Source organism: Lagopus muta, chromosome 25 (assembly GCF_023343835.1).
Source record: "Lagopus muta isolate bLagMut1 chromosome 25, bLagMut1 primary, whole genome shotgun sequence".
Lineage (NCBI taxonomy): Eukaryota > Metazoa > Chordata > Aves > Galliformes > Phasianidae > Lagopus > Lagopus muta.
In genome coordinates, this window is record NC_064457.1 from 1986855 (window position 1) to 2125709 (window position 138855).

General features: G+C 49.8%; 8 protein-coding genes and 1 long non-coding RNA gene across 16 annotated transcripts; 5 read left to right on the plus strand and 4 right to left on the minus strand.

Moving 5' to 3' along the window:
* Positions 1-8087: 8087 nt before the first annotated feature.
* Positions 8088-12483, minus strand: SOST (sclerostin). 2 transcript variants are annotated; one of them, XM_048926684.1, is made up of 2 exons: positions 12239-12483; positions 8088-9940 (listed from the first exon to the last, which is right to left on the minus strand). In XM_048926684.1, the coding sequence occupies exons 1-2, from the start codon at positions 12436-12438 to the stop codon at positions 9490-9492; spliced, it is 651 nt and encodes a 216-aa protein (XP_048782641.1). In that variant the 5' UTR covers positions 12439-12483; the 3' UTR covers positions 8088-9489. The 2 variants fall into 2 exon arrangements, with proteins under 2 accessions (XP_048782641.1, XP_048782640.1); XM_048926683.1 differs by having other exon boundaries at positions 8088-9911; positions 12219-12483.
* Positions 12484-17870: 5387 nt separating this feature from the next.
* On the minus strand, positions 17871-24695 carry DUSP3 (dual specificity phosphatase 3). Of its 2 annotated transcripts, XM_048926672.1 has the most exons (4): positions 24489-24588; positions 22446-23600; positions 21417-21643; positions 17871-19150 (listed from the first exon to the last, which is right to left on the minus strand). In XM_048926672.1, the coding sequence occupies exons 2-4, from the start codon at positions 22670-22672 to the stop codon at positions 18945-18947; spliced, it is 660 nt and encodes a 219-aa protein (XP_048782629.1). In that variant the 5' UTR covers positions 22673-23600; positions 24489-24588; the 3' UTR covers positions 17871-18944. The 2 variants fall into 2 exon arrangements, with proteins under 2 accessions (XP_048782629.1, XP_048782630.1); XM_048926673.1 differs by lacking the exon at positions 22446-23600 and having other exon boundaries at positions 24489-24695.
* LOC125684480 (ras-related protein Rab-18-B-like) lies at positions 24630-30760 on the plus strand. The gene is made up of 7 exons (XM_048926674.1): positions 24630-24818; positions 24896-24951; positions 26124-26185; positions 27210-27282; positions 27848-27966; positions 28945-29011; positions 29251-30760. The coding sequence occupies exons 1-7, from the start codon at positions 24754-24756 to the stop codon at positions 29421-29423; spliced, it is 615 nt and encodes a 204-aa protein (XP_048782631.1). The 5' UTR covers positions 24630-24753; the 3' UTR covers positions 29424-30760.
* A 354-nt stretch (positions 30761-31114) lies between these two features.
* CFAP97D1 (CFAP97 domain containing 1) lies at positions 31115-32707 on the plus strand. The gene is made up of 5 exons (XM_048926676.1): positions 31115-31203; positions 31570-31645; positions 31997-32115; positions 32230-32353; positions 32602-32707. Exons 1-5 carry the CDS (start codon positions 31115-31117, stop codon positions 32620-32622), a joined length of 429 nt encoding a protein of 142 aa, XP_048782633.1. The 3' UTR covers positions 32623-32707.
* A 45-nt stretch (positions 32708-32752) lies between these two features.
* MPP3 (MAGUK p55 scaffold protein 3) lies at positions 32753-52298 on the minus strand. Of its 5 annotated transcripts, none has more exons than XR_007373298.1 (20): positions 50854-50984; positions 48682-48792; positions 47916-48034; positions 47256-47333; positions 46604-46684; positions 46118-46255; positions 45103-45184; positions 43644-43729; positions 42074-42148; positions 40895-41091; positions 40062-40126; positions 39235-39255; positions 38900-38941; positions 38343-38507; positions 38018-38098; positions 37174-37267; positions 36285-36393; positions 35700-35822; positions 33094-35445; positions 32753-32972 (listed from the first exon to the last, which is right to left on the minus strand). XR_007373298.1 is itself a non-coding variant. In XM_048926668.1 (20 exons), exons 3-20 carry the CDS (start codon positions 48704-48706, stop codon positions 35263-35265), a joined length of 1764 nt encoding a protein of 587 aa, XP_048782625.1. In that variant the 5' UTR covers positions 48707-48792; positions 51080-51202; positions 52046-52298; the 3' UTR covers positions 33645-35262. The 5 variants fall into 5 exon arrangements, 4 of the variants coding, with proteins under 4 accessions (XP_048782627.1, XP_048782626.1, XP_048782625.1 ...); XM_048926668.1 differs by lacking the exons at positions 32753-32972; positions 50854-50984 and adding exons at positions 51080-51202; positions 52046-52298 and having other exon boundaries at positions 33645-35445; XM_048926670.1 differs by lacking the exon at positions 32753-32972 and having other exon boundaries at positions 33588-35442.
* An 852-nt stretch (positions 52299-53150) lies between these two features.
* On the plus strand, positions 53151-60957 carry LOC125684697 (G protein-activated inward rectifier potassium channel 1-like). Of its 2 annotated transcripts, XM_048927082.1 has the most exons (3): positions 53160-54193; positions 58433-58649; positions 58981-60957. In XM_048927082.1, exons 1-3 carry the CDS (start codon positions 53267-53269, stop codon positions 59454-59456), a joined length of 1620 nt encoding a protein of 539 aa, XP_048783039.1. In that variant the 5' UTR covers positions 53160-53266; the 3' UTR covers positions 59457-60957. The 2 variants fall into 2 exon arrangements, with proteins under 2 accessions (XP_048783040.1, XP_048783039.1); XM_048927083.1 differs by lacking the exons at positions 58433-58649; positions 58981-60957 and adding an exon at positions 56581-57213 and having other exon boundaries at positions 53151-54193.
* LOC125684698 (uncharacterized) lies at positions 57235-61356 on the minus strand. Its single transcript, XR_007373318.1, has 4 exons — positions 60968-61356; positions 58938-59181; positions 57996-58025; positions 57235-57760 (listed from the first exon to the last, which is right to left on the minus strand). It is a non-coding gene; the product is annotated as an uncharacterized LOC125684698 (long non-coding RNA).
* A 20766-nt stretch (positions 61357-82122) lies between these two features.
* Positions 82123-96084, plus strand: NGFR (nerve growth factor receptor). Its single transcript, XM_048927020.1, has 6 exons — positions 82123-82240; positions 85592-85733; positions 89586-89945; positions 91766-92009; positions 92943-93103; positions 93188-96084. Exons 1-6 carry the CDS (start codon positions 82199-82201, stop codon positions 93487-93489), a joined length of 1251 nt encoding a protein of 416 aa, XP_048782977.1. The 5' UTR covers positions 82123-82198; the 3' UTR covers positions 93490-96084.
* Positions 96085-124106: 28022 nt separating this feature from the next.
* Positions 124107-126405, plus strand: NXPH3 (neurexophilin 3). The gene is made up of 2 exons (XM_048926719.1): positions 124107-124541; positions 125595-126405. Exons 1-2 carry the CDS (start codon positions 124485-124487, stop codon positions 126324-126326), a joined length of 789 nt encoding a protein of 262 aa, XP_048782676.1. The 5' UTR covers positions 124107-124484; the 3' UTR covers positions 126327-126405.
* Positions 126406-138855: the final 12450 nt, after the last annotated feature.

Sequence of the window (138855 nt, forward strand, 5' to 3'; positions counted from 1 at the left end):
AGGCATATGTGTAACAGCAAAATGCACTGACCATTTGGATGCATATTTTGGGAGGGAAGAAAATAAAAGTTCTTTAAAATGGGGCTTGTGTTTCTCTCTGAATTAATGTGTTCTTTATGGGTGTTGGTTTCGTTTTTTAATAGCATACCAACTCTTAAATCCCATTCCTAAACCCAAGGCAGCACTTCTTTCCATTTCACACAGATAGAATCATAGAATCATAGAATCACCAAGGTTGGAAAAGACCTCAAAGATCATCCAGCCCAACCGTTCACCTATTCCCAATAGCTCCCACTAAACCATGTCCCTCAACACAACATCCAGCCTTTCCTTGAACACCCCCAAAGTGACCCCACAGGATGTGACTTCTGATCATCCAAGAGCTTAATAACATGGTGAAGAATGCATTTAAAGAGTGTAGCGCATTCTGAATGCCATCGTCAGTGATTAAATTACAATTATTAATAAAGATGCTTGGCATGAAGGAGGAAAAGATTAAGGAAACCAATAAATTCCCTTCGTTAGATTTACAGAGTGTGTAATCCAAAGCACACTGACAACAGCAAGCTGTCAGCACTGTAATTTGTCTCCTGGCTGCGAGATGCAGCCCAGAGCTTCTGCCCATTTCTGCAAGAAGAACTGAGGACGCAGACAGCACAGAATAGCATGGTTGGATCATGGTCATTCAAACCACCCGTTTAAGGCAGAGACATGAAAAAAATAGCCCTCAGCCCACACATTGTGGCCTGGCACAGAGCAGCATCCGAAGATGAATGCAGTTGATGAGATTAATTTGTTGGGCCCTTACTTATCACCTGCAGACGAGGCTCCGTGCATCATGAGCTCATTTCCTGGTGCTATTTCAGCCTGGCTCCAGCCAAACAGGGCAATTAGCTGCGGCCAGCAGGGCTGTATGGTTAAAATGCTCTCCTGGTTCAGCCACACGACCCCCGGGCTCCAGCATGGCCTTCTTTCTGCTTTGGGTGACATGTGGAGTGCTCCTCCTGTTGGATCTCTCCGGTCCCTGTTCCTTTTGGAAATCCCTGCTACAGGATTTTGTCTTGGATCATATGGTGGGTGCTCCATCCCTGGAGACACCCAAGGTTGGGCTGGATGGGGTTCTGAGCACCTGATCAGGATGTCCCTGTTTTGTGTGGTGTTGTATGGAGTCAGGAGTTGGACCCCATGATCCCAATGGTCCCTTCCAGCTTGGGATATTCTACTATTCAAATGATTTTGTGATTCCCCACTGTCTCAAGAACCCACCTCTGTGCACATCTCTGTTCCCAAAACCCTCTTACTTGCTGCTCATCTCAATCTAATCATGGACAGTTCATCATGAGTTCCATCCCTGAGCTCCCTACAAGACACGGGTTTCATAGAATGGCTTGAGTTGGGTTGGAGTTGGCACACCCACATCTCAATGAGGTGCTCAGAGCCCCATCAGTCTCACCTTGGGTGCCTCCATGGGCAGAACAACCACCACCTCTCTGGGCAACCTGCACCAGCACCTCAACCACCCTTATCATAAAACATTGTTCCTTATTTCCATCAGTTTGTTTCACACTGTGCTGAGAGCGAGATGCTATGGGGGCTGCAGGAAGGACCCTGCTGGTGACTGACAGCAGCAGAGCCATGGGACTGCTGGAGAAAACTTTCATTTATTCGTACAGCATGCATATGGCAGGTCCCCACCTCCTGTTTCAGTAATGATAAATGACAAGATGTCGACAGTTATTAATTAAAGCACCCGGCGTAGCAACGCCAACGAGAAGGGCTGGGGAAGCAAAATGTGCAGCATTCCTTCCTCCCACCCTGAGAATGGGGCCCCTCTGCTGTTCTCGGGCACAGCAGAGATTAGGGGATGGCAGAGGTATTCCTGCACGAGCCGGCTCCCTAGTAACTGCCTGAGCACGGGGCCTGAAACATTGAAATCCTCTCTCATGCCATGTGCGGTAATTAAACTTCAGCATTCCTTCTGCAGGAAATGTTTCTCCTGTGTTGTTCCCACAGATTGTGCTACAACAACAATTTTAGCCCCGTGAACTATTAACCAATTATAAAGGGATTTTCTCAGTCCGCTTTAACTGAGAATCAAAGGCAAAAAATGTGTTGTGTGTTGGTTTTTTTTTTCTTGCCAGATATTGTAATTTAGGATATAGAGCACCAGGAGCACGCAGGGCTCCAAGCTTTGGTCAACCAACCAATGCCATGTTGGGTTTTCTGATTCCACTTGCCAATAGCCCAGCTCTTTTTCCTTAAAAAAGGTAAAAATTGCCCCAAGATTGTAATATATCCGTCCTACTCTTCACTGCTGTCTTTCATATCTGTATCCTTTCAGTATGTGCTCATTTCTCCTTGGATGGAGAAGCTGCAGCCTCTCTGGGCACGAAGAAACACTCTGAACTGGAAGTTTGTGCATTTGAAATTACGTAATGATTCACTTCACGCTTTCTGCATGCTATGGGATGAGTTAGAAAGGAACTTATATTCGCCCTTTTCTTTTTAAGAACTTATATACAGCTTCAGGCCTCCCACTAGGTGGATATTTTTATGGAACATAACTTTTCCATCTTCCTGGGAAGTTATTTAAACTGGTTTTGCTACTGCTACTTCTAGGGCGTTTAGTAAGAAGAGGATGAGTGCTGCTGGGATGGAGATGGAGGGAATTATTGGTAATAGGATGGTTGTAACTGTGGAGATGAGTTGGATAAATAGGGGACCAGCTGTGAGGTTCGCTGTTAAATGTACATCTAGGGCTACTGTGGGATGTGTAGGTTGGTCGTTTTGATTATGATTAATGCTGGGATTGGTTGTGTGGGGGTTTCTACAGGGGCTAGGTGGCCAAGAAAGGCTGAGAGTTGGTCACATAAGTCTGTTAGTAGGTTGGCAAGTCATAGTGGGAGGGCTAGGGCCGTGTTTATTGACATCTGGGGTGAAGGTGTAAGGGAAGAGGCCAAGGCAGTTGATTGAGAGGGGCAGGAGTATAAGTAAGGTTCAGATGAGTGCTCTTTTATGGCTGGTTTTGTTGAGGGGAAATATTAGTTGTTTTGTAATTAGGTGGGTGAATGATAATTGTAGGGTTGAGGGGCTGTTGTTGATTCATCAGTCACAAGGTGGTGGGAATAGGAGGGCTGGGGACAGGAAAGATATGAGGATTAGTGGCATTCCTAGAAGGAAAAGGCTTGAAAATTGGTCAAAGAAGCTTAGGTTCATGATCAGGCCCAAGGGGTGGGTTTTGTTGGCGTAGTTTTATTTGATGGGGGGTTTGTGGAGGTGAATGTTTTGGTTGAATAAGTAGTGAGAAGGTGAATCAGGTTAGGAGCATGACAGCGATCGTGGATTTGGGTTTAACTGTGAGGAGAGGAGTAGTGCTCTTTCTCTAGCTTAAAAAGCTAGTGCTGTATTCATAGCTTCTTTATGGGTAGGATCGTAGCACTGCTCAGGAGTGGAGAATGTCATCAGCAGTGATGATTACATGGGTAGGGGATTCTATGGGAATCAATTGCTGGTCAACTTCTAGTAATTAGAAGAGCTCTTTGGGATCAGTAATGATACAGAACACAGCGAGGAGAGCAACAGTAGAGCAACTGCCCCAGAGCAGCAGTTCCAGACTCCCCATAGCACTCACACACTGAGGCTCCTTTTGAACACATGCACATCTTAATCACTCCCACAGTCATTAAAAACACTTTCCAGTGTTTTTGAAGGCAAAAATAATATAAAATAAAAAATAAAATAGAGCTGAATATGCAGAACATCACACTACATATATTTATATAAGAAACCATATCCTAGGTGAGATAGCAAAAAAGACCTGATGTTCTAAGAGAAAAAAAGCAGCTAACTCTGTCCTCTCCCCTTGCTGGGATGGGCTCTGCCTCGTTGCTCACTCTGCAATTAAATCTTGCACAGCCCTCACTGCTCAGGGCACCGCGTGCTGCTCTCAGGCTGAGCCTTTGGTTTTTCTTGGAAGTTCCAGAACGTTCAACTTGCTTTTGTTTGGTTTTGTTTTAATTTCCTTCTGCTATTATTTCATATTTATACCCTCACAGCCCTCGCTGCCTTCGCTGGGCACACGAAGAACTCTGTAGCCTGGATGTTTTCCTAATGTACCTGCAGGCTTTCTTCTAGCACGTATTCATTTAGTATAATTGATCTACTGTGGATGCTTTACGTATCAGTTATTTTTCCTAGAGGAGTGCTATGACCTCCATGACTAAAATACCATGAAATGCCCCAGATGGTTTTCATAGAATTGTGTCATAGAGTGCTTTGAGTTGGGAGGGACCCTTGAAGCTCAGCTGGTCTCACTCCTTGCAGTGAATGGGAGCACCCACAGTTTGATCTGCTGCTCAGAGTCCCATTCACTTGGCTATGGGTGTCTCCAGGGATGGGGAACCCAGCACCTCCCTGGGCAAACTTTTTCCTTGTATCCCATCTAAATCCCCTTCCTTTAGTTGGAAACCACCTTCCCTTGTCCTGTCACAACAGGTCCTGCTAAAGGATCTGTCCCCTTCTTTCTCATCACTTTAGATATCAAGCACATAATTTCCCCTCCTTTTGGGCCACCAGTTTGCCTGCTACGTAGCATATTAAAATATGTTACATATCTCTATATTAAAAGATACATATCTCTATATTAAATTCTCATTGCTGCTTGCAGAGAAATACGAGCAAATCCAAATCAAACAGAGTGACTACTGCTTCCCAAGACAGAATTACATGTTTGAGGGCTGCGTAGCTTAAGAGTACATTGAATGTGGATGGAGTTGATTACTCAGTGCAGAAGTCAGTTGCCTGCCCTTTGGTTCCAAGCATCCCCAAACCATGGAAAACTGTCTGAAATCCTTCCATTCTGGTCAAACAGCATTTCCAGCTCAAAAGGAGGGATGTGTCTGAGGATATGACACTGAAATTCCAAAATGATGCCAGTTTTCCCAGTGAAGAACTCACCTGTTCTTGTCCCTGACCTGTGCCCCATTGGATGTTTCCATTCATTGATACCTTTCACTCCTCACAGCCCTGCTGTCGTGGCACTTGCAAGTGCAAAGCCTTCTACCTCTTGATGCCACACTGTGGATGTTAACAACAAAACTCATCCTAGAAAAACATTGTTTTTCACTAGGAAGACCTTCACACCATTGATCTGAAGGCAAGTTTATCCTGAGGCCCGTGTGAATGAAGAGCAGGCTGAAATTCCACACACAGTTCCTCCCTTCATTGGAAGGCTGTTGCCTTCTCCCCTTGGTAACTATTTCCTGAGAGCAATACTTTTGTTTGCAGCCACCCAGAAATTCATAAGGAGTGAAGAACAATTTTAGCAGAAAACGATCACTTTTAGAACTAACTTCTGCTAGTTTGACTAGAAAAAAAAAATAAGGCCCTGCAAATAGCAAAACCCTCCAAATGGACGAGTAATTACCTTAAATTAAGCCTTATTTCTGGTTTTAAAAAAATACCCACCCCATTCTAAAAGACTGGGAACATTAGTGTTAAATAGTGGCTACTTTATAGTGAAAGGGAAGGAAATAGATGGGAGGAAGGAAGGAAGAAGAGATTAGAGAATCTAATCCAGATGGAAATAGTCTCAGAGGAGCCACTATGTCCCAAAGCCTCTCATAATGTTTGCACCAAAGAATCTGGTAGCCTGAATGAAGGATGACCTCACTTATTTGTTTAGTCAGAGCTGAGCAGCTTTCTTTTCAGACGTCGAATGAACCTCATGCCACAAGCATTAAATTGTTGGCAACGTGATAAAGATGTCTGTTCAATTTAGGGCTTGATAACCACTAAATAAATACGCTTTAATTCCTTGGCTGAGAGCACATCTTAAGTTGCCTGGAAGGAAGTGGAGAAATAAAAACTCAACCTGAAGGCTGATACCAGAAACTCAGTCTGATGTGGAAGCCTTCAATAGGGAGGTGCAAGAATTTGGGTTTGTGGCTCAGTGAGGAGATGGGGATCCTTCCCTTTGGGATGGAGGTGATGGCATTTCTCCTTCAGGCACCAAAAAAACATTCTGGGGGCTGTGTAGATTCTTAAGAGGTGATTTCAATAGAGAGCACCCAAGTAGGAGGAAAATGCCAACTGGAGCTGCCAAGTCATGGCAGAAAGTGATTCACACCACAGCTGCCCCACCTGGGATGGCTGTTTGTGGCACAAAGGGATTCTCACCATCATGGGGAGTGTTCAAGAACTGTGGAGATGTGGCACTGAGGGTCATGGTCAGTGGGGATGGGTTGGGGTTGGACTTGGGGATCTTAGAGGTTTTTTCCAACCTGAATTGTTCTGTGATTGTATGAAAGCATAACCTGGGCTGGCTTTCCCAAAAACGTGGCTTAGGTAAAGGTGGGCTCCCACTACCTGCCTAGCACAGGGCTTTCAGTCTATTCAGCTGTACACTGCATTCAGTCCAAACTCAAGCTACATTTAAATACGTTTCATATTAATTTAAGACCTGTTTACTACAGAAAAGTCACTCTGTGCTCCCATATACTTTGCTCCTTGAGTGCAACAAGCTAATTACAAGTTAATACCAGGTGGCTAAAACAGTATGTGATTATTCCTTCTGCTTTTCCTCCTGTATTTCTCAGGGTTGAACTTCCTCAGGCACTGCTGTGGAGCTCTTGCATGAGATGCTGCCTGGGTCTGGGATGGATGGAGTGACACTCTGTAATTATAGAGCTCAATGTCAAGCAGAACCGTTGGCATTTGGTGAATTTCAGCTGCCTGTGAGTTTATCTTTCACTGAATATAATATCAGGTGTGTTTGGGCCTTACAAAAGTCCCCTGGGAGGTTGTGTTGCTCTGAGTTTGTCCCATGGAAGCCATGTGCATAGGAACACAGTTCAAGGTTAGCCCATAAAATTGCTGTTTCCAGTGGTTTCCTCTGGGTATGTTGTGAATACTTTTGTTTGGAAGGAACTGGGAGTGCATAGATTTGGTGTGAGAGACAAATGGAATTCTCTTGCAGATGCTCATTCTCAAATCTCTGGTTGATGTGGCATTGCCTGTGTTCAGCATGGCCCTTGGGCCCTAAGAAATGCTTCCAGCAAACACAGACAGGGTTAATTAAAGCACCTCTATATTTCTGTCCTGTTCTAGGTGTTCTTGTAAATGCTTTTCCAGTGCACAGAGATCTAGTTGTAAGGCAGAAAAGTGCAAAACTCTGAATGGCAGCTTAACAGCAGGATACGTCTGCACACCTGGTAGAAAAGAATGCATGGAAGTTGTTGGTGTTTTTCTTTTCTTGATGGTTTCTTTCTCTTTTGGTTTGGTTTTATGGTTGCTTTTTTGGTGGTGATCTTTAGGGAGAAAGATGCTGGTGGCTCACTTGCAGCAGATCCTTAATCTGTGAAAGACCTGCAACAGCATGTGCTCATGGGCTTTGTTTTTTAACCTTTTAAATTGCATTGGGCATTGGTCTACGTTGTTATCTTAAAAACTGGCTGCTGCTTTGCAGCTCTTGCTTGGTGTCTTCCAATGAGTGAAATGTGAAGCAATGAGGGATACGGTGAGTGGGCATGGTGGCAATGGGTTGGGGTGGGATTTGAGGATCTGAGAGGTCTTTTTCAACCTTTATGATTCTGTGATTCTAATCAAATGTCAATCAAGAGTTCTTGATTGAAAGTCAGTGGCCTTCTTGGGTTTTTTAGTGGGTTTACCAGGTTGAGAACCTGTGAATCAGTGCTACTGGGAGGAGGTGGGGAGCTGAAATCTGCTGAGCTGCTCTTTCCCTGGGGAGTAGAAATGAGAATGGTGACGTGGGGCTCTGAGCTCCACATCTGCCCAGGTTGATATTTCCATGAGAAATGGTCATGCCAGGGGTGAGAATCTCCAATATGGAGTAACCTTAGAGAAGTGTCATTTATTAATTGGAAATTAAGGATCTCGGTGCTCTGCATCATAGAAATGTACGTCCCAGGCAGGAGCCAAGCCCCACTTCTGTAATTCACTGCCTTTACAGCAAACAGCTCCATATTGCAGCTGAAAGTCAACAAGTCTTCCCATAATTAATCATTGTTTCTACTTTATTACCAATGTATTTAAAATTCAAAATAACAGACTAAGATTTTTCAAGCGGTTTAACTTCTCATTCTCTACAAGGGAAAACGTTGCATAAATAATTTTTGAGACAAAATAAATACATAATTCACTCTTTGAAACAATAGCTTTTCTCTCTAGATTCTGGTCCCACATAAAATAACTGCAAAATCTATAATCAACATGGCAAACTGCCATAGTTGGTATGATCTCTGCATAAGCTCTAGACAGAAAATAAGAACAGAGAGGAACTGCCTTTATCCCAAGTTGTGTTCGTCTGATTCTAGGCCAAGCACTTCTACAGGATACGTACAGCGTGTGGCTATTCACTTCCCAGTAATATTCTTTAATGGAAAAACACAAACTTCAGTCTGAATGTTGAGAAGTACAGTTGCTGTCAAACTAAAGATGTACCAGAGCTGCACATAACAAAGACTTTTCTAAAGGAATTCATGACTTTCAGATTAGCAGAGGCCCACTTCTCATGCAGAACCCTTCTCCCAGAACTTGGCTTGCACAGTCTTAGCTCTACAAGGTGTATGGCCAAGTCATTCAAAGGCTACAGAACAGGAAATGTACATTGAGATATCTAGGTTGATACTAAAGTCAGTTGTGTACTAGGAAACAAGGACTAATCAGTATTTTTTAATGCTAAACTGTGCACATCATTAGCTGTTTACAAGACAAACATCAGTGAGGTTATCTCTCTTGAGAGGAGCATCCATTTCCTAAAACTGCTTCCCTTAGGAGAACTCGCTTAACTGGTCCTAACCCAAACCCTTGCTCCTAAAAGAATAGGATGGTTTGGTTGTCAGTTCTCAGTTCTGAACCTGTTGGCCCTACAGCATTCTAATTAGAAGTGTGACGTGGATTGGTCACACTTATGAGAGCACAAATGTCATATTTTGGTTTTCTTTCTCGAAGGAAACCACTGGGGCATGAGGACACCTGGCAGAGGACGTTCCCTTCTGGCAGCCTGGCTCCAGCTCCAGCCTCCCCAACCCCAGCATCCCCAACCCAATGGGACTGCAGTGCCCCACCTCACTTGTCCTGCACCACGGGATTCAGAAAAGGGAAAGGGATGTGGCATTCCTTCCACGTCCACAAGCAGAACGACTCCTAACCAGGTGTGCAGTCACTGTACCCTAACAGCCTCGCCTCCCTCTCCTTGTACAAACCAGGTGGCCTCATGCTGACCCCCAGGGTGTCCCCTCCTCTCAAACTGAACGTAGCTGCTGCTCCCACCAGCTCGGTTTATCTCATTCTCTTATCAGACCATAACCGCTATCATCTGATGGATTTTGACTATGTGAGCCTTAGACCCAGCGTAGCAGAAGGAATTGGAACCACCTGCAGTCAGACCCTCGTGCTCGGCCTGTGCATGCCGCTGTATATGGTATAAAATATCCAGAGCTGCTGGGCTGCATCACTTGGCACGACCTCCTAATAGGCGTTTTCCAGCTCATGCTGGTTCGGTTTGCTGCTCCTGGCTCGGGACAGACGTGACTTCTTGTTCTTCTGCTGCCTGGCGGGCTCCTTCCCAAAGTCCTTCAGCTCAGACTGGTTGTGGTATCGAGTGTATCGCTTGCACTTGCAGGCTGTGACCGCTCGGAATTTGTAAGTCCGAGTCTCATCGTCAGGACACGCCATCTGGATGCGCTGCGTGCGGGTGTGAGCCGGGATGCAGCGATAATCCGGGGAGTTCTGCCTCCACCACTTCCCTCTGCCGATGGAGTTGGGCAGGAGGTGGGATGGGACGCACTGCCCCGAGCAAACCAGCTCCTTCACGGGCTTCAGGCTGCGGCACGGCCCCTCTGTCACGTAGCGGGTGATGCGCATCTCTCTGCAGCTGAAGTCGGAGACATCTGCAAAGGAGAAGGGTGTTAGCGTGTGACTGCTGCCTTCCCATCCACAAGGAAGCCATCAGCTCTGAGCCCTCAGTGTTGAGAAGGATGTGGAGATGTTGGAGAGGGTCTGGAGGTGGTCGTGAGGGTGCTCAGAGTTTGGAGCACCTCTCCTATGGAGTCAGGTTGAGAGTTGGCCTGGAGAAGAGAAAGCTGTGGGGTGATGTCATTGTGGCCTTCCAGTACTTAAAGGGGGCTCATAAAAAAGATGGAGAGTGATTTTTTACACTGATAGTGCTTTTGTCCTGATTGTGACAGGACAAGGGGGAATGGTTTTTGAAAGAGGGGAGATTTAAATCAAATGAGAGCAGGAAATTCTTTGCTCAGAGGGTTATGAGATGCCGGCACTGCTGCCCAGAGCAGTGGGTGCCCCATCCCTGCAGGTCCCATGGCCATGGATGGTCAGTGGGCTGCCTGAGCTGCTGGGGGGCACCCAGCTCATGGCAAGAAGGTTGAAACTGGATGGGCTGTAAGGTCCCTTCCCACCCAAGCAGACTGTAATTCAGTCACCTTGAATGATGGGTTTGAGGTCTCCAAAGATGCCAAGGCTGCTCTAGTTGCGAGACCCTTGAACCACCATGGATAGCTTGATGAATCCATGCCTGCCCCCAGCACAGGGCAGACCCCACGCAGGGCTGTGCTGGTGAGCACTGAGCTCAGGGGGTGCCCAGCACCAGCGCTTACTCTACTGGCTTCATTTGCCATGGACAAAGCCTTCCCCAATGCTCTGGTTCAACTCTATTGACCTCAGAGGTTCCTTCCAGATTTAAACTCTTCTGCAGAAGGGAAGTTTTCCTTAAATGTCTCTGAGCTAACATGCAAGGTGAGGGAAATCAACAGGGCTATGGAATTTCCACTCTTCAGTCGTAATGTTCTCTAAGCTTACTGCTTTCTGTGGTAATCCCAAATCTTTCAGAGGCACCTTTCAGATGATAAGGAACTTTGTGGGGTATTTTCCCCCTTATTTTTTTCCTATTGGATAACTATAGATAAACGAAACATCAGGAAATAGAAATCTTTTAACATTCAGGATTTAGACAAACTTTCTCACTGTAGGAACTGTCCTTTTCCAAAGGTGCCTCTTTTGCCACTTGGGATGCTCTGCTACTTGACCTGCTTGCAACACACAGAATTTGATTTTTGAAGATGTTTATCAAACAACTCCATCTAGAGGAACACACGGTAATGTTCTTCTCTTAGGGAGAAGGTGTAATTTTGAGTCATGAGCACGACTTGTGATGGAAATTCGCAGCTTACAAATGGAAGCCTGAGTCTGCCAGTCCTTTCTGTGCATATGTCACCTGCCCTGTGCATGCATACAGTGCACAGACTGCAAAATTATTGATGCTGTTCTGCAACCTCGTGTGACCCCGGAAGGTCTGGCTGCTTTTGGATCAGCATTTTCATTCCTTATGTCAAAGACATAAAAATAAGTATACAAGGCTATTGCATACCCTGATACCCTGTCCAGTTAATACCTTTTACTCCCTCCTTTTCACCCCAAACCCCATGCACATTTCAGTGGTATGGACCCCAGTGGATATCAGAGCAATCAGAGGCTCCAAATGAGGATTTGCAGATGTAAGTGAAGCAACCTGCCTTGAGTTGGGGATGTGGGGCTGCCTGCAGGAAGCACAGTGCTCCCTTTGGGGAATTTCAGACCTCCATGAAGCAGCACTCAAAAATATCATTAGCTTTTTTTTTTTCTTTTAATATTATGATTTTAACCTCCAGATTTGTTCCTTCCGACCCCTGTGATGGGGTGAGCTTTGAGTGAGCTGCTGCATGCATTTGGCAGCTAAATGCAGGTCTGAAAGAACTGAGTTGCCCTGTTTCCAGAAGTGCTCCCTCTAAAAACTCCTTTGCTCTCTCTGCCTTCCGCCCGTCCTCCCAGAGCTGTTTTGCATCATTGTGAACATCACGCATTTGCCCAAACGCAGTAAATCTATTAAGTACCCGACCTACTTCCAAACCTCTGCTAAAGAGGGTCCTCTCCCATTCACTTGGGCATGAACTCCTTTTGGAAGTGCTCTAACTCCTCCTGCAATCCAGCCGAAAATCCACTGTTAGCAAAGGACACGGAGCAGCACAGCTCACCCAGCTGAGCACCACTTGTGCTGGGGGTCTCAGACCCCACCACCCCGATTCCTCTTCAGTCTTTAATTCCCTTCTACACCTATTTGACTAAAAAAAACAGGTTCTGATAACACCTAATCTCTTGCAAAACTGTTAGGGTCCAAAACAGCAATCTAACGTGATTTGTCTTACCATTAGGGTCCGGAGTTTGCTGTATGTGCCTTCCCCCATGCTTTGCCTGGTTCATCGTGTTGTTGTTGCTGTAAATCTGCTCCATGGGGGTCTCTGTATTTTCGGTGATCTCAGGGATGATTTCTGTCGCATCATTTTTGAACACTTGCCATCCTCCAGCTGCCCGGGATGCGATTTGGATGAGGACGCAGACAGAGCACACAGCCCAGGAGATCTGCATGGTGGCAGCTCACGGCTCGGCTCCTCAGCACCCTGACAGCCTCAGTTCCCAAGCACAGGCAAATCGTTCCCCTTTTTTAAATCCTTTTTAGAACCAAGCCAGCCAATGGCTGTCCAAAGTGGGAAGGGCCAGACAGCAACTCATTCATCTCAGCTTTTGTCAGTGTGAAATAGAACTGGTGCGTGGGGGTGGCTTGGTTGACAGGACTCTACAACTTCCACCTCCAAACTCCTCGTGCTGTTGGGTTTTGTGTCTGGCAGCAGTGCGGGTTGATGGGAGCAGTGTGCACTGCAGCCCCACTTTCTCTGTAGTTTTTGGGGTTCTGGCATCTTGTGTCACAAACGCACCGAAAAAAACAAGGAAAGAGCTTCCTTCCAAAATGAGAAGTTGCTTTACTTAACAGAAATCAGCTCTGAGGAGTGTGGCTGTCGGGGCAAGCAGCCAGGAGCTGCTTTCTGAGGTGCTCTCCCTTTTTTTTTCTCCCTTATTTTCAATACATGCACTGTGGGATCACTGCACGCTGCTCCTTCTGCTGGTGTTTTGCACAAGGCTTGGGTGCAGCACATGAGATTATTTTAAACACAGGATCGTGGCCAGGCTGATTTCTGTGCATGATGCAACTAAGAAAAAGACAGAGATGATGCCCTTATGCCCAAGGCAGCTATGCCTAAGTGTTATTAATGCATCGTGTTCCAAAATCTCATTTATGGTATTCTTTTTCCTTGCAGAATTGAGACGATAATGGGGACAGTTGGGTGATTTCTGCATCTCAAGGCCACAAATATTTCTGTGGTGTTTGCAGATGCTATCAGGCTAAATACATCAATCAGGAAGAGCCCTTCAGTGAGAGCAGACCCTGCGCTGAGCTCATCACAGCTACTGAAAGCAAATGTGCTCTCAGAGCAACGAAGGACACCTGTGCATGTTCCTGCAACGTCTGTCGCATCCATCCCCATGCATGTAGAAGAGGTTCCAAAGGGATTCACCGAGTTTCAGCACTTTGAAACATTGCCCAGAACGTCAACAGGAGCCTCTGAGTTCTCCTCTGCCTCTGTGAGGGGTGGGAGCAGTTGGGGCTGTCTGGTTTCCCCCTGTTCCTGTAGGGAACTCGTTACCTAAGGCTTGCATTCCATTCCAGCCATTCCCCTGCCCTGGCACAGAAAACAGGTGTCACCAAACGTGAAGCGGAGATGTGCTCTCCTGTGGGGTGACCCTGATGATAAATAATCCATGCAAACAGCAGTGATGACCCGAGGGCATTTCACCTCTTTGCCCTTCCACACCCCCAGACACGCACAGCGGAGGCGTTTGAGTGCTGAGCTGGGGGAGCTTCAGCCTCCCTGCTCCATTCAATGGGCTGCAGCAGCACGACTGCATTTCTTTCAATTAAGAACGCCTCTTCTACCCAAAGCAATTGTGATGTGAATAGTGATGGCCTCACAGGCACCCCAAACCCAAATTCTGAGGCGTTGCAAAGGTTTTTCCCACTGTAATTTTTCTCAGTTCCAAATCAATGTGTTTGGATTCCAGATCCATGCAGCAGGGAGGAACATTGTGTTGGAGCACCATGGGAGCACTGAGGGAAATGGATACCGAAGAAATGACAGACACCAGCTTGGGTATCTTCCATGCAGGATTTTGGTTTTATCTTTCTTTGAAAACAAGCCGGGCTATGGTGCTTAATGAGTTAAGCTTGAAATTGTGTGTGATGATCTCTTGGGCTCTACTTGCAAGTCTTGTAATTGAGCCGTGTGATTTCTTTTGTTTCTTTAATTGTTTTAGAAGTAAGGATGATGGGAACCAAACTGAGTGTTTTGTCAGGCAGGAACATCACCAGCTCAGCAACCCTCTTCCAAGTGCTATAGGACAACACATGGCACAACAGAACACAGCCAAGGGATGAATGGGAGAGCCTCCATCATCAGTGAGCACTGCTAATTGCTCCTCAAGGGAAGTTCTTTACTATGAGAGCAGTGAGGTGCTGGAACAGCTGCCCAGAGAGGCTGTGATGCCCCGTCCATCCCTGGAGGTGTTCAAGGCCAGGTTGGATGGGGCCCAGGGCAGCCTGGGCTGCTATGAAATGGGGAGGTTTGTGGCCCTGCGTGTGGCAGGGGGTTGGAACTTTGTGATCCTTGAGGTCCCCTCCAACCCAAGCCATTCTATGATTCTTACCCTATTCAAATGTGTTCAGAATGGCATAACTTTGTCTGTAAAAGCTCATTTTGTGTTAATTTCTGCACAGAGAATATTTCCAAAAGTGATCAGGAAGCGCATTCACAACAATGTAGTGTCAATAAAAAGATGTAAAGGTTTTCTTAAGGTTTCTCTAAGCACTTGAACGATGCCCTCTCTTAGAAGCTGTCTGAACATTTATCTGTATCACCCGCTGGGAGAAGCAGCAAGCAAAACTCTGAAGGTGAAAATGAGAAGCTGCACTTTGCCTCTGGCACAAAACCTCAGCAAGGGCAGCCTGACAGCAGTAAGAAAAGAATCCCAGGGACGTTCAGATTCCTTAACTACAAACACATTCTTCCACGTCCTGTAGCTGCTTGCCTGCTCACAGCACAGCAAGCAGGAACAGTTCAGGCTGCAGCCCCCAGGAACAATTGATTTCTGCTCTGTTAATGAAGCACAAGAGAAAATAAAAAAGCAAACAACAAATGTTTGTGATTTCTACCAAGGACACTTCGAGAGTGAGCTGAGTTTGGGTTTGCCATAATGAGAGCTGAAAAAAATTCTCCCTTGGCCTCATTAAGGATCAGATATGTGCTTCTGTGCTTCCAGGATATGACTGGGGTGCAGGGGGTAAAACAGCATCGTGTGCTCATCCTGAATCCCTGTCTGCTGCTTTCTGAGCTCAAGATTTTGTGTCCTGCTGTTGTCACTCTGCCCTTTGAAGACATCTGCATAACCCAGTTGTTGCAGTCAGTTCTGCCATGTTTCACTGCCCTCCCTTGACCAAGGGGGGTTCTGTGGGGCATTCACACCCTCAGGGATGTGCACAGCCTGAGCTCTATGAACTCTGCCCATCACCTATACACTGCCCCACTTTCTGAAGGACTCCCTTGCTTCCCAAGCAGTCCTCTCCCCAAAATACTGCTGAGCTGCCCATGCCCGAGCCCTGTTCTCTCCCAGGGATCCCGCAGAGCCATTTACCTCTTCTGCACCCTGCAGCCCCAATGCTACAGCATGGACTCCTCTACGTCACCAAGAGCAAACGGATCCGTATCGTTCTCCCACCAGAGATCAGCAAATGTGCTGCTGAATGGTTCTGGCTGCTTGCCTTGCTGGTGCCAAGACATCAGATTCACGTAACAGCTTTGGTCAGGGATGGAACGAGGGCTGCTTAGTGGGGAACAACGAGCCTATAGCTCCATCTGGTGAGTCAGCTGGCCAGCTACCTTGGCAGGGAATTAAAACATGGAGAAGAAAAAAAAAAACACAACAAAAACCAACCAAAAAGCCCTCAGCTGACTTACTCCCACAGCTTCCACTTACAGGGCTTGTTTCCAAAACAGAAGGAATGAATTCGTTGTCCAAAGAATAAAAACTGGAATACAGTCATTGCCCATTCAAAAGTTACAGACAGCAATTAAACACAACCGGCTCCATAAGGCAGCAGCTCAGCCACCAATGTCAGGTCAGTGCCATCAAACCTTCCCACAGCACTTTTTATTCCCATATGTACATATATATATATAACACATATATCTATTTAGCAGTACTTGCTTTATATTTAAAAAGGAACTTTTGAGCTCCAGGTATACAAGAAAGTGTTGGAGAAAGAGAGGGGCTGTGAAAAGGGAACAGGGGAACTGCTGTCAATGCCAGTTTGATCGTTATATGATGTACAGATGTCAACAGCAGTTTCAGAATGGTGATGTAGATTTCCAAATCCAACTCCTAATGAAAAAGCAACAGCAAACGCTCACCTGGCTTCTGCACTGTAATGCCATTGTAATGCCATTGTAATGCACAGGATGTGTTTGCTGTATGAGGAATAAGGACACTCATTCTCACCTGCAAACCCCTGGAAGATACTTCCTCAGGGTTGTGACCAAAACAAACCACTGCTTCCAGTTGTAGCAGATTTGGTTAGTTCTGCACAACAGAAGTGGGAACATTTTGGCGAGGAACATTGCTAATGTGTTGTGTGCTGTTTTTGCCTTGTTCTGCAGGAGGAGGATGGGTCGGATGGGAGTGCTGTTCCAGCTCAAGGAGCACACACACACAGCACTTGGATCTGCAGGGTACTGCTGGAAGATGCACTCTCCTGGCACTGGGAGGTAAGCCAGACATACACATCTTTAGGAGGAAAATGTGTCCAACACTTACATGAGTTTAAAGGGAATTACAACACAACGTATTACAGCTGCCAGTCTGGTCTTAGGATGCTGTTAACTCTAATTTTGAAATAACTTTGCTAAGTGTGTCCAATTGCAACGCTCTCTTGGAAAGCATTCAGCATTATCACAGAATCATAGAATGGCCTGGGTTGCAAAGGACCACAATGCTCACCTGGTTTCAACCCCCTGCTATGTGCAGGGTTGCCAACCACCAAACCAGGCTGCCCAGAGTCACATCCAGCCTGGCTTTGAATTACTTACAGCTCAGAAGAGCTTATTAGACACAAGATTGTCATTGCCAACAGTGCAGGACCGAAGGATGAGGACAGAACTCAGAAAACACAGTTTTTCCTTTGGATCGAAATTCTGAGTTGGAAACTTCCCTCGGGTGCTGATGGCTGGGAGACGCAGCTCAGATGGATTCATTTTTGCATTTATCATCATTTCAGAGGGATAATTATCTATCTGAACATCCTCCTTTGTTCCTTGCTGTAAGATAAGAGCTCCTCGCCCCCGCTCCCCTCTACCTTCCAACTTCTCCAACTGAGCACAAAAAGCCCAAGCTGCTGCATCTCTTTCACTGTGCTGGATTTGACTTGGCAGATATCTTTGTTCTATGGCAGATGTGGATTTTACAGTCCCTGCTTAGCCTCAAATACTGCTAAAATAATGTCCTTTCTGAGTCACCCATCAGTTCCTTACCACAGGATCTACTGTTTCAGCACTTTAAATCAATTGCTGATAGAGTTTTCTTTGTTCCCCTCCACCCTCGTGCTACAAAATTCTTGAAGAAGCTTAACAATGTCTGTCCTGTGATTTTTTTATAGTGAGACGAATACACAAAACTGGATTTGATTCAGGTGGATTATTAATACAAGGATTTTAAACCTAGACCTACATTAAAGCACGGCTCAAAAGGGATCACAAACCTCCCAGGGTTCTGACAGCACAGCCAACAATTCTGAGGCTGTAGAGGGAGATCCTCTGCATTAACAGCACTGCAATAACTGACAGGCACACACAGACCCACTCGAGCATACCGTAAACAAGGCTCCCTCTCCCATCACTGCAATGACTCATTTCATCTGCATGTCCAACAGAATCAAGGTATGATTTATTTTAATAGAAAGGAAACGCTTTCTGTTCCACGTGGCATGTAACAGCGGTGGTTTCTATTGAATGGAGCCATGCAAATAATTCAAGTCAGAGTGTACCAACAAAATGCTCTGTAAGCACACCTGCACTGCAATGCTGGAAGAAATCTGTAGATATCATCTTGCTATTCCACATTAATAAACAGCAACAGCATAAGGACAGGGAGACTGTGGTTCAATACAAACCTCAGAAGCCATTCCATTCTGGTACTTCACGCTTTATCATACACCCAGTACAAGCACTCCTAAGTACAGCCATTCTTCTTCCCTTGCTGGAGTTCTTTTCTCAACATTTACTCCACATTTTCTTCAGAGTGTGAGTTTATAATAAAAATAAACTTTAATATCAGACTATTTCACGTCAATCACAACAGCAAGTGGTACAAACAGTATTGGAAATACAGTGTGCATCAAGGTCAGGCTCTGAATGGCTTTACTACCACACACTGTGTATTGCATATATCCACACTGAACACAATACTGCATTTCTTTTTGCAAGAGTGCATCTGTGCATTTGCATATATGCTGCTCCGTTCCTTGAAGCTCCTACACTCAAACTCCAGGCACCTGTGTGCATGAAAAAGAAGCTTTAGAAAACACAGTACTTCAATGAGGAGTGAGAGATGTATGGGGGCTCTCAGCAAACAGTGCTCTGGTGGAGTAAAATACAAAGCTTGAATGAGGCAACGGGATGTCAATGCAAAGCATGTTACAAAGCCTGCAAAGGGGCACTGAAATATGTGTGAACTGCTGTCCTCACCCGAGCGACCCCTCTAAAGACACCTCTATATTGCAACAACTCCCACAAGCGACACAACAAGTTGTGCCACCTTGAAAGACAGACCCACAGTTTGAGAAAGATCCCTTCACTAAGACAAGAGCAGGAATTCTGCCTCCCTCACACAACGTGACTTAGCTTGGCGGTTGGGGGGTTAGGAATCTAAAGCACTTAATATATCCTCTGATGGTTTGAGAAAACACCCCAAAAACACTACAGCGCTCTGTTTCAGGGCTTCACTTTGCCTTCCTTCACTAACTGCTCATTTAGCTGACAAAGCTGCCTTAGGAAGCCATCATTAGGGCCAATCTCTCTCTTTTGCCGGACAGTGACCAAAGCAGACTTGACATCCATGTTCTGGCGAAGCATGAGGTAGGCGATGACCAGCGTAGGAGAACGGCTGTAGCCCTCACGGCAATGCACAAACACTTGTCCTGCAGGGAAAACAGGTCATAACGTGGGTTATAATGGAACAGAGGATGGAAATGCAGCATGAAATAAATTGCGACAGTTAGTCCTTCGGAACCCCGAGGACTCTGCATTGGGAATTCTGATGGTGATACGTAAAACTTGATGCTATCGCTGCGATAGCTGCTACAGCCTGACGTGTGGATAATGCAGAATTAACAGTTCTACATCACTCACACTACAATGTATTTGCTGCTGCATTATGAAGGCCAGCCTGCACCTATCTGTATTTCTCCAATCTCTATTTCAGAATGTCTTGTACCTAAGGATGACTGGGTACCAAACAGCAGAAATCAATGATGCACAGTTTAAAATACGCTGCAGACAGATGCTGTTTGTTACATACTGTATCTCCTCAAGGACACCCACCCTTCTGGCTGCACTGCTGTCAATTCCCAGGATAACTCCATGCTGGATCATACCTGGCTGCTTGTCTGGCTCTCTATGAATCACACTAACACTCAAGTAAAAGAAACCACTAATTATGCAATAACAAGAACCAGAAGTACCTTCTGCCAGCACCAATGAAAAGCTTCCAGCTAACTGATTAGGGAAATTATTCCCATGTTTATTGGAAAAATGCTGACAGTTGGCATCCAACAATAATTAAGCAGGCTGCTGCTCCCTCTGAGAAACCTAACTCATTTTTATTGCTTCTCAGCTGCTTCCTCTTTGCCCTGCTTTTCCAGACACAAAATACAACCCCAGGCTTCCCCTCCAGAGTAAATTCTTTCCTGAGACCACAGAACAGATGAACCACACAGACTTGCTGAGGCCACGACTTGCTCGGAAGCCTGTTACCATATTTGCCTTGAGCTGCATATTCTGCTCAGCTTGAGGCAAACCTCTAATCAGAAGCGAGTTGAACAGCTAAAACAATTAATTCTTTACATTTCCTGAGAGCCTGCAGCCATGAATTAGCAGGATTCAAAGATTCTTAAGCACGTGGAAGAGAACTGACTTCCTTTCTACAGTCAGAAGCAAAAGGGTTTCTGGCCTTCCTCTGTGAAAGGCAGTGAGAATCCTGGGCTGATCTGGGTACAGCAGCCCTGCCTTCACTTTGCTCCCCTCCAGAACCTCATGCAGCTACAAAGCTGAAATGAAACTGCAGCAGGGAGCAGTACTGCATCCCTCGTCACTTTGCTACTGCTTTTGCTCTACCCTTCCCTGCAATAAAAAATCCCCTATTGTATTTAAGTAGTGAGTTAATCTCAAACCTGGCTCCACCGCCACCCAGCTACAAAGTTCTTTTGTTTACCACGGCAGGAAAACAGCAGCAGTCACAGGAGGCAATATTTAGATGGAAAGAATGGCAAAGTAGAAGTGCTGCTGTCGATTCTGATCAGATTAGCTGAAGTTGGTGGGGACCAATGCACAGCTGGCAGTGCTGAACACCTCTTCCTACTGCAGGCTGTATCAGTGGGTCATAGAACTAATTGCAAGAGCTGGCATTTAACTTCACATCCCAGCTGCAGCTCCCCTTTTGCCCACTTCAGGGACAGAACTCCTGGAACTGTGGGAATCCTCATTCCTCTTTGCTCACATTTAGTCACGAAGCAAGAAAGAAATGAAGCATATGTAGAAATGAGTGGTATGCTGCAACAGTCAGAGCAGAAGCACCTTCTGACCCACTGCACTATGCCCCAGGATTTCTGCTCTGTGGAAACACTGTTAGAGAAATGTGGCAATCAACAGCATTTCACCTATCATCTCCAGCCTTCCTGGAATCCCAGGGACTAATGGGGTAATTGTGACATAAAATAATAATAAGATCATAGAGACAGGCTCTATCCTTACTGTATGTTTGAGAAGCAAACATACAGCAAGTTCAGCAATGCATTACCTGCATCATTTTTGCCTTCCAATGCTGTAAAACTACTTTTAGATCCTGTATTTGCTTTCTGGGCTTTTCATCTGTCTGAGGAATAATAAGGGCACGTTTTCCCAGACAGCCACTACTTCAGGATGCAGTTGCTGTTTCACTTTGCAAAGTCATCCCTAAAATGTCAGACTTCCACTTAACACATTCTGGAGGTCCACATACATAGAGAGATGACTAAGATGTTTTATTGAATATTCAGGTGTCTTTGATGCCAAGGCTTGATCTGAATCACTGGTTTGCCTGTCCAACTGAAAATCGGAGCAAAGAACCATTTCAAGCAGTGAAATAAAGAGCTAAACCATACGCAGCGTACAGAAAATAAGGCAGAAAGACATTTCAGTTTGCCTTACCATCCTTCTGGGAAAGTGCTTTCTCAATAAAATCAGCTGCCTCCTCAAAATATCGACTGAGGTTAAATTCCTGCGTATCGTTAGCTTTAATGCCATGGTATGTGATGCCTGTGCCTTCATAGAATTCTGCATTAGTGTTCACATGCATGAATGACTTCCCCTCTGCTGCATTCAGAACATGGGTTATCCCCAGGCGCTGCAGCTTCATAATGTTCTTGGCTATGAACCTGCGTGACAAAAAGTGTCAAGAAAACGATTAGAACTCGGTGTCTCGGTATTGACGACGTCCCCAAAAGCTACTGATGACTGAAAGGCTGCATTTTTCTGCTCAGGGATGCTAAATATACAGCGCTCAAATTAGCTAAAGATTTGACACATGGAAATATTCAGAGCCTTGGTCACTACTTGCATGTCAGAGAACGCTCCTTTCCTGGCTGACAGCCGAACACTGGGACTTAACCCTCTGCTCCCTACTACGGCACAGCTGTAGCTGTGAACATTAAATTCTGATTGAACTAAGGAAACTTAGGAGATCGCAGAAATGCCTGGCTAATTGCTCCTATGATTAACCACTCTCTCCGTGTGCTAATTTAAGAACCAGCTACAAGCAGCCTCTGCTGGCGGCCTCCAATGCTCCTTCTCAGGCCACAGGAATACAGAAACGCAGAAAGCAAGATGTATGTTATCACACCACATGGTTGCATAGGGCAACGTTCACATAACTCAAGGCTTTATGAACATCTAGAGCATTCCTTTCCTCCTAACGACCCTTCACCCCTTAAATTATCCTCACGCACGAATTCTTATGCATGAGTGAAGTTTCTACATCTTCTCTCGGTGCCAAACAACTACGGGCAACGGGCCAAGTATTTGTAAAGGACTTCATTACCCAAACAAATGTTGACAGATTTTTCCATCTGGCAGGACATCATCTGTGCCAGGGGACAAGTATCAGGGCCAAGGGAATTCTGCTTGCAACACAAAAGTAAATCCTACAGAGCAAGGCCAAAACAAAAAGCGTTAATTCACCTGCGAGTTCCTCTGTTTAAGTGGTGAGTGCGTGGCACAAGGAACAGTGCGTGGGTCAGTGCATATCTGATAGTGGTTGGGATCCATGGGAATCTGCTTTGCACCCGTTCACCCAAGCAAATAAACCACATCTGTAATACGGAGCAAAAACTGCCCCACAGCGCATTTTCATTTCTACTGTTACGTCCATGCAAAACTGCTCCTCCACCACTCAACTTAATGTTCATTTGGGGATTAGGATTGGGATTTTGGGGATCTTTCAGATTCCTTACTGCACTTTGAGCCCATTAGGAACAAAGAATTGCTTCGTGGGTTAACCATACACACTCAAGCAGCCAGAACACTCAGATACGTGCTCTGCAAGCCTGGCAAAGATGCATTCCGTCCAGCTGTCCAGCTCATTTACCATGAGATTACACTCAAATATATCCTGATGCTGGCCATGATAGGACATTATTTGTACTTCTGATATCATCTGAATTGTCTGACTGTGCTGCTGCTTGAAAAACACACTTGTGTGAACGTCACCAATCTGATCTTTCTTGTTTTAGTGATATTGCATTTTGACTCATCTTCAGAACTCTCGTCTGATCGCTTTGAAAGGTTACAACTGTCTGCTGTGATATGCAAAAGCTCTCTTTTTATTTTATCATTTCACCTCTGTGTTTGCATTAATGATAACTTCCATGTACTGCAAGGGAGACGTGGTACTTGACAGACAAATTGTTATCCCACGCTGTGACCCCATTCAGTCTCATCCTCCTGAACGTCTCAGCGCTGTTACTTTTACCCGAGGTTGAGTCATTCATAAGGAGAGAAAAAATATGCATAATATTGTAAAAGGCTTCGAGCAGAACTGTCTGAATTCTCACTCAGATGTCTTAATTTCTTGCCATGAATTCCTGTCCAAACTCTGTTTAAGTTCTGTTTCTTTCATGCTGGGTGTTGACATTCCAACCTCTCGTGGTAAAACTCTCCATGGATGTCATTACTCTGTAAATTCTCTGTTATAAAATCCCTGCCCCCGGTAGCTGTGGGAGCAGCCTCACATTGCAGGCAGTGCTTGATCCCTCCAAGGCAGAGAGGAGATTTGTCAGAGCAAACGACCGTGTTACTTTATTCTCCTGCTCCCCCCATGAAGTGCTCCCAGCAGCTCTGCAAAGATAGTAACATTTGTGCAATGAAGGCTGAAATGGAGAAGGGAGCCGAGCACAGAGCTGACACGCAGCACACTGAGGTCTCCAGCTCCGAGCAGATGCTGGAACAGAATGGGATAAAGGAATGCACTGCAGACACAGGGCCTGAGCAGCTCTGTGGCACACACAGCTATTGCTGCCCTGTCACCCCACAGCATCCTGTCCCTTGGGTAACCATGGACAAGGATAGGAGGCAGCAGGGGAATTACAGAACTGCAGGGCTTGGAAGGGAACTTCAGGGATCGTTGAGTCCAACTCGCTGCCCAAGCAGCTCTCCACATCAGGCTGCACAGGTCGGCATCCAGATGGGTCTGGAATATCTCCAGAGAAGGAGACCCCACCACCTCCCTGGGCAGCCCATCCCAGTGCTCCATCATCACCCTCACCGTGAAGCCCTTCTGCATATTGGTGCAGAACTTCCCATGCTCCAGTTTGAGCCCATTTCCCCTCGTCCTTGTCCCCAGACAAGAGGCTGCCCACGTCCCTTCGCCTCCCACACTTCAGCTATTTATAAACACCGACAACCTCCCCAAAATTAGAAGCCCCAAAGTAGGAATTAGGAAAAAAAAAAAACTTCAAGCCCAACACGGGGCGTTTCGCTCCTGAACTGTGCGTGCGCTTCATTCAGCCCCTCCGCCCGCAGCCGGGCTCTGCAGCAGGTGCCATTTATGGGCAGCGCCCGCTGGCTGCCATAGGAGCCCGCACGGCGCCGTGCTCAGGCCCTGCAGCCAGCCAGGCCCCGCGGCTCCCTATGGATGCCCGGGGGGGCGGCGGCTTGGCCCCTCCCGCTGCTCGCAGCCCTACGCAGCCCCTCGCGGGCCGCCCGCTCCCGGCCCGCCGCACTCACGCGTTCCCCACGTGGATGCGCGGCACCACCTCGTTGCTGTGCGCGCTTGGCAGGCTGTAGCAACCGCTGCCGTTCGCAAGGAGGTCGTTCAGCTCCTCCACCGAGATCCGATAATCGGACATGGCCGGATCCGGACGCTCGCGAGGCTCCGTTAGCTCCGCCGATCGGCACGGATCGCCCCGCCCCGCCCGGCACCGCCGAGCGAGGGGCGGAGTCCGAGCAGCTGGTCGGCATAGCGGGCAGGCGGCGGGCGCTGCGTGGGGATATGGACGGAACCGGCATCACCGTGAAGCTGATCCTGGTCGGAGACAGCGCCGTGGGGAAGTCCAGGTGGGACCGGGACCGGGCAGGGCGAGCAGCTGCGCGCTGTGTGCCGCAGTGCTGAGTGCCGGTTTGTGTTCGTGCAGCCTTTTGCTGAGGTTCGCTGAGGGATCCTTCGAGCCGAGCATGAAACCGACCATATGTGAGCGGGGATGGGGCTGTGAGCGGGGATGGGGCTGTGAGCGGGGATGGGGCTGTGAGCGGGGATGGGGCTGTGAGCGGGGATGGGGCTGTGAGCGGGGATGGGGCTGTGAGCGGGGATGGGGCTGTGAGCGGGGATGGGGCTGTGAGCGGGGATGGGGCTGTGAGCGGGGATGGGGCTGTGAGCGGGGATGGGGCTGTGAGCGGGGATGGGGGGGGGTCCGGGTTGGGAAGGGGGCTGTGAGGGGATGGAGGGGGGACTGTAAAGGAATGGGGGCTGTGAGGGAATGGGGGGGTCTGTGAAGGGACATTGGCTGGGAGGGATGGGGGTGGGGGGTACTTTGAGGGGAGGGGGTCTATGAGGGGGGGGGCTGTGAAGGGGCATTGGCTGTGAGGGATGGGGATGGGGAGGGGGACTTTGAGGGGATGGGGGCTATGAGGGATGGGGGGGGTCTGCGATTGAATGGGGGCTGTGAGAGGTTGGGAGGGGCTGTGAGGGGGTACTGTGAAGGGGCATTGGCTGTGAGGGGATGGGGATAAGGGGGTACTGTGAGAGGATGGAGGCTGTGAGGGGATGGAGGCTGTGGGGGGACAGGGAAAGCTGTGAGGGGATGGGGAATGCTGTGAAGAGGCATTGGCTGTGAGGGGATGAGGGGTGGTGTGTCAGCATGGAGGCTGTGAAAGGACGTTGGGTTTGGGGGTGTGAGGAGATGGGGATGGGGGCTGTGAGGAGATGGAGGCTCCTGTAGGGGAACAGAAAGCACTGTGAGAGGGTAGAGGCTGCGAGGGGAGGAGATGGAGGGTGTGAGGGGATGTTGGGTGTGAGGGGAGGACAGGGTGCTGTGAAGGGATGGGGTCAGTGGGGGGACAGGGAGTGCTGTGAGGCGGGCAGAGGGGGCTGTGAAGGGATAAGGGGTAATGTGTTCGAATGGGAGGTGAGAGGGGATAGAGGTTGTGGGGGGACAGGTCAACTGTGAGGGGTGAGGGAGTGCTGTGAGGGGTCAAGGATGAGGCTGTGAGGGGATATTGGTGTGAGGGGATGGGATGCTGTGAAGGGATGGGATCAGTGGGGGGACAGGGAGTGCTGTGAGGGATGGGGCTGTGAGGAGCTGCAGGCACCGCTGTTCCTCCGCGTTGTTCCCACAGCCTTTCCCCTCTTATTTTGCATCTTAGGTGTTGATTTTAAAGTGAAGAAGATGGTGGTAGATGGCCACACGGTGCAGCTTGCAATATGGGTAGGTTTGGTTTGGGGCAGATGTGGGAACGTAGAGATCTCCTGTAGGGGCTGTGCAGCAAACAGTCTGTGTGCTATACTGGATGCACAGCAGATGCTTTATTTTGGTTGCTTCAAACTTCTGGTGCTGTGTTTCCAGCATGTGAAAACTGGGAAATCAGAGTGCAGAGTGTGTTCAGGTTTACCTGTAATGTTATTAAAGCACTGAGTGTTTTCTCCTAGATGGACTGTAGGCCCATGAAGGGTTTTTCAGGTGTCGGGGCACAAGTATTTAAGAAAGAACGCTCCATTCTGGATTAAGCTATTGGGACTACTGGAAAGAAACATGCCTAGGGCTGGTGGTAACACAGGGAATATTGGCATCAGAACTCATGTTATTTCTTGGTTTTTCTTTATGGCTTTGTGTATGGAAAGTAGCGTGGGACTGTTGAGGTTGCAACTGTTCCAGCTGTGTGCGCTGGCTGTGTTCTGAGCAGAGCCTTGCTGGGACTAATAGGAAGCCTCATAACCATGCAGGGGTGGGCCTGCTTGCTGTGGAATGGAAACCTACACAGGTTGTGTAGCTGGAAAAGGAGCTTTACAGCGGTAACAGCCATCTGGAGAGGCTGCTGATGAGCTGGAAGGGAAAACTGGTGCTGGGAGAATGTTAAATAAAAGCTTTGATGCGTGTACCAAGCATCAAAGTGAAGGAGAGGCTTTGACTTTAGTATCTATGGGTTCATTATAACCTCCTTAGTAAGCATAACCTGTACTAAGTGAATACACTGCCAGGTCTAATAAAGTAGAAATAAATGATAACATAGCTGTTGGTCTGTCTATGACAATCTGCACGTAAACCTAAACACTTCTTTGGTAACAATAATAAACGCTGTCACTTTTTTGCCTTCTTATTGTTCTGCGTAGAGTGGAGTATCTGGAAGACTCTAGAGAGAGTGTGACACAACTTAGCAATAATTGAATAAAACTGCTCATTCTTCTTGTTGTTTTCTTGTTGTTTGTGTGTGTTTTCTTTTTTTTCCCCCAAGGACACAGCGGGCCAAGAGCGCTTTAGGTCACTGAATCCCAGTTATTACCGAGGAACTCAAGGGATTGTTTTAGGTAGGAGGAGTATGGGAGGGAAACGTGACTGCAGGAAGCGTGGTCTTACAATCTAACAGTAGCTGTCACTGCAAAAGGGGACTGAGAGAATCAGGGGAAGTGCTGGGTTTTGTTTCGCAGCGCTTTGAATCCTTCGTTCAAACTCTGAGTTTGCAAAACTGCTGCTGGGAAATTCTGCTGCTTCCAAACGTTTTGCATTTCAGCCAAGTCACCCTGCAAACCGTCGGGTGAATCGTCAGCTTTGTAGTAACTGTTCTGGTGAATTTCTGGTTGGAAGGGAACATTGGGTTTTGCCTTTTGTTTCCCTTAGCGGCTTTACTGTTTATCTGTATTTATTTGTTACTGATGACTGATGTGGTTTGCTATAGAACACGAGATTTGCAGCACAAGGAATACCTGCTTAGACTTTTTCAGTGTGAACACCAATTAGGAAAAGAAGGGAGTTGTTCTCAGGGTTTGTGAGGGCTGCAGGTGCAGAATATTATTTTTCTGGCCTCAGTGCTGTGATGAAGTAAGCGCTGATCCAGACTTTGCAACTGCTAAGCTCCTTTTCTTCCTTTACCAGTGTATGATGTTACAAGGAAAGACACTTTCACAGGCTTAGAGAGCTGGCTGAACGAGCTGGAGATATACACCACCAAAAGCGACGCTGTGAAGATGTTAGTTGGCAATAAAACTGATAAGGTCAGTTCAGAAATGCATCGTCTTACACTCTTCTGCAGGCGACTCAATCATGAGACAGAATAAATGTGAGATAAGCTCTGAAACGATCACGTTTCTTGTGTGAGGAGGTGATGGGCTCTGGAACTTGGGCTGGGGAGGCTCCTTTTGCTGCCTCATTTGAGAAGCAGCTCGTATTGGAATTTTGTGGATGTGCTCCTGGAGAGATGCAGTTAATGAGAGAGATTTCAATTACTGGAAAACAGTGGAAGGTTTCTGGCTGGGAACTGTGAAATACCTTTTAATTTAACAGCAGTGCAACAGAACAGCTCCTCTGCCTCTTTGAGCCGACCGTGCCTTGGGCAGGTGGTGGGGAAGGATTCTGCTCTTACCTTCAGCTGGCTGTTAATCATACATCTGTGTGGGTGAGGTGCACACACCTCTGGACATCTCTGGGCATTTTTGACACATCCTAGATGCACATTGCTTAGCGAGATGTGTTTCACTCTTGCTTTACTTCAGGAGGTTTCCAGCGTGGCTGTCCTGAAGTAGGTAGTTGGAATTCTTAGCTGCCTGTGTATCTGCATGGAGCACTTTGTATTTGTCTTGGGAGTTTGGGGAAATCCTCCTTTTCCACTTACCCAGTCTGACAAATTTCAGACATCTTTGATATGCTTCTTCAGCTGTTTGACTATTGTAACTTCCTTTCTGGCGTTTCCTTTGCTCCCCCTTGATTCAGAAGATAACAACATCTTAATTTCCTGCTGATTCTGTGTTGCTGCTCTTCGGTTTGACCCTCCGTTGGCTCTGCCTGACACCAATACTACTTAATGCTTTTGAGCTGACTGTAGAGGGAGGGATATTCAGTTGATGGCTGCGACGTGATTTTATAGACTTTTTCTTTCTTTCCAGCAAAAAAACTTCAATTCTACAGTGCTGCTTTTCCAGGGAGTTCCTTAAGCTTGCAAATATATTGAGTCATTTCTTCATTCATCTCTGCAGCCTGATCGGGAAGTAGAGAGAAGAGAGGGACTCCAGTTTGCTAAGAAACGCTCGTTGCTGTTCATAGGTATGGAACCATGCCGGAAGTGCTTGTGTTCATGGATTGTTTGTGTGCTGCTCTGTAACTGACAGTGCTTTTTTCTGACAGTGAGATTCCTTCATGTGCTGTGTAGGCACGAGTTCTATATCCTCATGAATTTTTTTAAGGTCATCTTTAAAACTCACAGTCTGAGAGGCTGGAGGCTTGCAAATAAGATGAAGTCTTTGATTTTTATTTTTTTCCCCCTTTTTTCTTCCTGCCCACAGAGACCAGTGCCAAAACAGAGGATGGAGTGCAGCATGCCTTTGAGGAACTAGTGATAAAGATCCTGCAGACGCCAAATCTTTTGGATAAAAGCACAGAGAAGAAGAGAGTCCAGCTAAAGGAATCATCACAGCAGGAGAAAAGCGTGTGCACTGCATACTGTCCACTTTCTTAGGTCTGCAGGTGGCTGTTCTGTCCAAACGGAGTGCAGTTCAGAAGAATACACTGAGGGCTTTCAGGAGCTGCTCTGTGCCTTGTTTGACCTGCTACAGTTGTGTAGATTTGATACCAAACTGATTAACAAAATACTCTTTTATTCACTAACAAATTACAGTTTCTTTCTGTTATGCACATCTGATATCTGCAGGTATCAATTTAATGCTTTTTCTGATAACTCAGATTTGTTACTAGTAAATCATACTCTTACAGTATGCTTTTGGCATTTGACATTTACTTTTTCTAGAATTCCTGCCTTGGCATAAGAGTTTTCCATTTTGGAATGTTGCTGTAAAGCTTCTCCTCCCCAAAGTGGCACAGGAGTCTTTCAGGCTGCCTTCTCTTTAATGCACTCCCTGCTCAGGAGTCACCCTAAGCAGTGACATTTCCACTCTATTTCAGATGGTTTTAAGCAGTCAGAATCACTGTGGGTCTGCAGACAACAAGCTGAGTCACTGCTAAATGTGAGGTTTGTAGTGAACAGTCACATTCAGTAACATTCTGCAGGAAGCAAATGCTTCCTGTGCTGTACACTGTAGGTTATCCCTTGCTGCTCTTCATTGCGTGGTGCTGAGGATCAGAGGTGCTTTGGAGTCATCATTTTGGGCCAGCTGACAGCGTGGGTACTTCTGCAGTTGACAGAATAATCTGCAAACCTGGCTTTCTACTCTGATTCAGTGATTGCAGGGTGAGAGGTGGGTTCAGTATAGAATGTGCTGGTGATGGAAGGTTGTGCAGTAACAAGAGTGTCCATTGCCGATCTCATGATGAAGTTCTACAAGATAGCTGCTGCTTTTTACCTTCTCTCTGCTCCAAAACTCACTGCCTTTCCTTGAAAACAAGCTTTGAGTCTTGTAGGATGCTTTGGTTCTGGGTTTGGTAGCAATACTGTTAGGAAGGCTTTGTTAGGTAACACGGTAACAGTACTAAGTAAAAATTTGGGGATGTTAAGTGTTTAAAATGGAAGCTGGAGCGTTAGGAGATAAATGACAAATCCAAAGATGTTCTGTCATTACAGGATGTTGTCAAATTGGAACAGAAATGTTGCCTTGCTTAGGGTGCACATTTTAATCCGTTGCTATCAAGTTAAATTATTAGAAGGGCTTTCCTGAGTGACACCAGGGATCTAACATTAATGCTGCTGTACAGCAGCTGAAGGCAAGGTGTACAAACTTCAGCTTTCCTTTGCAACTATTGCAGCTTGTTCTCTATAAATGCTCTGGAGCTGTTTTCATCTGTGAAAAGAACGCATGAGAAACTGTCACAAGAGAATAAAATGCCTTTATTGGGTTTTTACATCTGTTTGTCTTGCTATGGGTCACATATCGCCTCTATTGCAGTCAGTCTGAGGAAGGTGAAGACAGATTCTGTTGTGGTGTTTGATGGCTTTGAACAGATGTTTCCATTGATAAAGCCAGCTGAAGGAGTGCTCCTTCATACCTACCCCCTTGTTTCAGTCTTTAAAACACCCCTGTGAAATAACATTCATCGTATCCACTTCCAAGAGCAGAAGTTTCAGCTGGTTGCCCTACAGCAGCTGGGTGTGCATGCTGCAAGCTGCTCACCAAGGGATGGAATCCTACCCATCTATGAGCAGTGCGTGTCATAATTCAAGGGCTGGAATCTCCAAGTACCGCTGCAAGCAAGAGCATGACCACCCCAAAGAGACTGGAAAATCAAATTTGGAAGATGGAAGTCTGTGGCAACTTGAACAAAGTCACAGGAACAGGTGGGAGGGACGTATGGGAATGGGGAGATAAAATGACTGCTGCTCTGTGGGGTGTAAAACGGCCTCTGCTGGTTGTGGTGGTGTTCTGGCCACAGGCCACTAAGGTGGGTCACTTTCCTATGTTTCCTGGGGTTGAGGACAAGACTGGAGAGAAGAAAGATGAGTTCTTTGCTGGTGAATGTGGGTGAAATTACGTCAGTGTAGTCTGAGAGCTGGGATGAAGACAAAACTGGGTGCTGTGGGCTGTCTGACTCGTGTTGCTGACCAGAGAAAGGCTGCATGGAGGGATTTGGGGCTCGGTAATATCACAAAACTTGTTTTCACTTCAGGTGTTTTGTTTTTTTCTTTTTGCTTTGTTTTTTTTTTCCTGTGTCTTTCAAGCAAGACATTGGGTGGATAAAATGGCTCCGCATGCACAGAGCTGGCAGCATGTTAACCTGAGGAAGATTCAGGTATTTGTAACCCCACATCTGTGTGATAACAGTGCTTCAGGTAGCAGGGAATCTGCTGGAACACAGAGAGCAGGGTGACAGAATTCATGTGAGGAGGGGTAAGGGCAAGAAAAAGAAAACAGAATGCGTTACTGCTTTCGTGTCAAGTTTGTTTATGTATATAATACATCATGGAGCTGGGAGAGGAAAGCAAGGAAGCAGTGACAAAGCACAGCTCCAGAGCCTGGTGCTTTGGGGATATGGTTGAGAACTGAGGTGTTTGTTTTTAAACATAAAGGGGCAACGTAACAGAGAGAGCCAGCCCAGGAAAGAGTCTCATGAGAACAGCACTGCAAACTTTCTCTTGCACAGGAGGATCAAAAGCGAATCAGTCAGATTGAAAGAGACAATAAGAAGCTCCTTGAGAACCTTGCTGCCATCCAACGAGGGCCGGCAAGGGTGGATTGTTGGAATAAATGCTTTTACAGAAGGTAGCTGCTGTTCTACCCTTCCTTCCAGGTGTATGGGGGGGAAGGAAGGGTGCTTTTTCCACATGTCCTCTCCTTCCTGTTCGTTTTGACAAAGGTGTTCATTTCTGCTCCCAGGTCAACAAGCGATAAACAGAACAGGAAAATAATGACCGTCACGGTGGAAAATCACGGACTCCTGAAAAGGCTTGCTAACAGTAAGCCTACCTATGATCAAAAGAAGTTTGAAATGGAATGGCAGGCACGTAGCTGAATTTTTGTATACCTCTGACAACTGGGGTTAAGGTATCTTAAAGTTCTCAGGTATGGATGTACCTAAAGCCACCACAACTGAGTCCTGGATTGAGTAAGTGAGTAATAGACAGGAGATGAAGCAGATGGGTAAGGGCAGGAAAAAAGGATGAAGCGTACTTCCTTAGGTGTTGTGTTTGTTTAACAATGCATAATTAGACTCGGTGATAAAACCCATCAATCTTTTTTCCTTGGCAGAACACGAGACACTTTAAATAGACTGCCAAACAATGCTGCATCTCCTCCCAAGAGACTGAGGTATGTTTTTATACATCAGGTGCCATTTCCTAAAAACAAAGAAGCTGGGATGGACGTAGCAGGATTCTAATCCGTGCACATGTGAAATGTGTATGTTCTATAGTAAATTGCCATCTTAATCCTAACAACAAATGTGGCTGGAGATAAACTCACCTGGTTTTGAATAAGCTGTGTGCCTGAGAGTTCCCTGGCTGTACTCTGCTTGACTCATTTTAGAAAGGAAAGCAGTTCAGATGCAGTCAGTGTAAGGACAGGGAGCTGCCTGACAACCTCAGGTACTGTGGCTGTTAAGCACAGCTCTTCCTTGCACACTACAAATAGGAAAGGCTATGTTAATTTCAAGCATGGGCAAGGGAGGGAGGGAGAGGGAGAAGGGAGAAAGAGGTTCAGTTTGTTGAAATATTTTGACTTGGGGTTGCTGGTACCGCTTACAAAGCAGGACTTCAAACTCAAGGAAGTTTGCATGCTGGCTTTCTTTATAATCTCTTCTTTTTGCCCCTCCTCGCTGCAGAGCACAAACCAGGCCTGGCCTTGACTCGGTGTTGTCTGAATTGGAATCTTGTCCTGGAAACAGACATCTGTTACGTGTGCCTTTTCCTGAGACTGTCAGAATAAAGAGGAGAATACACAGAAGCACTGACTGTTTCTTTTTCTTTACTATGTACATATATATATGTATATATTCTCTCCCCATCATTTACTTTGAACCTAAATAAGTCCTCAATCAGAAAAGCGAAACAAATGTTTCTGATAGTATCTAAGTTATGATCTGTGGGAGTGTACATCAATGTGGAATATCTGCACATAACTTAAAAAAAAAAAAAAAAAGATTATTTAACTGACACTGAATATTTTAGGTCATGTTTAATGGGAGCTGTATATTTTACCCTGAAAACTGCAATATATATCCTGTGGTGAGATCGATCTGGTAGGATATTGATTGATATTTTAATAAATCTCCTTAGCTTGAGATGCTGTTAAACTACTGCACTCATTTTTTTTCCTGTCTCTTCCTACTCGCCTCCCTTTGGTGGCTGTGCTGGGCCAAAGCTGCAGCAGCTCATTGGCAGAGCTGATGGGCCACAACCACATGAGGGAATCCTTGTACAGCTGCTGGGAGGCTTCCAGTCTGGCAGCGTGTTTTCTGACAAGCCAGAGCAGTTCTAGCAGACTGCAGGAAGTGCTGTTCTTTGCAGGGTGATACTTGGAAGTTAGCATTCGGAGAAGATGGACAGCCAACTTTTTGGGCTGGAGTTAATGTAGATTCGGAGACACTAAATAAGAAATACGCTTTTAATAAGTAATGGTGTCAGTTTTGCTGAATGCTCTGGAACAAGAATAACATCACACTGTTAAAAGAATGAGACCAGTGTACCAGAAGGTGTTGTTAGAGGGCACAGTACAGAGGAAAGATTAGAACTCAACAGGCAATGGAAAACAGGAACAAGTTTCAGGTAATACACACCTGCACTGTACTCACAAAATCAATGCGTTTTCTTGGACCTGCCCACCTTAAAAAGCTGCATATTCTTTCTGCCAAGTCCTCCAACAGATAAAATTTCCTCTTCAAGACGTGATGGAGCCAAGTGCCATGCCACAAAGGTAACATAAGGTTGCCTTCACTTGATTTGTAACAAAGGTTTTCGTAAGTGCTGGGAGAATGATGATTCAGTGCTGTAGCTCAGCTTCCTGGCGTTTCAGCCTCCCCTCCTGGCAGCCTTTGCAGAGCTGCTCTGTTGCTGTCCACGTGGCGCCCCAGCAGCTGGCATTTGCAAAGATGCCTTGTAGAAAATAAGCTTCTTCAAGTCATGTTTTACACCATACACACTTTTCAGGTAGGCTAAAGAACGTCCCTGGGTTATGAGCTGGATCAATCACACAGGTATGTTTACAGGCTGCTTAACATCTATCCTGTGCTGTTAGGAAGAGAGCGACTGGGAAAGCGGGCAAAAGCCATAGCTGAGCAGACTAATTTCTACCTATGCAAGACAGCCAGAAGCACGGGGAAAGGGCTGAGCTGGAAAAACAGAACCAACAATACGAACAAAAGTCCCACCGCCACCCCTCAGCTGCTAAAACACAGACGATTTACTGAGCCAGTCTAGTTGTTGTGCCTAATTAGAAAGGATTTGCAACCAGAAATACTGAGTGGAAGAAAGCCAGCTGGACATTTAAGGAACTGACAGGGTGAGGGCTCTCTTCCTCACCCCTGAAGTAGCAGACTTGCTCCTGGATGAAGAATCTTGTTCAGATGCCACACGAGGTCTGGCCAAACGCTGAAGCTTCTAACATCACTTCAGTGCTTTTGGAGTATGGGACCCTCTGCACATTTTTCCCTTACAAAGTGCAATATTTGCAGTCTAAAAGTCACTCCAGTCTTTTACTAACCTGTTCAGGCTGAGAGTGCACAGCTGGTACTCAGGATTCCAATTCAAGAAGGCAGTATCAGCTTCTGACTTTATTTTTCCCCTGTAGTCTTTACATATTACTTTCTAGAGAGAATGGCAGTTTTGCAGTGAAATCAACACATTTCCCTTTTGTCATCCATATATTTACAAGGCTTTTTAAATAAATTCTTTCATTTAAACAGATGATAGCAAACTATGACCTAACCCAGCTGACTGGCACCCAAAATGAATCCTTGTTTAGCTTATCTAGCACAGTTTTAAGCTGGTTACATGCACTCTGGAGGTCTTCTTTCACCAGCGTAGTGTCAATTAAATGGCCATAGTGCTCTTCGATGAATGCTGCTGAATTTATAATTTCCTGCTGCTCTTCATCCTGCTGACCAACACAAGAAGATGATTTGATGTTTTCAGTACGCATCTGTAATTACTTATTAGCATTTTTATGGATGCTAGCACACTACATCATGACTTTGCAAGAAATGAACCAAAGCGTTAGGAAAAGGGAGGAGAGATCTGGGAGCTGAGATGAAGGAGCAAGAGGCATTAGGGAGGGGGAAGAAACATATGACAAGAGGGAGCTAAGGCACTTCTCTCACACTGCAAAATAGAGATTAAGGTTAGAATACTTACAAGGGGTGTCGAGATTTCTTCTGACACAGGAGATTTTAGGACATTTTTTTTCTTTTCTGGAATGAGGGGCTTCACAAAGATAACATAAGGCTTAAATTCAGGAGTCCTCAAGTGCTTCACTGCCTGTGAACAGATGCATTTTCTTTTCTCATGTCATATTACGTACACTGTGTGCCAGTGATCTGCTGATCATGCTGGGTTCAACAGTTTCACTTGTGTCACACCCAGGCCTTCATGCCACATCTAACCACAGCATGCTTTCGTTCTTCAAGGAGAAAGTTAATATCAGCATGCTTTCAGGTATTACAAAAGCATGTGAGCATGGTCTGACTGCAGGGACACCTTGCTTTGCACCACAGCCCCAGGAACAAGGACACAAAAAAAGGACAAAAGGAATGATGTGACAGGCAAGTTATGGTTTGCTTCTTGTAACCAACTCAGCCAGCAGCCCGGCCACCTGTCAGAAAGGTGTTCAAAAAACATCACTGCTCTCAGCACAGCAAGCAGCCCCAAAAGGTGAACAATGTTTGGCAGGCAGCATTACTAGAAATATTTGCTTTCCTTACAAGAAACTGCTGAACTTACTTCAGGAACCACATCCACCAAACAAACCTTCTTTTTGGCCATCACAGACCGGATTGCCTCAAGACTTGTGCCATACAGGTTTTCTTTGTATTCTCCATGTTCCACAAATCTAAAACGTAAATGTATGTTTCTTAAATACAGCCCACAAGGCACATTTAACTTTCAACACCTGATAGCTGTTTCCCAAAGTCACAATGGTCAAATATTGTGGAGGGAAGGAAGGTGGGGAAAAAAAGGGTTTCTTTTTCTCATTTTTTCCTTTGGTTGCTTAGTAACAGTTGTCTTCTTCCCATGATACTGCTAGTGAATCAGCACTACTGAAAAACAGGGGAAGAAGCTGCACTGATTCAGTTGACTGCTGTTCAAGTCTACTAAAAGAAGTTGTTTCTCAGATGAAATAGAACAAAGCTGGCAAGGAAATGGACTTGGATTCTTCCACCTTCTGGGAGGTTAGCCAAAATCTGCACTTCTAGGAAACAAGCCTGATCTTACAGAAAGTCCTTCATACCGATGGGCTTAGCCTACAACTCACTGTGAAGTGGAATTATGAATTAAATTTCCCCATGTTGCCCATCATATTAAACAAAGAATAAAGTAGGACCAACTAAGTATCTGTTACTTTCACGAGGCTCAGTTCAGATCAATCACAGGCTTAAATTCTAACTTCTGGTATTCCTACCTCTCCTCTGTTGTTTCTAAGTTGTCTCTCAGTATAATTCTTGCTTCACACTAACAGTCCAAACTGAATAAAAGTTGTTCCTGGAAAACAGAACCCTTCCAAAATGGCTCCTCCAGATTTCCCTGATTTTGATATTCACATTACATGACATTTACTTAGCAATATTTTCAAAACATAACCAGTTATATCCGTATTTTAAAATTAACTCACTTGTTTTGCTGCACATCTGTCTCAAATGATTGCTTAGAGACAAAGTTGTATTCGACTCCCTCTTTCTCATGACTTTTCTTTGACCTTGTTGTATCTAAAAGAAAGTGGAAGCAAAGCACAGCACACAGGTCAGCTACTGCAGACAACGCTACCATCTCTGTTCAGTTTCAGTCATGTTTTCATGACCTCAACCAAGGCAGTCAAAATTAATATAAAATATAAGTGACGTTAGAATTTTGCTGTAAACTACATTACAGGATTGAAAATGAAGTTAGTTTGGGTATTGGATTCCTGTTCTTTGAAACTCAGAAAATAAACACAGAAAGTAGATAAAATTCTGCTGTGTTGCCTGTGAAGTTTAAGTATGAACATGCCTGGCTGTTTGTAGAATTGGGTCCTTGATGGCTTATATGCAATCAGACATCTTCCCTCAGAGTTCAAGACTGCTAATATTATGCAGTATTTATTTAAGTTTATTCTCTTCTCAAACACGAAATCCCATCCCTTATAGTAACAGAAACAAATGCAAACTCTGATTTGATTTGTGTCTGCACTTCCAGCTCCACAGTTAGGCAGATATTCACCCGCTGCTGGAAAACTCCTGTTGGTTACAGCAGTTTACATTCTCAGTTATATACAACACATTATGCACGTGCACGAAGTTGTACTCCGATCCACTCAGACTTTTATGATGAGAAAACAATTTCCACACACAAACAGTCAACAGCTGAAGCACTGACTGATCAATGCAATGAATCCCCATTCCCCAGTGCAGCTAGCACTGGGCTTTTCAACAGAATGGATGGAACAAAGTGGCAACACAGTGTCAGTAAATTCTACTCACGTGGAACTGCAACACCGTACTCCTGTGGGTTCTCTGACACAACTTTCTGCTTGAGCTCGTTTAATCTGGCTCCCAAACAACCTAACAAAAAGAGAATGGTCTGATTATTTCCTGTGGGGAAGAAGTACTGTAAAGAGAATAAGTTACATCTGTTCTAGCCATTCCATCCATGAGGTCTATCCTGATGAGGGTTTTTGGTTGTTTTTTTTTTGTCATTTAAAAGAAGACAACAAAATAATAATAATAATAAAAAATAAAAAGCTTTTGGAGTGAAGGCAAAAAGGGAAAGAGGAAGGTGATACTCTGGATCAATTCCACCTCTTACCAATCAAAACAATCAGCCTCTGCTGCTCCCCAGGCTGCTGCTGGTACTTTGTGACCTCCTCATACGTTAGGAGCTCTGCAGCATCTGCCTGCTCTGCCTGCTTTGCTTCGGTAGGACTGTTCTCCTTCTCTTTACGACTTAACCTAAAGCTCCTGCGTAAGCCAGCTGTGGAGGAAAGGCAGAAGAGGCACTGAACCATGTCTCCATTTATTTCCACTGTTGAGCTTGTTCAGCTAGAAGGTACTGCCTTTCAATAGAGACATTCCCTGTAGTAGTTTTCTTTTAATAATCAAATGACTGCACATATGCTGATCTGATCCATGACCAGTCTGTGCATCAGGTAGAAAACCAAGCACTCCCCATCTATGCTAAAACCTCCTCAAGTCACCTTGAGCTGCTGAGCACCGGTTATGCAAACGTCCCATTAGCCCTTCAGACAGAGATAACTAGTTCACAAAGTATGTGAAATTAACTCTATTATTAATAAAGAAAATTAGCATTGGTACATTAGTTTGGAGTTTTTTCTTGCAGGGAAGAAGTGGATTTTGGTTTCTCACCTATGTAATGTCCATTGAAATATCCCTCACAGTCGCAGTCCTCTGCAAAGAAAGAAGTGGGGAGGATGTGGGGAAGAGAAGGGGGGAGAGAAAAGGAGGAAGACACCTTAGTGCCTGCTGTATGCATCTGGGTAGTTGGTGAGGAAAGGGATATTTGGAAACCATCATTGCTTAACTCAATCCAAATTAAATTAGTTTAAATTGTAAATCAAGATGAAACAGCTGTATGAATAAGCTCCATCTACTGCTCCCTTTGCTTGAGGGCTTACCAAATATTTTAGGAAATGAATTGGCTGGTTACCTTCAGACAGAAAATGATTTAGGAGGGCACCTACCTTTATCAGAAGTCTGATCATCTGCAGTTAGCATGAAAGACAGAGTTGATAAGATTAAAAGGCTGACAAATGACTGCATAGAATTAGAGGGAATGGAAAGGAAGGTTCCTCTGTGTTTTATTTGCTTATCAGGCTTTTATATCTCAAAAAACATGCAGTAATGTACCCTTATCAATTGATCAAAGACTTTTTTGCTAGGATTTAGTAGTAAATGATAATAATTTTATAATAAAACCTGCTTAATTATCTCGATAATGTCTGAATAAGTAACAACCCTCACTAAGTGCCTCCTAACATTGGATGTAACTGATACAGGAAAGATTAACTTAAATGACTCATGCTGTATTATAATTCGGTTGAGCATCTGCCCTCCACTTCACAGCACAAGAGCACTTCTCCACAAGATGTGCCACAGCATCACAGGACAGAAGCTTGCTTCTAACAATGAAGGAGGACTGTTTCCAGATTCCTGGTCTACATGAGCGTGGCATCATGCAGTCCCATGGCTCTCCCACACCTCAGTAACAGCTGGGTTATTTGAAGTCAACACGAAGAAATTCTCAAGTATCTAAAAAACCACCTAAGGCCTCACGTTCTTGAGAGCAGGAAGAGAAGGTCAGCCATGATTTTAAGCCAGCAGGCACTTGTAACACTGGATAAAGCTCAAACTGAACTCTTCCCATGTGGCAACTCATATCTACATAGATCAACCAGTGACAGGAAACACGGGACAAATACAAAAGTGCTATTATTGAAAACACATTAAAAACAAATCCTGAGAAGTGAAAATCAACTATAAAATCACTTCAGGGACTGAACAGACTTACATAATGGCTTCTTCACAGTTCTGGGGTTCGGCTGGGTGCCCATACTTCTTCTGTACGTCAGTCGTCTAAAGAGAAAATAATTAGATCTTAACCATTAAAGCTTCACATCAAAAAGAATTTATAGTATAAGTTACAAATACATCATTGAAAACAAAGAACAAAATGGCATTTTTCCTTGAAAAAAATAGAAACTGTTTTTGATTCAACATTTGCAATCCAGAGAAGACGCATCCAGCAACGTGGAGTAAGAATCACATACGACCAAAATCAGGTCCCTTCTTAAATCTACAGCCGTCCTGCAAATAAAAGGCATCAGGAGCATTTTTTTGCTTCGTTTTCTAAGATACCTTTATCTTACTGTGAAAACAGAAAAACCTTCTAGCCCTGATGATATCTGGGTCTAAGCTGAAGACTCTCTTAGGAACCAGAAGAAACATCAGCTACACTTTTTCTTGCACAATTATTTAATGCATAAACTAAAGAGTGTTAGAATAAATCCTCATGCTATGGAAATACAAGTCTGTGAAACAGTCTGTCTCCATAAGCCAAGAGGTTCAAGGACATATATTCCACGTTTGGTCTCAGGCCCATTTCTATAGCAAGTGCTTCTGTTCTCATGCTACAAAGCACAAACCAGCTGGAAACCACCCTAAGAAAGCTGGGAAGTTCATTATATAACTGGGGAATACGAAACCTTCTAGCACTGTCCTCCAAGCATGGCATGATTCTGCCCTTTATTTCCTGCAAAAAAAAGAGAAAGCAGCACAAAAACGTGTGATACCATATGGTTAGTTCATAAAAACAATAAAAACCTGTAATCTTCATGGACAAACCTTTCTTGGAACTGCTTCGAGGGGATCAAGCCTGCTCTGAGGTTGGTGTCTCCAACACGCTTTGCTTGCCACCATGTAGGATCATCTTGGCTTACAACCTCCAGGATGTGTCGTCTCTTAAAGGGCAAACCAGCCTCCTGGCAGGGAATGGCTCTGTCTTCTTTGGGATTATAGCAGAAAAGGGCCCTCATAAACACCTTCAAAAGAAAGTAACGCATCCTTTCTTCTTGTCCTTTTTGGAATTACAGAGTAACTTAATAAGGTGCTTTTCTGACAATAACATCATTAACTAGAAAAATATATACACTTTTTCTCCTTCTTATGCTTTGTGGCACTCAAAAATATTGAATCCTGGTAAACTGCACTTGTATTTTGACTTGCCCATGCAGAAAAATAAACTAACTTCCAAGCACCTACTCAGTCATTATGTGTTGTCCCTGTGCAACGTGAAACTCAAAGTCCCAATTAAGCACAGCCTACCTAAACACAGAATGCAACACAGGAAAAATAGAAGGGGAAAGAGAAAACTATAAAGAGGGATTTATGGCAAAGCAGCTTTACTGTGAAGGCTGTACTTATAACATTTCTTTAATCGACATCTGATACTTAACTTTGGATTTGTATCCTGGCACTACTGCATATATCAGAGCAGAAATATTTCTAGATGTAATTTGAGGGGTTCCAAGGAAGAATTCGTCTGCAAATAGCAGGGAAGTAGGGAGGTTCAGAAGGAATCCTGGAGGGGACCACTGACACAATTAAGTCATTGCTGATAAAGGAGGCCAAATGCAAAGGCCTGATATGGCCAAGTGACGAATGCAGCTCTGTTGGAGGGCAGATCTGTTTTGATTCAAGTGAGTGGCAAAATGCCCAGTGATAATGGGCAGATAACAGCTGTCACAGCAAGAGGAGACTGGCAGGAACACCAGGCTTAATTATGCAAACCAAAAGCAGCAGCTAGATTATGAATGACCACGTGCCAAGATAAGGACAACAGAATTCACCCAAGTACTTACACCGAGCAATACTGCACAATCTTTTACGTCAAGAAGGGGCTCTATTGTCTTTTCAGTTACATTATGGGTCTCATTCTGTGATGATTCTTACTGAACCAACAGGAATCTGAGATAAATGCAAGTATGAAAACAGTGCTTTGGTATTCTAGCAGGCTCTGCATACCTTGCTGTCTTTTAGACGATCTTCTTCTTTGATGGCTGGAATTATTTTTAATGTTATCGATCCCTGAGACTGTGCCTGAGAGAAAGGAAAATGTTTTTTTTACTTTGAAATCAGTGTAAGGACAATGCAGACGATCCAAGTCCCAATTTAGGAGCCAGTCAGTCTTCTTCTCAGAACTTTAACAGGCAAAGCTAATCCCCTATTTAACTGTCATGATGTTCCATGAATCTTCCACAGCACTGTAATCCCCTGGAGACACCAACAGTAATCCCTCAGCTAGAATCTATTCAGACTTGCACTAAAATTCTTTCATTTCCTTTTAGCAATCACATTCGTTTCTGGATTACAGCTCATGAAGTATTAAAAACTTCCATGGCTTTTAGTTTGATACCAACTTAGGTTTTTGGAGCCTGAATATTTTAAGGTGCTTGGCTGAGAAAACAGTTGTTTTCCCAGGTTGCAGCTCTTTTTTCTTACTTGTTAGGGTGCAAATATAAACATTCCCTAAGTAAACACATCCACTCTAAACATCTTCGCTAAAAAATGTCATTTGTCAGTTACAGTAAATTAAGAAGTGATTGTAGGTGCTTGAAAATTCAGAATAGGTTCATCTGATCTATTTTTAGACACATTCCCTTGTATGAGATAACTGTCCTAGAGGAGCCTGTTACTCTGCACAGATAGAAATAGAAAGCAGGGGGATCAGCGTGGGCAAACAGTTGTAGGCCTTCTTCAGAAACAAAACATAGAAAGAAAACTATCACAATGCAGGCATTTAAAATAGGGCAGACAAACACTACCCCAGGGTCCCTCCAAATCAGCTTCATACAAGATTTCAAAGTACAGTTTTGGTTTCTTCCCCTGAACCAAAAGCAGGCATTCTCCTCATCCAGTACAATTCAGTACAAATTTAAGTTAGGTGATGGAACTGATGCCAGACACTCTCAGCCTCTTAGCGTTGGTTTTCCTCTCACTGCATCACTGACTCCACTCAGCACAGGAGAGAGGGAATCAAGCTGCAAGAGGGGAGTCAGAGATGAGTAAGAGCTGGGACACTTCCTGCAACACAACGGGATGACCACAGATGTAAGAGTTCAGAAAGACTTAAAGATTTGTGGCTTTGAGCAGCTTGGAGCAAGAGCTGCTAAAGCCTTGAGAAATCTGCTAGTAAAGGACAGACCAACAGCACTAATGGGCACACAGCTAACTTTCTTCAGCTTCCTGGCATAACCACATCATGAATAAGCTGCTTTTCTATTAAGAATACACATTTAATTTGCAATTTGCTTGTCATAAACAAAGCATGAAAGGGATGCTCTTGACAAAGCAACACATAACTTTATATTTGTATCTTACTTGGTACCGATTCAGTTCCATGGAAGTTTCTGAAGTCAAAAGGAGAGGACTAAATAATCCACGTTGAGAAGAAAAACTCTTATTGTAAAGACAAGCAGGGATTCCATCTTTTAGCTCTACAAACACATCTTAAACTCAAGGTTAAATTTCAGCATCTATCATAATTACTAGATCACCCAATAGAAAAGATCTCGAAACAGAAATCAGTGCAGACCAAAATCTGACTTATTTCTTCAGGTCGTTTGTGAAGCACAGCAATACCATTGACTTCTCTCAGTTCATCTCCGACGTGGACAAGACCTGAAAAGAGAAGTTAAAGCCTGTAGAACGGAGAGCAGCACTCCTCTGACATCTGACCCAGGTTAATGCATGTGCCTCCCTCCTCTCTCTCTCAACTTAGTGGATTTCCCTCTACAGCCAAGTGCTTCTGCTGGCAGTGTGCTCTGAAATCTCCTGCTCTTAATCCACGTGGCAGTTCTTTTCATGCACCAGAGTCATAAAGACCGGAGCAGGGAGTGGATATTTGGCAAGATACTTTGGAAAATCACCTCCTCTACATTTGGATCAGCACTAAGAATGAAAAACTGCAATAGCTTCCCAAGGATGATCAAATCCTGTACCATCAGGAGACAGGTGCTGGCTATAAAGACAGGAATAACGTGGCTGTGAGCTGACAGATCAAAACCACGCAGTCCCAGAAAGATTGTTGGACGAATCAACTTGATTTTTAAACAAGCCACGAAAAGGCCCTTAAGAATTTTACATTTGCTTGTCTGGTTAAGTAAGAAATACTGCATTTGTGCACAGTATAACTACAGTTCAGTGACAGAGAAGAATTTGTGAGCAAAGGAAACAGCAAACAGCTCACAACATACTGAAAACACCAAACACACCAAGATGTAAGATTGAAAGTTAAACCCCCCTCTTTTCTTTCCTTTTCTCTGATACTTACACCTCCTCCTCCCATCTCTGCTGGCATTTTTCCTAGTGGTTATTTTAAACAAAAATGTATCTAATTAAAATAATAGATTCCTGATGAAATACGGAAATGCTAAGCACAGCTCCACTCATTTCATTACATTTATCAGATTATGCCAACATGAAAAACGGTAACAGTCAAGAAAAAAGCTGTAATTAGCTAATATTTTTCCATCACAGTAATTCATTAATTTTGGGATTGTATTACCTGTACATTAAAAAGTACACGAGGCTTGGATTCTATAAATCACACGTAAGGCCAATTCAGCTTATTGCATAAACTCTGAACAAGCACCTTCTAGAGAACAAAGTCAAACACCCCATGAATTAACCCTGTAGAATCTGGAAGCGTGGTGCACAGCAGCCAATGGAGGGAAGTCTCTCCTGCCACCAGGCACTTGAAATTCAGCTGCCAAGTGAGCCTGCCATGCAGGCTCCCCTCCCAGTCAATGAGGAAGAAAGGCAATTCCAACATTGGAATCCCATTCCAAGGCCTGCTGGGATGATTAATTCCCCAGCAATGTAAGTCTCCCTCCACTGACTGCACAGAATACGCGTTCCAGTTCAGACTTGGCATCCAACAGTTTCCTATTATGAATTAAGTGAATTAAGTGAGCTCTATCTTTTTCACAAAATAGTCAATGTGTATTTTAAACACCCATGCCCAAAGAGCTGGTTTTGCTCACGAAATTTACCACTGCGATCAGCTGCACCACCTCTCATGATCCGTGCTACAATCACAGCCCCTGTATGCTCATCTCTTCTGATGGTAGCTCCCTGAAATAAAGCACAGCCCCCCCCAAAAAGAAGCCATCATAAGAAATTTGCTTAGGATATACTGAGCAGTGAAATAAACTACGTCTTCTAAACTGGAATTCATTTAGAATTCATACAGATTTCGTCTTCCACCTTCACAGCTTTCATTGCTACTGAACTTCAGCTGGTGGCCACGTTACAGGGCTGCAGGAAAGCCCAGTGCTCCCTCTCTTTCTGATCACTGTGCTCAGTGTTTACATCACACCGTCATGGTGGTGATATATGGACTCAAGCACACAAAACAATACCTTGCAAAGTGCTTTCTTTATGTGTCCTCTGAATCTTTATACAACAGAGCCAGTCCTGCTATGCATAAAGGGTGAGGAAAGCCAAGGAATTACAGAGTTTTATGAGTTCTTTAAACCTCCAAGCTCTGCTGGCAATATAAAACTTTAATCAGGACTTAAGCCTCTGCTCTCTCCCACTACCTGCTGTCACACACAGTTCCAAAAAGCACTGCAGCAGATCCCTGCCCCACTGTAATTATTTTTTCTTAGGAAACCATTTCTTTCTATTTGTATCTTGTCAATATACTGTTCATATACAGCTAGTAAACACACTCCTAAAATAAATCACTGACACTCATGTAGAGGAAGGTATTCACTCATTGTATGCTAGCTATGACACGAATTACTGCATATAATGAGCATAATGACTTTAACATACCGTTTCCTCAGAAGTAACATTCCCAGCAAGCTACAAACACGTCTATACAGCGTCTATTCAAAACGATGAATCTGTATTTACCAAAGTTCTTTCAGGCAGTTTTACTTCAAAGCACTCTCACTTTCTGTAGAATCCCTGGTGGCGCCCTTCATGCACCTCCTCTGTATTTACAATGACTCCTTGCCAACACAGAATGTTATGACTAGATGTGGATTATCTGATACGTACCAAGGGCTCTTTATTTTTCACAAGCCGAACGATTTTCACTGATTCTTCATCAAAATCATCATCAAAGTTCTCTGGCAGAGGTGGAAGGACGGGGTCGAAGTTCTTCTGTGCTACAGTGTCATGAACTACAAGCATTGCCTGCGTGAACCAAGTAAGAAACAGTAACACAATAGAGCAACATCATGGCTTCCAATTCTCACCTTCCACACATAACAGCAAACATAAAAACAGACACACAAAGAAAGAGAAACATCCCCAAAAGCTTGGGAAAATCCTACACATAAGCCCTGAAGCAGGAATAGGTGGTTTCTTACTGGCCTTCTAGATAACAGTAACTGAAGAAGTCAGTATTTGGTGCTAAAGGCTTTTGCTTTCTCTTAGGACTGTCCAATGTAATTTTCCTGTGCAGAATGCTGTTGGAGTTATGCAAAGAAACTTGAGCAATTCTCTGGTGTGTTTTGGTGGTTTGTTTGTTTGTTTCTTTACCCTGAGATGCGGTGTTGACAGCAGCTGAAGCAGCTCTTTTTCTTCATTATTCACTGGTGCAGTCTGCAATTCTTCTATTACCTTCAAAACAAAAATGAGCAACTTCTAAACAAAAGGTGTCCATAATTCCATGCAATCCATACAGAATGCATAAGCAGTGCATGAAAAAAAACCCTCTGGTGTTCGCTCTGCAACAAAGCACTTCAACACTGTTTGCAACCAGCTGGCTTTATTTGTGTGCATCATGCAACAAAAGTTTCCTTATCACCCTGCAAAGCCTGGACACCCAAACACATTCTGTGAACAGCAATGCAACCTGGATTGTAACAGTTTCATGTCCTTGAGATGGAATTCCTAACTGGAATATCCTGATGTCTCTTGCTGCCTGTCCCACAGGAAGACCATTTAATATCATTCCTCTGCTCTACTTGTGGTCTGCCTTCACTGGACACATGACATAGTATTTTTGACATTTCCTTGACCAGCTATGAATAAAATTTGCCAATAGATTTCCAAGAGAACTGAGGAAGAAGAGAAATACCTTCTCATATATCCCATATAAATACCCACAGAACACAACGGCTTTGATTTGTTGGAAGAGTGGATTTAAAGAGAAAAGGGATAAAAAAGGAGATCAGGAGTTTTTACTCACATCTTCAACTAATCCTGCTGCGCTGTGCAGAACAGGAGTTGGACTCTGTCTTTCATAATGACGGAGCTTTTCGTGAATCTGAAAAAGATACAAAGCTTCTTAAAATAAATAAAAACATTCCACATACTTTGTAACTTTTCTGAGATAAATATCAGAAAAAATCACCTCTCGGGGTTATTTTTCATCTATGAGGTGTTGGTTTTGTTTGGTCTTCTTTTTGCTAATGCTAAAGAATCTGTTAAAGCTTCTGCAGCACGAGGGACAAAATGAAGTCATCACCTCATGCTGCTTTTCAGCTACTGGGTACAGTACCTGCTTTTTGGCAACTGCATCAAGTAAACTATGAAGTGTTCCTAATTTGACTAATTAAACTAATGAGATGTAACTAACTACTGAGCAAAGCTTACAAACAGCCCTTCTCATTTGATTCCCATCACACAACTCAACATGAACACCTAACATCAGGCAGAAATGGTTTTATTTGAACAAAGTATCTTGATTTTCATTGCATTTTCTTCATGTTGACATTTAAATAAATGTGTGTTTCGGTCAACACAGAAAGCTGCACAACACCAAATTAGATTTGGCAAAGTTGTGGATAAACCAAGGAAACAGAGAATAAATAACCAGCAAGGAAAATGTAGATTGATAAACTTTTACCTTCATCAGGTAGCTGAGACTCTTTTCACTGAAGACATCCTTAAGGAACCCCATTTCCTCTTTATGATTTGAATCAGGTCGCAGCTGAGATGTCAAAAGGGCTAAAGTTTCGTGTAAGCCTAGGTTTAAATTCAAGACAGAACAAAAGATTTTGTAGAAAGCACATCTTACAGGTCCCTCTATGCAGGCTTAATGTCAACTACATCTACTTGGGTACCATCTTGATTGCTGCTGTCTGCACAGAGGTGGGTGCTTGTCGCCCAGTCATTTTTAATGCTTCCTTCTTAAGCAGTAAATGCATCTTGAGATACAACACACATCACATTACAGCCAAAGCTACAAAAGCAACACCTTCTAAAGCCACTATTTTTGATCTTTTCCCCTTCACGTATTCCCTTTGCTTCTGCAATGGCCAATCCTCGGACAAACCTGAAGTTATCACAGTTCCAAAACAGACATGGAAGATCACTGAACCACTGCCTTTGTGGCACAGCCATCAGCTCTGCTTCCCAAAGTACTCTGCTTGCAAACATTATCCTGTTCTTTCTACCTCTAGGCACCTTTTAACTCTTAATAACTTCGTTCAGCTCCATTTTTCACACTCCTCTGCCCTTGTATATTCCTTCAGGTGAACTGCTATGAAATCTAGTTGAACCATCTTCATTCTATCTTATTTAACTGCAGTGTGAGTTCATTTCCTGCATGAAAAGCACACACACACCAGGGTTTCAGTCACTGCTCCGTTGAAAGCATGCAGATTCATTACCTGAGTCTTCCGAAAGCACTGGCATGGCTTTGTTTGTAATCTTAGACACAAATGTTCAACTTAAATCAACACGACTGCTTCTTCTTTCTGGACTGAGAGTCAGAGGCAGTTCTGAAATCAGCAAAGAATAAAAATGTAAGTTCAAGCACATGAGAAAAAGGGAGATCATGTAAAAGCAGTCATTTACCACTACACATTTTTCTGTTTGGTATAACCTGAGTCAGGCACAACCCTGCAGTTATTCCGTGCATGCAATAACACACAATAAAGTAAGATACTGTGTTATATAATAACATCTTGTACAAAGCTGATGGCAAAGTGAACAGATGCTTCCCTGTTCTATTCTCAAGAGAGCCACAGCTTTAAAAGGCCTAAAGAGTCATTGAAAAATGAAAAGAGAAAGCACGATACAGAATGGAAGGCTGAAAACACTGATCAGCACCACATGCACAGGAACAGAGTGTGCAGGATGATGCTATCATGAGATGTTCTGGCATTCCAATGCAGGCCGTGCTACAATTAGAAGCAACTCATTAAAGCTAGCAGGAGTCAACCTTGGGCATGGTAATAAGGATGCTACAAAAATTACAGCTGACTACAAAAATCCGCTGTACAAAAAAAATTCCATTGGATGCTTTTATAGCTGACTTCTCTGGAGGGCAAATGACTCCGGAAAATTTACATTTCAAAGAGAAAAACTGAATCATAGAATCATAGAATGGCCTCGGTTGAAAAGGACCACAGTGCTCATCTGGTTCCAATCCCCTGCTATGTGCAGGTCGCCAACCAGCAGCCCAGGCTGCCCAGAGCCACATCCAGCCTGGCCTTGAATGCCTGCAGGGATGGGGCATCCACAGCCTCCTTGGGCAACCTGTTCCAGTGCCTCACCACCCTCTGGGTCAAAAGATTCCCCCATAATATCCAACCTAAACCTCCCCTGTCTCACTTTAAAACCATTCCCCCTTCTCCTATCACCATCCACCCTCACAAACAGCCGTTCCCCCTCCTGTTTATACGCTCCCTTCAAGCACTGGAAGGCCACCATGAGGTCTCCCTGGAGCTTTCTCTTCTCCAAGCTAAACAAGCCCAGTTCCCTCAACCTCTCCTCATAGGAGAGCTGCTCCAGCGCTCTGATCATCAAAGCAACACACTTATTTAATTAACTTTCAAGGCTGTTTCTACTACACACTGCTTTACAGAAATAAGCACGTTCCATCCTCTATCCCTCACTTCATGCCGGCACAAACATACACCCAATTCATTCAACCAGTTTGGTTCATTCACTACTCCATTTCACTTGACATTTACTCAACGTGTTCTCTGATCATCAATAAAGTCAACTTTAATTGCCTGCTGTCTTTGTTAGAATGTGTGCCTCCCCCAGCCACACTTATCGAGCACCAAAACCAAAGCAAACAAACTTGTCTTCTAGACTCTTAATCCAAAAGCATCCTGACCAGGAGCCTGGAAAACTGCTTTAACATCTCAAAAACCCAACAGAGAACTGTGGGTCACCGGATTGGTGTTAGAATGGATGTTTCTCCCAAGGGACGATCCCATGCTCTGTAAAACCCCACCAGGCTGTGCTGCTGGGCTGAACGCTCAAAGGAATGCCGTGCATCCCGTGCCCAACCATTAACTGCTGGTGTTCCCAAGGCACTAAACTCAACCCCAGGCACTCGGCACGTTGCAAGGGAGGCTGAAAAACCAAAGTGCCCTTTTTGCGCATGGGCTCAAGTGCCCTTTTTGCCTAAAATCCCCTACCCCGTGCCATTAACTCCTTTTGTAGAGCGCTCTGCTGGACGAGGCCTGCTGCCCACGGGCACAGCGACGGCATAGCCACCACCTGAGGGAACGAACCTGCTGCGGTTCAGCCTACGGCGGGCTCCTCTAACCTACAGGGCCGATGGGGGGAACCGCTCACGCCAGAAGGCGTACATCAGCCCAGCGAGGGGAGAGATCGCTCGGAGCAGACGGCGGCAGCAGCACGGCACAGCTCCATCCCGCTCTGCCCGCACACCCCGCTCCATCCCCGCACCCTCAGCCGCGCTCTGCAGTCGCCTCTCGGCTGCCCCGCGCCGCTCTCCATCAGCCCATCCCCGCACCTCAGAGCCCGGCCCCGCCCGCCCGCAAAATGGCGGCGCCGCGGTCCCTCAGCGTCACAGCCGTTACCTGCGGTGCGGGCGCGAAGCCCCGCGTTGCGCTGCGCTGCCCGTCCCGACGGAGCAGCTCCCGCCTCCCGCGCTCCGCTGCCGGCCGCGCTCATGCGCTCCGAGAGCCGCAGACGCACCGCCCTCCTCTCCTCCCCCGAGCTGCCGGGGGGGCGGTGGGAAAGGCCCTCAAGACGAGGGGTTTGAGAGCCCGCCGCCTCCCTGGGCAGCTCGCGCGGTGCTGTTACCTTTACTGTGAAGAAGTTTTTCCTCATGTGAGACCTGCTGTGTTCCAGCTCGCACCCACTGCCCCTGGTCCTGTCGTTGGATGTCGCTCAGAAGAGCCTGGCTCCATGCTCCCGACGCACATCCTTTGCATATTTATAAATATTAATGAGGTCACCCCTCCTTCTCCTCCAAGCTAAAGAGCCCCAGCTCCCTCGTCAGGGAGATGCTCCACTCCCTTCATCCTTTCTGTGGCTCTGCTATCGGCTCTCCAAGCAGTTTTCTGCCCTTCTTGAATCGAGGGACCCAGAACTGGACACAGTATTCCAGATGCGGTCTCACCAGGGCAGGGGAAAGGGGAGGATAATCGGTCTTTCCCTGCTAACCTCAGCCCTGCTAATGCACCCCAGGATGCCACAAGGGCACAGTGCTGTGAGGGTCACCCTGCTGTACCCACAGGTTCCTTTCCTCTATGCTGCTCTCCAACAGGTCAAACCTATGCTGGTAGCTGGGGTTGTTCATTGCCCAGCATTGTAAAGAGCAGCGGAGTCATAAATGCTGGATAAGACCTCTCAGATCCCCAGGTCCAACCCCAACCCACCCCCACCATGGCCCCAAGTGTCACATCCCCATCATTCTGGAATACCTCCAGGGATGGTGACCTCCCTCACCCCCTGGGCAGCCTTTGCCAGTGCCTGACTGCTCTTTGGAGTAGAAATCGTCCCTAATGCCCCACCTGAACCTCCCCTGGCGCAATGTGGGGGCACATCCTCCTTCAAACACAAGAACATCAGGTTGGCCACGACCGAAGGTGGCATCTACAGGAAGCTGCATGGGTCTACAGCTGGTTAACCTCAAACCCACCCTGCTGTACTCGTTATAGAGCAATCTTGCTGTTCTGGAATACAGCTTCACCAGCACACGTAGCGGTGAGCAATGAGTGCATTGCTGAATAAGGCTTGTGCTTCCCCCACAAGCTGGAGATTCACCTTCAAGGAAACTGAATCCCTCTTCTTTAGAACTGGGTGACCACCATCATCTTCGAAAGCCTGAAAGCATGCAGAACCGGCAGTAAGTGAGGCAGGAATTTTAGAAAACCTCAGTTTCAACTTCGATGTCTACAGCCTTTGTACGAATGTAACCCATCATCTCTAAATAAACTCCATCTAGTTAAGCTGAATCTGTCTAAAGTGGGATTTATGTCACTGACAGCAAGCAACATCCAAAATAATGCTCCCTCCCCACATACTTGTAATCTGACTTTAGATGTAGCATGCAGAGATTGAGGAAGAGTTTAAAAAAAAAAAAAGAAAGAAAGAAAGAGAAAGAAGAGCAATGATCCCTAATGTCTTAATAATCATTAAACCATCAGGGCTGACGTGTTTTGTCTTTGCATATTGCTGTGGAAAGGATTGGCTGAGGACGTTTGAGAGGTTTGGGGGATTTTTGTTTTCCTTTAAGGAGATGGGTGATGGAAGACATTGCAGAGTGAGAGAACAATGAAAGAAATGCAGACACTGCTCCCCAGGGCTGAAGATGGAACAAACAGGCTTCTATTGTGTGGTGTGAACATCTTAAAGATCCTTCTGTAGCACACGGTAAAACACTGACATTAAACTCTGCACACACTAATGGCTTATTCAGAACTGAAGCAACACACAATTACCAGTGATTATAGGCTGTTTTCTAAAAATGCCAATAAACACCAGCCACTATCTTATAATGAGAATGATTTGCCAAAAATCAGGTGTTGGAATGAGTGACTTGAATTACAGTGCTGCTCTTATGTAACTGAGAATTAAAATACTAATTATTTTTGAGGAGGAAAAAACACTTTTTAAATATTAATATGCTGGGCAATAAAAATCACTAGCCTAGCCCCAATTAGAGCTTCTAACACAATTAATAATTGCCAATTTCGGATCTTTTCTGTCCATTAAAAAACATGAGAACTGCATTAAAATCACTTAAGCTCTTCGGGAGCTCTTCTGAACAGCATCTCTGCTAATTGGACCATAAACACAAATGCACAACTCGTAGATGTAATTACTATCTAATTCTGATAGATAAGACCTCGTTTGCCTTTGCAATCTTTATTTTCATTTAAAATCGGGCTAAGCATTAGCATGATCGCATCCCTTTAAACGCTGACCTATTTCAGGAATTCCCTTTAAAATCCCGGAGCTGCCGGCAGCTCGGCCTCTCGGCGGATGCCTGGCTGCCGCTCCCGTCATTATTCTCACTCCGCTACCCGGCTGCTACAGCGAGACGAGGTTGGGATACAGCAGGGCGCCGGCTGCGTGGACCAAAGCGGGGCTGCCAGGCGCTGGGGGGGAACCTCACTGCCATCCCGATCCCCTGGGACTCAGCGAGCTCCGCTCCGCCCCGCTGCCGCCCACCGGCCCGGCTCTCCCGTCGGCTGCGGGCAGCGCTGGCGGCGGCTCCGGCTGAACGGGAATCCCTGCATCCCACATCCCGGCGAGGGCATGGCTGCAGTGAGGAGGAAGTTCGGCGATGAGTACCAGGCGGTGGGCCCGGCCGCTGCCGGTAGCCGCAGAGAGCGGCAGCGCTTTGTGGACAAGAACGGACGTTGCAACGTGCAACACGGGAACCTGGGGGGTGAGAGCAGCCGTTACCTCTCCGACCTCTTCACCACGCTGGTGGATCTCAAATGGCGTTGGAACCTGCTCATCTTCCTGCTGACCTACACGGTCGCCTGGCTGGTCATGGCTTCCATGTGGTGGGGCATTGCCTACCTGCGAGGCGACCTGCACCGAGCACACGATGACACCTACAGTCCGTGCGTGGCCAACGTGTACAACTTTCCCTCCGCCTTCCTTTTCTTCATAGAGACCGAAGCCACCATTGGCTATGGGCACCGCTACATTACCGAGCGCTGCCCTGAGGGCATCGTGCTCTTCCTCTTCCAGTCACTGCTGGGCTCCATCGTCGACGCGTTCCTCATCGGCTGCATGTTCATCAAGATGTCGCAGCCCAAAAAGAGAGCTGAGACCCTCATGTTCAGCCGTGCCGCAGTGGTCTCGCAGCGCGATGGCAAGCTCTGCCTCATGTTCCGGGTCGGCAACCTCCGCAACAGCCACATGGTTTCTGCCCAGATCCGCTGCAAGCTGATCAAGGTGAGGCCTGGAGTGGAAGCAGGATGAGGCAGCAGGTTGTGGTGGGTGATGCTGGGAGAGCACGGGTCGAGAGAAACCACTTGCCCCAAGAGCAGCCAAGCTGCCCTGAACCCCCTTTTTGTCCCTCAGGGGGGCTTTCCACTTGTAGATCCTTACCCCATGGGTCCTGCCTGTGGCCTTCCAGCACTGCAGAGCTTGAGTGGAAAAGCCTTTGATTTTCACTGCTATCTATCTATTAGGCACTGACAAGGGTCAGTATAATTCAGAATGCAATAAAAGGACTGGAACTCAAATTCAACTAATAGATAAATAGAGGAGGCAGAACTGTTTGGCAGCCATGGGAGACCTCAGATACACTGGGCAAGAATAGAATAGGAGGAAAATACTGTGTGGTTGAGTGGCATGTCGAGAGGAAGCAACAGAACAGCTCAGAGCAGCTGTGTCTTGTCACAGGGGCATGCCTGATGGGCTGCATCAGCAGCTGAATCCTGATGATTATGTTAATTTCAGAATATGAATGTCATAAATGTTTCATGTTCTCTGTGGTAATCCTCTTTTCGGAGCAACTGCTTGGTCATTTTAATAATCTGCAGAAACAAGCCTGATACAGTAGCTGATAAGACAACAGTAAATGTGAAGGACTGCTTTTCCTCTGCTTTGTGCTGAATGCTTGACTTAGCTGCTAATTTTTCTTGTCAAAGAATTCCTTTTAAAATGGAGCTCTACTAAGATTCAAAAAGCGGTTGGATTTGTACATGAAAAAGAACTGCTGAGAATTACAATGGAGCATTTTTGTAGGAATCAGAAAGCCAGATAATCCATTATTTTTGCTGATTTCTAGCACCGAAAATGATCAGAAATCCTCCTTTAAAGTATTTATTTCTGGCCATCATCCAAGATGGAATGCAAGTCAAAGCAGAACAGGAGCAGTTTCACAGCTGTGATTTTTACACTGATGGCAATTCACTGTAAACTTCTTTGGAAATGACACACTGAACACACAGCCTGGTGCACTGCTAATAATTCTATCGCTGCACAATGCTGGTTTGTAGAGAAAACAGGAGAGCATTTGGTAAGGACTGATTCATCTTACGATAGTTGTTTCACACATTAAGCAGTGAATCCCTGAGTAATACCTGAGCTTTTACAGCTCTTACAAATGATCACCAATGCCCTTGATTTGTCTTCAAGCTTCTTGGCGACCTTTGGCAAATCAAAGCTATTGCCACAAGAATGTTGACAAGTAAATGTGCACAAGCTGCACCCTCAGTGCTCACTACAAGTGGTGTCTTCTAGCCCACAGTAGCCCTCAGCCTTCTAAATCCTCAGCAGTTTGTTGAGGTGCCCCTTGAACAGGACATGCTGTCCCAGCAGAGGCAGCAGCTGTTCCAGCAGCAGATGAATTTACATCAGCTGCTTTGCAGCAGCTTCCTTTGTGCATCCTGTAAGCCCACGATGGATGTGATGTAACTCCCAAACCATCTCTCTGTAGCAAGTCCTGCCTGTTTTGTGCTCTGTGCTTTTGGCTGTGCTTCCTGCAGTGCTGCTGACAGCTGATCTTGCTACACTCCTGTGTTGGATTAGATAGCAACATGTTTACTTGTGTCACACAATGTGAAGGAGTGTGCCTTACCCCACTTTGCCATTGAGATAGGAGCTGTATTTAGTATTAAGCTTCATGTTTCAGTTTGATTAATGGAAGTCTTACCTTTGTTTAAAAAAAAAAAAAAGTACACCAATCTAAGTCTGTCTGAGTGGCATTTACTGCTGGCATGACAAATGTCCTAGGATATGCAGTAGATTTCACTGATAACCATCATAATGATGGTGTGACAGCTTTCCATAGACTTCTTCAGCTGGTAGCATAGGAGAACTTGGTTTGGAAAGCTGAGGAATGTAGAATCCAGTGGCAGAAAGGTACAGATGAATAAATCTACACACCTAAGGAGTTTGGGTTTTTTCTTAACTGTGAGGCAAATAACCTTTGGTGCAACTCAGGTAGACCTTCGGATTTCCCATCTCTTGCCACATTGAAAATCAAAGCTGGGGCATTTCTAACTATTTGTGTCCTGGTTCAAGTGTGCATTCATCTGTGAAAGTTATCTGGCTTTGTGGGAGGTCAAAATAAAGAATCTCAGCCGTCCCTTCCAAACTGCTGGCAGTTTACAGTCCTGTGCTGCCTTCTGTGCTCCTCTGAGCACAGCTGTGTGCAACAGAGGTTGATGGTTGGAAGTCTTAACGTGTGAGAGCTGTGAAACTCTTTGTTTAGGATCGTTTATTTTTACTTAACAAATAAGCTCCTCTTCAAAATTCTCCATGCTCTGCATAAATCAGTCCCGTGTGCAGGTGCTGAATACCTCACGCACAACCTTTTGCTTTCCTCCCAGGTCTGTTACCTCTAATCATCCTCACCGGATTTGTTTACTTCAATCAAATCAACTCAATAGACTTTTCCCCAGAGAAAAACTGTTTGTAGATGGAAACAGATCATTCAGGCAGTGATCTGTGCAAATACGCACATCTTTGGTAATAGCATTCTATACAACTTTGGGGAAATTTCAGGCTCACGTGTGGTTCATACAGTTCATGTTAAGCCTTGTTGCCTTGGAGCAAAAACTGTATGCTGCCAGCTGTGCACCTGCTGAACAGTAGCCAGGCAACAAAAACAGCAGTGCTGTCTGCAGCCTGGATTGCAGCTTCCCTCAAAAAAAGAGGAGGGATATTTTTGCAGTAGTTTGATTGCACCTTTGCATGTAACAGTGTCACAATCGTAAGTAGCAGGGGGGGTTGATCCCTTTTTATTTCCTACTGCTCTGTTTTACCTTTCAAAGCACTGTAATACCTGAGAACGCTTTTAGAAGCAGTCAGCTGATGTGTCCCTTGTCCTCCTCAGCCGTGGAGAAACCATCTCTTACCTAAGGGACAACTTTGGTTATTTAGATAGGAGGAGATACATTTATTTACTTCTTTATTTTGAGCAGAAAACCAAACACATAACAGATAAATAAAACAATGCATTGTAGTGTATTGCGTGAGTAAGGCTCAGTACTCCACCAGCTATCTAAACTGGTTCAGGAATCACAGTAAATGCCAGGCAGTGAGATATTCAGCTTTTTTAATACACCAGAAATCAGAGAGACAATCTCAAAGTACAGCTGTTGCTTGGGATTTGTTGTTGTTAAAGATAGAAACTTTCTTTTCCCTGAAGAAAACCTATTAGATTGGAGTCAACAGCAAAACTGCTTGCTTCAGCTTGTTCCCTATCACTAATGGACGGAGTTTCCACGTAATGGAACCAACACATTTATCAAAACAGACAGAACAAACTAGCAGCTACGTAATTATCTCTCATTCATGATCAATAATAAGCTTCTCAAACGATCACGTGCTTCCTAATCGAGCAATAAAACAGAAAGGATTTTAAATAATAGGATTTTAAATAGGCTCTGCAAAGCTTTAATTTTAACAATCAGTTTCCAGCAGTTTAAAGCCATCAGTGGAGGATCTGTCTGGTGAACTGCTGCATGTTCTCAGTTGTGTTTTGAATGCTAGGAAAATTTTAGGAAGCTAGGAAAAAAACCAACAAAAAAACACCTAACCCATCAGTATTTTTAATAGACCAATGAAATGATGCAAATGGGGAACTTAGCTGAATAACACCAATCAGAAATACCATGTGGTATGTGGCATGTAGTAATTGGGAAGGGAAGCATCATTAGCATTATCATCAGTAACACTGATTCGGACAACTCTGTGCAAATGAGACTCACCAGATGTGCTTTGCCATTACTATGCTGCTTACCTTAAAGTCCTTACATGTACATCGTAGTTTCTGCAAAACAAAATACAAAAATAATATAATGTGAATCCAAACAATTCATGAAAGCATGCCTAACTTGTTGATTCTGTTCTCACCAATGGGAACTTTTGCTGCAAGATGTCCATAACAAGTATCTGCCATAAGGAGGAAAGTGTGGTACCTGATATTATTGTCAGTGATTTGTAAAATACATATAATGGCACAATGAAGTCTGTAGATGATGATGAGACCATGAGGAGGCACGATAAATGCCAACACTGGTCGTATTCATCAACTTCACATGCAAAGCACTCCTATCTCTACACGATGACCCAATGCAGAACTAATAATGTTATCAGAGAGGCAGTTTTAAATTCCATTGCATTGCTCCTTGTGTTTTGCTTCACACAGTGCTTACTGAGCTGTCTTTCCATCTCTAGTCCCGACAGACACCAGAGGGGGAATTTCTGCCACTAGACCAGTGTGAGCTGGACGTCGGATTTGGAACTGGAGCTGACCAGCTGTTCTTGGTTTCTCCATTAACCATCTGTCATGAAATTAACTCAAAGAGCCCCTTTTTCTGTCTCTCACAAAGATCGCTAAGAAGCGAGCAGTTTGAAATAGTTGTCATCCTTGAAGGAATTGTTGAGACTACAGGTAAGACATTGTAACGTGGTGACACGTGTGCTCTAATTGTAAGTCTTTGTCTCCAGTCTTGGCAGTTGTTGATCCTTGAATGCTCTGTAACATCCTATCATAAGATATCAACCTTCGTTGGTCTGCACCATGCTAAAGGGCTTTCTTGGCCATAGGGTTCTGCACTACTGATTTAAGAATACATCTGAGACACTCTCTGCCAGTTTCTAGCTGGCCTCTGCAGGCACGTAGAGAAGCACAGCATTCTTATGTGACTCCTGTCCTAAGCTGCACCCCTGGTCTACTCACTTGCTTATGTTACAGCGTCATTCTCTTGTCTCTGCCTCCACAGGAATGACTTGCCAAGCTAGGACCTCATATACGGAAGATGAAGTTCTTTGGGGTCACAGATTCCTCCCAGTGATGTCCCTGGAAGATGGCTTTTTCCGTGTCGATTATTCTCAGTTTCATGCTACATTTGAAGTCCCCACTCCTCCTTACAGCGTCAAAGAGCAAGAAGAAAACCTCTCTCTGTCGTCCCCTTGGAATAGTCCTGTTGACAACAAAACCAGAAAAGAAAAGGTTTGTTCACTTGACTGCATTGATATCGCAGAAGAAAAAAACAAACTCCCTCTTAAACTTCAGAAGATAAGCTCAAGAAAGGAAGACCTTCCAAAAAGAGTCCTCAGAATGAGTTCTGGTAACGCAGGGAAGACTTGCAGTACTGGGGATCTCCTGAATATTCAAGAAATGAGTTCCATCTCCAACGGTGAAGACGGTGATGACAGGATACAGCTGAAAGCCTTAAAAATGAATGCTGAAGCTTAGACTCAGTCCAGAAGATGCCTAAAAGTATGCGTGCTCTGAAGATGAAATTGGAAGATAATCTGCCTGCCAAACTTTGCAAAATAAACTCTGATCACCTCCCTTAAGAGCAGAAGCATATGAGTCATTGTTCACAAACAGCATTCAAGACTGCTAACCTGAAGGAGTTTTCGTATAGTAAAGAAATAATTAGGTTTTCCTACTTTCGGAAGGATGATCCCTTTTGTATAATTGTTCTGTACAGATCTAATTTATGTAGCCTAATAGAAACTGGAGAGGCAGTAAGGTTAGACTGTTGTGCCAAAGAGGTCCCTGCCCTGATGTCATTTAGCAGCATGCTCATTGCAAATCAACACTGTCTTCCGTACTCGTAGATGCTTTTTAATGAAGCATGGACCAAATCCTTGGAGATCCTTTGAGATCATCCCTAGAATTGACAACCTTCTCTACGGAAACGACCAAAAAGATGTCAGTGAAGATTTGCACCTCAAGTGCTGGCATTCAGTACCTCTTTAAAGTGTTACACGGAGTTTTCTACATGACTAGCTTGAATGAGAGGGAAAAAACACTCTTCTGGTTTTAAAGCTGAAGCTGCTTGCCTTACTGAACGTCAGGATACGGTGAGAACTGGAACCCAACTCAATCCCAACACAAGAAGGACGCTGAGCTGTTGGAGTGGCTCCAGAGGAGAGCTGTGAAGATGACCAAAGGGCTGGAGCACCTCTCCTATGAAGAAAGGCTGAGGCAGCTGGGCATGTTAAGGTTAGAGCAGGCTCCAGGAAGACCTTATCATGGCATTCCCACACTTGAAGAGAGCTTATAAGCAGGAGAAGGACTGACTTTTTACACAGTCTGATAGCGATAGGACAAGAAGAGCTGGTTTTAAACAAAACGAGGGGATATTTAGGTTGGATGAAAGGAGGAAATTCTTTGCATACAGGGGGATGAGGCTCTGGCACTGCTGCCCAGAGAAGCATGGGTGTCCCATCCCTGGAGGTCTCCAAAGCCAGGCTGGATGGGGCTCTGGGCAGCCTGATCTGTTGGGGGGCAGCCAGCCCACGGCACAAGGTTGGAACCTGATGATCCTTAAGGTCTCTTCCAGCCCAATCATTCAATGATTCTTAACCACCCCATGGTTCTACACTCCCAGCATAACCGTATTTCCATTCAGCTGTCCTGCTGCCCTCCTCTATATGTGAAAGCAGTCGTTTTCCTCTCAGCTGGCAGTGGGGGGGTCTCACAACCCAAACCCAAACCTGCTCCATCCCATGCCCAACACAGCAGAGCATCCCATGAGGGAATGATCCCACCCGCCCTCCGTGGGCAGAGCAGGCTGAGATGAAGAGGTGACTGCAGCCTCGCGCTGTCATTTTGCACAGGTGCAGCTTTGGTTGTCTGTGATTGTTCTCCTACCCCTCCCCCCCAACCTTCACCATTATATACGTGCTGAAATCTGTGCTTTTACACATTAAACGTACCACGCTGGGACATTTAGATCACCCGCAATGACTCACCCCAGAACATCCAGAACCGACAGACAATAAAATCACGTTCACTTTGGGCCTCGAGCGTTCTTATGAGTCAGTCAGCGCGGAGCCCAAGTGTCGCAAAGACAAGAAAGACTTCGCTTCTCCACAGAGCTCCGCGCCAGCGCTGCCCTCTGCTGCCCGGAGCGGGGCGAGGCACCGGCTGCTCCTCAGCCTCAGAGCGCGCGGCTCCGCGCATGGGCGTTTCCGCCCTACGGCGGGACGCATGCGCAAAACCGCCGCTCGCCCTGCCCTGCTGCCGCGCAAGCGCGCAGCCGTCTGCCTGAATGGCAAGCATGCGCGTTGCTGCGCCCGGAAAACTCGCGCGCCGATTGCTTGAAGAACGCATGCGCAGTGAGGCTGTGCGCGCGTGCCGCGGCCCGACGCATGCGCACTACCCCTTGCCGAGGCGCCCAGTAGGCCTTGGGTGAGCTGCTGCTCCCTCCAGAGACCCGGATCCGCAGCGCTGCGAGGAGCGGGCGGCAGAAGCGATGTCACCGCCGTTGACTGGGCCACACCTCTGCTGGGCCAAGCCTGTCGGAACGTGACAGCGTATTGGGAGCTGTAGTCCTCCAGCCAGGAGCTGGGACATGTAGTCTTCCGGAAGCACTTCCGGTCAGCCATGTTGGACCGCGTTGCATTCTGGGATTGGTAGTATTTAGCACCACACAATCTGGCGGCCATGATGGCCGTAGGGCACCCTGGGAGATGTAGTCTTCTCCCTTCACCAGCGCTGGCATTTACCCAAAGGATGACTTCGCCCCAGGAGGTCTTTGTCTTGCTTCGCCTCATCAAATACCTTCTTAACCGGTGACAAAGCCATTATAAACACCATGATACTTATGCCTGTCAGCGTGGGGTTCACTAGGGCACAATTCAGGCATTGAAGTCAGGATTTGTGAGCATCCTCTGGCCAGGATGGCTCCACACTGTGCATCCATTATGGGCACATCCCCTGCTGCAAATTATGCTGCTCCGTTCCTTTTCCCTCACCATGCAAAACAAGCATTTCCCAAAGAGGGAAAACAACACATGGAAATGGTGATAATTGGGAAAGGTCCCAGAAACCACAGTGCAAACCACAGCACTGGGGTGATCACTGATGAGCTGGTTTGTCAATAATCCCCAATGTCCCCCCTGAATCGCAATGGGGCATCTGAATCCCCCAGATCTGCTGGACCCCATTTATGCCCCACCCCTGTTCCCCGGCCCAGGGTTGATGACACCCATGGGGCGAAGGCTCAGAGGCAGCTTTCAAAAATGGCAAAACTGGAAGAAAATGGGCCCTTTGTGCAGGGAACAGCCGGAGGGCACTTCAGGCAGGGTGACGCTAGCAGCAGCACCGGCTGAAGTGCTGCTGTACGGTGTTGGGGACACAGCACGTTTCCCATTGTCCCTGATCCAGCCTCTAAATTCAGGGGGATGAAAGTAAGTCTGAATTCTCCCAGTGGGGATAGGGAATTACATCTCCGGAGCTGGGATGGAGGTTCTGTGTTCTTCTGCTTATTTTGAAGCTGCAGTCTCCACACTCAGCATCTCAAGCCCAGTGCAACTCAGTGGGAAAATCCATCCTCATTGCAAAAACACAGCCTGAAATGGCAGATAGATATAAAAACCATCCGGCATCATCAGCCCTGAGCCACGATCGGCGCATGGGACAGGATAGGATCTGAAAGCCATCACAGCACACAACAGCTGCACTAAACCCCCACAGACCTCCTGCTCACTGCCGGAAAAGCAGCGTTTCCTCTCCGCAAAGCAGCCAGAAGCGTTTGACACCTCTTTGCACCCCAGGGATTGATGTGAACGAGGCCACGGAGTTTCGTACCGCAGCAACACAGGGCTCAATCCCACTAACAGGCAGCAAAGGCAGCATTGCCTTTTCCCAGGACTGCAAGCTGCCACCTTCATTGGAGTCTTTAACGCTGCTGCAGCCATCCACTGTATTTTAGGGGAACATTCCTCCACAGGGCAAAACCTTAGTAAGCCAAGATGCCAGCCCGGGCTGCAAGAAGCGGCTCATTGTCCTCCAGCGATGCAGCCGTGGCGATGTCAGGAACAAAAAGCCTCCTCTTGTGCAGCCTCCCAAGCGTCCCCCAGCCCTGAGTGCTCCCAGAAAAAAAATGTATGGCATGAGATGTGCAAACGCCGGAGAATTCAAGTGCCCATCGGCCAACAGCCCCAGGGGTGTGCATCCCAAGCTGCTGCAGTCCTGCCCTAAGCCTTGCAGCCAAAAACCACTGAGCAGAGGGTATTTGTGCACGATGACTTCGCTTTTGTTTCCTTTCTTTCCCCTCATTCTTTTTGCAATCGATGCATTCCCTGAGCCACCTCCATTTCCACGTGTGCGTTGCTGTTGTTGTTTCACGACATCCTTCAGATGAGAGAATTGCTTTCAGCAGAAATTCAATTTTTCCAACCCAAAATGTGCTTTTGGTTTGCACACAACAGGACGGGGCTCAGACTGCTACCACATTCCTCCTGCCCGGACCTGAGCCCGAGCAGATCCAAGCCCCACACAGGGCATGTAACCCAGTTAATCTCAATGAGCATTTAAATCAAATTAGTTAAACTACATTAAACCCCTGTGAGGACACGGTTCAGAGTGGAAACGGCCTTAATGTGATTTCAGCTGACTTCCCTGCCACAATTTGCAAGTCAGAGAAATCGAGTTAAAGGCTGTTTTCATTCTGAACTCTGTCCACACAGGGCCTTAATGCAGTTTAATTAATCTGCTTTAAAATTGAGCCTGTCTTTCATTTGGGCAACTTCACCTGACTCACCCTGGGGAAGCAAACCCGCCTGGCACAGCTGTGATGAGTCTGAGGCTGGAAAATCCTGGAGGGTCTGGAGCAAGCTGTGATTATACCTAATCCCAACAGGCAACATTTTGGGGTGAAGCCGCTTGTAGCAGCCACCCATGTGGCTGGAATTGGAAACATTGGGCTTCCCAGAGTCCGGCAGAGCCGCGGGCACCGGGGCCAGGCTGGCTCTGCTGGCCTGGATGCTGCTCTCGATGCTTATCGCTGCTTAACAAAGTTTCCTCCTCGGTGGCAGAGAACAGCAGGCTGAAAGCAGCTGCATTAATCCCTGTGCTGCTCCCAGCGAGGCTGTAATGGCTGCTAATTGCCGGCCAGCAGCCCCAGGAAGCTGGGGCTGAGCAAGGGAACGCTGTGGCCCTTAAAACCAACAGCCCTGTTATGTTCCTCACACCACCCAACCATTTCCTAGCTCCTTCCTCACACCGTCCAGCCATTCCCCAGCTCCTTCCCCCCCACCTCCCCAATTTAGCTGAAAAAACAGAAAAGGGGAAGGGATGGAGCCTCATCCACATCCCTTTCTATTCATTCATCTACCCCACAGGGCTGTGCTTTGGGGTCTGCTGCAGATCCTGCCACTGGAACACACACAGGATGTGATCCTGAGCCTCCAGCAGAGCTACCAGCAGCAGGTACCTGGCTCCCCAGCAGCACAGCGTGCTGCAAGCAGGGTTTACTCCATTGCTCAATTCCCATTTTCTCTGTAAAGGTAAAATGCATTCCCCATAAAGGAGTTCCAATTAAAAGGGAGTTAATGACTTAATGAATCAGAAGAAAATCTGCTTGCATTAGCAGTGAACCACTGACCCTCTTCTCGTTGTGGCTATCAGCTTTTTAATTGGATACATTTTTATTTCCTTCCCAACAAATGGACTATTGGCTGAGCATGTGCTCAGAGAGCAAAGGGGACGTGGGGGGGAGCAGGAAAAGCCCAGCTTGGAGGGACCCCCCCCAGCACCCATCCCACAGCAGCACCGACCCAAAGCCTCAGCCGTACCTCAGCTTCTGCTCTTTATCTCCCACTGCTGAAGATTGCAGCACTGCAGACAAAGGCTTCTGTGATGCTCAGGGCTGTGCAAACCAAAAAATAAGGGTCAGACACTACATCTATACTTACAGCCCCAAGAGGGGCTGAACTCTCCTCCTCATTAGCTCATTAACTGCTTGTTAATTCCCTATCACATGATGAGGAGCATAATGAGGAGGCTTTCCTCTTCCCAAAGCTCAGCACAGTCATGCTCACCTGAAGATGCACTCAGCTGCTCATATCCTAAGCAGCACTATGTGTCATCTTTACCCCCAGCCTTGGGGGCTCCTCTCTCTTCTTTTCCCCTCCCCTTTTTTTCTTTCTTTTGACACCTTCATCACTTCTCCCATCCATCTGCTGCCCCCTCCCCCTCCAGGAGTGCACCCACAGTGGTGATCAATGCTTTGCTGTGCTGCCATTCATGTTATATTCATTGCTGGCTGCACTCTGCCCTGCACCCCATTGCAGAGGGGCTCTAAAAGCATTTCTATTTGTGCCCCTGTGTTACAGGAAGCTCTGCAGGGCGATGCCCTGTGCTAGCACAGGCATGAGGGTGGGCAGAGGGGTGGTGGAGAAGCCCTGGGTCCTCTTTTGGAGCCTATTTTTGGGTGGTGGGAGTGACTTTATTGGGGATGTGGGTATGCTGGAAGATACAGGAGCAGTCCCTGGTGTACTGAAAGCAAAACTAAGAAAGAAAATCTTTGTCTGGGGGAGACATAGCCAGGCTTTGAGGAGAAGTCTATGGTGCTGGGGTCCTCTCAGAGGGGAATATCCCTCACTGGGAAGTGCTGATGCACTGTGTGTGGTTCTGAGCGTTATGGGGACAGCTCTAGAGCAAAGCACTCAATCCAGCCTTCTGCTTTCACACCAGGACCACCACATTCCACTCACTGTGCAGAGCTGGAATCCTCCAGTGCTGGACTCCCTCTGTACAGGGACAAACCCTGCCCTGTCTCTTTGTGCCAGTCCCTCACACAATAACACTTATTCTCACCCTGCTACAGGCAGCTGCCCGCCCTGCTGTGCCCCCTGGCCCAGGAGCAGGTTGACAACTTGGGGAAGGGGGGGGGGGGGGGGTCCAAAGCTCCCATCCCACTGTCAGTGGCTGAGCAGAGCAGCCTGGACCTGCTGGCTGTTTCCAGGGGAACTGCGAGGGGGTCAAGGAGAGGTCTGGGATGTTTTAGTCTTCCTGTAATATCCTTAATTGCTCATTTATTTAGTGCAATTAGTCCCAGGTGCTTGCTGTTGTCTGTGTGACCCTGGTCCCGCCGGGCTGTTCCCAGCGGCTGCATTGATCGCTTCCCGCTGCGGCGACACGTGTGCCTGTGTGTGCAATCTGTTTGTGTGCTTTTTATTCCCCTTCTTCTCTGGTGCTGTCCCCCATCTCTACCATTGTCGCTTCATCCCCTTGAGCCTGCATCCCTCCAGAGGCACAGTGCTGGAGCCCTGAAATGTTTCTTCCCAGGGGATGCAGGACAAGGAGAGCATCCTCTGTGCGTCCCCTTTGAGCACCCCACAGCCACAGCCAGCACAGGGCTGGATCCGTGCTGCAGCAGCCGGGAGGTGATGGGCACAAGTGCCACTCCTATCACTTGTCAGGAGTCCCTGGAGAAGAGCCTCCCCCTCTTTCCCCCCCCTTTGTAGGAGGCAGAAATGCTATCGCTGAAGGAAACAATCCGACGCTTTGTGGAAGCGGACGTGAAAAGAAACCTCCCCAAAATGCCGGCTGAGGTCAGGCTGGGCTGCTTTTGTCCTGCAGGCAGAGTGCTGGCGCCCGGGGGGGACCGCAGCAACCATGGGACTGTGAGTCACCGCCTGGTCCCCGAATGGCAGCGAGGCCCCGTGCTGGGGCCAGCAGTTGGATTTGATGATCTTTATGAGTCCCTTCCAACTGAGGGCATTCTGTGATTCTGTGCTGCTGACATGACCCCAGGCTGGGGTCCTGCAGTGGCTCTTGGAGCTCATATTGGCAATGGTTATCTCAGCAACGTGCAGCAGAATTTTGGGGGGTGTTTTGAGGGATTCTGCAAAAGCAAAAAGTTTCACCTTCACCTCATGCCTTCACCTCATGGTCATGGGCACAATCATCCCATTGCTGTGCCCAAGGCCGAGGTTGAGCCAAGGCGAAGATTTTGGCAGTTGCCATGTGAGTTCCAGCCAAACACCACCTGAACCCTTCCCTTTAAGTCTGTGAGCTTCTAAAAGGATTGGGGCTTTCTCTGCCAAATGCATTTCCACCAGTCCCCAGGCATTACTTCCCCGATGGCTCTGTCCCAGCATCTTCATTCCCCGGCACCGCTAACGACCAGGACCTCTCCGAGACCAACGCTTTCTGCTGCCTCTTTCTCCATACACCCAGATCTCAATGCACTTTAATTGTCTGCCAATTGATTCTCCAAATTCCCCACTGACACACATCATGTTTAATTTGCAGATACTGGGAAAGAGGCAGCTCAGGGGCTGTTCCAACCCATCCTTAACTCATCTGCTCTTCCAGATCACAAAGCATAGGGCGAAAGATGCTGAGAAAGCCAATTATGAGCATTTTCATCCCATTCGGCTGAGCCCTCCAAAAGGCTCTTTGTCTGCCTGGGGCTGGGGGACATCCGCTGGGCAGCCCCCAGCTCTGTCCTTCAGCCCTGTGGCAGTTCATGTCCTTGAATCTTCCACTAGAAGCTGAGCTGGCCCCAAAGCAGGGAGGGATCCGGCCCCACGGGGGATCTGCAGAGCTCATATCAAGCTCTGGAGACAGCACCCCCCCATTGCTGCCCCTCTGTGCTCTCGTTTGCAGGATAATTCCTTGCACAGAGGATGCATCATGCCCAGTCCCCCCATTTTTTGCTTTGCTTTCTGCAGAGCTGAAAATCAGATCTGTGCACTTCATGGCAAACCTTGCCCCATGGCAGGGAGCCCCTGGCCCCCCAGCTCTGCCCCTTGGCAGTTTCTTGGGGGGAGCCTCAGCAGCAGGGAGCAGAAATAATGAATCTGAGCACGAAACAGGGATGAAAAAAACACTTTGTCTAATGGCCGCGCATGGAGGAAGCTTTGAAGTTTATTGGAGCCAGACTTTCCAGGGCTCAATGGGTCCCAGGGGACGGTGTAAAGGGAGGCAGAGCCCTGCACAGGTCTCGGGAGAGCCCGAATCTCTCAGATCCTCTGGAGACAGAGGCAGGAGATCAACGTCTGTGCTGGAGATGGACATGGCAAGGGGAGGCTGTGGTGTTGAGGATGTGCTTGGGATGTGCCACCTGCACGCACAGGATCCTGAGTGAGGGCTCAGCTGCTGACAGCCCCCGGCAGAGGCGTTTTGGCATGCAGCCCTCCAACATTGGAGCACTGCTTGGGGAGAGAGGAGTGGTTCGAAGAGCAGCTCGCACCCATAGCCAAAATCCCTCAGAGCAAGAACTGCAGGCGCTGGGAGCCAGCCTGGCTGGGGTTCATTACCCCGCAATTAGCCCAGGGCTCTGCATTAGGGTCCGAGCTCAGTTTTCAAATTGCCGCTAATTGAGCAATCTGCCGGGCTAATGGCAGAGCCAACCAGAGGAGCTGGGAGTGCAGAATCCATTGCTTGTGGTCCCGGACCTGGAGGAGCATAATCTTGCAGAGCTTGGAGCTGCTGTTCCCGATGCCTGGAATTGATTTGCAAAAGGGAAGGAAAGCAGGGAGAAAGTATTCTTTTATTGCTCGGATGAAGGATTAATTATCCGTGAAGGTGCTCGGGATGGGCGACGGCATGGTGGGGAACAGAAACCCCTCCCTCTGAAGCTGGGACGTGGTCACAGCTGTTCAGCACCTCTGCAGCAGAAGAGAAACCCTTAAATCATTGAATTCAATTAAGCCTTGTGCTCTCTGCCAGTTAAACAGACTGATGGTGAGGACCTCTGCTCTCCCCCTCTTCCAAAGCTGATCTTTCATCCCAAGCAGGTGAGGTAGGCAGAACCAGGGGGAAAGAACCCACTAAATGGCCAAACCCCATCAGGACGGCTGGATGCTTCATGGATGCACTAGGCAGTAATAAGGGCCATCAGCATCCCAATGTCCCTACTCCATGCAAAGCCCCCCGACATGGGGTCACATCCCCAGGCAGTGGCTCGGAAGTCTGAACTGCAGCAGCTTTGCTCCCTGGGGCCTCAGAATGGAGGTTTTATGATGGTTAATAAATATTAAGCTTGTGGCCATTCCCAACGCTGCTTGACAGAGGGTTGGGCAGAGATGGGGATATCTGGGGGTCTGATTGAGATGGTGTGTTTAGGTCACTACCTCCTTCCTGCACACACCCCACTGCCCAGAGCTTGGTGAGAGCATGGATAGAGAAGGTGGTTGGAGTGAGCTGGGGCTGAGGTTGGGGGAATCCCACGCCATCCTTTTCATCTCTCTTCCCTTTTCTGTGTCCTTGCCACAGGCAGCTGCAGGGGAAAGGATGATCAGTCTGGAAAAGCACGAAGCAAAGCTGTTGCTTTTACCCAAATCCCTGCCAGCCCTTAATATCTTTGGGAAACTGTTAGCTGCAGATTGCCCCAAACTCTGCAACATTATCCAGGGAGCGTGCGTTAATTCGCCGTGATGGAGAGCCCCAGTGTGCCGGGGTCGGCTCTGGTTACTCCAGGGACACGTTAATGGAAGAGTTTTTTTCCCAAGGTTTTCTGTTTTATGGCAGCTTTGCTGCCCTTGGAGCTTGTGGATATGGAAGGGGTGAGGGCTGGTCCCTGTGTGGCACTGGGGATGCAGGCATGGGGATGGAGCAGCCCAGGAATGGCTGCCTGGAGGGGAACGTGCCAGAGCCACTTTCTATGGGACAGATGGCGACTGGGGGGGGATGCACAGTTTTGTTTTGTTTATTTTTTCTTTTTCTTTTATAAATTAAATTCAAAAAGGGGAAAAATAAAAGCAGGCTGCATGGTTTTGCTGAGTTTTGATGTTCCTAGGAGGTGCTGGAAATGTAGATTTTCATGGGAGTTTCTCAGAGAGCATCAGCAGGGCTCAGTGCTGAGCCATGCAGCATCACATCCTAGCTGCCCCCCCAAAAACCCAAGTGCTGTCAGGGTGCTGTCACCCACCCTGCATGGCACAGGCACTGCTGTCCTGCAGCAGAGTGCTGTCAGTGCCTGCCTGGGCTCACGGCAGGACCCTAGGACACCGCAGCAGACGGATCAATCACTGCCTCCAGCTCCTCTGTCTGTGCCCTGCAGCCACTGCTTCCCACAATTAATGCAGTCTCTGAGCTGAGCTGCCCAGCACAGGCTGCCATCAGCTGGTTTGCATCTCAGCACGGCTGCTGTTTCTGACAGGGCATAGACCAGGATGCTGGATATGAGCAGGGATGCTGAATGTGGAGTGGGATGCAGGAGCCAAAGGGAAGCTCCTGCCCCACCTCCATGCCCACCTCTGTCAGACCACACCAGAGATGGGGGATGAAAGATGCTTCTCACTCCTGGATCAACTCTCTGGGAGTCCCAGGGAAACCTGCTGAGAGCAGAAGATGCAGGATAGCAAAGCATGACCCAGCTTTGACACGGTGGATGCTGTGCAAAGGATCATTAAAAGCTTTCCAAGCTCCGGCTGGTTAAACAAGCATCAGAGACAGAAAGGAAATAGAAAGGAAACAAGGGATATTTCAGAAATCTGGAACAAGGAGTAGCTGCTGAGTTGGGGGTAAGTTGTTTATGCAGCACAGTCAAGCCAAGTGCTCAAGCTGATGAGAAAGGACGTGACAGTGGATCATGTTCCCATCCCCAACAAAGACCTCCAGCCAAAACAAACTGAAATCTCCACATCCAGGCATCTGAGTAGTGAGAAATGCTTCTTGCTGTTCAAGCGACCCCACACCTCTCAGAAACAAATGTGGGGGGAAATGCATTTTTCTGGTTGCTCCTCTCATTATCCACCTGTGCAGCAGGAGCTGCTCAGCCATGGGATGCAACAGTGCAGTTCCAGGGCTGTCCATGTGCAAGGTGAGAGCCAGTTTCTGCACTGGGATCTGCTTCATCCATCCAGACAAGAACCAGTGCCGTGGCACAAGGCTGCAGCCCGTGAGCACCACAGCTGCTGCTGGAGGCTTCTCCCAAGCTTTCCCACTCAGAATCTTTCTTGGCAGCTACAGCAAGAAAAGCATTTCCTTCTTCACCCCCAGGAGGCAAAAACCACCCCCAGATGGGCCCAAATCAGCTTCAGAGCTGCAGTACTCATTCATGCTGGAGTTGGTGCAAAGGATGCTCTGTAATTAGATTTCCTGCGTGCTAATGGTTGAAGTGCACCAGCTATTTATTTTTTATTTTGCCCACTGCACACAAAGCAAGCAGGCACCGTGCCCACATGGGCGATCTCCTCTAAGGAAGCCCACTGCTCTTCTGAGAGGAAAGGGGTGTGCAAAGAGCAGCCAGCTTTTGCACCTGCCCTGGGCTGTTGGCTGTGTTCAGATCCCTCAGCCAAGGATGGAGATGCCTCTTTCATCCTTGGCAATGATTCAGTCTAAGATATAAATTGTCATCGGAAGATTCCTGTCCCTCTCCATTGACTGGAAGGAGACCAGAGCAGCTGCATTATTCATAGGAGCATCTTGATCTCGTTCCTGCTGTAAAAGTGCAGCTTCACTGCACTCACCAAGTGCCCAGCTCCAGGTTCAGGGCTTACAGGAGGGGCAGAGACCAGGCTTGTATTCATTGGCTCCTCCCAGAGCTCTCCCCCCCATCAGCAGCACCTCTCCTTCTAACAGGGATCCAATCATCAAAAGAGAGGGGTTGGGAGAGCAGGATGCATCCCCATGTAACTCCTTTACATAGCAATGGGGCAAAGCTCCAGCATCCAGGCTGTGGGCTGCTGCAAAGGAAATGCCAGCCCAGATTTCTTGGAAGGCTCCTGCTTTCTTCCAAGCATCCCTTCGCAGGAAACACTCAGTGAATGAATGAACAAGAGAATGAATGAATGCTCCCTGCACACACACACACAAAAAAAAACACACCAAAAATGCTGCTCTGGCGGATCTGGGTCATCTGGTCAAGGCAAAGGGCTGAGCTGGTTGAATAGCTCCAGAGCATCTCCCATGGCAGGGAAAGATAACAGTGGTCCCATCTTGCTCTTGGCTCGCTCTGAAGCAGGTTGCTTATGGGGAAGAGAGAAGGGAGACAGCCAGTGCTGCTCGGGGCCATAAATTAACCTCAGGGTTTTCTAATGGGACCTGATTTATCTCCTGCTTCTGTCTGAACTAATTGAGTTCATTCCTCTTGGTGATTCATGCCATGGAAATGGGTTCCAGAGAAAATGGGACCTCGAGCAGCTTCAGCAAATCCCTCTCTTTATTAGCCAGGGAGCCGTAATGCTTTTACAACAAGGAGAGGTTCAGAAGCGGCCGCCTGCCCCCAGCCCATCCATCACTGCCAGCGGCTTCAGCTCAGGTTTCAGCAGGGTTCCGGGTCTATCCCTTGTCCATCTGGGGCTGCCCAGGACTTCAGAGGCACCCAGAGGGCAGAATAAGGGATCTGTGGCCCCCACCCTCTGGGGAGGAGTGGGGGTTGGGGGGCTGAGCCACCCCTGGGAGGTGATGAATGGATCCCTTATACCTTCTTGTGCCTGGGGTTGGTGGAGGTGGGTAAAAAAAAAGCCACCCCGAGTTGCTCTCATGCTCCAACTGCCAGAAAATGCAGCAGGTCTTTGGTTTGACTCCTTGCATCCACACAAGGGATGCTCCAGAGAATAGAACGGGTTGGAAGGAACCTTGAACTTCTCCAAACGCCCAACTCCTGCCCTGCACATCCCCCCCACCCACTTCAGCCCATCCCAGCAGAAATTCATCCCTGACCCCCCCATATCCAAGCACAGCCCCCAGCTCCCCCCAGCCGAGCACGATCTGCGGACACGTGCGTGTTTGTTGTGCTGTTTGCGCGCGGCGGAGAGAACACAGGGGAGAGTTTTGGCGACAGCAGCCGCCGTAATGGTTTGTTTGCTCTCAGCCTGTCTCGAGGCTCCCGGGGGAGTCTGCAGCCCAGCATCCTGTGCCTCCCGCCCGGCTCCAATGTGCAGCGAGCGTCGGGCTGCACGGCTCTCGGAGCAAACCGCCCGCGATTTATTAAGATGTTAAAGCATCCTGCAGCAGCGTGGGGCAGAGGGACCTCGCTGAGGCATCCCAGCACCTGCAGCTGGGGAGTTCCCGTGAAGGTTAATCACTAAAACACCGTAAACTGGGCACTGCTCCTCCCTGGTGGCTTTTCTCCTCGCCCGGGTCACCGCTGCAAACATCCAGCCCCTGGCAGCTGTATTTCCATCCCATGTTATGGACCTCATTAAAACCTTTCTAGAAGCCAGGATAAAATTGCATTTACCAATTTCCTCCCTGCCCTCAGCGTTGTTTACTTGGAGAATTCCAGCAGGTCTGAGGAAGAGCTGCATCTCCCGCAGACAGCGCTTCTCATCCCAATCAGATTACTCTGAGCCAATTGATCTTCATTCATCTGACCTTTCTAAAGCTCTCACCTGATTTCCAGAGCACAACGCACTGTTTCCTTCCTTGGCTCCGGTTTGGGCTTGCAGACTGCCCGCCAGACAGCTGCTAAGCCATAACCCACTGCAAAAGAGTTCATTTAACCAAACAAAAAACCCACAATGTGATTGAGACCATAATGCTGAAAGGGCAGAGGCTGACTCTGAGCAGGGTGCTAGAGGGGATGGAGCTGGGATCTGTGTGGATGCCATAAAGGCAGCAGACACAGAGCTGGGTCAGCAGCAATCAGCGCACACAGCCCAGCTCCTTGCAGATGCTGCAGGCTTTGTTAGCACAGGCCAGCGACTGGCTGATTTGCATAGGGAATGAAGGCAGCAATTAGTTTAGCTCATCATCTCAGCACACTGGGAAATTAGCTCCCTTTTGATTCAATCAGAACTGCTGGGAAGATGCTCTGGAGATGCGTGGAAGCTGAGGCCAAGCATCGGCTCAGTGCCAGGCTCAGCACCGTGGGACCAGGAGCTGCTGTCCCACTCCTCCCAGCCCCACATCAGTACCCTGAGCTCCTCTGCTGCAGCTCAGCCCACACCCTCCCTATTTACGGGTTTCATTCTGCCAGATAATATGAGAGGTCTCACTCCAGGGTGACATTTCCCCAAGCACAACCCACAGTAGCCCCAGGGCTTCACCCTCCTGCCTGGGGACACCACCCAGGGGGAGCAGATGCATTCACCCACATCCTTCACCCCCATCCCGCTCCCTCCCTCAGCTCTCAGCAGTAATTCTCAGCGATTTATTCCCTGCAGGAATAGCGATGAGCCTGGAAGGAGCCCCTCTCTCCATTACTCTCCTCACTGTGATGAGCGCTTCGCTGCCAGGCGTTAATCAGAGTCCCTCTCCTGCAGGGAGATGGATGGAAATGCATTTCCCCCAACCACACCACTGCTGGTTAATGCATCCAGCCGAGCCCTGGGAAGGGCCACGATCGCTCTGGGCCTCCAACTTGCAGTGCTTGCAAAAAGATAGAGCCTGTAGGCTTTCTAAGAGGCTCAAGCAGGAGCAACACTCCAATAACACCATGAAAACTCACTCATAAGCAGCACAAGTTCTGCTTTTCTACCAAGAGCAATGCCCTTGCCCTCCCAGCATCGCTTCCTTTCACCCACCCACTGTCAAGCCCTTAACTCAGCCCAGCTAGACTGTGCTGTGGGGATTCCCATCTGGGCCATGCTGAGATCACTGGATGGGGGCTATAACAGCACCCTCCAAATTGGAAGAAAAAGCATAGAAAAGGGTCTCAACCAAGTGACACAAAGACTGAAAGCTCCCCAAGCTGTTCCCTAAACCTGGGGGTGCTGGAGGTGGAAGGAAGCATTTGGGGGTCTGGAATCTGGCCATCTGACACCCCAGTATGTGGGAGAAGGGGTCACAGCTGGGCCCCCACAGCTTTGCAGGCAAATCCCCCCCTTTCCCTCCTCCCCTCAAAGCCCCCTCAGCTCCCATATACCCTTTCTGGGAGGTTCCCTGTCCCTCTTTTGTGCACAGATGCACACAAAAGGAGATGAATGGTGCGGGCGCTGCGGATGGGGCGCTGAAAGCAGTTGCCATAGGGACAGTACCTCCAAGCATCAGCTCGGGGCTTCATTTGCAATCTCTGCTTCCATCCTTTATGGTTTATCCCTTGCACTATCTCTGCTAGGAGTCAAATTGAGGTGTGAACCCCCAGATTACCCAAGGCAGACCCTCAACAGTGAGCTCTGGGGGGCATTGATGTAAAGCAGTTCTGGCGCTGGAGAGACCCTGCAGCCAGAGCTGCCCCCACCTCATAGCCCCCAGCCTGGCTCCAAAAAGCCCCAAAGTCATCCCAAATCTCAAGGGGAGGCACAGGCATCACCTTTTGCCCTTGCTGAAGGCAATGGGAAGGGCTCATCCATCAGCGGGACAGGTCTGGAGGAACCACACAGCAATCAGAGGAACGGGGCCGTCGGGGGTCACTCAAGACCCCCCAGTTTGCTGACATCATCAACAGCATCATTATCCCGGTTAAACAAACCCAGCTCCATGGCTCTCTTTGTTTTCCACTGGCTGTTTTGCATTTTAATCAAAACCACAGGGCACAGGGACTGCCTGATACCAAGGGCACTCTGTGCTCCCCTTCCAGTCCTGTGCACTGTGCAATTTGGGGGCAAAAAGGAAGAAATATAAATCATATGTGTACATATATTCTACTCGAGCTCCTTGTAGGTTAGCCCTGCATCCATGAGACGTTACAACAGGGCAGCATCCATCACATGCAGTGCTTTAGCTGAGTTCATTAGGAATCTGTAATCTGATGGAGTTTATTATCCTAATTAAAGGATTGGAGAAAGCCTGGAGAGGTGAAGGATGATGCAGTGCTCCATTCCAGCGGTACTTGGAGGAGCTGGGATGCTGTGTGAGATGCTCAGGTTGCTCCCAGCTGCTGCATCCCACTGTCCCCTGATTTTGGGGGAAAGGAGTGAGGGAACTCATATCCCAGATTTGAGGAAAGCTCAGAGGAAAATCTGCTTTCATCCCTGGGAGATGGGATTCCTGACGCAGGAGGAGGTGCTGCCCTGCTTTGTGATTTGGGGGGGGCTCCATGGAGTTGGATGGAGGGAGGAGCAGGATGGGAAATTTGTTTTTGGGAATTGCACAGCAGTGACTTCAGCAAAACCTGAGGAGCACCAGCAAGAAGGAAAATAAATGGGATTGGGGCACTGCAGCTGCTCTACTGAACGGGAAAACTCCCCCTGCTCCAACCCCTGCCCCAAACCTACACCCCCTGCTCACTGCAGATGTCACGGGACTGGGCCAGAAATGCACAGAGAGGGGAGAAATGGGAAACAAAGTGAATTTAACGCCCTACAGGGCCAGTGACCGGGATGCAGGATGAGAGATGGGCAGCAGGGCAGGTGTGGTGATGGATCTTACTGTTGGGAGAGAGTTGGGATGGGGGAGTACAGGTGGGCACAGTGGGGTGGGGTCCTGAGTGCGGCAGCAAAGGGAGAAAAATGGGAATAGCAGCCCCAGGTGGATGTCTGGGCTGCTTCCTGACAGCTGCAAGAAGGAAGGAGCAGCAGCACAGCGCTGTCAGTGCTCTCCATGGGTCAGTTTTGCTGCCTGGAGGCTTGCTGGGTTTTTGGTATTTGGATGAAGGAAGGCAAAGTGGGTGAGTTTGAGGTGGGTGGGGGTTGCTGCGTGTCCCTGTCCCCATGGCATTGATATGGAGACAGGCAACAGCCCTGAGACTGGCAGAGCACAAAACACTCTGAGCTGTGGACTGGCAGTTCTAGTTTTACCAAGTAATAAACTCAGTGCCAGCATCCCTGAGCACGTGGCAAGAAAGCAGCTTGGCTTCCCAAATACCTGTGAGAGGCAGGGATCAGCTCCACTGCTTTACACATGGGGAAACTGGGGCACAGCAGAGTTGGCAATGTTGCAATGTTTTGAATTGGGCTCATTGTGATGATAGAAAAGGGGAAGAGGGGGGCAGAACTGCCTCTGGATCCTGTCTGGGCTACGTGCATGCTGCTAAACAGTTTGGAAAGCATTCTATAATGGTCTGAGTACAGAAGGAATTAAAATAAATATCTACTTTGAAATGAAGTAGGGGGATGTGGAAGGGGAAAGGATAGGGGATGGGAGAAGAGAAAGGGAAGGAAGGGGAAGGAATGGAAGAGGGGAAGGAAATGAGAAGGAAAGGAGAGGAGAGGAGCAGAAGAGAAGGAGAAGAGGGAAAGGGAAAGAAGCCCCATCCTGCCTCACTCTGCTCCTCCCGCCTGCCCTGCTCCATCCTCATCGATGCCATGAAGGATTTGACATTCATTTCCTCCTAAGAGCAAAATTCTTGATCCATCAGCAACAAAAGTGAATCAATCAGTTCCCAAAAGCCAGGCTGGTGAGAAGAAAGCCAGCCCTGCCCCTGGCATGTGGAACTAATCCATAACTTAAGCAGAAAAATATTGATAATGTTGCTGCTGCAGACATATTTATGTCCTTTATTATATGCACCACGAGGAGCGATTTTCTCCCCCCCTGCCTGGCTCTGAGTGTTATTGTAAATCGTGCACAACTGCTTTGCTTTCTCAGGGAGGGAAACCACGGCTCTATTTTTACCATCTCACGATTTTGCCATTGCTCCATCCCGAGGAAGGATTGAATTTCCTGGACAGCGTGGGCTCTGCTGATGGGAGATTCCTTTGGGCTGTCCTTATAAGGAACCCGAGGTTCGTCCCCACAGCACTGTGACCCCCCCCTCTGTGCATGGTGATGGATGGCACAAAAAGGATGGGGATAAGGAAGGAAAGGAGAGCTTGGGGCTGGAGATTAACAGCTGAAAAAGAGCGGGGGAACGGTTGGAGAGAGGCATTAGGAGAAATTACAGGCATGGAAATCAAGGAGGGTAATCAAAACCAGGTTGGGACACTTTGACAGTAATGGAAATCAGATCTGTGTGAGTTTGGGGAATGTTGCATCCCTCTGTTGCCTTTCCTTATGGGTGGGATGTGAACCCTCCTGGTTCAGAGCCCTGCATTCAGGGTGCTCAGAGCCTTTGCCCCATGACAGACACCCAAACACAGCCCCATCACTCTGACCCCATGGTTTCATCAAGGACACCCAAGAGCCAAGATCTCCTATCAGGAGCCCAAATCAAAGCACAGCAGCAGGGCAGCCCCATGGCCCCATGCCATGCAGCCCCTTACCATGTACCCCCGTCTCCCCCATGTCCTCCACTCTCCTCACTGCTGTGCATCTCCCCCAGCACTGACCTCTGTGTGATTCCCATCTGTACCCCAACACCAAAGGGTACGGCAGTGCAAAGAGATCACTCTGAGATTGTGGGATCTTCTACCCCCAGCCCAATTGGGAATGGCTGAATAGGTGAAATCAACCCCAAAATCACCATCTGAGTCCCATACCATAGGAATAACTGCCTGCCCAGCACAGGCTCTGGGTTTTACAGCACCCCACACATTCTGCAGCCTGTGTTAACCCCCACATAAGGAAAAAGGGGAAGGTTTTACAGGCAGTCCCTCCCTGGCTTTCTAAATCAAGAGAGCAGTTTTCCCCTGAATGGCAAAATGTTGCTGCCCAAGCCTGCAGCAGCCCAGTGCTCCTGCACCTCACCTGGGGCAATGATCAGCAGTCCCTAAACCACAGCTGGGGATGGATCTGTTCCCCCCATCGCTCCCCACCACCCCCTCAGTGCAGAGCAGATGGGTTTGGGGCTGCAACAGCACCTGGCAAGGGATGGGAGTGAGAACCCTGCTGTGCTCAAAAGCCCTAAAAGCTTCTACATGCCCAAATCCCATTGGCTGCATGGAGAACCAGAGGGAGCCCTCAGCTTCCACTCATCCCTTCTCCCTTCCTGCTCTCCAGAGGTGGCCTTGGCCCTCATCACAGTGCACAGCACAGCCCCCAGCCTTATTCCCAGCCCTGGAAGCCCACCCCATAACACTGCAGCACCACATCCCACCCATGCTTTTCTCTGTAGCCCTCTATTCACTCTCTCAGCCCCGGGGCAGCACGGTGATATTTTCCCAATGTGTATTATCTATTCATCTTTATTTATAATGTGGCATTACTGTGTTGCTGTCTTCGTTGGGAAACTAATTCCCAACGCTTTTTAGCGAAACCGATAAGAAGTTTGAAGGCAGGAATTTGCTCTGAACTTCTGTGTTTGTGCTATTTCCAGGAGTCCTTGTAGGGTGGTGGGAGGGTCGGAAAACATAGCTTGGAGACCTTTGGTCTTTGCAAAGCGCATGGGGGCAGACCTGGATGAGCCTGAAGGAAGATAAGGATAGAGTGAGACGGGCGCTGTGTCCTTGGGAGGGACTGGATGCGGTGTTTTGCTGAGCTGTAATTGGGCTTTTGCTAATTAAACCTCCCTGCTCCAGTGGGGGGAGGCCCATGGGGCACAGCTGTCTCTCCCAGGAATGATGCTTCCCCTCAGGAGCCCTCCCTGCTTGCTCCTCACCTCTGCTCTCAGCCCCATTCCTTGATGCTCACATTCACAAATAAGGATGAGCCCAGCCAACCCAGGGAACCCCACGGTGCTCCCCCAGCAGTGAATCCTCTTTGTGTGACCTCCCAGCCCAAAATGTGGTCAGGAGCCAGCAGCAAATCCAGAAGCCCCCTTTTTCCTTACAGGCAGATGGGCTGCTCTCCGTTCTCCAACCTGCTCTCACCAACCAGCATTGCTGGAGGCAAGCATGGTGTCACTGCAGCGTATCTCACTGTGGCTCAGGAGGATCTGGAGCATCACTGAGCCACAATTTCAGCCCCCCTCAATGGCCAGGAGCTGCCCCAGGACATGGCTGGCTGTGCTGTGGCACAGGGAGCTGGTTGAGGGTGGGCAGACCTCTTGGTTGGGGTTGGGATTTGCAGGGCAGCAGCCAGTGCTAGCTTCAGTGCTAGCAGCCCTGAGGGCCGATCTCTGAGCAAATGCAGAGCCTTTGTTTTAATTCTGAGAGGTGACAGCAGACTTTTAAGAGGCCTTTTGTCATTGCACAGAGCCAGGAAAGGGCCACAACCTTTCTGGGGGAGAAAAAAAAGCGTGAGGTGGGGGGTTAACGTAAAGCTCTAGGAGTGCTTTAACCAAAGGAGCCACAAGGGTTGGGATGGAGCAGCAGTTTCCACTTACTTGTGCTGGCTGCTTGCCCAGCCCCATGCAGATGCAGCCCATCTGAGCGGCCGTCTCTGTCCGTCCGTCTCTGCTTTGCATCACTGCGGTGAGGTTTTTCTTGGGGTGACACTCGTGGTGGTGTCTGAGCATCATAAAACACCCGAGCTCTGCACTGGGACTTGAGAGAGTTCCTCCTGTCGTCCCCCCTCCAGGGGAGTGCTGCAGCACGGCGGTGCATCCCATGGGGAAAGGCCACAAGCCTGGGGTGGAGGAAACTTGCTTTGGCAGGGGGGTTGGACTCAATGATCTCTGGAGGTCCCTTCCAACCCCTACAATTCTGTGATTCTGTGATTCTGTGAACGGATGAAATGGACCCATGGCAGCAGCTCAGCTTCCACTCAACTCACTGCAGCAGAACAGCAAAGGCAATTGGAGTTATAAGACCCAGGCTGCTCCCCCCGCTGTGCCTGGCTCTGCCAGATGTCCACAAGCTTTGCCCCATTTCCAATCATCCAAGCATTGAAAAGGGCAATGCTTGCCTCATGGTGGGTGGCAGCCGTCCCATCCCCGTGTCCCCACCCCCACATCCAGGCTCTGTGCATGCTGCCCTGTCCCCAGCTGGCCCTGAACCCACCACCATGTGGCTCACACGTGTTCCCATGTCGCTGCATCAGAGGACAAACAGCAGCTTTGGCTTCGGGTTAATCTTATTTAAAGAGGGACTTTCCTCAAAGCCCCAGTCCCAGCTTCCCACAGCACGGTGTGAGCGGGTGTATGGGAACTGCTGATCCCAGCCTGAACCTCTGATTGATCACCTTAGGTGAGCAATGAGTCAGCCCTGGGAGCACAAGTGAAAGCAATTCACCTCTGCTGCTGGAAGGGATGGAGCCTGGCTGCACCTCTCCTAGAACCATTTAGGAGTGGGGAAGGATCTCTTTCTGGAGCTATCTCCTTTTGGAGTTTTCCAATGAACCCTGGATAAGGGTATAAGCCCTCTATCTATTCTTTTTTTGGTGTAATAACCTGCTTAGCCAAACTCTTTTGTGTATTTCTTAATTATAACACCTATATATCTATTGGTTATACAGTGGGCCAGGAGCTGCCAACCACGCAAGCATCACAGATTGTAGACTTGTAGAGTCACTAAGGTTAGGAGCTCGCTGCTCGAGAGGGAATCCAGCTTGTGTCTGCCTACAGGATAATGTTGTGATCCCAACACAGTAAAGCTGAGAGATGGGCAGCAGCAGGGTGGCACAGACAGACCCACAGACACCACTGCTCCATCCTATGCTAGGTGAAAGCACTGGGGGCAGAGTGACGTGAGCAGGGGGTGAAGGAATCCTTCATTCCTCCCAACCCCGGCGCCAGCATTTCTGAGCAGCTTCCAGCAAACCTTCTCACCAAAGCCACACAAAACTGGCTGCATTCTTTTTTTCCAGCAAACCTTACAAAGAGAGTTTTTGGTGCTGACACACCAAGGCAGGAGCCAAACCGAGCTGGGGAAAGGCCGTGACATTTCCAGCTCCACTCCCTGACACGCAGCTGAGCTCACAAGCACGGGGCTGGGGCTGGGCAGGATGGGGACAGAGCAGCTCTGTAGTAAAGTGAAATGCAGGGGAGCAGCACATGTTGGGGCTGTAGGAGAGGAAGGATGTCCATGTGTTGTTTTGCACCTGCGGGTGGAACTACAAACACAAGCAGGTGGCTCTGGGCACTGCAGCCTCTCTTGCAGTGACAAAGGGAAATTCTCTCTGTGGCTGGGATTGCTGTGACAGTGCTGAGTTTGGGTGCTGGGGGTGTCACCTGCTGGATATTGTCCCTTGGCCGTGCAGCCAGAGGGGATCTGGTCACCCCATCCCAGCCACAGCCCGGAGCCTCGCTCTGTTCTTCTAATTAACGAACCCATTTGCAAACCCATCGTGAGGTGCTGGTGGAGGGCTGGAGCAAAGTGTGCAGAGATGGATGAACGTGGGTGTGTGAGCGATGGACGGGCAGACAGACAGCAGGGAAGAGTGTGTGGGGAGAGATGGACGCGAATCATTGAAGGGTGGAGGGGACGGCTGGACTGAGACCAAATGCAGCCGAAAGCGTTTCGTGGGGGGGAGGTGGGTGCTGGGGAGGGGTCCGGGCTTTGTGTACCGACAGAGGAGGGTGCTGGCTCGGCTGCTCGCCGTGATGCTCCGGGGGCGGAGAGGAGGAGGAGGAGGGACTTGCAGCCCTTTTCTGGTGCTGCCGAGGCGGCGGGCGGCAGAGGGAGGGCAGCCCGGGGGATGCGAGGCGGCCCCGGCGCACCATGGCCGGGTTCGTACCGCTGCTGCTGCTCCTGCTGCAGGCGGTGAGTGCGGGGCTGCGGGCTGAGCCCAGGGGGGCCGGATCCAGAGGGGAGCGGGCAGGGAGAGCACGGGCTGCCCCGGTCCCGCTGGCACCGGGTGCGGGTGGGACGGAGGGGTGCCACGGGACTGTGGGGTTCTGCTTGCAAGGTCCCGAGGGTATCGGCAAGTGGGAGTGCCAATTGTGTGGGGATGGAGGGTCCCAGAAGGTTTGGGTGCAGAGGGAGAGGAGTGGGGAGGTGGGTGGTGGTGGTGGTGGGGACACCATAGGGATGGACACCATAGGGATTTCTCGTGCAGCCCCTCGCGTCCTGCTGGCACCGAGCTGGGCTCTGCTGCCCCTTTTTTCCCCACAAGAGGTTATGGGAAGAAAGCAGCCCCAGCTCTGTGCCCCCACCTCCCGAACCCCACACCTTCAAAAACTCTCACAGACCTTCCCTTCCTGGCTCCAAACTCACTGCTCAATGTGAAGGGCAAAACCGGGATGGGCACAGCCTCAGCCTGTGCCGGAGATAAAACTTAGGGATAAAGGGGACCAGAGAAGAAGGAGACACACAGAGCAGGGGATGTGGGGATGCACTGAGCCACCCGGGGCAGAAATGGGGCTTTTGCTGCAAGAGGATCTGTGGGGTCCCAGAGGGCTCAGTGGGCAGCAGGAAGCTCTGGGGCAGGGCGTTAAAGCTGCTGCTTCAGCAGGTTCATGTGGAGACTGAGGGGGAGAGCAGTATGGATGGCGCATGGCTCCAAGCTGGGTTTGGTGTCCCCCATATCCTGCAGCCAACCCCTCAGGTCTGAGCTGCCCCTAGGATTGCACCTGCCGAGCCCACCCAGCCCCATAGAGATCTGCTGTAGTTGGAAACCCACTGCTCCTCCGAGCCTTGAGCAGGACAGGTCAAACATGCCTCACAGCTGTGGCTGTACCCCCAGCACCCCATTTCCATGGCACGTTACCTGTCCTGCTCAGACTGAAGCTGAGTTAGGGGGGGAGGCAGAGCTTTGCAGGACCCACACAGCTCAGATGTGGCTTCTCCCACTGCTCAAAGTTTGGGGAGTGTAGGGATCCAGAGCTTTGGCCTTTTCTAGACAGGGTGCCCCGCCAAAATACACAGAACCCGTCTGTCAGCCTCGCGGGCCGTTCGGATCCAGGCTTGCTGCTGGGCCCGTCTCCAGCTGTAGCATTGCTGCCGTTCCCTGTTTCGGAGCAGCACAGATTTCCTTGCCAGGGTTTGGGAGATGCTGCTGCTGCGCTGCGCACATCTTCTTCCAACGCCACCCCCTGTAGGGCAGGGGAACGCCAAAACTACTCCAAAAGCAATTAAAAGCTTTCAAAGGTGTTGCTCGCACCCTCAGCGCGTCCCCCTTCCTTCTCCCCCCCTCAGTCCAGCTGTCAAAATGCTTTATGGTGTTAATACCTGTGGCTTTGTCAACGGGAGTTGTGTTAATAACATGCACATTTCAGCGGGCTAATGCAGACCATGTGCCCCTCTTATAAGCGTGTTAATCTTTATGGATGTTTCGGCGCTCGAGATGCAGAAAGGGAAACGTAGGCGTGGGGAGGGGGGGGGGGGGGGGGGCAGCATCTGGGGCTGGAAGGTGCGTTTTCCACGTCGTTTAGAAACGCGGAGGGTAGAACAGCCCTACGAGGAGGGGACCGTGGAGCGTTGGACAGCTGGGGGGAGGTCGGGGCTGGGGGGGTCCGGTCCGGTTTGGCACAGAGGAAGCAGCGCAGCCGGGTTCTGTCCCTGTGGGGTTGCTTTGCAGCTGCCTCAGGCGCGGGCGGCGTGGGAGAGCTGGCTGCTGCGGCCCCAGCTGCACCGCTGCGGCCTTTCCAACACTATTTATAGCCAAGTTCGGATGCTCCCCGCTTCCCCAAACCTTCCCGAGCAGGGGGACACGCTGCAGGTGCTGGGGAAAAGGAAGCAACGGATTGAGCTCCAGCTTCACTCTCTGCAACGGGCATCGCTGCTGCCTAGAGCTGTCCCTATTGCAGAGCGAGCCCTTTGCTCATCCCCAAGCCCATTTCCCAGCTGTTATTTGAGGGTGCTGGGTGGGTCCCCCAGTGCCAAGCATCCTACCCGTGCAGCTGGGGATCGGTGCCAAGCCGGGCTGGCAAAGCGGCGCTGAAGGAAGGCACACGCTTCCAAGCGAAGGGTAATTGGAGCACTTTGTCATTCAGATGCCTATAATTGGCGCTCCATTGTCTCGGGCCGGGCCGGCTTATGCCGGCTGATGCGTCCATGAGTTCATAACAGCGCATTGTGCAGAGCGGCGGCCAAACGGCTGACGAGGAGTCCAGATGCACAGGGACTGGGAGCTCCTCTGCTGCCGGGAGAATTCTTCCCCCCCCCCCCCCCCCCCCCCAAAATCAGCCTCGTCTTGGTGGCAAAGGGACAGTCCCCCCGAAAGGAGCACATCCCCGACAGCAGCTTCCCCATCGAGCACCATCGCCCCGAGAGCGAGCGCATAGAACCGACCCTGGATGGTCACAGCACTGCCGTTGCTGCTGTCCCTTCGGGTGGCCCCAGCTCTGAGCATTGCCCTGCCTCCTCACTGCCTCATTCTCAGTGTGTCCGACCCGCAGCCCAACAGCACCATCTGCCCTGACACCATCTGCCCCGTCCTCCTTCCGTACAAACTCATCCCAGCTGCCGCACGAGGAAACTCCCGACCCTCCTGACTGTGAGCAGGAGGAGCAAAGCCAGCCCCACACATCACCCCTGGCCAAGGAGTGCTCTGGGGAATGGCCATCTCTGCTCCCCATGTTACAAAGTGGATGTGCAGAGGTTCTAACCGCACTGCTCATGGCACATTTATTGCTTCCATATGTGATGACAGGTTTTATAAGCTAGTACACTTATTCCTGTCAGACAGCTGAAGCTCTCTGCGCTCCTGTCAAAGTCTTCATTTCCACCGAAGGGGCTGATTTCTGATCCCAGTGCAGAAATGGGACCTTAGCCCTCTGAACCCTTCACTTGGGCTGGCAGCTTTTCCCAGGCAGGGGAGGGCTGTGACAGCACAGCATCCATAGAGAAAACGACTTCTGTGATGGGATGTAAGGCTGTAACCCTACAGAAAAGCCAGCATCCCCCTAAGACCCACAAGCCCAGACCAAGGGCTGTCATTGCCTCCTTCAATCAGCACTACTTAGCAGAAGCTTTGCAAACGAGTGAGCTTTGCATAGGAAAGTCATTTACCTCCCCTTTCTCCCAAACCCTATACCTAACACACAGCCTCCCCTTTAGCCCAGACATTGAATTCCACCCCACAGCACAACCCTCCCTGGATGCAACATCTCTCTCTGCCTATTGCTGCAATTCCTGTAACAAGAATCATCTCCATGCTGTTTTTTCTCCCAGGGACCCACCTGGGGCTCCAAGGAAAAGTGTTTGACCGAGATGTACACGACGAGTGGTGAGTGCTGCAAAGCCTGCAACCTGGGCGAGGGCGTTGTGCAGCCCTGTGGGGTCAACCAGACCGTCTGTGAGCCCTGCCTGGACAGTGAGTAGTGATACATGGGGGCTTTTGGGGAACACGAGTGGGCACCTGTGTGTCTGTCCTATGGACATCCATTGTGTGGATGTGCTTTGTGTCACTGGGTTCCATTTTCCCATTGCACAGAGCCCCAAACCTCAGCATTGTTTCCAGTATTTCCCCAGTGCCTGCCCAGCAGCTCTCACTGTTTGGGGACCCATTGGTGCCAGGCATCAGATTCCCTTCCAGTTCCTCCATTGCATGGATGGCTCCTCGCTCGCAATTGCCTCCTGGATTTTCCTCTCCCCACTCTGCTTTCCAACCCAGCCATAGGGATATCTCAGGAGCCACCTGTACTATTGCTACTTTTACCTTGTAAAGGCTGCGAAATAAAAGCAAGTTGGAGGGGAGAGAAGCAAATCATGAGTCCCCAAGAGAGGCGGGGAGCTTTCTGCTGGCTGACTCCAGGCACATTGCCTATGTCAAATGCTTCATAAATGTCGGCCGGAGCTTTGCGCAGGAGAGCTGGTTAAATGCTTGCAGATGAAGTGGTCCAGCTATTACTGCTTAAACAATGCCATGATAGGCAGAAAACGATCTACCCTGCAAATTTACTGCTGCAAGCTCTTTGAAGACCTGGGGACAAATATTTGTAGGGGGATCTGTGCCAGCCAAGCTCTGATTTGAAAGGCAGAATTGGCAGAGCACCATTGTAGGGGAAGTAAAAAGAGTCAGAGAGCAGGGAGGGGGAGAAGCCCTATAACCTGAGCAGCACCAGCACAGAGCAGTGTCAGAGCAGTGCTAAAAATACCTCTGCCTTTCTGCAAAATCAATGAGCAGCGCTTGCCCTCCGAGCTGCATCCCCCTGGTTGCAACCTTGGGGCAGGTTTGCTCGCTGTTCCTGGCCCCAGCCCAGCTCTCAGGATGCAGGGCAGCAAATCCAGAGGGCATGGAAGGGTTGCATTGCACACCAGGGTTACTTAGAGCAGCATTTCCTATAACCCCCTGCAATTCCAGGCTAGGAGATGGATTATTCCCATGTCCTTTCTGGGAAGTGGGAGATGAAGGGGGTTTCTACACTCCCTGGAGGATGCAGAGATTATGGGGGAGAGCAGGACCTGGGTGAATCAGTTAAGTCATGGTTGTTGGTAGCTTTGTGAATGCTGCTATTCTGGTTTGCGTACCAGCTTGCTCCGTCCTGTCCCAACAGTTGCATTCTTGCAGCAGGGTTAACCCCTGGCACCAGATCTGTTGGGTCAGGGAGCTGAGCTGGAAAGCATCGGGCTCCTTTCTCCACCCCTGCAGTGATGACAGCAGCCAGGAGCAAACACTCTCAGCATTGCAGTTTGTGCTTTGCTTGGTTTTGCTGCTCCCTGTACCTTCTGTGCCTCTATTTCCCCTTTGAGCCCTCCAAATGCCTCATAGCCCTTTCATCCTTTACCTGGGGGCCTCCAAAATACAGCACCCCCCCTGCTCACCCCACTGCACAGTGGGGCTGTCCTGACAGCACAGCATAAACCCCAGGACAGGACCAAGCCCCTACCACTCTGATGGGAAGCAGCACCAAGGAGATGACCTGGTTCCCCCATTGCACCAAGAGGGAAAAGCATACATGTTGAAGAGCCACAGATGGTGATAATTCCACTGCAAACTCTCCTGCTTTATACCCTCAGCTCTGACCCAGTCATGGTCATGCATTGTTAATGCCAGCAGGATTATCATCTTATCATCTAGGTGCTATGATGGGGAGATGCTGATGCTTATGCTGGGTGGGCACTGGGGTGCAGGTGATGCAGGAGGGTTCCCAGCTTTCCTCTGAGCTCAGGGCAAGATTTCTAGGAGGAGAGATAGCTTGGAGCATCCCAGCCTCTACTGGGATGGGGACAGGATCTTTTGTGGAGCTGCTCCCATCCTTCTCCATGGGATTCCCTGGGTGCTGTGGGTGCAGCTCCTTCCCACAGAGTGCCCCAGTTACCAAGCAGAGCCAGCAGGGAGGAATTAGGGTGTAGCCCTTGGTCATGACATCCCCACCTCCACCCTGGGCTGCCTCCGAGGCTTTGCCTTGGCCTTCTTCCCGATTCACTGCCTTCTCAACTCACTGCTCAAACTGTTTCACAAGAAATGTCCTACTATCAAAGCACCTCCCCTGCCAAAGCCTGGAGGCGATGTTCCCTCCATCAGACCAAATGGCCACTTGCTTTTTTTATGATTTCCCTTCTTCCTTCCCTCTACCCTTGCCAGCCACCCCCCCCACCCCCCTCCTGATTTCTGCCTCATGATTTATTTATCTCCTTCGCCAGCCTCTGTTGCTGCAGGAGGGAGGGGGCCCTGTTTGAATCTCAGCTGTAATTGCTCAGCTCGGATACCTTGCTGCCACTGCAAATGTGCCCACTCAGCCGTATGCCTTTCCTGGCCACTTCCCTGCTCTAATGGTATCTATCAATAATTCAGAATAATGCAAGCCAAGAGCCCAGGTTAATGGGTGCAGTGCACGCTGACAGTCGACCCGGAGCATCTCTGCCCCTGCACCCTTTGCCGTTGCCTATGTGTGCTGGTTTGGGCACATTTGCACACTTGGGGTGTAGCTGAGGTGTGGGGTGGTTGCTGTAAGAAGATGCTGTCCCCACTGGAGAATGGCTTTGGGAAGCTGTTCTCAGCCCTATGCCATTTCAGTGCTGTTCCCCTGTCTTTTTGGGGTGCATTGCTTTGTCCTTTGGAGCCCTTCACAGGGGTCTCAGGGCTCTCCTTTCCCCTCTGTCCCAAAAGTGAGGCACCTGAGCAGCCCTGTGTGGATCCTCAGTCTCCTGTGGGACACCCAGGGAAGCTGGAGGCCACCAAAGGTGCTGGGAGGCCACAGCAGAAAGTTTTGCAGGCACAGGGTGGGTGCACAGCCCCACTGTCACTTGGAGGAAATTGCCACCTCTAATCTAAAGGCAGATGTGTGAGTAGTTGCCCTTTCCAAGAGCAGGGCTAGCAGACAGGTTGCACTTGATCCCCCAATACCTTCTCCATTGAAGAGGTGGGGATTGGCATGGTGGGCTGTGGGGGAACTGCTGTGAAGCGCACAGTTCAGGGCGACCAGCTGTGCCCTCCAGGACAGGCACTAATCCCAGCTTCCTGTGTTAAAAATAAAACAAAAATAGCCCAAGCACCTTGGGGATCAGGAGGGCAGCAGTGCGGGGGCAGCTTGGAGGGCTTCAGAAGAGGATTGATTTACATGGCCAAGTGAATCCTGCGCAGTGAAACTGGAGAGCCCAGAGCCCCAGGGTCAGAGGAGTCAGCAGTTAGTGTTGTAACCTCCTGTTCTCATCACCTTCTGTGTTCCCTGGCTTCCTGCGAGGCCAAGGAAGGGGCACAGGGCAGTGATACCCCAAGATACCCGACCAGGAAGGATGAAGAGGAGAAAGCTTTTGTGATGCAATGGCTGTAGGGTACCAGCATGGCCATGGGGAGTGTCTACGAATGGGGAATGGGGAGGATGCTATAGGATGAGGCACTGAGTACATGGTCACAGCTGGTTGGGTGTGCTGAAGGCTGCAGGAGTTCAAGGGACCTGAGTCAATGGCTCAGCATGGGGAATTGCTACAAAAAGGAGGATGCTGTTCATGGGAAGGGAAAGGGCAGCAAGAGCCTGCAGAGATGCTTGGGGCTGGAAGGGTCTAGGTGTTTTTTGGGGAGCTAAGCAGGGAAAAACACCCTATATCTCAGAGGAGGAGGGAAATAGTGAAGAGTTGTGGCTCCTGCACAAACCCAGCTCCCCTGGACTGGATGGGATCTGAGGGCAGCACTGAAGCCAGCGCTGGTGTTCAATGTGACCAGCAGGGATGGGGATGTCCCCATGGTCTCTTTCCTCACCCCACCCTCTGTCCCCCCCCCCAGGTGTGACCTACTCGGACACAGTGAGTGCCACAGAACCGTGCAAGCCCTGCACGCAGTGCGTGGGGCTGCACAGCATGTCTGCACCCTGCGTGGAGTCAGACGACGCCGTTTGCCGCTGCGCCTACGGCTACTTCCAGAATGAGCTGAGCGGGAGCTGCAAGGAGTGCAGCATCTGTGAGGTGGGCTTTGGCCTCATGTTCCCCTGCCGGGACACACAGGACACTGTCTGTGAGGAATGCCCTGAGGGCACCTTCTCTGATGAGGCCAATTTCGTGGATCCCTGCCTGCCCTGCACCATCTGCGAGGAGAACGAGGTGATGGTGAAGGAGTGCACGGCCACCTCCGATGCGGAGTGCAGAGGTAATGCTGCCTTTTTCCATCTTGGAGGGGAGAGCAGGGCTCTTTGTGTCTCATGGTGCCAGCACAAGCAGGTGTAGTGCTCTGTGCCACACTTTCTCCTTTGGAATGGGGAGGTGGGTGCAGATCCCCAAGGGATCTGGAGAAGAGAGGACCTCATGTCCAGCTGAGGTCCTCTTGGGCATTTCATTATGCAGCTTCCTAATGAGCTCAGCCAAGAGGTTCAGCAGCTCTGATGCTGCTTTTGCAGCCACCAGAGCCTTCATCAAAAGGGAATTTGACAGCTCGTGGCTTTCTCGTGGGAATTAATTGCTGCTGCCTTCCAAAAGAGCTGGGGAGCAGCAGGAGATTTTGCATCATTCAATACAGCAGCCCCTCTGCTCCACTCTGTGCAGCCCTCAGACTCTGGTGGGGGCTGTTTGAGAGGTTTTCAGGGGGGGCTGGCGCTGGGTTCTTCCTTGGCTGTTCCTTGGCAGCAGCAGTGCAGTTCCCTGCCCTGAGTGCAGTGACAGAGAAAGGGGCTTTGTCCCATCCGCTACTGATTCACAGTGTGAGACGGCGGCCAGCGCAGCTCCCTTTGGCTGATCCCTTGGTGAGGTCGAGTAAATGGAGCCATAAGTCAAGGAGCACAGGGTGAGCTTTGTTAGCTGCCAGTGGGGCCCCGCCGGATGCAGCCATGCCGCCACTGGAGCGATGCTCTGAAAGGGCAGAGGGGTCCAGCTTGGGGGGTGGCACTGGGAGATGCCACGGCTTCCTTCCCACCCTGGGACAGCCAGCAGACAGAGCACAGCGTGATCCATGTGCTGTGGCGGAGCTGGAGGGTCCAGAATGCAAGAGCAGAGGCTGCAAGAGCCAAACTGGGTGTTGCACTGGATTGGGTGTTGCATCAGGGCTGTATATTTGTGCAGGAATAGGCTCTGCTGAGAGCAGGAATTGGGCTGTGCCCAGGAAAGGTGGTTGGGGCACGGTGGGGGCAAGGAAGTGGCACAGCTCTGAGGAGGCAGAGCAGGGACATGGCCCTGCAGCACTCACAGTGGGCACAAGAGAAGTCCCTGGAGGAGGGCATGGGGAGAGCTGAGGGAGGCAGGCATTGAGGGGCTGTTTGGGCAGCCACGGGTGAACACATCGTGGTGCAAGACAAGATACATCTGCTCCATGACACATCTGTGTGCGGGTGTATGAGTGTGAACAGGGTTACTCCCACAATGGAGCTGGGCTGGCAGTGCACACCTAGCAGGCAGGGGACAGGGGAAGGGGATGAGTGAGGTCCCCCCCTCCCAGGGCCTGAATCCCAGCTCTGGTGCTGCTGGCAGCAGACGAATGCAGGCAGACGTGGCTCCTTGTGAGCTGCAGAGGCAGCTGCTCTGCCTGCATGTGGGGTAGATGGGAAGCAGCTGCAGATGCATCTGAGGGACCATGTCCAACATCAGCTCTCTGGGACCAGAGACAGGAGCCCAAGGCTCACCAGCAGGCTTGTGTAGCTGGGAGAAGAGCTGCTTTTCTCTCCTGATACAAAACCTCAGAAAGGATAAATGCTGCTTGTGCTGGGCTTGAATATCCATAAGCAACAGGAGACAATGATTTTCCTCTGCTGGAAGGACTTGAGAAAACCTAGTGGAAAGAAAAGCTTTCAAAGCTATGTCCCAGCACCACAGCCACCATCAGGCACCATTTGGATCTGGGAACAGCTTCAGTTCTTCCTGGAGTCTTGGGGATGAGGTGGTTGCAAGGATAAGCATGAAAATGAGGGGCTGTGACAGAGCTGCTGGAGGACACCACCAGGTACATGGCTGACTCTTGTCATTCCTTTTCCCTCCTGACAGACCTCCACCCGCGCTGGACAACGCACACCCCATCCCTGGCAGGTTCTGACAGCCCCGAGCCAATCACCAGGGACCCCTTCAACACTGAGGGGATGGCCACCACCCTGGCAGACATTGTCACCACCGTCATGGGCAGCTCGCAGCCTGTCGTGAGCCGTGGCACTGCTGATAACCTCATCCCCGTGTACTGCTCCATCTTGGCAGCCGTGGTGGTGGGGCTGGTGGCTTACATTGCCTTCAAAAGGTAAAGGGCTGGGGCAGCGCCGTGGGGATGTGGGTAGTGGAAAGCAGGCTGTGTCCCCTGCTTTGAGGTCCTGAGTTTGGAGCACTCAGCAAGAGTGCTGCAAAATGAGAGAGGGCAGGAGCTGAAATGCCCAAAAATGCAGCTGAGGGGAGGAAAGGGAAGATTGCAGCAGGATAGGGGTGCAAGCTGTGCCCTCCCACACCCTTATCACAAACACCCCCTGCTCAGCCCCCCCTGCTCATGCACATCATATCCGATCATAGTCAGCAGCTCATCCCAGGGTGTGCACCTGGCCCTGCAGGTCAGGACTGGCTTGGCTGCTTTATGTGCATCTCTGGGAGCACCACGAGGGGGGTCAGTGCCCCCTCACATCCGTTCTCAACCAGGACTTCATCCCTGGGCTCATGCATCTGCTGAGCTCCATGTGTGCTGCCCAAACCGATCTCATCCATCCAAATCCCTGTCACTACCCTGGACTCAGTGGTGGCTCCGCTCCAGCCCCAGAGGGCACAAATCATCACGTGCACAGACCACGAGAAGGCAGCAGTATAGGTGTTAAGGCACGGGTGTGACCATAGGAAGGCAGCAGCCACAGCTGTGCCATCATGTGGGTGCAGTGATGCACGTGGGGACCTGCATACAGCCCTATGTGCCCCAGGAGCACAGGCACGTGTGTGGGTCCATGCAGAAGGGGGCTTGGTCCTGGTCCATTGCAAAGTTCAGGAGCTGGGCACCTGCAAAAGCAGAGCTGATTTAAGCTGGTGCATCTGCTGCAGAGGTTGAGCCAAAAGTTGCATGAAAAATGCACATCTCCTTGGGAAAATGCTCTCAAGCAGGGCACAAAGCAACGGACCCACTCCCAAAAGGAAAGGTGCAAGCAAAGGTATGCTGATCAGGGGGACAGTGACAGTGCCACCACCATTCTTTGTGCAGGTGGAACAGCTGCAAGCAGAACAAGCAGGGAGCCAACAACCGCCCTGTGAACCAGACGCCTTCCCCGGAGGGGGAGAAGCTGCACAGCGACAGTGGCATTTCAGTGGACAGCCAGAGCTTGCACGACCAGCAGCCACCCAACCAGAGCACGCAGGGACCAGGTAGGGTGATGAGGGCTGCGGGGTGGAAGGGATGCGCAGCATCACAGCTCCTTAACACGTTCCCCCATTGCTTGCCCTCCCCAGCACCAAAGGGAGACGGGAACCTGTATGTCAGCCTGCCGCCCAGCAAGCAGGAGGAAGTGGAGAAACTGCTGAGCAGCTCGGCGGAGGAGACGTGGCGGCAGCTGGCGGGGGAGCTGGGCTACAAGGAGGACCTCATAGACTGCTTCACGCGGGAGGAATCGCCCGCCCGAGCGCTGCTGGCCGACTGGTCGGCCAAGGAGACGGCCACTCTCGATGCCCTCCTGGTGGCTCTCCGGAAGATCCAACGTGGGGACATCGCTGAGAGCTTGTACAGCGAGTCCACCGCCACCTCACCGGTGTGAAGGGCGGCCTGGGGGGAGGAAGTGCAGCCAGGGGTCCCCTGCCCTGCTGCCTCATTGTCTCCCCCCTCCCTGGCACCGAGAGCCCTGGAGAGGAAGGTGGGGAGGAAGAGGGGGCCCCCCACCCCTCCTCGCTTTATGGCCCTGTATGCACTGAGCTCCTGTTTTCGGTATCGCCCCCTCCCACCTCCGCCTCCCCCTGGCAGCCCATAACCCGGGCTCAGGGTCCTGCTCGGTGCCTGCTCCCGAGGCAGTCATAAGGGCAGGAGCGAGCACCACTCTCAGGTCTCTCCTCTCTCCATTTCTAGCGCCTTCTCCTGGTTCCAGGTCTCCATCCTACCCTTTTTTCCATTGTCTTTCTCACTGTTGTCTTCTGCTCCCATCTGATGCCCCCAAATTCAGCTGCTTTCCCCAAGCTGCAAGCGAAGAGCAGAGCTGAGGTGGGCACGGAGAGCAGCAGAGCAGTTGCAGCAGGATTTGGTGATGGGGCTGTGCCTGAGGGTGGGCTGGGAGAAAGGACTCTGTTTCGAGCAGCCTCACCTACACTGTGTAACTCGGGGTGGGCTGTCCCCATGCTCAGGGCTGGCAGGGTTTGGTCTTGATGCAGAGCAGACACCAAACATTGGGGGCAGCCCTACAGAGAGCTCCAGGAGGGGAACACCAAAGTTCTAAAGGGCTGAAAAAGTGCCTGCAACAGGGATGTGACAAAAGGGCTTTGCTCATCCTTCCTTCACCACAAACCAGGTGTGCCCCTCACTGCACTGGCCTGGGATCAAAGCCACCCAGGTGCTCCATGCCAGCCCTGACCTGACCCCCAGCTCATAGCTTTGGGGTCCCAGCCCCAGCTCCTCTCCCAGCAGTGATGCTGGAGGAGCAGCTGCCAGGTGAACACCCTGAGCCATGGTCCTGGAGGATGTCCCACTCAATGGGGCAGGTTCACCACCTCCCTCTTCTGGAGGCTGTTGGCAGAGCAAGGACTGCAAGGCGAGTTCACGCATGGATCTGCATTCATCCCAGCCTCCCCACTCACCTCGTGCTTCATTCAGAAGCTTTACCAAATGCAGAAGGTGATTTTCTTTCCCTCTTTAAGGAGCTAAGCAAGACTTGTAAATAATTCTGTGTCGTTTTACTAATGCTCAATGTTTCTACGTCTGGTGTGGATGACCTCTGCTGCAGTGCACCACGGGCTGCTCGCTCACAGCATCGTGCCTGCAAGCTGAGCTTTCCCTTTTGCAGCCATGTCCTCGTTCCCACCTTGTCTTAAAGACTGGCCTTAAAGACTCAATGGAGAATGCAGGGAAATGCACACATGCACGCTCCAAAAATGATCGCGAAACTCAAAAGAATTGAAGGATTTGGCCATTCCTGGTTGTTGCAGGGGGAGCTTTGTTCTTTGCAGGCTGTTTCTCTTTGACTATCAGGAAGAACTTCAGGTTGCCCAAATAGGTTGTGGATTCTCCTTGCTGGAGATCTCCAAAGCCTACCTGGATGTGGTTGTGGGCACCACCCCTTGGGGGGCACCGGGTGAACCCAGAGGTGCCTCCAGCCTCAGTCAGGCTGGGATTCTCAAAGCTAATCTCAATGGGAACTGAGCACTTAATTCCTTTAAAAGCCTTTGGAATGTTGCTGCCTGTGTTTCAGAAAATAATAGAGCACAGGCTGCATTTGGATCACATTGGGATGTTCAGCGCCTCATGCAAAGCCTCCATGCAGTAAGAGCAGAGACCCCTTCATGAGAACAATTGTGCCATACCTTGACCACTGGCTCCACACACTGAACTTATTGGATGGGAAGATTCAATCCCAACAGGTCTACGTTTTCCATCTCTGCATCCTGAATCTCTCCCACCACTGAAGTCCAAGGGAACTGCCCCACATGTAAACCCCTGGCTGGGGCGCTGACTCCTCCAGACCAAGCCATTCCCACGGATGCTTTGGGACAAGTGTAAATGCTGGTTGTTGCATTGTTGGTTTCATCAGACCCTTTTTTTTTTTTCTGGAAGAAGTGACTCAAACCAAGCACTGGGTACCGCCAACTTCGGATCCCAAACTGCCTGCTTCAGTCTGGCCAAGCCCACGTTTGCAGTGCCAGACATAAATCGCTTTTCTTCAGGACAATATCGCCACGGTCTCAGGTTTCTATTGCCATAGCAAAGGGTCGTTTCCTCACCCTTTGACCAACCTCACGGCTGAGAAAACAGAGACAAACTCAGCATCCAAAGAGAAGCCACGGGATGCCTCGAATCCCACATTGCAGGAAAAAGAATAATATTAACAATAAAAAATACAAAAAAAAAAAAAAAGAAAAGGGAAAAACAAGCCAAAGTTAGTGCTCGTCGGTACGTTCTGTGTCCTTTTCTAATGTTTTTGTTGTACAAAGAGCGTGAGTTTCTCCACTTGTTCCCCTAATCCCTTCTGTAATACCAATGCCAGTTTATTAGAGAGTCTTACGGTGAAGAAATCACCGTTGTAGAAGGAGTTTGTGGGTGTGCTGGGAGGGCTGAGCAGCATGAGGTGGGAGGGCATCTGCACGGGGGTCGGCTCGGCGGTTCTATCATTGTGTATCAGTTGGGTGCCAATAAAGAGCATCACAACGTTGGCGTGCCTCTTGGTTTTCCCCAAGCAAGAGTCAAAGACTCATTTAGGTTGACTAAGAGCATCCAGTCCAACCATCAGCCCGTTCTGCACCCTGAGCTGTCAGCAGTGCACGCAGGGTCAACCTCAGGTCCTACACAAAACTCCAGATCAAGGCATGTTTGGGATAGGGGCAAATTTTTGCTTTGAGTCCAGGAAGAGGCAAAAAGGCTTCATTCCCAAATAGGGATTTTTGATTCTAAATACACACACTTTGGCTTTGGGCAACCAAATTTAGGGTGAAAACATCCCTGTCTGATGGAGGACCAGGCTTTGGATGAGCTCCAGCATTCTCGGTGACAGGTCAACATCCCCCCCAAAAGAGTCTTAGAGCAAAGAGCTGATGCCATGTCCCCAGTTACGGGCAAGCAGGGAAATAAAAGGGCAGTGGGGACTGCATGGGGCTGCTGCTCCATAACTTTGCATAAGGTTGCGTGTGGGTTTGCACAGAAGTATTTACACATTGCAGTTTATGAGAACTTGAAATAGGATGCTCCAATGTAACTGGTTTTATTTTCAGCTGGCAGGAAATGTAATGAGGACCAGGACTACAGACACATAAAAGATCGTTCCCTTCCCTTTCTTTTTTTTCCAGGCTCCCACATGGTACTGCAAATAAACAAGGGGAAATAATTGCAATCAATCCATTAGGTTTAATCTGCTTCCTCTTAATCTCCATCCTCCCCTGGGAAAAAGGCTGGAGCAGAGAAGAGGAGCAGAGCCAGGCTGAAAGCAGAGCTGGAAGGTGTCTGCCCACAGCACCCAGGAAAAGTTGGACCTATAGACAGAATTGTGTGTGTGTATGGGGGGGGTCCATGTGTACCCTTCACTCCTGCATTGTCCCCATATTCATGGCTGAAGCAGTACTTCAGAGAAGGAGCTTTGCTAGGTGGTCTTCACGTGCAGGGTCAGCTGCAGTAGATGGCCCTTGGGGAGAGCAATCTGATTTATGGTTAGTTCAGGAGGGGGAAAAAGAAAGAAAAAGTAATAATAAGATCTGGAAAGGAATCTGATGTTTGCATGGGCTGCTGAGCAAGGCTTTGGGAAGGGTGCTGGGAAGCTTCCTTCCCCTCACTTATGGGTATCTGGAGAGGGAGAGGTCAACCCCAGGCTTAACCTCACCTCTGCTGCAGTGAGCTCAGTAGGGGACAAAGGAGGGCAGCTGTCAGCACTGGAATATGGGGACAGGACTGGACCCAAACTCCCTCTCCAGTCACTTACTATTGCTTGGCTGAGCCATCTTATCCTTGGCACAGGGTCTGAGATAAGCTCCGAACCCCCACAAGCCATGGCATGGGGCCATCACCCCTTTTAATCCCCATGTCCTAGCAGATGCCTCCATCCCATTCCATCCCTGGGGTGGGGGAAGGGGCACTGCCTCCTGGGCACAACCCTGCCCTCAAACCTCACCAGTCACTGAGAAAAAGAGAAATAAAACTACTCCCCCCCCGCCTCCACAGTGTATCAATATGCTTTCACCCCATGCATGAGCAGGGAGTTGCAACCCCTGTTCTGTTTAGGAACAACGATGAGAATGGAGCTTCCAGAATTGCAGCAGGGGTTTACACATGAAACAACAGCTCACAGCACCCAGCTGCAGCTGAAGAGCACTAATCTCACCTCCATTTCTTCCCCAAACATCTGTCTGCCTCCACAAAGGAGACAAGCAAGTGCTCTTGCAGGTCACCCCAAGGCTATGATGGGGACAGCAGGTGCAGGGCAGGGGGGATTTGGGGCACTGAGGTCCTGACCTCAGTAGGGCACCGTGAGCTGCCAGCAGTGCCTGCAGCAACAGAGCTCAGCTCCCCCCTCCCACCCCCAGGCAGAAATCTGCCCACCATATGGGCTGCATTCCCCTGTAATGGGAAGCAGGCATTGCATCACAAGGGGCTGTGCTGTCCCATCGGCCAGGCTCAGATGCGCATGGCCTGAGCCTCTGTGATTCTTGATGCTGGTGCACATCTTCAAGCCCCAGCAGAAAGCAGTGCTAGGATTGAAATGGGATAAGCCTGGCCTCAGAGGGCAGAAGCAATGTGCCAGTGCCTTCCAAGGCAGAACAGAACAGGGAGAAAGGTGACTCAGGGTGTCCCCACATGGACAGGGGACACAGGGGGGCAGGGTGCAAATGTCCTGGCACACGGAGTTGTGAGATGAGGACATCTGGGTGGGGACAGAACCAACACCATCCCCTGCAGCCACAAAGCCACCCCAATGTCACGCAGCCAACAGACAGCCCTCCCTCACTCATATGGGAAGGACTGTCCACATAACAAGCAAAGACAGAAGACACCTCCAAAGCACAACCCACTTCACCCCCTTAGACATGGGGAAAACCTCCTTATCATGCACAGGGCAGCAGAGACAGAAGGGAGATCTGCTCTGCCCCTCCTCACACCTAAATATCCCCCAGGTGACCCTGCTGGGCCAAATCATAGGGATGGGAGGAGAGGTCTGGGTTTTAATAGATGTGGCCCTGCAAGCAGGGAGAGGGAAACAGCCCCAGGTGGGTGCATTCAGGTAGAGAATTAATGGTGGAGACAGTGTGAGAGTTGATACCTCAGCAAGGCAATGGTCTCCTCCATGTACGTGCAGTTCCTACTGATGCTGTGTTGAATCATCTCTGTAAGTGCATGAGGGGTATGAAACATTGCCCAAAACATGCTGAGAAAACCCAGATCCAGGAACCTGAGAGTAAGGATGCAAAGGAGGCGCTCAGCAAACCCCATAGCAACCCTCAGCTAGGAAAGCCCGGGGATAAAGGGGGACATCTCCCTGATTTTCCTCAAAGCATTACTGTGAAATGCAGTTTGCTGCTGCACCACTGATGTAAGATGCAGTGACCATTTGCAAATGCTGCCAAGGAGCCACCGGGGCAAACCACATTGCTCTGCTTTGCATGAGGACAGCGGGCTGCCGGCAGTGCCCTGCTATGGAGAGGCTGCCCTATGGCCAAGCAACGGCACCGCAGCACCAAGAGGGTCTGTAGGAAACCTGCCAGCAGCTCATTTTCCTGCTCTTTTAATTATTTCCTTTATTTTAGTATGAAAGGGGAAAGAAGAGTGAGGGGGGGGGTGAATGATTTACGGAGACCGGGAGAAAGTGGCCGTGCTGGTTTCCTTCCAAACACAGCTGAAGACAAAATCACCATGAGCAGGAAAAAGCCTCCCCAGGACCTGGCAGGGATGACTTTCTCCTGTTTCAAAGGCAGCGTGGGACAGATGAGGGAGATTTTCATTCCCAGGCAAATGGAAGTCCGGCTTTGCGCCCGCCGTGGGATGGGACTGCTCCAAAGAGATGGGAAAAGTCCTCTGCTCAGGGGCAAAAAGCAGCTGAGACCCAGGCCTGGGCTGCAAGGTGGCTGACAGGGCTCTCATTCCCTTGAAAGGTGGAAAAAGCAGCACAGTGCATTCACTGCAGCCCTGGGCTGACTCATTTTTCCCATCTGAAAGACAAAGCAGACGTAAATCCTTCTCAGATACGAGCTCCCAGGTTCGTTTATTACTGTCTCATTTTAGAATAAATATTTTATCCATTTTTATCTCCAGCTGCTGCGTGTTGGAAACGTCTCCTTTTTGTAGTCAAGAGGGGGAAAAAAAAAAAAAAAAGTATATATATATAAAGAAAGAAAGAACAACCAAGAATGAAATTTTCATTAGATGCAAAACGAGACTTTCCCGTGCTGCCGAGCGCAGCCCCCGCTCCCAGCTGACGGCCGCTGGAGTTTTGCTGCACAAAACTACCGGATTAAGTTCTCAGGAATAAGGAGTTCTGGTTTTGTGAGCGGGGCGGGCGCCAGGAGGGTCGTGGGAAGGCAGTGGGGATGGCAGCCCCCTCCCCACCCTGGGCACATCTCTGCCACCCTCAGTGCTCAGGGCTGGGGCAGTCTGTCTTCAAGCTCAAATCCATCCCACGCAAATTCGTTTTTCCCCTGAGCGGCTCCGGAGCTGGAAGGGTTTTGTTCCATCTCTAATTGCTGCAGACCTGCTTTGCAGCCTGGAATAATCAGGGTTTTTCTGCAGAGATGCTTCGGTTCAGCGCTGGAAAGCACCCAAAGGATCGCTCACATGGCTGCAAGGTCAGAGCCTGGAGGTGGAGAAGAGTTGCAGATCCACACATGGATCTCAGCACCGTTCAGGTTTTCCCAAACATCCCATGGGAAGCAGCACCCAGCAGTGGGCTGCACCTTTGCAGCACTGAGTGATGGCTTCTAAGCTGAAACAGGAGGGCAGCCTGGGCTGGGGATGCGTTAATTATTATGGGTGCAATGAGGGAAATTAGTGAGGGAGGGATGAGACTCACACAGCGCTGGCAGTGGAGCTGGTGAGAGCACAGTGATGGGACTGCAGCACCCATAGATCCTCACTCACCCATTCCTGCTCCCATCTCTGAGTCTGATGGGTGCCCTGGACCCACGCTGCACAGGGACATGGGGGAGGACATCCAGCCTGCTCCCATCCATGAGTCTGATGGGTGTCACAGTCCCACACCATGCATGGGGATGATGGGCAAAAAGCACGATCCTGCTGGGGGTGGATCACAGCCACACAGCTCTGAGAGGGGGGGAGGGAAATACCCCCCATGGCAGAGCTGCCTGCACAGCCTCAGGAAAGCACCACCAAACAATTTCCTCCCAAAGAACCTCAGTTTTACACTCAGAGTGAAAGGATTGAGACATTTCATGATTGAGCCCAGGCTAAGAGTTCCTGGGAATTGCCTGTGCAACCATATGGATTTGTTCCATGGCTTAAAAAACACAAACACAAAACCCCAAAGACACCACCCCCCACCCAACCCAGCCCCAGCTTCCCACCCCCTTCCTTCCTCCCCTCTGCTCAGAACGCGCCAGGGCTGCTGGTTTCAATTAGCTCCATGATTAACTTTCTTCGTTTTATGGGCAGCTCCTGCCAGGCGCCCCATTGCCACCCCATTGCTGGTGGGGGCACGGTGATGACTGTGTCCTTGCCCCACTGGCGATGGGGTGGATGAAGCTTTTTCAGCTCAGCATCCTGGGTGGTGAATGATGGCAGGCAGGGAAAACAAAAGGAAAAGGGAGAGAGGGAGAAAAAGGAGACGGAGGCAGAGAAAAGTGATGGATGGGGGTCAGGAAAGGCTGGGCAAGGTGGGATTTGGGGAGGGAGGGAGTGGGGGACCTAACGCTGCTTTGACACACACAGCTGCTGGGGGCACAGGGGAGGTGTGAAAGGTGAGGGCAGCAGGTGAAGGGCTTTATCTCATTGCTTCCACAATGCCCATGGCCTGGGATTCAGACCCCCCAGACTCCCCTAGGGTGTAGCCTCATGGCACCTCTGTTCCCCCCACAGTACCCTGTACCCATAGGAACCCAGTATTGCCCAGTACTGCTCTCTGCTCCAAGAGCAAGGAGGGCCCCTGACCCCCACTGCCTCCCCCCCCAGACCCTCCCTCACTGCAGGGTCCCCTCGCCAGCTGTGCTGCCGTCCCAACCCCAGCCATAAATCCTCCCCCAACATCGAACAGGCGCTAGAAACTGATTTAATTCTCATTTCCTTCTCTCATCTCAAGATTGAGCCTTTAATCCCCACAAGCAAGCACTCCCAGACCACTCATTCCCTCTTTCCCTCCCCATCCCCCTGCCAGCATCCCATTGGGACTGGGCAGTGATAAGGGCCACCTGGGCTCCAGCATTATTTGCCCCCTTACCCACTGTTCATTTGCCAGGAAAATGAATCTATACAGCTTCTTGGGGAGGGGGGACACAGAGTGATGCCTGTGGTGTCCCCGTATAGGGCTGGCTTTGCTCAGCAGCCCCATTGTTCCTTACAAACGTGACACAAGGATGCTGCGCATCCCACGCATCCGTGAGGCTGTGCTGAGTGATGCACAAGCTGGAAGTCAGAACTCAGCCTGGGATGCGTGCAGTCAATTAGCAGATTGGAGCATCGCTGGGAGCCAGAAAGCCTCAGAGAGGGTTTCTGCCAAAATTTACATCCCAGCCCCTCGTTGCATGATCCCCCACCACATCCAGGCTTCTGCTTGCAGCCTCAGCTTTGCTAACTGCTAACACTGGGTTGAGATGGGACAGAGTGAAGTGGGAGAAAAATGGGTCCTGAGAAAGTGTGTTGGACTCTGAAATCTGACCAAAACGTGGAGGTGGCTGAATCCAGAAGCTGGGAATTCCAGCTTGGAGGAGATGGTAGGTGGAAGCTGCAGATCATCAGTACAAAGCAATGGGGAGCTGGGGTGGGGGAGCAGAGGTGTCCTGTACCCAAGCTGGGGATGCAGGGGACAACAGGGGCAGGGACACAAGGTGGGACAGGGGTCTTTCTGTATGCACCTCAGGGCTGCCTTTATCCCAAGTAAAGGCAGACACCTGTGTTATCAAATGGCATTCACCTCACCTCTCCTGCCAGCACTGTCTCTCACAGTGCTTTCATCACAGGGAGCAGAGATAACCCCTACCTGGAGCTGAAGATAAGATCAAATCAGCAGTGCTCAGGACACCTGAAACCAGAGAGCTTTTCTGGTGCCTTCTGCCTTTTTGCAACCCAGCTCCCTCCCATCGCTGCATGGGGTAGCACAGCCCCAAGTGGCTCCAGCAAGGCTTCTGGTGCTTGTGTGGCTTCTTTGTGCTCTCCTTCTGCACATGAGGGATGAAATGGGGATCCTTTCAGCACATCACATCCCATGGGGCTGCTGGCAATTGGATGCTGAGAGCTTGGGAAGCCGGGCTGCTTCCCCACGAGGCTGCTGCAATATTTGAGTATGGGGTCCCTGTGTCTCCAGCCCATCCTCCCACCTATATCCACAGCAGCAGCTGGGAAGCAGCTCCTGTTTGCAAGGAGTAAGTCCCAAAATGCAGCTCAGCCCTATGGGCAGTGCCAGGTGGGCACCAGAGCTTCAGGTCCTGGCTGGGACGGGGTTGTGCAGCATGGGATCACTGCATGGAATGCACCATCCCCTGGGGCTGCTCGCTTTGAACCAACCCTTGGTGGGTGCAGAGGGCTGGGCAGCAGCAGGCCGGCACTTTTCATCAGTCCAGAGTCACTCAAACGACGACTTTGTTCCCCAGAGAGACCTGCCCTTTCTTTGAAGTCACTACGAGTCCCCTAAAAGAAGGAGTCTTTTATGGGAAGGATAATTGCTCCTCATTGCACTGGGGAGAAGGAATCAAAGGCGAACAGCCTCTGGAGCATCTTCTGTGGGTAGAAGTGTTGTCTCTGGCTGCTCCCACCCCGCGGCTGCCTCGGTCACCTCTCGGTTTTCATTCATGATGTTCCCAAAATAACTTTGCCTTTCTCATCAGGACAGGAAGCTGTAAGAAGCAAATCCAACCCTGAGCCTGCTCAGAACGCTGATTCCTTCGGTGCACCGGGTCAGCTGAGGCTGCCAGCATTTGGGTAAGCAAAAACAGCAGAAAGGGCTTCTTAATTTCCTTGGAGCACAGCAAGTTGTCCGAATTTTGGCACCAATGTTGCTCTGCGCTGAATTCACTTGCAGCATCCAGCTCCCAGCGGGTTGCATTTCAGTGGATCTGAGCCTTCATTTGAAGCTGTGCATCACAGAGTTTCAGCCCTGGCCACCTATGGGGTTTCCACAACCCCATGCCTTCCCTTGATCCCAGCAGCATCTCAAAAATTTAACACTACGCATCCTCACTGCCCATTGGGTTGGAAAGTGCTGGTGCTGTGGGGTGAAATGGGGCATGGGGAGGGGAGGTTTGCAGGTCAAGCACAAGAACCTTTGGCCAACTCAATGGAGGGTTGGCCAACCCAAGGAGGTGGAGTCATCGCCCTTGGATGTGTGTTCAAGAAACATTTAGATGTTGTACTGAAGGATGTGGTTTAGTGGGAAATACTGGTGACAGGTGAATGGTTGGACTGGATGATCTTAGAGGTCTTTTCCAACCTTGGTGGTTCTATAAGGAAGGTTTGGCCAACTCAGGGGAAGGTTACCACTGGGAATTGGGAACCTCAGTGTTCTGGCTGTGGGGTGCTGGCTGTGAGGCTGATCTGGTGCTGATCGAAGGATGTCCCCAGTGTGGGTGGCTGTGATGCAAGGTTTGGATGCGGCCACGTGGGGAGCACATGGGGACAACATTGGCCAGGTGCACAGAGCAGAGCCACGCTGAGCACCCACTGCTCCTCCACTCCCCCAGAGGCTTGCAGGGAGGAGTTTGGCCAGGCTGCAGTCGCACAGTGCTTTGACTGTTGCAGTTCATGGGCTGGAGCACGTGGCATCCTATGGTGAGGGATGGATGAAGCCTTTGCCCTCAGCCCTTACCTGGCTCAGAGCAACTGCAGCAAGAGCAGAAACCACCAACCCGAGCAAGCAGCCCCATCTCTGCATGCAGGAGGTGGCACCGTGCACAGCCCCGAGAGGCACAGCTTCACACAGCACATCTGGAATAGGATGCACTCATCACACATCTGCCCGCCGCCCTCCAGCTGTGCTGCGATGCACAGAGACAACCACAGCTTCCCCCCCCCAACCCATGGGACAACCGTGATCCAGTGCTGATGGAGAACTAATATTTTCACAAGTTTCCCAGAGAGCACAAAGGGAGCCGGGCCTCCGCGGCCGCCGACGCATCGGAAACATTCACTTTCCCCATCTCTTTTACACGCCTGTTACGCAGTGGTTTTAAGACACTCCTGACCCAGGCTGTCATATTTTAAGACTTCATTTTCAGCGCTGTGGGAGCTGTTTGGGCGAGATGGAGCTCTGCGTGCGTGCGTGGAAAAGCGCCGCCGCCGTAAAACCACATGGGAGCGTTTTCTTCTCTCAAAGGATAACAAAAAAATGCATTAATGGATTATTATTATTAAGCTGGAGGAGTGACAAATAATCCACCTCTGAAGAATTCCACAGTGAGAAACAGCTGTGTAGCATTCGGTCATAGCAAATTGTTTTGCAAAGCCCAGCAGCTGGCCGGCATGGAGCAAAAGAAGGGGGAAAGGAGGGTCTGCATACTGAAGATGTTTCATTCACCAGGTAAATCAGTTTGCTCTTTGGTTAAATGATTGGCACCAGAAAGAGGTGTTCGATGAATTTGCAGCAGATAAATAGATGAGAGGGGGAAAGCTGATATCTGGCCAAGGCTCAGCACCATCCTGCTGAAATCTGGTGTTGGTAACAGAGCTCCAATCTAAACACGTTCCACATGAGTTTGTGTTTCTCTTGCAGCGGGATGCAGCAGCAGAGACTCAAAAAGTGACCTCAAGACTTTCACTGGGATTGAGAAATCTCTGCCCAGCCCGTTGGCTCCTCTCCCCCTACAAATGGACAGAGAACAAAGGAGCATCTTCCGTGCACGAGCACTGCAAGTCGCAGTTCATCTCAAGATAGAGCCTGAGATTTCCCAACTCCTGCTGCCACGCATCTCTTTCCTTAATCAAATGGAAAATGACTCAAGGGGCAAAAAAAAACACAACTAAACACCCATCTGTGTGACCTTCAGCAGCCCGTTGGGGACATGGGGCCTTTCTGGGCACAACAGCAGGGAAGCAGCCGCTCGCTCCCAGCGCTGCCTCTTCAATCCGGCACCGAGACGCGACGCTGTGATTTTGTTAATTAAAACGTCTCCGTCTGCTCGATGTGTGCAGGGACAGAGCGTGAGGATGTGACAGCAGAGCGGCCCCGCTGGCTGTTGCTGACACATGCAAAATGAAAAGGAGAGATGCTGGGGATGGAAATGAAGCCTTCTGAAGGAAGGATTGATGCTGTTGCCTCCGGCCCTGCAGGCGTTGTGTCTCAGGCTGTCACTTTGGTTCTCTGACCCCAAGCTCCTGGTGCTGTGGGATCCATTTGTCCGTCCCCAAGGCTGACACCACATCGTGATGCTTTCGACACCCATCAAACGCCACATCCCCACCTGCTTCCCCTCCACTGGCAGCTGAGCAAAGCCCTCCTCTTCTCCACTCCTGGTTTATTTCTGGAGTTGGAAGAGTCTGGAAACATCCCCATCACCTCCCTGTGTCCCCAGTCCCCAGTTCTGCACACCCCAAGGCTTTGGGCACCCCCAGCACAGCCTTACCTGGTGATATGGAGCAAGGCAGCAGTGGGGTCTCCTAGGAAAATCCAGCAGTGGGCTCCTGTGCCAGAGACGTCATGCAGAGCTCATAGGAGATTTTACATGATTTTATTCATTGTTTCCTCCCCTCCTGGCTGACACCCCGCTCCATACCTGCTGTGCCTGTGGGGCTCCTGGCTCTGCTCTCCCACCCACTCCGTGCTGCAGCCCTCATTGAATGTTCCCACTGGGAGAGAGCTCACCTGGACCCACAGCATGTTCAACACTTTGCTAGGACCGAGGGGAAAGGAAAACACAGCTTTGTTACCCCTAATTGGAACAAACTCACAGACCTCTCCTTGGCCCCTGGCAGCAGCAAGCACTTCCCAAGGAAACCAAGAACACTCCCTACACCTTTCAGCCTCCTCCATATTCATTTAAAACCAATTAAACTCCACCACACCTGGCTTCCTCCCCATCTCCCCCCTCAGTGGATGCAGGTGAGCAGGGCTTGGGGATGGACAGAGCCCTGAGCACGGTGCAAACCTCCCCCCCCCGGGAGCAGTAAGGAGCTTTTATCAGCTCGGATGGGATTTCTAGCGGAAGGAAGATAACGGATACAGCTTTTCCAAGGGAAAAAATAAACAGCCCCAACGATGGAGACAATGCTGCTGGGTTTTACTGCTCTGTAAATCAACCCCCCCGAGCCCCAGGGTAAATCATCGCCTCCTCTCAAACAAAGTCCAGCTCTGGGACAATGGGAACTGAGGGAAACATTATCCCATTTTCCGTCTCTGTTCCCCCCCCTTGGGAGGAGATTTGGGTTTTTCCAGTGAAAGGCACCACAGATATTTGGGGGGTTTGGATTTTAGCAGCCAGCACCTCCCCTGCTTTCCATCAGCTGCAAACTCTCCAGTTCCAATGAAGGGAAGAAACAAATAAATAAAAGCTGCTATAAAAGCAGGCACGTTCCGCAAAGATTTGGGGTGACAGAAAACCTCAGCTTCCTGTTTATGACCAAAAGAAGAGTTGGAGGGGGGGGGAACGTTTTGATGAACTTTAATCCACTCTGCCCTCTGACACTGCCTTTGCACAAATGACCCCTGGTTTGGCTCTGTCCCATACTGCCCGCGTTCCCTGGGATGCTCCAGCAGCACCTCCACCTCTTCTGCCCCATAGAGAGAAGAGCTGGGGACAAGTGGGTGCTGCTTGAAGGAGGTGCAGGGTCCCAAACTGCCGTGCATTCTGGGCACAGAGAGGGCTGGGGGCAACCTGGATGCAATAACTCATAGAAAGAACCCATGCTGGTGCCTCCGCAGACAGCACAGAGTTCAGATGTGAAATCATCCCCCCCTCCCCTAAAGAAATGCCTTTTCCCTGTGACATGAGCAAGGCCTGGCAGGCAGCAGCTGGGATAGCTCAGATTTACCTCCTACCTCCCATCACTCCCACTACCAGGTCGGTGATTAGCATGTCCCGTCTCCCCAGGCTGTGCTCGCTGCTTGCAGATGTTTCTTGCTCAGCAGCAATAGAATCACCTTCCCAGGGGCTGGGGCTGCATTGCTCCTTGTGCTGCTACAGGGTGACAGCCCCATGCCCAGCACGTAGCGGGATCACAATGGGACTGCACTGATTTTCCCATGTTTGAGGCAGAAAATGGCTGCTTCCTGCACCTGTGCACCAACCTCTGCATTTCTGCGTCAGTTCACAAATTCAGCCTGAATGTTCCACAGGAAGGCAGCCAGCAGGACTTGCTTGCACCATGCACTGCTGTCAGCAATGGTGGCAAACCTCATTCTACCAGCAGGACAGTGCTGTGGGAGCTGGGTACCCAACTCCTCTCCCAGATTTCTGCATTCTTTATATTTTGGGGCTCATGGCCCCATTTCCAGCACGGATGAGATGCAGGGACCTCCCCTTGCTGAACCCAGGGTGGCTGCAGCTCTGTCCCCACCACAGATCCATTCTGGATCAATGCATGTCTAGGCAGGAGGTGAAAGGTGAACACATTAAAATACACTTAGCAAACACCATCTGCAGAGCTGGTGAGAAGGTGAAGGCAAGAAATCATTGTCCCGGAAGGCACAGTGGGAGAAAGCTTCATCCCATGGGTGATAAATGTGTGGATGTGCTGAGCTCCCTGCAGTGAACCCAAAAGGAGTCCAGAGCAGAGAGACTGTGCTGTGGGTGAGGGGAACTATGGAGCAGAAAGCAGAAATTGCATGGGAAAAAGCCTTTGGCTAAGACAGCCAAAGCCCTGCATCTATCCCAGTCAATCTGTTCCCAAAATCAGACACTTCATGCCAAATGCTGGGGGTGGAGAGGCCACAGTTTGCACCTGATGGCACCTAAATTCCAGCCTCGTCCTGCTCACTGCATTGCAGAGAGCCATGTCCAAAGCAACAGAGCCAAGAGAAGGTTGGGATCAGTGCTCAAAGCAGGACTGATGGGGACAAGAGGGAGGTGGTTTGGATTCAACAAAGTATCACTGCAGAGCACTGCGCAGGGCTGCCAGCAGCATCCATTGATTGGGGGAATTTATTCCCTGAAGACTTACAGGAAATGGTTTGAATCAATTTAGCCCCAATTATCACACCCATCACATAAGCACAGGGGAAGAAATAGCTTTTCCAGGCAGCAGAAACCTGTTACAAAGGAGTGCTACCCGAAGGAGAGCTCGCAGGGATCCTTGAGGACGCCCCAGTATTGCCAACAAAGAGTGTAAGTCCACAAAAAAGAATAAAGCAACCCCACTGGGGAACAGCCCAGCATCTCCATGTGGGACTTCTGGCTCTGCTAGAGGGCAGAGCAGCTTCCCAAACCCGTGGAAACACTTTTGTGCCTTTACAAAAAGGAATCTGTTACAAAGCGCCCAACCCTGAGCTGCTGGAGGCGAAGCTGTCCCACTGCATCCCCAGCTCAGGGATGGGATCGTGTGCAGGAGTGACAGCCCCTCTTGTAGCAGATGCACCTGAGGGGTTGTGCTTCATTCTAATGTGGAGAAAAGGGGGAAAAATCCATTAAGGATGGTAGATTTTTTGGCACCTGGATCTCAAAAACTTGCAGAAGGGAGCAGAAGGGAGCACTGAGGAGGTTGGTGGCTGTGCAGCAGCAAGGCAGTGCTTGTTCTTGGTTTATGAGCACTCAGTGCTTCTCAGTTGTCTTTGCAGAGCAAACCAGGCAGCAGAACTCCATGCAAAGGGTGGCCATGGTCTAGGCTCACTGCCCACAGGAATGTCAGCACCAGGAAACACCGCAGCCCCATTTTGTGTTATAAACACCACTTGAGTCTTAGTGAGATTCAGGCACAGAGCACTTTGGGGAATGAGGACGTGCACCCCAAAAACTGCAGTCAGGAGATCTCCCCACAACTTGCACTGCTCCACGGGAGGCAGCCGTGGATGAGGGGATGATGCTCTCCAAAGGAGGCACTGAGCCCTATTTGGCTCTGTCCCCATGCCACATTGGCTTGGGACAGCTGGATGGGCTGCAGGGCCACCTGCCCGCATGGCATAGCCATTAGCTGCCAGCTGTGATGTTGGAGCACGGGGATTTTAACTTCAGAAGGAGAAATGAGCAGTGAAACAAAAGACAGAGGGATGCCCAAATGGTGCTGCTGGGGAGGAGTGGGCAACCTGCAGTGCTTCCAGTGCTGGGGTCACCACCTGCAGGGACCCACCAGTGCCTCTCAGATAGTTGAGACCCGAGCACCATCATCTCCAGCAGAGTGCATCCAGAGACACAGCTCGGAGGGCAAAGCCATCAGCAGAGGGAAACATCCCCCAGAGACCTCCCACCAGCAGCCAAATCCCAGCTCCCTGAAGAGCAGCCTCTCCTCCAGCACAGAGCACAACCAGGCCTCCAGGCACTCGGGTAAACACTCCGTTCCTCCAGAAGGAGCCAGGAATTCATGTGACCCACACTATTTATTTGTGCAAGTTCATTTCTCTCGTCCTGGCACTGCTCATCCCGCTTTCACACTGACTTTAACTTGGAGACCAAAAATCACTGACCCTTTGTGTTTAACCCCTCAGTGCCTGGGGTCCTGGGCAAGGAGTCAGCCAGCACCACTGAGATTCTGAATGCAGGCGGATGGGAATCCTATAAATACTCCTGACCGTTCCCTACCCCCTTGGATCCTTCCAGCAGCTCTGCCTCCTCCGTGCCTTTCCCAGCCCTGCTGTCTGCTTCTTGCTACCTTTTCCCTCTGACCACATTTGGGCCCCATTCTCTCACAGTCACAAGACTTGGGGGGCTGCAGGGAAAGCTGGGCATTGCGCTGTGGATGTGTTATTATTCTTGGCCCCTGCTGGAGGGGAATGTGCTGCCAGCAGAGCCTGGGGGGCCGGACTGATAGCAGGAGCAGATACTGGGAGCTGAATGCAGTAACAAAACATCTGGATGGAGCAGCACAGCACCGAAATGCCCGGAGTCAGCGGGCACAAAGAAGGACCAAACGTCCCTCCTCTCTCTCCCATCTCCTGGGATTTGTCCTTCCCCAGTTCCTGGAGCAGCTCAGCGCAGTGCCCATAGAGCAGACACAGGCATCATGCCCTCCTGGCTCTCTCCATATTGGCCATGCAACAAGCATGCTGCTCTCTGCCCATCCTGTTTATTGGAAAACACTCAGCTCCCAATAGGAATCATTTGACAAAAAGGCAGGGCCATCCCTGGACACTTTTCTTGTAAAATGATGTCACCTCACACTGCTTTACCCCAGGTCATCAGCTTGTGCGACCCTATCAGCACCAGCAATCCTGATGGCAAACCCTTTTGCTCCCAAACACCACCTCCCACGATGAGGCCCAGCACGTTGGCTGCACCCGAGCTGCACTCACGCTGGGGGCATTTCCAGGCCCGCCTCTTCCCAAACACCATGGGAAGGGATGAGTGGAAAGTGCCTCTCTCCCTTTCATTCCCAGAAAGGATGTTTTGGCTGGGAAGGAACTCATTGCACTGCTCAGCCATGCTGAGAGCCAAGTCCCAAGATTTGGCTTGGTGAGAAGGTCACAAGAGCTGACCCCGTTCAACTGCTCGTAGCCAGGGGGGCTGGGAGTCCTGGGGGCTATGAGCCTTGCAGGCCATGAGCCACAGCCCCAGCAGCCTTGCAGCCACGTGCTGGGTGCACACGGAGCCCCACACCACACACAGGGGTCCCCAGGGTATCCATGATCCAGAGCAATGCGAGCTCGGTGAGATCGCTGCCATCTGGCTTCGCTTTCTGCTATGGAGCTCCAGACTGAGCAAAGAGAAAATAAAGGATAAAGCCATCAATTGAGACAAACTCACCCCAGCCCTCACCCATCGGTGCAGGGGCACGGCCAACCCTTGACTCAGAGCTCCAAAGCCCTCAAAGGGTTCTTTGTCTGCAGCATCCCCACCAGCACCAGCCCAACCACAGTGTGAAGCTGTCTGCAGGAAGGGACTGCAGGCAGTGGGGATGCTGCTGGGTCTCCTGGGCATCGGGGCTGTCACTTGGCTCCTTCTACAGCATCCCCAGCACAGCGCCATCCTCCCACAGGCAGCAAAGCATCCAGCAGCTCTGCTCGCCTACATCAGGCTGAAACATCTTTGGATAGCTGTGCATGGGAAACACACACACTGCTGGATTTAAGCAACCATTGGAGCCATTCCTCCCATGGGATTTGGGGCACCAGCGCCTGCAGAGCAGCCTGGACCCCCCTGATCCCACTCTCAGGAGCCAGAAACCAGGAACTGCTCCCTCCAAAGCAACCTGCCGCTCTCACAGTCCCAAGCTGTAATTTATTCCATCAATCTTTGGATTGAGTCCTACATAGATTTCCAGTTTCCCTGGGAGGTTCAGAGTTTTTCCTTCCCCCCCCCCTCGCTCCCTTTGGCATCAGCTGTGCTTTTGGATGGGGAGGAGGGGAGCAGGGAAAGCAGCCGGAATCGGATTGCAACCTTCACACGTTTCCAGGATTTTGGAGCCGCATTTCCCACCACGAAGGCTGCAAACCTCAATCTGTCAGGGCCACCTAAACAGAAACACATGGCTGCAGCTCAGCTTGCCAGCGAGCGACGATAAAGAGAGGAATCAAAGCAAGGGAGAAATTAAAGGAATCACCCATGGGAATGAGGGGTGAGGCAGAGACAGCGTGGGGCAGCCAGCCTGGGATGTGGGCAATTTGATGCCTTTTGCAAAGATGGGAGATGAAAGATGTTTGGAGTTGTAAAGGAGGGGAATCTGAAGCCTGTACAACACGAAGTGGGCAGGGACATGGGACAGGCCTAGGGACTGGGGGTCCACGATGCCTGAGGACTGGATGATGCCCTGTGCAGTAGGGGAAACTGGGGACAGCAGCATCAAAACAGGAGCTTGCATGTGGGCTGTGCATCCTTACACACCATTCCAGGGGAAAAATCCCGCAGAAGCACTTAAAATATTTGCATTAAGTATCCTACAAGCCTATCAGGATTAATAGCATTACAGCAAATACCAGACAAATTAATAACCATTAGATTGTCATGTAAAAGCACTCCTGGAGCTGGCTGCACTAAGCCTCGCTGTAAATCACTTTGCTATCAGCAGCCAATCCTTTGTTCAAGATCTGAGCTCTCCTTTTAGCAGCAGCACCTCACAGTGCGTATAAGGGCATCTCCACAGCGCCGTGCATTGCACTGAGTGGGCACTGCCCAGCACTGGGAGGGAAACCACAGCTGGAACCATGCAAAACCGAATGGGTTTGCATCAATGAAACATTGCAGCACCCAGTTCTGCCCTACCTGCTGTCCTGCATGGGGCTGAGCTTGCAGAAAGATGCCTACACGTTGCCTGGGGAGGAGGAGGGATGCTTTGGGGTTAATGGGGCACTGGGAAGGATGCAGCTGATTCCCAGCTGCCATAAATCCATGACCTGCTCCATGTAACCCACTACCCTGGCACAGTTTCCTCCCCATTCCCACCCACTGAGGCGATGGCAGCGGCAGTTCTGCAGCTGGGGGTGTGCAGAGAACCCTTCAGGGTCAGCCCCTTGAAATTAGGAACGGTCGTAGAATGACAGAGCAGCTTGGGTTGAAAGGGATCTCAAAGACCATCTGGGGCCAGGCAAGGCTTCCCTGATACCTAACAGAGAAGCAGAAGGGCACGGGATGGAGAGAGTTCACTTCTCCAAAGCAATTACATCACCCCGCCTCCTGAATAGCTCTGCAAGTTGACCTCCACCACGTTCAATCCCTGAGATTAATTACCGGGGTTAATCACAGCTCTAATAACCAGCTTAGTCAGCATTACGACACCTCATCCTGCGGCTCTGCTGCTTACCTGGAAATACAACCCTGTCCTTTCCTGACCCCTCTGGGCAGAGAAGCTCCTGCCTTCCTGGGAGCGCTGTATCAGCCAGGATTTACCTTATTTTTTCACACCATTATGGTTTTGCCCCCTGCCCTTAGGCCCAATCACCCATTCAACCCATCCCAGCTGCTATTTCTTCCAGTTCAACCAGCGTTTGACTCCATTCCCAATGTTCCACCGACCGGCAGAGCCTCTGTCACACGCTTGACCCCCCCTATGCCATCACATCCCCACTGAATGGGGACGGAGCCATCCCAAACCCACAGCCCAACCGCTGCCCTCCGAGCCGACAGATGTTTCCTATAAATAACCAAACAAGGAGCACAAAAGCCGCAGAAATATGGAGTGCAAATCCAATTAGGTTGGAAACATTCCTTGCTGGGCGAGCAAAGGGTCTGCGGTTAATCAGCCTGCACGGTGCATCAGGATGGGAGCAAGGGAGGGATTTGGGTCCTGCATTCATCCCCAAACCCAGATGGATGGGGCAAGGAAAGCTGTGATCCATCCCCATCTCTCTGTCTGCTTTAGAAGCAAGAATGTGAAAACCTGAGCCAAAAAGGGGAATTCGCCAAGGGAAGAAGGGGAAAGAGAGCTTTGGAGTTTTGCTTTATTTCCTATAATAAGGATTGATTTCTCTCCCGCCGCGCTCTCGGATTTTGGCTCGGGATCTGGGGCTTCTCCAGGAGCCGGCCTGCAGGGTGGGTTTCACTTAAATGGACAATTTGTTGCCTTAATGCTCTGAAACCTCAAAAGCCACAGCGCAGTGGGGCTGCGCGGCTGCTCCTTTCCCATCTCAGGTCAGAGCCATCCAGGAACCACAGCATTGCAGTGCCATGAGTTTCTCAAAGACCACCCCAATGACTTTTGGTGTTCAAAGGGGGGTAACCTCAGAACAGATCTTAAAAGCAGCCCCAAACCCCAGCACAAAAATCTGTTAATCCAGCAGCAGGAGTCTGGATGAGACGCAGCAGTGGAGAGGCTGAAGTGGAGCAAATTCAGCCTCCAGACACGGCTTTTGTTCCTAAATCAGAGCAAAAATTAATCAGAGACTGGTTGGGAAATAAAAATAAACAAAATAAAATAAAAAAGAAGAAGAAAGAAGAAGAGAAAAAAAGACAAATCTTCTCATGAAGTCATTCAGCTGCGACTGGAAATTGTCCTACAGGGTCAGCCCTGCCGATGAGCAGCACGAAGCTGGGCTGTGGGTTTCTGTCCCCGCTCCAAGGGCTCCTTATGCATTTTGCATTAAGCAGTAATTGGGTAAAACGCATAAACAGGCACTGGCAGCAGCACTGAGCGTGGGTCCCCTCCTCCCCGGGGTGCTCTGGAGCCTGAGGGGTGCACGCTCTGATCTGGAGTGCAACAAGAGGTGGTGGAGCATCGCCCATCCCCACTGGGAGCCCCACAGGGGGCTCATCAGCAGAGATAATGGCAGGTCTCTCCAGCCCCTGCAGTCCCCCCAGCCTTTATATGCTGTTCTAGGGTGCTTCTCCCAGTGCTCTTGCTGTTCTGAGCTGCCTATAGCAAGCATCCTATAGCTTGGCTGTGGCCTCAGCTAGTTGGGAAGGGGAAGGATAATGATCATAATAAATAATAAGAGTAAACCAGCAATCTTGCATTCACTGCAAACTCGGTGGCCCGAGGAATCCATCAGGAAGGCTGCAGCGTCAGTTTTCCAAGCACGAATCCATCTGGGTGGTTCCCCAGGGAGCCCAAGCATGTCACTATTGTCACCATTGTCACCATGCGTGTTGCAGAGCCCCAGCCTCCCCCTGTGCTGGCTGTGGCAAGAGAAAACGAAGTGGTTTGGGGGTTAAATGGATGCTATCAAGCTATGTTGAAAACATTGAGCTACAGCTGAGTCCTGGAGGAGTTTAAAGGTGTTAAAGCCTCTTTGCTCGTTAAGGAAAGCCTCACTTCCCCACACCCTGACCCTCTGGCCTTCCCACGCAGAGCAGGAAGATTTAAAACCAAAAAAGCAGAACCTGAAGGCAGGCAGGCATTCCCCAAAGCCCTTGAACAAGGCAAGCTGCTGCCACAGCAGTGCAGGGCAGGAGTTTCTCATCAATCATGGCTGCATCCGCCTGCCCCACGCACCAGGACGGGGGTGGGGGGTGACTGGGGGTGGTCACAGCAGTGAGCACAGCCTGGGGGTGGGAGCAATTGCTGCTTTCCCTTGTGGCTCCAACCTATGCTGTGCTTTGGGGAATAAACCCAGAGCAACCCCATGATATGACTGGGTTGGACAACCACACCCAAACCCACTCTCAGCTCTCCTGGGGATGGAGCTACAGGACCCCATGTTTTGAAACAAAGCTCCCAGTGCTGCTGGCTGAGCTCCCAGGACCCCCCCTCCCCCTCTACCACCAAATCACAGCCGATGGCATCACCCCATCAGCAGCCACAAACATGGAGATGAGAGCAAGACTGAGCAAGCAACTCAGAGGTGTCCCATCCTAATGGACACCCACAGCACAAAGACATTGGCCCCATTCCCCTCACCCTGCACACCCCCAGCCCAATGTCTGAACCCACACCATTCCCACCTGGCCCAGCTTGTCCCCCATGGGCAACTTGACCCATAGGAAGGAAGCAGCCCTGCTCCCACCCCACAGCACTCAGGGGGGCTATTCTGACCACCCCCACCTTGGCTGGGATGCAGGCCCTGATGGAGTGCGAATGCTGGAAGTGCATCAGGAGGTACCTGCCTGCTAAGTACACATATATAAAAAATTATTATTACCATGAAATTTGGGGTTGTTAGAGAAGTCTGTGAAAGCACAGCTGGGCACCACACAGCTCCTTTTTATGTCTCTGTTGGCAAAGTCATTGCAATCTCAGCCTAAGTGATGCTGGGCAGCAGAGCCCTGAATTGGGGATATTTCTCCTTAGCCCAGCCAAGAAAGCAAAAGAAAAAAAATATTAATAATAAAATCAGATCAGCTTTAGGGTAAGAGAGCCCTGAAAGGAGCTGTGTCTGCTGCTCTCATAGGAGGAATTACCTCTCGCAAGAAGCCCTGCTGCGCTTGAGCACTTGGGCAGATGTAAAGCATTAGCAAAGGGCCCCTCGCCTGCAGTTTGTTTCATGCTCTGATGCAATGCAAAGCTGCAGCCTTCGAGTCGGGGTCCCCATCCTGCCCGAGGGCACAGGGGCTGCAGGGGGGATCTGGGGGCTCTTGGAGGTGTGATGATGCCCTGGGGGGCTCAGAGCACTGGGGTGGAGCAGCAGAGCCTGCACAGCAGCCTGCTGCCCATCAGAGAGCCATTCCATTTCTCCAGGAAGACAAAAAAGAAGAAAGCAAGCAGCTTTGCCCCTTCCCCACATATTTCACAAGAAAACAATGTCTTCCCCCCCCTCCTTTTCACCAGTTCTCATCCCAATGCACCCTCCCCCTTTTCCCTGTTCCTTCTGTGTTTTTTCTTTTATGTCAATAGGGCAACATTTTCCATGGGGCAGAAGTAAAAACCAACCCAACACTCACCCAGCCCGCTCCAGTGTGAAGAACCATTCATCATCAGTGTTATGGCACAGCCCCCAGACGGGGAGCATCTCCCCTCCACAGCTCCCCCAGGCACCAAATCAGGCTCAGCCCGAGCAGCTCCAACCTGGAGAGGGTTTGGAGCTGAGTTTTTTGGAGGTCACAGATGGTAAAACACAGATCCCTGCTTTTGGAGGAGCAGATCAGCCCCCAGATTGAGCTGGTAAATGCAGATCCATCAGAGAGAATGGGCTGATCCCTTTCCCAGCTGGGCTGGAGATGACTGGGGCTGCACCATCTCATTTATCAACACATGGATGGAGCAGAAATGGGAAACCGGGGCAGAATTGAGTGCCATGGGTGGCATCTTCCTGACCAACGAGGTCCTGGCAGCTGCAGGGTATGCAGGGCAGAGGGATGAGCACTGCGGAGCACCCAGGAGGGAGAAACCCCTGGGGATGGAGTTGGAGGATGTGGGAACACAGCAAACAGAGCCTTATTTTTGCAAATATTGGTGCTCCATCTACAAGAGTGTTGGGTTTGCAGCTTCAGCCGCCCCAGCACAGACCTGCTCCTGAGCTTCCCAATCCTGCACTGCTGGAGATGCACACAGAGCAACTCCTGTAGGGCCAAGCACAGCTTTGAAGCACTGAGATTCACTGCTAAGAGTGACTTACCTCCTTTCAGCTCAAGTTCTGAGCTGTAAAGATCTCAGCCTTTGCTCTGTCCGGACTAAAATAGAACCAAGATCTTTTTGCACTCAGATTTTTTTCCCAACCTTTCCAAAGGAATGCAGAATATTCCGTCCCAACCGGAAGTATTGCAGCTTTCATTTCATTCTATGCTGCCCACTGCAGAGCCAGGCACAAAACCCCAAAGGCTGCAAAGCACGCAGCCTTCATGCCAACAAACTGCATGGTGCCTTTTCATGATGATAGGACCCAAAGTATAACTATGGGGCACAACCCTCTAAGATATCACTGGGATGGGGACCCTTTCATCTCCATCATTCTGGCTCTTCTTTGGGTTTGGCTCTGCATCATCACTGCCCTTTGGCAGCACTTGCTGAGACCTGCATTGGCAAACCACAACACTCCATCCTGCCTGCAGGGAAGGAGCTGTGCCAGATGCAAACACCACAGCACTCAGCAGGGACACCTGCATCACCTGGACATGCCTCTCTTTCCCTGCTTCCCAGTCCTGCATGTGCTCTGCTTTCCTCCAGAGGGATTTGCAGTGAAATGAATGCTTTGCTGGGAGAAAAATTGCACGCGCTGCAGCCAGAGTGCAGAGTAGGGTGGCTGATGGCAGGAGGAGGGCTGTGTGGTGGGCTGAAGGATGGATGGAAAACACCAACCAACCCTCAATCTCTCCGAAAACAGGGCTGGGAGAGAGGAACTGCTTGAGAAAACCAGGCAGCAAAGCCTATGGGGAGCTGAGAAATAGTCTGGGAGAGCAGTGCGCTGTGGGAGCCCCTCTCCCAGCTTCACAAGAGTTCCAATAGCACTGCTTTGTTTTCCCCAGGATTATTTCTTTTCCCATAGAGAGCCACATTTTCTCCTCTGTTATGTTTATGAAGCGTATCCAGCCTTGGGGGGCAGGCAGGGAACTGGGGACACAGTCCCTCCAAGCCATCACATGGGTACCCCCAGCACACCAGGCAACCAGGGACCATCAATTCCAATTCCTCCTACAAGCAGAGCCAACTCCTTTTCTCCCCGGTTTGCTGGGACTGAGAAATCAATGCAGATAGGGATGAAAAATCATCAGACCTCTCCACAGCGCTGCGTAACAGAAGCATCCATCTGATGCACACATCCCCACGTCCCCAGCTGTAGGGGTTCAGCTGGTTGCCTTGGACAATCACACTGTTTGCTTGTGGGTTTGGGGCAGCAGCTGCTTCTCCTCTTCCAAGCACAGCGAGTTTTGGGGACCCGGCCCAGAGCAGCTCCCTGCCTCCCTCTGCAGTCTCAAAGCAGAAGGGCTCGCAGCCTCCTCTGCTCCCTCCCAGCCTCTTCCACAGGCAGGATTTGGCCCAGGAGCTCTCCTGTTGTGCACTAGGGCAGTGCCCACCTCGGCATCACCCCTCAGGGACAACCCCACTCATTCGACTCCAGCATTGCACAAACCCCAGGTTGCTCTATTTGTTGCAAACATCGAACCATCTCTTTGCTCCCTTGGAAAAGCCCTCTGTCTGCAGATAGTACAGCAAAAACAAAGAGAGAAGGAAGCTTTTAATTTGCTTTCCCACTTCCACACCCAGGCAAGCACTTGCAGCCTCAGCCATGAGGTCTCAGCACTTGGAAAACCGTGCTGCAATTAAGTGACATGCTTTGGAAATCATTCATTATTGGGAGAGGGAGGGGAAAGACCCGGGTGCAGGACAGGGAATGGAGCTGAGAGGTGCAGGAAGGCGAAGCGGGGATCATTGCAGTGAGATTTCCCAGGAGTGAACGTTCTTTTAAAGTGACAAAGCTGCCCAGTCCCTCCAGCTGTAAAACCAAACTGTGCTTTAGAGCTCAGGAGCCGCAGACACACAGATCCCACCCAGCTGGGAGAACTTCACCAGGGAAACCTCACCTTGCACACACACACCCATGACTTTACATTCTCCCCTGAATTTACCACCAGACACCAAACCAGCCTGCAGAAATGCTTTTGCTGCCCACTGACAAAGGGGCAGAGGACACCTGAGCCACCTTTCTCTCCTTGCTGGGTGCAGACAGCACCCATCTGCTCCCCACACAGCACCCACCTGCTGAAGGCAGATCAGCTCCGGGAGGAGGCAGAGCACTGAGCTGCGTCCTGGAGGAGCCGAGCTCACATCACAGCTGTGGCCAAATAACATCGGGGTGTAGGGCTGCAAAATGAAAACAAGGATGGCAGCCTCTCTCCCAGAGCATCTGGAAGGGGAAAGGGCTGCAGCGGGTGGAAGCACAGCATCTTCAGCTGTGGGTCCCTCTTAATCAGCACCTGAATTCATTTTCTTCCTCCCCTACCAGCTGTCAGGCTGAAGGCTGGGCTCCCATTCTCGCTACGCTCCCCTGCTTCTTTCAAGCCTTTGCATAAGCTGCTCTCTCTGACCTCACGCTCTTTGCTGTCTCTCAGAGCATCTTCATTCTCAAAGTGTTTTGGTTTTTTTCTTTTCCTTTTCTATTTTTTCAGTCTTTAGCACTCACATCCCTGACAATTCTGCTTTACGTGCAGCTGCTCAGGTTTTGCAGGATCATCCCCCAGCCCCTCAGCTCTGCTGCCTGCAACGCATGGATGCTTGCAGACCCCATCCTACCTGCTGCCAAATGCGATGCACCAACAGCAGCTTCTCCCCCTTCCCTTCTCATATCTGTGCTCTGTGTCACCCCACCCTTTCTGCTTAAAAATATCTTCTGCCCTTTACAGCCTTTTATTTATTTTTTTTTCCCCTGTATCTTTCCAATCTATCCTTAGTTCTGCTGAGGCCAGTAATGCCTGCCTAAAAACGCTTCCAAAAATAAGATGCATCAATAGAAAGCTGCCGTAGGAAGAATAGAAAGCCGACAGAGGGAGCGGGGATGCTTCGAGAGACTCTGCCCGTTCCTTTTTGCTCCCTGCCCTTACCCGAGCTCTGTGTCGGGCAGAGCTGAGCCCCCAGCCCGGCTGACCCCAGTCCCCCCCCCCCCCCATCCCCAGCCCATTTTCAGCTCAGAACCCGCTAGAGGGCAACAGAAACCCAGGAAAAGGAGCTCGGAGCCGGACTGAGCAGCCCAGGGAGGGCCCTGCGATCCGCTCTCGGCCCCATCGCACCCGAAAAGCGCGGCTGCAGCCTCAGAGTTTCCCCGGCTGGGATGCGGGTGGCAGCCCGTTTAACAGATGCTTCTCGAAATTCGGCAAGCTCAGCACGACGAGCGATTCCATAAGGAGAAACCGAACTGGAGGAGCAGCTGCAGCCACTGGATCTTCTTTTAATGGCAAAAGCCACTCCGGAGCTGCAGCTTTGGAGCTTCCAGCTGAGCAAAGCCACACCAAACCCCCTCACCAGAGCATACAAACATCAAGTCATCATGCTTGGAAAAGACTGCTCGGATCCCCACGTCCAACCCAACCCACCCTGTTGTTGGGGTGTCCCTCAGTCCATATCCCCACATTTCCTGAACGCCTCCAGGGTTGGTGACTCCCACACCTCCACGCCAAAGCGTCACCACTCTTTTTAATAACAATTTTTTCTTAATATCCAACCTGATCCCCTTCCCACAATTCAACTGAAGGGGTCGAGACGCCCCTTCCAAACCCACGCCATCCATCCTGGATCCCTTTTGGGGCAAAAGGAGCAGGAAAGGAGTTTTCTTGCCAAGCTGAAAGCAGCACCCTGCCCTTCCACAACCCCCCTCCCACCTTAAGCCGCTCCAGCCGTACAGTGCTATGAATCCATTTGCCAGTGTTTAGAAAGGACACCTGGCTCTAAATGCTGGCCGTGGGCTCACTCTGGTTTTAGTTCTGCCTACAGTGTCCCATTTCTGCACAGGGAGTGCAGGAATCACTTTGGTTGGCCACATCTCTGAGCTGCACTGGGGGCAGCGCCTGCCCTGCACCCACCACGCATGGACAATCAGAGCAGCCCCACTGGGAACCATTGCAGCGCCAGCCAAGCAGAGCAGCTCCTAAATCAGCCCTGCTTTATGCCACGCCAGTCTTCAGCTCCCTCCAAACAGCAGAAAATCCAGCAAGTCGCTTTAAATCACTTTTATCCCCTGTTCTTCCTCCGTGTTGACCTCCGCTCAGCCTCACAGCCCAAGCACAGCACCATCCCCAAAACCTCCCCCACTCCAAAGCAGAGCAGCCAACGGGTGGGACGCACCCAGCACCGTTGGAAGGGGACCTGGGGGGGGGGAAGCCTCATGGTGCCAACAGCTCCAGGGAGACAATGCAGGAGCTGCAGCTCTTGGAGTGATTTAGAGGCAGGTGTTGGCACAGGCATTCGGAAGCTTTATGAAGATCTTTTATCGAAATCAGGGTAGTTAGAGACGTGCAGCCCATTAAATGTACCCAGCACACCACTGGGGCCGGGACAACGTTATGCTGTCATATATCCTCCACTGCTGTGTTCCTTCTGCTTTTAGGAGGCCCCGGGGTTCTTCCAGCGCTGCTTCTGGATAGGTGGATATTTGGAGCCCTGGCTGCCAGGAGGGATTGGCTCCCCTTGGGGCAGGCCAGCTGGGAATGGGGCTTCTGTCCCTCTGTTAGCACTAAGGATATGTCTTCCTGTGCCCCCAAATGGCACTGCTCCGTGGGGGCAGGAGGGGGAAGTGAGAGACTTGTGCTCAACAGCAGTAAGAAGCAGTTCAGCCTCCATAGAACTCAGCTCCATCCATCTGAGGTGTAATCCCATTCTGCTTCCAGATGGTCCGGGGGTGAAAGGCAGAAATGCAGGCAGGTACCTTCAGAGCAGGGAGAGGGCAGCAGGCGCTGTGCAATTTGTCACTCACCTTCCTTCCTCCTCCCGGCCCCAAAACCATGAGGGAAGCCTGCCTGTCCAGATCCCAGCACTGCAATCACAGCCAGAATCTGGAGAGCATCGTTGTGCAGATGGGAGCGCATGCAGGGCTCCCAGTGACAGCATCCCCCCCATCCAAGCATGCTCCCGTCCCCACAATTCGCTCCTCTTTAGCAGAACTGCAAGACCTGCCTTTCCAAAGTGGCTCAAGAAGAGCAAGGGGGGAGGAGGAGGTTGAGGGAGGGGGGGAATATGGGCAGGATACAGGAGATAATCTGATGGGAAGGAATGCGATCGTTGCCTGGGGTTTGAGAAATGCTGGGTTTCATTCAAGCCCTGTCCCTGGCAAATGACTTCTTACTGCAACTTCTGCTGAGAGACGGGAGAAGGACAACTGTTCCCTTCAGTGAAACAAACCCAAACCAGCAAGGCTCCGTCTTTGTGTCGCACCAAAGCCAACCAATGAGTTCTGTTTCCTTTTTAAGCACAACGCAGCCTGCCATCCCTTGCTTCTGGGATAGCACGCAAGCCGAACCGCCTGGCTTGGGGAACAGAATCTACATTTTCTTGTTCCTTTTTTAATTTCCAAAGCCTGAGGAGCAATGCTCAGCACAGCCGTGGATAAGGAAGGGGAAAACAGCTCTACTCAGAATTAATGCATGCGGATGCAGAAACAAAAATCACAACTCCACTGAAAAACTTCCTTCACATTCCGCACAGGCAGAAGTCTCCTGCACAGATTCACCTCCAACCACCCCCTCATACCTCTGGAAATCGATGATTCTATTTTATTTTATTTTATTTTTTGTTTCTTTTTTTCCTAGTCTTCCTTTGAGTGACTGTTGGGAAAAGAAGTTTTTTATTGCTTTTTTCCTGATGGAGGGAATGGAATGGAGATAAACTGAGCCCCAAAGTGGAGGGGAGCATAATGATACTGCCTGCTTTTCTGGTGCAAATATAAAGAAGTACCTAAGGCAGCCCTGGGCATTTTGCACACTGCTTTGCTCCCTTTATATGGGGATGCCCCTCTCCATGGAGGCCCCACTGCCTGACAGCACCCAACCCAGCACTTGGGGACCCTTCTGTGCCTCATCCGGCCCTTTGAGGACCCCCTGTTCCCTATCTGTCCCTTTGAGGACACCCTTGTGCCTCAGCCCCACACTGCCATGTAAGGACCGCTCCCCTGCACACCATTGGGCCTTCTGGAGACCCCTCAGTGCCCCATCTCCATGCTGCCCTGTGCCCCATCCATCCCTTTGGGGACACCCTTTTGCCCCAGCTTCATGCTGCCCTTTGGGGACACAGCAGTGCCCAATCTCCATGCTGCCTTTTGAGGATACCCCCCCTCTGTACCCCATTTGGCCTTTTGGGGACCCCCAAGAACCCCATCTCCATGCTGTCCTTTGGGGAACCCCCCTGTGCCTCATTTAGCATTTTGAGGACCCCCTTCATCTCCATGCTGCCGTTTGGGGACCCCCCCCTTGTCTCCTATCCATCCCTTTTGGGATCCCCCTGTGTCCCATCTCTGTGCTGCCATTTGGAGACCCCTCCTGTGCCCTATCCATCCCTTTGGGGACCTCCCACAGCCGTATCTCCATGCTGCCCTTTGGGGACAACCCCCCCCCCCCGTGTCCTATCCATCCCTTTGGGGACTTCCCAGCACCCCATCCCCACGCTGCCCTTGGGGACTCCCCCTGGGCCTCCTTTGGGGACGCGGTGCCAGGCAGCAAAGGGTTACGCTCGGAGGTGCCGCTCGGCTCCCGGCACCTGGAAGGAAGGGAGGGGAGGAAGGCACGGAGCGGAGTTTGCGGCGGTCCCCGAGAAGGCGGCGAGCGGCGGCAGCGGTGAAGCAGCGGCGGGAGCCGCCTCCCCCCCGGTCCGGTACCGCCGCCCGGAGCTCCCTATGGGCGAAGGGGGGGATCGAGGAAGCGGCTTCTAAAGGGGGACACCCCCTCCCTTTCCCCCGACTGACGTTCTCCCCCGCTTAAAAAGAAGGGAGGGAAAAAAAAAGAAAAAAAAGAAAAAAAAAAAACAACACCAAAAAACCACCAGAAACCCACCCAAAGCCGCACTAAATTTGAGGGAACAGCGAAGGCAGGCGGCATCGGCTGGAAAATGCGTCTCACTCGGAGCTGCATCGGCTTCCTGATCCAGGGGAGCATTTCTCTGCTGGTGAGTGGCAGGGAAGGGGAGAAGAGGGCTGCAGAGGACGGGGGTCGGGCAGCTCAGGGGACGGGGGACGGGGGGTTTGCAGCCGGGAGCGGCCCCAGATCGTTTTATCGCCCCCCACCCCATCCCTTGCCGAAACGAGCATCCCAAAACTTCTGCTATTTTGCAGCAGGGAGAGGCTGGGCAGCAGGCAAGAGGGGGGGCTCACAGGTGAGGGGTGACAGTGGAGATTCCTCCGGATCACCTCTAAAAGCTGCAGCCTCCTCCTGGCGCAGCATCCCCGGGCTGGGGGGCCACCTCCTGCCCTTCGCGAGGCCGCGCTCAGCTCCTCACCGAGCCCTTCGCACCCCGGCGCCGGGATCGCTCCCGAGCATCGGTGCATTTCCCCCCATCCCTCGCCCGGAGCGATGGGGCTGCAGCATCTGCATCCCACCAGGAAGGATGCGCTGCCTCGCACCCACCTGCCTGCTGGGTGCTCACCTACCTGCGGCTACGGGGCAGCCCCCAGCCCCCACCTGCACCTGTATGGGGTCTGTGATGCCCTACCGGATACCGTCAGGCTGGTAGGGAATGGAAAGGAGTTTGCAGAGAAGCTCAGGATTGGGCTCTCGCTCACTTCTGCTGCTCCTGTCTCCATCTCTCCATCAGACTGTGGCATGGTTTGAAGGTCAGAAGAGGGGTCTGTGAGTGTGCTGTCAGCCTCAAAACTGGTGGAAAAGCCATGAGGGCACACTGATGTGCACCTTCTGCCCACTGGGGATACTCTGGGTGCAATGGTTCTGCCCAAGGAGTTCCCACTGGGGAAAATGCATCTATCCCAGCTCCCCTCATCTATTCCCTGAGCAACCAAGAGAAGGAAAAAATTGTTGCCAGAAAAGAAATAGGGGATATGGAAGGGTGGCAGAATAGGAAGACAAAAGAAAAGGGAAATAAGGAGAGCAAGGATAAGAAAGGGGACAGCTGGGTCATACCTGGAGATGGTGGGATGACTGGAGAACAAGACAGGGGGCTGGTACCCACCGCCAAGCCCTCACGCTCTGCCATCACTGTGTTCAGGTGGTCTGCGGCCAAGAAGGGCCAGGGAAAGGCGCTGAGCAGCGTGAGCCTGAGAGCCAGGAGGGAGACCAAGCGCAGGAGACCGGAGAGCTGCTCCCCACCAAACCCCTGCTCACCCCAGCCTTGCTGCAGAATGTGACCCTCCTGGAGCTGGTGAGCAGCTCGCGGGAGCTGTGGGATATCCTGGACAACCTCTCGGAGCGGGATCACGCTCCACATCCCCGAGGACAGAGGGACTTGGAGTCGGCCTCGGGCAAACTGAAAAAAATTTTTGGTTGGGGAGATTTCTATTCCAACATCAAGACGGTGAAGTTGAACCTCTTGATCACCGGCAAGGTGGTGGATCACGGCAACGGCACCGTCAATGTCTTCTTCCGCCACAACTCCACCGGGCAGGGGAACATCTCGGTCAGCCTCGTCCCTCCCACCAAGGCTGTTGAGTTCGACCTGGAGCAGCAGATCTTCATCGAGGCCAAAGAATCCAAAATCTTCAACTGCCGCGTGGAATACGAGAAAGTGGACCGTGCCAAGAAAACCACGCTGTGCACGTACGACCCATCCAAGACCTGCTACCACGAGCACACCCAGAGCCACGTCTCCTGGGTCTGCTCCAAGCCCTTCAAAGTCATCTGCATCTACATCACCTTCTACAGCATAGACTACCGGCTGGTGCAGAAGGTTTGCCCCGACTACAACTACCACAGCGACGTGCCCTACTTCCCCTCGGGGTGATGCGTGCTCAGGATGTCCCGGTGATAAGCGGGTGCTGGGGGGGGCGGGGGGAGGGATGGGGATGGTTTTTAAGCAGGGTGGGTCCCTGGAAGTGAGGAAGGAGGAGGATTTTCAGTTTTCCCCAAAAGCTCCAATTGTCGAGAGGAGAGGAAATTTGGGCTATGGGGGTAAAGGCGTTGCTAAAGTCGGCCCGGATCCGTGGTCTTTAGAGACTGGTACGGGGTCTGAATGTAGGATACAGAAAATAGGACATAAAGCCAGAATCAGGACTCACGTTTCTCAGTGCAATAACGGGTTTTTGCCTGGATCTAGGCCACGTGGGCCTAAAAGGTGGGGGACCAGGTGCAGAGGGCTGCAGGAGCAGGTGGGCACAGCACGGAGAGCGCGGCAGGGACAAGGGCACCTGGTGCATGCCATGGCTGGGGGACAGCCATGCACAGCCACCTCATCTCCCCCCAACCAGGTGCTGGGAGGAACAGGGCTGCGTTTTCCTACACTTGGGCTGAACGATGGGGTGGGACAGGGAGGGACACCCCGGGTGCCACCCCACCGCAGCCCACCGGTTTGGGGGACTGGGAAGGATGGAGCCGCAGAGAGAGGAATCCTGGTCGGATCTGTCGAATCTCACTGACACAACGTGTGATTCATGTGTTTCCCCTGACGCTGTGTGATTCATGCGTTTCCCCTTCATCTCATCTGTGTTTCATGGGGCTCCCACCCGTGTCTGTGTGTGCTGGGCTCGGAGCTGCGGGTTCTTGGGTGCAGAAGAGTGTGGTTGGGTGGCGGAGTCGAGCTCTGATTGTAGCATTTAACTGACCTGGAAGGAAAAAAACTCACAGTGCTGTCCTTGGGAGAGAGAATAAAGTTTTTACGGTGGTAACGAGGCAGGTCAAGTGTTGTTACTGACAGCAAGTTCAGTCTGTGCCCGAGGCAGGCGGGTGCTCAGGATATCGCTGTGCTCCCACTGGGCTGTGCCTGTCCAAATTCAGCTCTGCTCCGTCACCTGGACCTCTCTTGTAAAGGGATATTGGGCCCTATTTTGGGCCTCAGACCCCTCCACTTTCCCACTGTCACCCCCATGTCCAGTGGCCACTGATTGTACATGGAGCTTTTCTGCACCTCCCATGGCTATTCCCTACTTCCCCCGTGAGCATCCATGCTCTAGATTCACACTTTGCTCTGACAGAGAAGACCAAACAAAAGCAGCATCCCCCCTCCCAGCCCTCCCTTGTGCCCCCAAACTGTGTATCCATAGCACCAGGCCAGCTTAAGCCAACAAATCCCATTCAGCCAACAGCACCGTGGCCCATGTATTAGCAAGGTGTTACTTCCACAGCAGGTTTTACGCTTCGGCCTCGACAAGTCCAATCCCTTCCTTCTCCTCAGACCGGAGCTGGGCTTGCTGGGTGCTGGCACACTTCTGCCAAGTTCCATCGCATGCATTCGTACAGGCAGGAGCCAGTTCCAAAATACATCGAGCAAAGAAAAGCTTTTAGTGCAATAATCAATGAGAGGACTTTTACTCGGAGAACAGAAAGTTTCAAACGCTTTGAGAGAGCGGTTTCAGAAAATAACAGGATGAGCATTTGGGGAGGGGGAGAAAAGCCATCTCACCAAAGCTTATGCTGCAAGGAAGGGCTGCAGAAAGGCACAGACAAAACAAACAAAACCTCCGCACACAAAAGTTGCCCATTTGGAGAAATTTCAGACAATTGCCATTTGAAGAAACAGAGCAGACAGCAGGAACAGAAAAACAGGCTACAAAGGATGCACCATTGTCAAAAGTGATGTGGCAGCGCAGTTACTAGGAGACCAGGACGGGCCATTATTCTGGGTTGGGAGAAGAGGATTCCTGCTAGCGGAGTCACAACCCGCTCTCAGAAAAGGATTTTGCTGAGCTGGAGGGCAAACAACGGAAGGGAAAATCGTGCATCCCAAACCTGCACAGTGCACAGAGAGCACCGCTCCTTTGGGTTGCTCCCCTTGGGGACGGCTCATGGCTGCTGCTCGTGGGCATGGCTCACGCTGTGAGGGTAGCAAAGAGCTCTGAGTTGACCAAATCCAACCCCAGCCCATCCCCAACACATCGCTTGCTGTCCACATCCCCAAGTGCCACATCTACCCTTGGCCATGAGCTGTGCCCGCTCCTCGAGTGGAGTCAGACCCTATGACTGCAGGATCACCAAGGCTAATTTCTTTCCCAATTAACAGCTGAACATAAAATGGATTTTTTTTTCTTCTAGGGGGTGGGGGGTGAGGGGGGAAGAACTAAAATTTGTCCAAATGAAGTTTCTTGAGTTGCAAACTTCATTACAAACAGAGCCTCATGTAATGACTGCGGAAAGCAGACTTCAAAAACCCTCCGTGACTCCAGAGTTCAGCCAAGTGCCACAGAAGCGTTTGCAGCAGTTTTGCAATTAGAGCCCATCTCCGTGTATGAAATGCAGCTCCTTATCATCTCTGATAACCCAGCGGATGGGCAATGCCTTTGTCTCCAAAGCAGGAAGGGTCCCAGTGGGAACCACAAACCGCTGTCATCTACAACTACACAGCGAACATTCTCCATCTCCAGTAATTAGTTCTCTTTAATTTGTTAATACTTCTTCCTCTTCCTTATAAAATCCTCCTAATTTAAGTTTCGTGACTCTCCCAGACAAGTTAACTTGTGCTCCAGCACATTTCAAAACCATCTTCCCAGAACACACCACCCTAACGCCAAAGCAGCCCATTAAGCCCCATCAGCAGCCATTAATTGCACTCATTAGGGCTGCCCAGTGCTGGGATGGGATGAGGCAGGACAGCATCAGGATGCAATGCTGAGGCACCCAGTGCCCACCCAGAGGCTCCCATCACCTCCAGCTTTCAAGACTTTAGTGCTGGCTCTTCCACCACCTTCCTCAAAACACTGGTTAATACTTGAGTAATTCCCCCATTAGGTTCATTTGCCACAATTCCACTTACAGTCCAAGCACTCCTTCGTTAATTTTGCCCTGTATCTTGAAAAATAATTAGGAGCAATCAACCTCAAATCCAACTCTTCGCGGGTTGAGTTCTCTCTGCCTTTTGCCATCTCCCAGTCCATCAGAAGTTGTCTCTCTGCCATTCTCTATGTACCACATCCAAAAACCAGCAGTGGCCCGTGACTCACATTGCTAGCAATCACCTTCATAATACGTTAATGCAGGATTTCAGAAAGGACAAAGCTCACAGGAAGGCACCATTCGCCACCAGCATGGCACCACCAGATCCATCTTGCTGCTGTGACAGCTTCAAGGCATCAATTGTCTCAGCTCAGGGTTCTTGCAGAGAGCAGCCGGACACATGGACCAAACAAGGAGGAAGATGGTTCATAAAACCCTCTGTGCTAATTAATGAGCCACTAAGAGTTATGGTCACAGGGTCCCACTTCATGGGAGAACTTCCTTAAAGGTGTGAAGGTGATGGAGGACCAAACTATCAGAACGTCACCAGAATTTGGCAATATTTGGAGGAGTTCCCACGGCAGTTGGTAGCAGAGCCCCTTGGTTACTCCATTTCCAGTTGATGCTCGGGTCACATTCTGGCTTAGGTTTTCTTTTAGGAAGTTCTTAGGCTGGTGATACTAAATCTAGGTGAACTCATAATGGGGCAACTGCTGGAAAATACACCCCGATATTCCCAGACTTCCCAAGCAAACACATACAGAAGTATTCCCAAAATGGATTTAAATGCAAACAGAAAATTACTGCTGAGCCACAGGTGCGAGAGGACAAACCCGGCCCTTCTGTTCCTGAATACAACCACCGAGGCTCTGCCTGGCGGAGGGAATCCTAAGTGCTTTCTCTACACAAATAAATACATTTTACAGTTCCATGCCCAAACTATCAAGCGGCTATTAGCATCCTCACCGAGCTTCAGCTCCTCGGAGCTGGGGCTGCAGATGCCCAACGCTGCATCTTTATAGCGATTATTAGACTTTAATGAGGTCTAGTGAGTCAGCCAAGCCTTTATGCTCATAATCCCCCATTTCAATAGCCACAGCAGCTCCTGGACGTATTACTGCTGCCACTCCTTCTGACACACACTCCTCCGTGCATAAAAGTGAGGGATCTGCTGCTGTCACCATCAGCACCTGATGACTGCATGGAAAGAGCCACTGGTGCAGGGATGTCACCGTGCGGGGTTGGACATGGGCAGCACGGGGGTCCTGGTCCTGAACCCCTTGATGCCTCGTTGTCAGTGCATGCTCTGCAATAGGTATACACCCCATCCTCTGCATGGCACAGCCAGAGGGTTCAACAGTCCTAATTCCCAGGCATACAATCCTATTGGATCACCCAATAAACCTAGCCAAGTTGTTTCAGACCTTTGTCTCCTCTGTCTTATCGTGCCCTGTAAAGATAATATTCGTTTGCTTTTTGGGGAAGCGTGTTGGAAATCCTTCCCTGGAAGGGGAGGCGAGCAGGAATGATTATTCACAAAATCCCCAGTGTTATGACTTGCTATTACACACAGAAGCCTAAAAATGCAAGTGGGCTGAGCACGTCATCTATTTGATCTAAGAATTATTACAGTTTTGCCAATTAGGCTCTGAACCCAAATAGAGCCGCTTCCCTCCTCCTCCTCCTCGCGCTCCCCTGCCAGAGCTGAGCACCAGCTGCCGCCTCATAAACACCAACATTTCCCCGTCTTCCTGAGCTTTCAACAAACTCCAGGAGCAGCAGGTCTCTGATTGTTTTCCCTCCAATTAATGGCAGTGTGCTGCTCTCTGGGCAGGATGCTGTGCCGCGCAGTAATGTCACATTGCACAACCAATGGCTCTCACATCCACGGCGTTCTCCTGCCCAAAGGGAGCTGTGCCAAGCTGGCAGGGGAGGGGAGTGAGAAAAGCACTCCGAAATGCAGCTCTTCCTACCTGAGAGCATCAACGGAGGCAGCCGGCCAAGTGCTGGAGGAGCATGGCACTGTGCTCCCCTGGGACGTGCTGTTCTGCAGCACCAGGGCTGAGCCTCCGGGTGGGGAGGAAGGATTTCCTTTTGCCTGAGAGGTTTCCAAGCCCTATCAGCTCACCCATCTGCTGCCCAAATGGTCGCCTCCCCAAAGGCTTGTGCCCAAAGAGGAGGGAGATTCGGTAACCCCTTCCCCTCTGCTCCCCTACGTGCAGCAAACTTGCTGCCAGCACGGCCAGGCGTTCCCCTCACATCCTGTTACATCACACACAGCTCTGAGCATATATCTTGTTAAAATATAAATATCCCCATTTAAAAACTGTATGGATCATCCAAGTTTGCTTGGGTCATGCAGATTTCAGTGTGAGGGATGCTGCCATCATCACAGCTCCTGCATGCGGGGAACTGGCAGGTGCTGCCTGGACAGCAAAGTGGGGCCACAGCCCTGAGACCCCCCCAGACCCTCACCACAAGGGTCTGACCCAGCACCAGGGCTGCAGGAACACATGGGTGAGAAGGAGCTGGGTGAACCAGACAGCAAGGAGATGAGATTTTCAGGGGATATTAAAACCTGAGACCACCCTGAGCCACCTCCATGCCGTGTGATTTTGCATTACAAAATGCAAAAAACAACCCCCTCCCAGCCTTAAACACAATCCCTCCCTTCTCCTTCTCTCGCAGCCTTTCAGGTGGCTGCATTTCCAGCTGAACTGGCACCCGGCTCTGTGCTGTCAGTCCCATGGGAGCAGGCACAGAGCATCACTGCGCCGGGTCGGTGCTGCGCCAGGTGAAGCATCCAAATGCTGCAGGAAGGAGAAGTAAAACACAGGCAAGGGAAGGAAAATTCAGACAGAAAGGAAACAAAAAAAAAAAAAAAAAAAAAAAAAAAAAGGCTGTCAAGAGGCAGCAAAAAGATAGGAATGGAAAAAACTTGTCCGGCGCTCTCAAATCCCACCAGACCCCAACTCCTCTGCAGAGAATTCCCAACTCAGACAGCTTCAAACCCCACACCTGCTTGCACTAAAAATATGCTAAATAATTCAGTTTTTACTCATGTGCTCTCGAGCTGCAGAATCCTCCCGGCTCCCGGAGATTGGTGAGGTCTTTTAGGGGGGAAATACCACCACAGAGTAGGGCAGGGGACACTGCTATGGCATCACATGCTGGGACAGCAGCAAGGAGCCCGTGGCTGTGACACACAGGAGATGTGGAGGAGGAGGGGGCTGGCGCGTTTTCCACCTGCCAGGCTTTGCTGAGCTGTGGCAGATGTCTCTTTGCTTTCAAACCACACCAAGGAGCTCCTGCTTTCATCCAACCTCCTCGTTGGGAAGTTTTCCCGTAAGGGATAAAAATTACCTTCTGCCGCTGCCTCAAAGCATCACTCCAACAAGGACGTGAGCCTGGAGCATCGGTGCGGCCCTGCTGGCTTCATCCTGGGTCAGCAGTCATCCTTCTGCCCCCATCTGCAAATCCTCTGGAAACCAAACACATCCTGGTCCCTCTCCACGTGGAGCCCCCACGGGTGCACGCTGCTCCTCCTGAAGGCTCAGCAGGGATGTGGTCTTCTTCCTGTGCTGCTGCCCAACCCATCCATTACGGTAAATGCCTTCACGAGCAGCCAAAAAAAACAGATTGCTCTAAAACAGGTGGGTGGAAGGCAGCAATGCTGACATAGGTGGGATGCAGTGTCCTTGGGCACCCCGGTCCTCAGCAGTGTCATGCTTCAGAGGTGACCTCCTGTCCCTGTCACAGTCCCCATGCAAACCACTCCCTGTACCTGTGCACTACCAGCACAGCCCCAACCCCAGCTGCACGCAGCCATCTACACCCACGTGCATAGTTTTCCTCCCAGATTTTCTCCTAGTACAGGGTGTTTCATTAGACTGAAGCTATCAAAAGAAATTAGGACAGACAATTATCAGCAATAGTAAGATTTTGGCTGGCATCTTGGCTGGAATTATCTCCTGAGAAGGGCGTAGAGATGGGCACAGCGATCCTAATGAGAAGGAAATCCTCAGTTCCAGGAGGTGAGGCTCTTAAATTTTATGCCTTGTTCAGAAAACTGCAATCCCACCATGAGAGCAGTGAACACACGGCATCTAAAAGGAGCTCCTCAGTGGGACCTGCACGTGGGGCTGGCAGATCGTAACAGCACAGAGACAGCCGATGGTGGAGCCCACAGCGCTGCACACAGGCTGCAGGATACACTGGTGGTTTATCAACTTCTTGAAATTGCAGCCTTAAGACACTCATTTTGACTGCTGTGTTCTCCCTTCTTGTCTCCAATATTAGGCGCCGTCCCACCGAGACTGCAGCCAGCTGCTGAGCTACCCAATGTTCAGCCTCTCAGTCCCTACTGCTGCTGTCTGCCTCCGAATGCTTAACAATGTTTGCATCCAACCCACGTTGGCACTTTATCCCCAGAGATACTCTTGCAGTTGTTGTTAACCCACAAGCAAGCGTTGCTTACCTTGCACATTTTGTTCTGACCCCTTCAGCCCACTGGATGCTCTGCACTTTGGCACCAAGTCAGATATTTGCTTATCCCATTGGTGGCCAGCTCTGTGTTTGCAGCCTCTGTTATAGCAAACATGGTATCTTAATTAACGGACTTGCTGGCTTGCTGAACTCAGACAGATGGGAACTTAATTCAATTAGTATACTTTAATTACCTATTATAATAGGGCTTTAAAGAAATGTACAGAAGTGAAAGGTTTTCTGAGCAGCTATCAATTGCACCCTATGTTTATAAAGAGGTAGCAATGCTAATGATTCGGCCTACCACTCCTCTCCTTACCCCTAAACAAGGATGAATTTTATCAACAGTTTTGGAAATGCTGCCTGATAGATCCTTATGAATTGAAAATAAACAGAAGCAAACTCTGAAGTGGCAACAGACCCAAGTGAATGGCCTGGAAAGGGAACACCTGCACCACAAGCCATGATCTCCATCTCAAGCTATAGCAAGTCATCCAAAAAGTTCCAGGTATTTTTGCTTTACAGATTGTAACCTACTTTCCAGAAGTAAAGCCAGCAAAGAGGTCTGAACGTGATAGAAAAATAATTAATCTTGTCTTGGGAGGCAAGGATGTGCCAGATTATTTCCTCTGGATCCATTCAGAATGATTGTCTGCGAAAAGCCCTGCATAAATCATCCAGGGTTGGAGTGAGATGATGTTTGAGGTCCCTTCCACCCCCAGCTGTTCTGTGATTCTATGATAAGTAAACCACTGAAGACTAAAACAATGGCTGGGGGTCAATTAGCAGTTTGCCTCTATGGCTGGTCTGAAACAACAGTGATAAACTGCAGGTTAGTAGGTGCCCATAGAAGAAACCTCCCCACAGCTGCTCTTCTGTGATGACTTTTGAGGTCTGCTTCTGTCATGCAGGGTTGTTTGTGCCCAGGGCTGGAACTGAACTCTGGACAAACATCCCTGTTCACATGGCTGGAAGAGGGCTGTTCCATCCCCAGAGCAACACGAGAGCATCAGCGGGTGTCAGAAGACAATTCCCCATTGACATTTTTAGGAGCCAAAGGGTGAGTTTGGCTTTCTTGCCATCTTCTCTTTCTATTTCAGGACTGAAACAAAGAAAACAGGTGGAAGCCAAGCTTCAAATTGCTTAAAACTCTCCGACCACAAGATGTGACATTACAGCACGCCTGCAACATCCAATAAACCTTTGAAAACAAGGTGCTGGCCTGACCTCCTCTTGGCAGCTCCCTGTCCACACGTCCATTGCCAAGAACAGAATGAGCAGAGGGAGTGGCACTGCAAGTGTCCCCAAGTGTCCCCTGCTGACAAATGGGGAATAAACACAAAGAGCCACTCTGGGCACAGCTCTCTGCTGAGACTGCCAACGATGGGACCTAAGAGTGGCAACGCTGTGCTCTGAGTCTTGGCTATTATAAAACTAGAACAATTCTGGTAAGATACTGAGAGCCAAAAAACACCAAAGGTCTGAGGTTTGGGGCTGGTTCGTCGTCGTGTATTTAAAGTAACTACAGAGCTGAGAAAATATTTGTGCATGTTACTGATGCTTCAAAACACAGCTCAACTATTTTTACCAAGGTACCAAGCTCCCCTCCCACCATTCCTAAAGCCGTTCCAGCAGCTCCACGTTTCTTTCAATGAGCATACAGACAATAAGACTTAAAGAGGAAACTGCTCATCAATGTATCAATCCCACCACCTCCTCATCCTACAGCAGCCACCGTAATAAGAAGCTGGCAGAATTTGGCATTTTAGAAGCCCCGGCAGCCCTTCAATGGGACGGAACCATTGCTGGGGTGCTGATCTTAAGGAAAAGGCTTCCTTAAACATTTGCTGTGTGCAGAACGCCTCCCTTTCTGCCTCGTCTTTTGAGACTTCCCTCTGCTGACAAAGATACTGGGATGATGGATGTGAATAGGATTTTCTTTGCACAGAGGGTGTGAGGCCATGGCACTGCTGCACAGAGCTGGGGATGCCCATGACTATGGATGGGCCCTGGGCTCTCCCTCCCACAGCAGGGAGTGTGAAACCAGATGATATTTAGGGTCCCTTCAAACCATCCTACAATCCTATGTATATCTTACCCAAGTTTGCTGCCTCCATGCTGTAGGGCAGAAGGGTGAAACCCAACGAGAGATGGAGCTGCCCATGAGCCACAGCCACAGCGCTCCCACCACCACCAAACCCCACATCCTGTTCTGCTATTTGTGTCGAGCGTTTTGTTGGTTGGCAAAAATTCAGCCATCAGCAATAATTCTGCCAGCACCACCTGCCTAGAGGAGCGAGAAAAGTTAGCAGGAAAGAAAGGAAGCGAGGGCACAAACTGCAATGCAGCAACCAACAGAGCCAGCAGCATGGAACTCTCCATACAAATCAAAGAACCAAAACCTTGCTGTCCCACCATCAGTTCCAGATACACAGCTGCAAATGAGGGGAAAAAAACCCAAACACCTCAGCTAGGAGATGCAATGATCTTAAGGTTTACGCTGCTTCATATTACATACAGTGCAGCAAAGAGAGGCTTTGCAGACCTCCGTGCACAGATGCTGCCTTCCAGCACACTCAGCCTGGCCAAGCACTTTGCTCATGGCTCCAAATGCTCAGGGATAACCCCCGTGTTTGCCACTACATCTACAGTTTGAAAGGGGTTTCATTTCTTCGTTACCCTTTGCTGCACAAGTTGTGGTTCAGAAGCGTTGTCAGCAGAGTGGTTCAAGGGCACTCATCCCCAACGCTGCTCCACAGCGGCCAAATTCCCATCCTTCCCATCCAGATTAAATGCTCCATCAGAACACGGGGTGCCACTTCTCTCCTGTAGGGCTGTTCCCACCCAGTTCATCATCCACCATCAGCTTCTCTTTTTTTTGTGGCCATTGAAGTTTTTAAATTATTCAAAGAGGAGGCCTACATTTCATAGCGCTCTTGTCTGTGATTTTTCACAATCTGATGGAATAATTGCAACCCTCTCTCCATCCCTTCCCAACTTACCCCATCAATTAACGCAGTTCCTCAAGCGACTTTAATAATTCAGCCTCAGCGACAGAGTCTAATGCATCAAGTAGGAGCAAGAGGCAAAATCCAATCCTAAACTTAAGGAAAACGAGCCAAGCTTTGAGCTGACTGCATCCTGCCCAAAGAACCTCCACCAGGTTAAAAGGCAGCTCCTCTGCTGACCCACTCCTGCTTTATTACATATATTTTCTAAAGACCTTGCAGGTCACTGTAATCATTCCTCAATCCATACCCCAGCAATACCTTGGGTTATCATTTTTCTCCTGTTGTCTCCCTTTTTTTGCCTGTTTTCTGTGCAATTCAAGCTGCTGCCCGCCTGCTCCAATACCCAAGCACACGCAAGGCACTGGGATTGCCAAAGGCTCTGTTTGCTGCAGCATGTGGCCAAAATTGCAGCCAAATATCCAACCAGCCAGCAGGTCAGGGAAAAAAGAGACACCTTGTATGATTAAATGTCTTCCTATCAGATAAACAAACAAACAAGTCATTAAAAATAAGTGAATTAAGTAATTCCACAGAGAGGATTCCTGAGAGAAGGACAAACTGCACAGCCTCAGCTGACTGGAGGGAATTATTCCAGCAAAACCTTGTGCAAAATAAATTGCATGGAAGTTGAGAAGCCTTCAGAAATGAAGTTTAAAAAAAACAAACCCAAAAAGCAGCTCTTTGGCTCCTTCAAGGAAGTGCAAAATAAAAAATAAATAAATAAAAAAAAAAGAGAGAGATGGCATTGTGTCCTTAACAGCAGTTTGGGAACCAGAACAAAGCCAGAGAGAGTTTCAAAGCACAGCAGCTCTCCCCACTCTGCTGTTTGTTCTGCTCATAAGCAGACAAGCTGTTTCCTTTCATCTGGAAAAACTCACACAATAAGAAAAATACCTCAATAGAATCTGACTCTGTAATAACAAAGCCCAAGGGGCAGCCAGAAAGAAATCTTCTGGTAGGTAAAAAATATTTGGTGTTTGGATCCTCAGAGAAAGCTGACTGCTTCTGGGTGTAGGGCAGCCGAACATCCCACTGCTGCTGGAGGAGGTCAAGGGATTCATTGAGGCAGCTCTCCTTCTTGTCTCTCTTCCCCAGTCCCAGATGAAGGCTGCAACCCTTGTAGGTCAGCACAAAAGCAAGCAGAGGAAGCAGGAGCAAGGAGATAATAGGGAGAAGGAAGCACATGAAAGGCAGCACATAGGGATGAAAAGACTCTCTGTAACACCCTTGAGGAGGGGGAAGAGGAAGAATCACAAGCACAAACGGAGGGCTCAGCCTAAATTCTGAATCTGGACCTGTGGTAGCGGCGCTGCAGTTCAGAAGAGCCAGCAAAAATCTCTCCCCGAAACACTGTGTTGATAAATATGCCATCTCCTTGTGGAATTCAAATCTCCAACTGTTCAACTGGCATGGACATCTCTGCAGTAACAACACATGCCACAGATTGTGAGTTAACTTGAATTACATTTCAGATCTGGGGAGGGGAGGATGTCAGTGGGAGGTTTATGAACAGTATGCTCCATCTCTGATGTTGTTATAACCAGATGGCTTCAGCTGTATCGCTTACAATTAAAAAACAAAAACCAACAACAAAAAAACCAAACAACAAAAAAGGCAAAGTTGACCAATAAATCATAAATTCACCTGCAACTGGAGGTAAGTTGCATCCTCCACATATCTTATATCTCAGACCTCCCTTAACAGTGTATTCTCAAAATGCACCTGGCTCTGCAGGAAGGACTGGGACAGAGAAGCCTCTGAACAGATTATTTTCCTGCAGGTATCTCTCCATCCTCCAGAGCAGGCTTCCAAATCTGCATCGCCTGCCCGTAAATACCTCCCTCAAAAAGGCTGAGGGCACACAATGTCAAGGCCCATTTACTTCCTCCCAGGCACGTCTGCTTCTCAGGGAAAGGCTACGCCAGGGACACTCCTCAAACTGCTGGTCATTCTGCCACAACGAGGAGAAAAGGTCTCTTCCAGCAGGTTTCAGCCTTTCAGTAAACAATGCAGTTACTGCGGTGTAATTAGACATCACTGAAGCACATAGATAACTTCTGCAGTTACCTGGCAATGAACTTTTCATGTCTGCATGCAATTATAAGCTGGAAA

Excerpts from the sequence above, each read along its gene's own strand:
- SOST (XM_048926684.1), bottom strand. The coding sequence starts at position 12,438 with ATGCAGATCTCCTGGGCTGTGTGCTCTGTCTGCGTCCTCATCCAAATC. Across the intron at positions 9,941-12,238 it reads CATGGGGGAAGGCACATACA|TCACACGCTAACACCCTTCT; the intron begins GCAAACTCCGGA and ends GGAAGGCAGCAG.
- DUSP3 (XM_048926672.1), bottom strand. The coding sequence starts at position 22,672 with ATGAACATTAAGTTGAGTGGTGGAGGAGCAGTTTTGCATGGACGTAAC. Across the intron at positions 21,644-22,445 it reads TTAAACAGAGGAACTCGCAG|GTTCATAGCCAAGAACATTA; the intron begins GTGAATTAACGC and ends TTTGTCACGCAG. Across the intron at positions 19,151-21,416 it reads AGCACTTTCCCAGAAGGATG|GACAAGTGTTTGTGCATTGC; the intron begins GTAAGGCAAACT and ends TTTTCCCTGCAG.
- LOC125684480 (XM_048926674.1), top strand. The coding sequence starts at position 24,754 with ATGGACGGAACCGGCATCACCGTGAAGCTGATCCTGGTCGGAGACAGC. Across the intron at positions 26,186-27,209 it reads CGGTGCAGCTTGCAATATGG|GACACAGCGGGCCAAGAGCG; the intron begins GTAGGTTTGGTT and ends TTTTCCCCCAAG. Across the intron at positions 27,283-27,847 it reads AACTCAAGGGATTGTTTTAG|TGTATGATGTTACAAGGAAA; the intron begins GTAGGAGGAGTA and ends TTCCTTTACCAG.
- CFAP97D1 (XM_048926676.1), top strand. The coding sequence starts at position 31,115 with ATGACCACCCCAAAGAGACTGGAAAATCAAATTTGGAAGATGGAAGTC. Across the intron at positions 32,116-32,229 it reads AATAAATGCTTTTACAGAAG|GTCAACAAGCGATAAACAGA; the intron begins GTAGCTGCTGTT and ends TTCTGCTCCCAG. Across the intron at positions 32,354-32,601 it reads AGTTTGAAATGGAATGGCAG|AACACGAGACACTTTAAATA; the intron begins GCACGTAGCTGA and ends TTTCCTTGGCAG.
- MPP3 (XM_048926669.1), bottom strand. The coding sequence starts at position 48,706 with ATGCCAGTGCTTTCGGAAGACTCAG. Across the intron at positions 45,185-46,117 it reads TGAAAAATAAAGAGCCCTTG|GGAGCTACCATCAGAAGAGA; the intron begins GTACGTATCAGA and ends GCTTTATTTCAG. Across the intron at positions 42,149-43,643 it reads AAGAAATAAGTCAGATTTTG|GCACAGTCTCAGGGATCGAT; the intron begins GTCTGCACTGAT and ends CCTTTCTCTCAG.
- LOC125684697 (XM_048927082.1), top strand. The coding sequence starts at position 53,267 with ATGCCTGGCTGCCGCTCCCGTCATTATTCTCACTCCGCTACCCGGCTG. Across the intron at positions 54,194-58,432 it reads TCCGCTGCAAGCTGATCAAG|TCCCGACAGACACCAGAGGG; the intron begins GTGAGGCCTGGA and ends TTCCATCTCTAG. Across the intron at positions 58,650-58,980 it reads AGGAATTGTTGAGACTACAG|GAATGACTTGCCAAGCTAGG; the intron begins GTAAGACATTGT and ends CTGCCTCCACAG.
- NGFR (XM_048927020.1), top strand. The coding sequence starts at position 82,199 with ATGGCCGGGTTCGTACCGCTGCTGCTGCTCCTGCTGCAGGCG. Across the intron at positions 89,946-91,765 it reads CTCCGATGCGGAGTGCAGAG|ACCTCCACCCGCGCTGGACA; the intron begins GTAATGCTGCCT and ends CCCTCCTGACAG. Across the intron at positions 92,010-92,942 it reads GCTTACATTGCCTTCAAAAG|GTGGAACAGCTGCAAGCAGA; the intron begins GTAAAGGGCTGG and ends TTCTTTGTGCAG.
- NXPH3 (XM_048926719.1), top strand. The coding sequence starts at position 124,485 with ATGCGTCTCACTCGGAGCTGCATCGGCTTCCTGATCCAGGGGAGCATT. Across the intron at positions 124,542-125,594 it reads AGGGGAGCATTTCTCTGCTG|GTGGTCTGCGGCCAAGAAGG; the intron begins GTGAGTGGCAGG and ends CACTGTGTTCAG.